This window comes from Phaseolus vulgaris, chromosome 7 (assembly GCF_000499845.2).
Source record: "Phaseolus vulgaris cultivar G19833 chromosome 7, P. vulgaris v2.0, whole genome shotgun sequence".
Taxonomy (NCBI): Eukaryota; Viridiplantae; Streptophyta; class Magnoliopsida; order Fabales; family Fabaceae; genus Phaseolus; species Phaseolus vulgaris.
The window spans coordinates 3,280,387-3,390,045 of NC_023753.2; the positions used below are offsets into that span (position 1 = coordinate 3,280,387).

General features: G+C 31.9%; 14 protein-coding genes across 15 annotated transcripts; 9 read left to right on the forward strand and 5 right to left on the reverse strand.

The window, feature by feature from the left end:
• Nucleotides 1-1,355: 1,355 nt before the first annotated feature.
• Nucleotides 1,356-7,990, reverse strand: LOC137828173 (uncharacterized). The gene is made up of 10 exons (XM_068634634.1): nt 7,589-7,990; nt 7,298-7,365; nt 7,017-7,042; nt 4,818-4,908; nt 4,394-4,489; nt 4,230-4,298; nt 3,968-4,026; nt 3,748-3,870; nt 2,037-2,108; nt 1,356-1,959 (listed from the first exon to the last, which is right to left on the reverse strand). Exons 1-10 carry the CDS (start codon nt 7,685-7,687, stop codon nt 1,895-1,897), a joined length of 768 nt encoding a protein of 255 aa, XP_068490735.1. The 5' UTR covers nt 7,688-7,990; the 3' UTR covers nt 1,356-1,894.
• A 1,186-nt stretch (nt 7,991-9,176) lies between these two features.
• On the forward strand, nt 9,177-11,856 carry LOC137830642 (uncharacterized). The gene is made up of 2 exons (XM_068638101.1): nt 9,177-9,701; nt 11,390-11,856. The coding sequence occupies exons 1-2, from the start codon at nt 9,462-9,464 to the stop codon at nt 11,663-11,665; spliced, it is 516 nt and encodes a 171-aa protein (XP_068494202.1). The 5' UTR covers nt 9,177-9,461; the 3' UTR covers nt 11,666-11,856.
• A 779-nt stretch (nt 11,857-12,635) lies between these two features.
• LOC137828510 (reticulon-like protein B11) lies at nt 12,636-15,284 on the forward strand. The gene is given in 7 exon segments (XM_068635115.1): nt 12,636-12,809; nt 12,942-13,122; nt 13,430-13,571; nt 13,681-13,750; nt 13,853-13,951; nt 13,954-14,029; nt 14,823-15,284. Coding segments are annotated over 7 exon segments (639 nt in total). The 5' UTR covers nt 12,636-12,757; the 3' UTR covers nt 14,842-15,284.
• Nucleotides 15,285-18,620: 3,336 nt separating this feature from the next.
• On the forward strand, nt 18,621-20,444 carry LOC137829567 (SPX domain-containing protein 2-like). The gene is made up of 3 exons (XM_068636395.1): nt 18,621-18,933; nt 19,193-19,319; nt 19,571-20,444. Exons 1-3 carry the CDS (start codon nt 18,691-18,693, stop codon nt 19,954-19,956), a joined length of 756 nt encoding a protein of 251 aa, XP_068492496.1. The 5' UTR covers nt 18,621-18,690; the 3' UTR covers nt 19,957-20,444.
• Nucleotides 20,445-22,036: 1,592 nt separating this feature from the next.
• LOC137830644 (protein TIC 21, chloroplastic) lies at nt 22,037-24,625 on the reverse strand. The gene is made up of 4 exons (XM_068638102.1): nt 24,262-24,625; nt 23,918-24,175; nt 23,549-23,752; nt 22,037-22,649 (listed from the first exon to the last, which is right to left on the reverse strand). Exons 1-4 carry the CDS (start codon nt 24,535-24,537, stop codon nt 22,536-22,538), a joined length of 852 nt encoding a protein of 283 aa, XP_068494203.1. The 5' UTR covers nt 24,538-24,625; the 3' UTR covers nt 22,037-22,535.
• Nucleotides 24,626-31,509: 6,884 nt separating this feature from the next.
• On the forward strand, nt 31,510-40,787 carry LOC137827970 (receptor protein kinase-like protein At4g34220). The gene is made up of 4 exons (XM_068634356.1): nt 31,510-33,775; nt 33,962-34,626; nt 39,708-40,271; nt 40,386-40,787. Exons 1-4 carry the CDS (start codon nt 32,086-32,088, stop codon nt 40,605-40,607), a joined length of 3,141 nt encoding a protein of 1,046 aa, XP_068490457.1. The 5' UTR covers nt 31,510-32,085; the 3' UTR covers nt 40,608-40,787.
• A 5,196-nt stretch (nt 40,788-45,983) lies between these two features.
• LOC137828042 (D-3-phosphoglycerate dehydrogenase 3, chloroplastic-like) lies at nt 45,984-49,058 on the forward strand. The gene is made up of 5 exons (XM_068634446.1): nt 45,984-46,691; nt 47,069-47,445; nt 47,561-47,671; nt 47,755-47,850; nt 48,239-49,058. The coding sequence occupies exons 1-5, from the start codon at nt 46,160-46,162 to the stop codon at nt 48,908-48,910; spliced, it is 1,788 nt and encodes a 595-aa protein (XP_068490547.1). The 5' UTR covers nt 45,984-46,159; the 3' UTR covers nt 48,911-49,058.
• A 4,500-nt stretch (nt 49,059-53,558) lies between these two features.
• LOC137827618 (methylthioribose kinase-like) lies at nt 53,559-57,223 on the forward strand. Its single transcript, XM_068633826.1, has 6 exons — nt 53,559-53,869; nt 54,008-54,317; nt 54,825-54,999; nt 55,087-55,288; nt 56,015-56,229; nt 56,903-57,223. Exons 1-6 carry the CDS (start codon nt 53,684-53,686, stop codon nt 57,066-57,068), a joined length of 1,254 nt encoding a protein of 417 aa, XP_068489927.1. The 5' UTR covers nt 53,559-53,683; the 3' UTR covers nt 57,069-57,223.
• Nucleotides 57,224-59,138: 1,915 nt separating this feature from the next.
• LOC137827619 (methylthioribose kinase-like) lies at nt 59,139-63,197 on the forward strand. Its single transcript, XM_068633827.1, has 6 exons — nt 59,139-59,742; nt 59,881-60,190; nt 60,702-60,876; nt 60,965-61,166; nt 62,049-62,263; nt 62,873-63,197. Exons 1-6 carry the CDS (start codon nt 59,557-59,559, stop codon nt 63,036-63,038), a joined length of 1,254 nt encoding a protein of 417 aa, XP_068489928.1. The 5' UTR covers nt 59,139-59,556; the 3' UTR covers nt 63,039-63,197.
• Nucleotides 63,198-68,032: 4,835 nt separating this feature from the next.
• On the reverse strand, nt 68,033-69,114 carry LOC137828650 (uncharacterized). Its single transcript, XM_068635307.1, has one exon. It carries the CDS (start codon nt 68,914-68,916, stop codon nt 68,251-68,253), a length of 666 nt encoding a protein of 221 aa, XP_068491408.1. The 5' UTR covers nt 68,917-69,114; the 3' UTR covers nt 68,033-68,250.
• A 2,677-nt stretch (nt 69,115-71,791) lies between these two features.
• On the reverse strand, nt 71,792-72,684 carry LOC137828651 (uncharacterized). Its single transcript, XM_068635309.1, has one exon. The coding sequence runs from the start codon at nt 72,603-72,605 to the stop codon at nt 71,913-71,915; it is 693 nt and encodes a 230-aa protein (XP_068491410.1). The 5' UTR covers nt 72,606-72,684; the 3' UTR covers nt 71,792-71,912.
• Nucleotides 72,685-85,966: 13,282 nt separating this feature from the next.
• Nucleotides 85,967-88,284, reverse strand: LOC137828949 (transcription factor bHLH113). 2 transcript variants are annotated; one of them, XM_068635720.1, is made up of 5 exons: nt 87,624-88,284; nt 87,395-87,505; nt 87,133-87,195; nt 86,916-87,035; nt 85,967-86,453 (listed from the first exon to the last, which is right to left on the reverse strand). In XM_068635720.1, exons 1-5 carry the CDS (start codon nt 87,987-87,989, stop codon nt 86,286-86,288), a joined length of 828 nt encoding a protein of 275 aa, XP_068491821.1. In that variant the 5' UTR covers nt 87,990-88,284; the 3' UTR covers nt 85,967-86,285. The 2 variants fall into 2 exon arrangements, with proteins under 2 accessions (XP_068491821.1, XP_068491820.1); XM_068635719.1 differs by having other exon boundaries at nt 87,395-87,514; nt 87,624-88,125.
• A 4,240-nt stretch (nt 88,285-92,524) lies between these two features.
• On the forward strand, nt 92,525-94,685 carry LOC137827815 (uncharacterized). Its single transcript, XM_068634155.1, has one exon. It carries the CDS (start codon nt 92,931-92,933, stop codon nt 94,503-94,505), a length of 1,575 nt encoding a protein of 524 aa, XP_068490256.1. The 5' UTR covers nt 92,525-92,930; the 3' UTR covers nt 94,506-94,685.
• A 4,503-nt stretch (nt 94,686-99,188) lies between these two features.
• LOC137827872 (alpha-L-fucosidase 2) lies at nt 99,189-105,795 on the forward strand. Its single transcript, XM_068634229.1, has 10 exons — nt 99,189-99,630; nt 100,475-100,620; nt 100,933-101,822; nt 102,010-102,142; nt 102,350-102,508; nt 103,209-103,433; nt 103,506-103,607; nt 103,768-103,903; nt 104,592-104,787; nt 105,308-105,795. The coding sequence occupies exons 1-10, from the start codon at nt 99,336-99,338 to the stop codon at nt 105,624-105,626; spliced, it is 2,601 nt and encodes an 866-aa protein (XP_068490330.1). The 5' UTR covers nt 99,189-99,335; the 3' UTR covers nt 105,627-105,795.
• Nucleotides 105,796-109,659: the final 3,864 nt, after the last annotated feature.

The following is a 109,659-nucleotide window of genomic DNA, read 5'->3' on the forward strand; positions in this document are numbered from 1 at the left end:
ATGTTTTCTTTTTTCATTTTAAAGTAGTGGTGATTGCTTGTGGTGACTGATGGTTAAGGTGTTTTTAATGGTGGTGATTGTGTTTTTCTTCACTCATTTTTAAAATTTTCTCAAAGCTACAAAATCCAACAAAAAACCAACAAAGTGCAAAAATGAATTACAAACTAAAAAAATTATCTTCATATCGAGAAATGTCAAATACAATATATCTTCTCACCAACACTCTCTCACACACTCAAGTGATGAAATTCTCATCTCAAATGTTGCGATTGAAGAAAAAAAAAATGTTGCGACTGAAAGATAATAAAATCATATAAATGAAGTTATTCAGGAGGTGAAAGTCGAAGAATGTTCATATGAATGTGTAAGTTGTTTAAAAGATAACTAACTTGACCTGTTATATGAATTAACCTTGTCATACTAAGAGAGATGATATTAAGATTATTTACGCGCATAGTTGTGTGGATTTCACAGGTACAGATCAAGTGTCTATTTGGTGTGAATTAGTAGAACTCTAAAATGTGAAAGATGAATTATGAATTTTAATAGATATTTGATGATTTGAGAAATTGTATGAGACTTGATGAATTATATTTATTAATTTAAAATTAAAATTATATAGGATTTTTTTATATAGTTAACTTACCCAATTTTTTTGTGTTTGTTTTCTTTAATATGCGATGATCATATAATTACGCAGGAGCTTATGAAGTTATAGGTAATAGAACTTACAAGTGAGTAATCAGAAGATGTGATGCTTTTAAGATAAATGTTTTGTTTTTTTTTTAAACTTTTGTATATATATATATATATATATATAATTCCTATGAAAAAGAATACATACAATTATGAGATAATTGTGTATATTCATATTATTTAAATATTGTTTGTTTATGAATAAAAATTAAGGAAGTTACAATTCCTTACCCATTCTTCTTTTTAACGGCTATTTAATGCGGTCCTGGTTCTATCTCACTAAAACCAATATTCGGGGCAAAGGAGTCATCAGAGACTGTCTAAGAACTAGCTATAAGCTATTTGACCTAAACCCACGATATTCCCAATTCCCGATGTAGATGATTAAAAGATCCTTGCTCTTACCCTTACTATTCATGCCTAAAACTAAAATATTTCGTAGTTAGACACTCATGCACTTTCGATAGCACCCTATAACCACGCTCGAGTATCTCTACCCAGATGACTCACTCACATCCAAATCTTACACATGCGTAGACATTAAGGTAAACACATATTTTTCAACCATAATTACCCTACTAATTTAAAAATTGAGTTGCGCATTAAAGTAGTTTTATAAGTAGCCCCTACTCGCCATTGAACCACTAAACTCCTCACAGTGAAGCAATATTCAATCAGATAAAATACATAACGAGCACATATCATACATACAAAATGCCCCCGCCCCGGCTTTGATCAGCTCCTCACGAACTCTTACTGGTACCTGGCTTGAGTGGCTTCTAACAACAAGTTAACAATGACTCCTTATGTGACAGGGACTAATGTAGATGGGAAGACCTTTCATTTGCAGAGTAAGTATCTAACCTCATTAAAGAATATATCAATAGAAATTGTTCTTTGTCTGGAGGAATCGGGAGGAAAGCTACGGGATTGACAAAGAAAATTCATTACAATGAGTATATTCATTTGAACAAATATTCTATCTAATAACTGTAAAAAATACACTGACTACCCTGACTTGCTACAGTCCAACTTTGATTGGTAGTAGTATTAGAAGGCCTAAAACGAGACATTGCTGGGCCATTGCATTCTCCAAACAAACAATCAAACATTCATTAAAAGCCTTCTCATGTTGTAGTTTTCCGAATACTCTATAACCTCAAGGACACCGATAGGTCAAAAGTTCTAGCTGGCATGATCATATTTGTCGACTGAAGTACATGTTCATAAAGTATCTAGAGGGATTGAAACCACTTAAAATCACTGCAAATAAGAAAGTGGGTTCAGATGCAATATTAACCCGTCATGAAAGAACAAAAATGGTACCACTCAATACTTACAAATGGGAGAAAGGACAATTACGATGCCAATGGGGTACAGGAAAAAGGTGGTCCTCTCCAAAAAAGGCAGAACTACAACCAACAAATGTTAATCAAATAAATTCAACGGTATTCACAGTTCCCACAAACTCGAAACAAAAATTTGTAGTTTCAGAGTTATACACACTCAGTAAACAATTTTAATGTACATTTATTCAATATGCTGACCACACATCCAACAGACACACGTCATAAGAATTTGTTCTCTACATCATACAAAAGGGACTTTAGAGTAAAAAAACAAAGAAATGGTACTTAGCTGCAGATATTCAATAACGCACAATAACCGATTTCTATAGTATAATTGGCAAGAATTAAAACATAATCACAGCAAATGAACATATTTATGAAGAGCTTAATAAGAGGATCCAGCCTCTATAGCCCTAAGACACTTTTCACGAAAAATACAGCCATACCCGAAGGAAATTACACTAAAAAAGTATTATGAACTGATCTCAACGAGAAATTAACTTACACCAGTGTAAGTTACTATCGTTCTCACACAATCAATAACTTCGTATAAAATGTGAGTTTCATGATCTAACTACTGAATTGTAGCTACTGCCTCCAGTCCTTTCTATAACAATCTTATATGGGAAGTTTGTCTTGATTATTTTCAGACTTAAATATGTTTAGTCCCTGTAAAATGAGTAACTTTTTTTTTTTTATCACTTTAAAATTGAAAATCACTAATTTTTCATCCCTTGAATTATGGTAGGCTTATATGTTGAATAAAAGGACGAATGGTCATTCTGTAATAACGCATAATAGTGTTGTGATATAATGTTAGTATATGACATCCCAAAAAAACTCCTAAATAATCAGTAAAATAAACAATATTTATCCATCTTAAAATGAATGCTAGGAACTAAAAATAGGGACTTGAAATTTTGGAGGGATGAAAACTAAAAAAAATATATTATACGTAACTAATACCATAAAATTGTCACATTTTATAAATACTAAAAAATGGTTATTTTAAACTTTATATGGATGAAAAACGAAGTAAATTTTTATAGGGACCGAAATGAAAAACTCACTAATTTTACAGGGATTAAAAACATATTTAGGCCTTATTTTTATGAGTCCCTCCAAGTTGTTTACTGCATTGATTATCATTTTTACAAAACAATCCCTTAAATGGACATGCATTAACTAGGTAGAAACAGATCAAGAAAATGGAATTCCAATGGTTTTAAGGGTAATTATGGAAAAATTACACAAATTGTTTACAAATTTAATGTCATTAACTAACTTACCTATATTCTTTAATTCTTGTGAAGCAGTTAAAATGATCCTATATATAGGACCAAAGATAGTGCATATTGTGAGATTGTTCATGTAAAATCGTATAAAAATTGAATGAAGATAATTAAATGATTCTTACTTTCATATATTTTAAATGTATATAGTACATTAATTAAAATAATTTTGATGTGCATATTCAAGGTATCAAGTAATTATGAATCAATCTAAAATTTTGTATACAACGGATACTTTTAATCTATTGGTGAGTTCTGGGATAAAATAATCTAACAAAAGGGTGTTGAACAGTGTAAAAGTGTGTGCAACTTATACAGTGAGTTCTGGGATAAATACACACACACACACACACACATATATATATATATAATATAAGTAAAAAAATAATGAGAGAGAGAGAGAAGGTTACCATCATAACCTAGGAAATTTAGATAATGATAGTATGAAGCTCCCACCATGAACAGAAGATTTGACAACAATACTGGAATGAAACCATGAGCCACCAATAGAGGAGATACAAAATAATGGATCACTGTCAAGGGACCAGACATCAGTATCACTCTAATGCAAGATATTGTAGCTTCCTATATCAGCACAGAGTTCACACTAACCAAGGAGTCAGAAATTACCATAGAGCAAAACAAACAATGGGAAGAAAGAGTTGCAGTGTACATCAAATGCATACATCCTTCCATGAAAAACCAAAACAAATATAATCAGCTATCGAAAAATAATTAACAAAATTCTAAGACAAGGGTTCTCAATTCATTTCATTGCTTATCAATTGATCAAACATTTTAAACAAGCATGGCCAAATATCAGAAAATGTTCTCAAAATTCAAGAAGAAAACTAAATTAATACATGAAACAGGCACAACTTCTTGAACTTACCATTCAACACGTTGTTCAACCACATAGCTATTTGGAGCCTCTTCTCGAAGATAAGAATTAGTCAGGAACCTAGAGAATACACGGATAATATGAACCAGTGTTGGTACCAAGATCATGTGATTAAAAAAAAAGGATGTAATAATCACTACAGGAAGTACCCTTACCAACAAAAGGTTGCCAGAAATACACCAGTCAATATAAAGTGGAAAAACAACACTGAGAAGATAACAAGTAGTGCATGGGCAGAACTATGGTCATACCTGAAAATATATTGGAAAATACAATACAAGAAGTTAGTAGAGGCAGAGTGGGAACAAATATAAACTAAAGTTACATAATGAGTAATCCAATAACAATACAAGCTTGGTTCATGATACATGATTTGATAAAATTCAAATACCAAACTCTAAATCAATAGACTGATTTTAAAAAGGAAGTTTTCAAACTATCATCCTTCAGTCAAATAAATTAAATACAAGGATTTATATTAGCTGCATTTGCATACTCTTTCTGTTTTACAAAAGTAAAGTGAATTTTAGCTGCTTGTGCACAAGGAGCCACAACCATCAAATGCTTTAAAAAACTTACGCGGCACAATAAGCCAAAGTTGCAACTGCCAAAAGAAGACTGCAGATCACAACAAATGCTGGGTCATCACGTGCCCATTGATTCTTGGTTTCTAATATCAAACAGTAAGAAGGAAATCAATTAAACAATTTTTTGAAATCACCAAATGAAATTTCCTAATTTGATAAATCAAAGACATCAATTATACAATTAACCCAACAGTTTTTTTTTTTTTTTCTGAAACATTTGCATTGTTATGTATCACTAAAATAAGTTGATTTGCAAGCCTAATAATAAGCCAAAGTTCTTCATGACTCATCCTCAAAAGCAGCTCTCTGTGAAAAGATTTAACTCTTGCATTAAAAGGTAATTTTACATGAAAGAAAGGTGAGCTGTGAAATTCTTAAATTCTATCCCATCATTGGTTGCGTCTGTCAGTTGTTGTAAGGAAACACACTCACACTCACACACACATAACACTTATATGCATGTATAAAGTTTATAAGAAATTTGTGAAAAGGGAATGGAATAGTTTGATTAGACCCAAATTAGTCAATAAACAATATTGTTCTTAACTTCTTTTGTTTGAGAAGAAATATTTTCATCCAAAGTGAAATCAGTTGATCAGTCAAGATAAAAGGAGTTTCAGCATAAGGATCAATGAATGATGTCATTGGCATCATTCATTAGTCATGGTCAAGACAAGACCACGAGTCAGTTTGTAAGCCATACAAGTTTAGTGTTCTGGGCAGGGTAATCAAACAGGCTCAACTTCAAACTCATTTCTTTATAGTCTCAACTGGACTCATTAGATTTCCGTTTCTCAAAACTCAAATAGAATCACAAATTAAGTACGGACTCCATGAGTCTGATGTAAGATGCAAATTATGAGCCCAAATTACTGAAAATAATGACAATACCTTGAACTCCCCCTTCAAAACATTGATTTCACATAAAGGGAAACAAAAGAACAAATCCCTTACCCTAGTACCCAGCAAGCCACACTATAAAAATATTTCAGCAATTCATTCATGAACGAAGAAAATATTTTTTTGAAGTATTTAATATCAACTATATTATTATATCATCATCAACCTATTCATTTATTTTATGTATGGACCTATTATGACTAGTGAATGTCAAAGAGCTTGTCACATTCTATTTCTTTAAAAATAAATCCAGGTCCATTTGTGTTGTATCTCATAATCTATCCATGGATCACAGGTGGTTCAAGTCTATACAAGGAAAAGGAGAGAAAGCAAATTGAGGAAAAGAGACTAATCTGGAAAATGGTAAGGGCGAATGTCAATTTATGGGACAACGAAGTGTTCTCAGTCAGGGATTTATGGTAGAATGATGGGTATAATAACAGGATGGGCAGATGGCAAATTTGGTTCGAAAGGGGGATTATATCATAACTGGAGCAAGGGGAATATGTAGGAGGAGAAGGAGGAGATGGAGGCTGGAAAGGCTTCTGCCTCAGAGAAGGGCCGCTACCTGCAGACTAGGGTGTTTGCCAAGTGCACCTTATTTTATACTGTCTAATAGTCTATTTATTAATACTTCACATTGGTTTCTGATTCTAATGTTGTTTAGTTCCACCCAGTGAGTTTTAATACAATTTGAGGTATTTGAGTTTGTTTTTTAATCCCTATCATCCATTCTATTTGTACTTTCAGTCCAGATTCAATGCACATTCTTCGTGTTCCATTATTCAAATATAACCATTAGTAATTCTTCATAGTAATCTATTATGCCGTGCTATACTGAGATGATAAGCACTAGAGCACTATTCTATTGCCTATTTTCTATTGTCCACTGCTTAAGTTTGAACCTTTCATTTTGCCCCATGACAAACTTTGTACTCTTCCTCATTACTATGAGGAGTTTTACTTACATTTTATATTAGGCCTACAAGTCAAGTTTATGGATTCTCCAAAAGTTTATATATAAACTCTGAGTTTGACAATCTACCACTAAATGCATTTCCAATCTGACACTGCATGTAAGATACTTACACCAATGACAAATATTTATTATCCCTGGGAACATATCACAAGCATCTAGCCTAATGTACTATAAATTATTGCAAACAAATGCTAGCTAAGGAACTTGGCCTAGCAAAACAGAAGCTCAATAAACACTGGTGAACCACTCACTATGAAAAAACATGCACCAATAAATCAAAAGAATAAAAATATTCACAAAACATAGACTTACGTTTGTGATATTTAGTATGCTGATAGCTGCATCCGTTGGACAGTTCCATTCCAAGAACAACATCAAAAAAGCATTCAGAGAACCAGATATAGAAAATTTCAAATACACACAAAGCAGAAGGGTTAATCTCGACCAAGAATCATGAGAATACACAATATTAATGTCCCATAAAATTGAATTCACATTGCTATTGCGTTAGATCATGGTGACAAAACGCGAATTTCATTGCTAACAGCAAGGGGAAGGACAGACAGAAGATTATTTAATGTACATATACTTACACAACTTTCGGTGACGTACATAGATGAAGCATTTGCCAAAAAGTGTATTCAATATCCATTTGTTGCCACTACAAGAATAACAAACGAATCAGCACAGCACAGTTCAACCTATTCCATTTAGAACCGTAACATTGAGAAATTGAGCAACAAATTGGCTTACACGGCGGGTAATTTAAGCAATGGCATTTAGGATGTGAAAACGAAAGGAAGAGATAAAAGCAAGAATTGGATCTTAGAATGGAGCGCGAAGTAAATCTAGGAAATCGGAAAATTAAAGGAAGAGATCGGAACCTTGATGATTCTGCGGAGGTAGGGAAGCAGCATGGGATTATTAGGTCGAGAGGAAGAAGAGGAAGAAGAAGAACGTCCTTTGGAAGCTGTGGGTAACATCTTCGGCTTCGGTGACTCCTTCTCTTCTCGATTCCTTTACCTCTTCTTCTGAAAACGATTCACGATTCAATTATTCTTTGTGGTGCTGTTATGTGTTGTTGATTGCGATCTCTTTCTGTTTTTCTCTCCGGTAGCTACCTCGAACTCTCTCTCACAGATGCGAGATGGGATGGCCAAGGACTGAAAGGTAAAACGACTACACCACCAACCTGGGCCGATTTCAATTTCGGTACTGGGCTCTAATTACTTTCTGACCCACTCTATTTTACGGACAAAAAACCCTTCGCAAATCATATCATATACAGAGATGCATACATATTATTCATTCTTTTATTTCGATTATAGAATGAGTTTGAAGAAAAAAAAACGTGAGGAAAATAAATTTGATTGAATTAAGATAATAGAGTAAAAAATAAAAGTTAAATTATTTAAACATTAAACATTATATGTCAAATAGGTAATAAATGATAAAAAAACAGAAATTATTAAAAGAAAATTAGTATTGTTTAATAAAGTAAAATGACTAAATATAAGTGTCAAGTATAAGCAAAAAAGTGTACATTCTAAACAACATGTACTTTTTTTATAAGTTAACCATATATAATGTAATTTTTTTAATTATTAAATATTTGTAGATTAATTATTTAATATTGTAAAATTATTTACATTTTACATGACCGCGAATTGAAACAGTACATAAGCATTGCACTAAATATTTAAAAGATTTTTTTTATAATTATTTTTACCTAGTTTAAGCGGGAATGTTTCTTGTAAAAATAAAACATTCAAATTTTACCGAACACTTTCAAATTTCACAAATTGTAACTTAGGCATACTTTTAATTAATATAAAATGTCAATAAATTTATTAGAAAATGAGTAAAATAATTAGAAACTATTTTGTTCTGATCTGTTTTTAATAAACAATTCGGTACTCAGTTCTAATTAAATAATCAATACAAATTTAAGTTTTTTTTTTCAATAATAGTTTTGATACAAAATATCTATCGAAAGAATAATTAATACAATTCGCTATAGATATTTTTTTAATATGATTTATTTTATTCATAAACATCACCCAGATTTAAATTGAATCACTTAGTTTAAAAATATTATCCATCTAGTTATATATAACTATTATAATTAAATTTTGTTTTAATTATATGTAAGAAAATAGATAAATTTTTAAAACTAAATGATGCTTAGAATTTTGGTAATAATTATGGATAGAATAGACTAAGAACGTAACCTTACTTCATTAGTATACATTTTTTTGGTAAGATGTTTGGATTAGGAGTCCAGTAAAATACATACACTTCACATATTAATTAACTAATATTTTCATTATATTTTATTTATTTTTTAATTTAAAATATTATTATAATAGTTTGTTAAGTATATATATATTTTAATTTTTTGGATGTTAAAAAAATCTTTTTCCTTGGATTAGGGAGTAGAACAAAAATTAAGAAACTTAGGAGAAAGATAGTAGAAACAAAATTCCTGAAATTTTGAAAATCATCACTATTTAAAATCCATCTTCGAATGAAATTGTGAAATGCCCCGAATTGAAGAGGGCATTGGGATTTTGAGATTGAGAGAAGAACCGACCCAACCACGTTATTTCCTCTGTCCCGTGCAATTTGAAGGGTTTGAAGAACAACTGTTTGGAATTAGGGTCTGAAGAACAACTGTTTGGAATTAGGGTCTGAAGAACAACTAAATTAACATTGACTGCAGAATTAGGGTTCCGGCCTAAAGTGAAAATCCCCAAAATGTCGACGGGCAAACCCAGAGACAGTGATTTTCAGATGGTCCCAGCGCCAGGAACTTCGAAGCCGCCCCTCCCGCCAGCAGCAGCATCGACTGCGATAGTGGAATATACTCCGGTCGTTTTCAAGGAGGAAGAGGAGGACCTAGAAGTCAAGCTCCGACGGATTATCGACAATGTTCCCGTTCGTGTTAGCAACACTTCCGGTAGTTCCGCCGGTTCAGGATCCGGCGACTTCCATCAGGTACAATTGCTTTTCCTTTATCTTAAATAAAATTTCTCTTGTGCTTGAGTTAGCTCCAGACATAAAAATTGCTCGCGATTGATGATGGGTTACGGTATTTTTTCTTTTTTTAATTGAGGATATAGCTTTGCCTGCTTATAAATTATCATTCGTTGGTTTTTGGATTCAAACGAGATAGCGAAAGCAATTTAAGGTGATACCCCGATTGAATGTGATTTTAGTGATGATACCCTTACAACACGTTGCGTTCGGAGAGTGTTTAGGAAAGACTCTGTATTTAGTGGAACTGTAGAAGTTCCATGAGATGGTGCACGCGAGGTGTCTTGTTGGTTAACAAGTGCCAGGTTGAGATGGCAGGATTTAAATTATTTGAAATAAAGCTGGCCTTATGACTATGGAAACTCAAAGAAAACCGTGTTTTTGAGTGTTTAACAATTTGCTAATCTCCTATTTGGTGATTAAACTTAGAAAACTTATTAACCGTTATTATAGAGTAAAATAGTGGTTCGTTTTTAGAAGTTGGATGTGAACTGCTTGGAAAAGCCATCATACTTCAATGTTGTGAGGTTTATTTACTCGTGGACGACTTCTGGATTTACCCACTACAACTGATAATTTGATTTTGAATGTAACAGCCTAATGCATAAACTTACCAGAAATTGGATTATCAAGGGCACACAACTTGCTCATTGTATTTTTTAAAAGCTATCTTGTTATTGAATTTCATTAACATTGTTGTCGAACTCTTTAGAGTTAACTTGTAGACTCACGAGTTTATGGTTCCAGGGAGAGAAAATAGTTAACTTGTTGTTCAACCTTTTTCAGGACAAACACAAGCAAACATGTTAAACTCGTGTAAAATTGCATATAGTTGAGTTGGGAAACTAGTCCATGAATTTAAATCAATTGTAATTTCTGTTCCATGGTGACAGTGTTTTACTAGAGGTAAAATGATTTGAAGGAATTAACTCCTTGAAATGTTTTCTTATAGAAATGTGTGTTTTTATGAAATACTATATGATTTAGTCATTTATATAGTTTGATCGTATATAATGCTAATGTACTACACATTTTACTATTGTTGTTTTCTACATTGTTTTATTATGGGGTTGAGTGTTTGGTAAGTCAAGAATATTATGTTATGCATGGTAATGGATTTTATATACATTTTATGTTAAGTATTTTCTTGCAAGCTTACGAGACAAGCTTACATAAGTTGCACAAGTTTATCTCAACTTGACAACCTTGTCCGTTAATATTAAGGCATCCTTTCATGCACTTGATGTGTCTTGCCCTGAGTTATGTTCTTCGGACTTCTATGTGTGGAATATCTTATAATTTGAGTTTTATTTTATAATATAGTCCTGCATTCTGAAGTGCTTACTCACACACTTGGGTTCATCTAACTAGTGATGGCCCAGTTTATATAAGCTGCTAGCATGTGTGTGTGAGCTTTACTAAGATGAAAGTCAAGCTCTGTCGAGTTCACCAGTGCTTTATAGAGAAATTAGACGAGGAAGCTTTTAGAAGGTTGTGGTTCATTTTATTTTCTTCTCCTTTGCTAAGAAGTGCGGATTTAAACTGGCATGATATCTGGGTTTATTCTGTTTGTGTCAGTTAATTGGTAAGGTGATGGATATGTTGATCTGATTGTTATTGTTATGTTCTTCATGTTCTGTTTCTGACAGTATCGGCAGATGAGACGCAAGGAGCAAGATCGTCTTGCAAGGATGGAAGTAGATTACCAGAGAAGAAAAGAGTTGGCTGAATTTAGTTTGAGAAGGGAGGAAAGATTAAAAGCAGCCGAGGAAAGGACAGCAAAGAAGCGAGCAAAGCGTCAAAAGAAGAAGCAAAAGAAAAAGGAGAAGAAGATAAAACTAGATGCCGAAGGAGAACAGCAGCGAGAGAAACAAGAGTCTTCGAGTGATGGAGACTCGGACAACAATGAGGAGTCAGCACTTTGAAACAAGCTTTGGTGGTAGGTGGGCATATCTGGCTTAGTTAAAACACCGGCATGACTCCGGGTTCTCATTATTTGTATCCCTAGTGTGATTTTTGTGGTACTTTGTTCGAAAGGGATTTCAAGCAAGAAAAATGATGCAGTTAGAAAACAAATCTTACAAGCTTATTCAAAAATTGCAACTCTTTGAATTTAGTGATGTAGTAAATGGTAACACACGAAATGTTGCACAAATCAACGTAGCGAGAAACAAATGAGTTGCTACAAGGAGAAACAAATGAATTGGTACAAGGAGAAACAACATATAAGAAAAGAAAATCTTTTAACTTTTTTTATTAACAAAAAAAAGTATGAGAATAGGGCTTATTACTCATATTTATACCAAAAACATTTTATAAGTGATTTTTTTTTATAATTCCAATGAGATTTTTTAAAACTTGTTCTAAAATTGTGTTTCTAAATTATAATTTTTAATCGCATTTTTCAAAATTAGTGCTGAACTTAAATATTTGTAACTATCTTCCTTCATAATGGTATAACTAAGTTTTAGAGAATAATTTCTCACCTTACCCTTCAAATTCGATTAGACTAATATTTCAGATTCTAAGTTTCTAGAAATAATTAATTAGTCTCTGATTTTACAAAAGAAAATATATCATTTGCCTCTTTTCATCTTATTTTTTATTATCATTTTACAACAAAAAATAAAGTGCTTGCTTTGTAAATTCATATACTAAGGAAAAAAATACTATACGCATCACAATTTCTTATACCCTATGTTGTAATGTCGACATCACCATTATCACGAAAATAAAGAGTTTTACTGTGTAAGTGTACATAAATTAATATTTATTCTCTAAAATGCATATTTTTCATCGTAAAAAAAGACATCAATGGTATCTATTCCATTTGATGGGCCAGCAGGCCCAGGCCCAGGCCCAGCCCAGTATAGAGGGACATTAGAACTAAGAAGAATGGCGTTTTCGTCTTGTGCAGTAGATGAGCAAAAACGAAAGAAAGAGGCAGCGTAACTGTAATCGCACTGTTACTAGTATCTGTAGTTTTTTACTGGCACCGCACAACTTCCCCAATCACCATGGGAGATTCTCAACGGATTTCCGTTCACCGCCTTCTCGGCGACGGCTTAGGTTCTCTCTCTTTCCGATTTCGTTCAATCTCACCGATCCTTTACACGTAGTTACAATCAACGGTGTAATCTGATAGTAAAGAATATCTGAGTTGATTTTTTCTCTCATTCTATTTGATTATGCGAATGGCAGTTGCTGATGTGGTGTTGTGGAAGAATTGGCGTGGAGCGGCGGCGCTGCTCGTATCTGCTTCCACGTTGTGGTACCTGTTCGAGCGAGCCGGTTACAATTTCTTGTCCTTCGTCGCCAATGTCTTCTTGCTTCTCGTCCTCATTCTCTTTTTCTGGGCCAAAGCTGCTAACCTTCTCAATAGGTATTTTTTTACTTCCTCCAAATCATCTTGCGTTTCCAGGATTAAGGTCTCCGCTAGATTCGTGTGCTTGATTTCTGTTATATAAGTTTTAAACTGTTCATCATTGGATTGAAAATAATTTCGTTTCTAGAAAATGAATTTATTGCATATAAATGCTTCGTTGACTGTTCTAAATATTTATGTACTTGAAAATTGGAATGACGGTGAGAAGAATGCCGAGTCACACTAAATATGTTGTAGTGGAGTGGTGAATTTACTTTCTTTCTTTTTTCATTCGAAGTTGATTTGAGTTTGTTTAATGTCGCAGACCTCTTCCTCCTCTCCCCGATCTGGAGATCTCGGAGGAAACTGTTGCCAGGGTTGCTGATGCAGTGCAAATTTGGATGAACCGGGCTTTGACAGTTGCACATGGCATAGCGATTGAGAGGAATTTGCTGCTTTGCCTCCAGGTATGGTTTTATATTTTCATCTTATCCTTGTTTCATCCCGATTTCTTTGAATATACATTGGGTACAGAGTTTTATGTTGACACTTCTTTATGTGAACTTGCTGAATCAGGTTGTTGGTGGATTGTGGGCAATATCTCTCATTGGTAGTTTTTTCAACTTTTTGACTTTGATCTATATTTGTAAGTTCAATGCTTCTGTGGCTTTTCAATGTTCAGGCTATCTTTTATGAAACTCTCTTGGTTGGCATTCATTTGCTAATATTTCAATTACTTTCTGGACAGGTGTTCTTCTTAGCTTGTCCCTTCCTGTATTGTATGACAAGTACCAGGACCAAGTTGACGACAGATTGTGTGTTATATATGGGAATATTCAGACTCGGTATAAAAAAATTCACAGTATTGTTTTAAGCAAGTTTCCAAAACATTCAAACAAAGAAAAGAAGGCGCAGTAGGAACACAGTAAGAGCATTCTATTCCTTGACGTGTATTTGATGCTAGTAGTTACTGAAAAGCGTATCTTAGCTATGTTTTTCAGCAATTTGTCTACTGAATGATTCAATGTCTATGACTCTACTCTCATTATCAATGTAACTTATTACAATTCTGCCTGTGGAAGAGTTTTCAATTTGTGTCTCGGTATGATTCTACTGTTATTATCAATTGTTATTATCTATTTGTGTCTCGGTAACTTTCTTCAGCAGAAAACTTTTTGTTTAGCAGCTCTCTACTTAAGAGAGCAATTTCAGTAGCATCTCTCTACTTTAAGACAGAAAACTCTTTTGTATGACATCTCTCTATTGTCTGTTCTGGCACCCCCTCAAAGTCAATAAAATACAATTTGCATATATTTCAACACTACTATTTGGTTCTAATGGGTGGTGTTCTCCTGTGTTAGCTTTTGGTGAGTTTCTATGTCAATTAAAGTTGTCATCGGAAAAGTTATATATGCCTTGAAGCTGAAATAACTAGTCATTAGTGATCGCAGAAAGGTGTAAAAGAACTCCAAAAAGGGTATATTTTGCGGAATAAAGTTGTACTGCATAAAATTTGTAATTCGTATTTTCTGGTAGTTATATCATATTTGTGCAAATTCCATTTGTAGTTTTTAAGGAGACACTTTTTTTGTATAACTTATTCAACAAGTAATTTAATTTTTTTTATGAGCAATATACATTATACCTTCACTCTGCAGAAAAAACCTTTAAACAGCTCAGCTGAAATTTTTGGTTAATGTTTTCCGTTTGAAATTCAGGGTGCAAATGGATGAGTGAAGTCTAGTTAGGAGCGTACGATGAAGTGCTTGAGGTTTGAAATTTCTTTTTGCTGGGATGCTATCGCTCTGTTGATTGGTTAGATGGTATGTTTATTCTTCAGAATCAGGATTGACCAATAGCTTTGACGTAGGTGCGTATTCTCTTGTGATTTTCTATGTAGCACTTGGAAGAGGCTTTGTGTGAACTTTTATCAATGGGTATATTGCCCTAGTTAAATTTTACTTGGATAAGATTATGAGAGGGTAAAAGTTAGAAAGAAAGGACATGGAGAATTTGTATGCATTATGGTTTTTTGCCACAAAAAAGATTTGGGTTGGGTGGGTTATATAATGTACTGCTGAATTGTTTACTTAGGACTTGGGGAGTAACGTCATAATTGTTCTTACAAGAGTCGAGATAACCTTAAAAGAATGATGTTTCTCTTCAACTTACTTTCTGTACCTACTCGTGTTTTCGGTTCTCCAAATAGGCCAACGTGTCTTCTTCGGGCTTCCTTGTTCGAGAGGGGGTAAAGTGCATAACAAAGACACTTCGAATCCGACGATGTCAGCAAAGCTTATTGATAGTATAGTAAGTGTGCAATAAATGAACATAGCATATCTCTAAATGTCAACCTATTTATAGTATTTTAATTGGTCTTTTTTATCTAGATGAACTTATATTAACTCAATCCAAAAGCTTTAATGTATTATTAGTGGTCTATTAAGACTTAGTAAAAATACAACACTGGAAAAAATAATGAAAACAAATGTCTCGGAGTGTTCTTGCTAATTATATTTTGTTCATTGAGTACATTTGAATCGAATACATACATCATCAGTGAGTGTGCTATTCCTCTTTTAATGATTCCCAAAAGTAATTCAGTTCTCTTAGCTGGGAATATATTATTGAATCACTTTGAAAGTTTAGTCTCTACTTATAACTAAAATCAAACAAGGAGAAAGCTTTCTAATGGCTCAAACTAGGGAATGATATACGTAGAGTAATGCACAATTTTGGTTTTTTTTTAAAGGAGTATATTTTGGAACCTGGCTTGCTTTTGTTGAATTTCTTGAAACTCAGAAGTTAATGCCACGGCTCAAAGAAAAAAAGGATGGAAAAGGAACAAATTCATTTTGGTTTTATACCCATGCAATGTATGTCACGAGTTACAAGTAATTTTGTACAGCTTTAAAGTTGATGAAAAATACAATCACAAGGAGTAACTTGTGAGTATTTTTTTTAGGTTGATTTAAATGGCATTGTCATTCGTAGTTGGTAATTACACTCCCTAGCAACGTGGGAAAATAATTTAGTAGATATATAGACTTTGCCAAATTCATCTCGGTCAATTGCTTCGGTACCATGCACCAAATTGCCTTCTGTAGTTTTTAAATAGGTTTGGGGAAAACAACTCAAAATGTATTTGAGTTTCTAAAACACTTTTCCGAATTTTGGAATCTCTTTTCCAAAATATTTTTTGGATTTTATTTTCTGTTTTTTTTAATATAAATTTGTATTTTAAATGGTTTTTTCATAATCAGATTTTGGTTTTTCAATTCTATTATAAAATTTCATTTTTGAAACAAAAAAAATTCTAGATTTTCTTCTAGTGAATGTATTTTTATTTTTAATTCTAGAATAAGGGAAAATTTTAAAAGTTGATTATTGGGTGCAGGAAGCAATTGCTTGCATTTTATGTTACCAGACCCAAACATTTTCTTCACTGCAAAGTGAATGCATTTAAGCCCATATATAGAATTGAGTACTTTTTTTGTTTTTACTTAGAAAGGATTCTGTATGAGCTAATCCAGAACTAGTGATGGTTCAACATCGATAGCTGTTAAATGTGAGGCAATTGCTTCCTGCCCCATATCACTGCATGCACCCAATCACAGGAGAAAAATGGAAAATACCCTTAAAAAAATGGAGTGGATATAAAATTACATTCTGGACCCTTTTTCCAGAACACAATAATCTTTTCCATATAAATTTTTTCGGAATGTATTATTTTCATTCCAGATTTTTTATCCAAATTTTTTCCAGATTTTTATATCCGAAACATAAAAATATCTTCCAGATTTATTTTTTCAGAATGCATTATTTTCAATTTTGGATTTTTATTTCCAGAATACCCCGACTGAAAAACGTTAAATAACCGTTAAACTAATTCTATTACTGATTAAGATGGGTGGTCCAAATAGCTTAGGGGAAGACCGAAGAAGTTCCTCAGCTAAAATACCGAAGGTGGTCAAAAATAAAATTGTATTTACCAAAAGATTATAATTATGTTGAATATTAATTTACAAAAGTAGATATTTTGCATACAATAAAGAGTCATTTCATTTGTCAAACACATAATGCAAGTAGAAAAGTTACTTTCTCAATTGATGATGTACAAATAAAAATATAAGATTTTTTTTTGGTAAAAAATAAATAAATAAATATGGAATACTTGAAGGTTTTATTAACCTTATTACAAAATCAAGGTTCAATAAAAAAGACTTCCAACCTAACCTACAAGACTTAAGAGAGCTACGTACTTTTGTGTTTCATAACAAACATCATCTAGTAAGTTCTTCTGAATTCCTCGTCAACTAATTAACTACATAAAAAATTCACTGTTAAGAAGTCCTATTTCAAAGAAGTCGTATTTCAAATATACTTAATTGTTCCACAATTAATTGTTCCACAACCTTGTAACTGTCTCAACCTTGTACATCATATATGTATTCCAGAATACAAAAAACATAAACTACAAAATATTATATAATATTCAATTATATTAAAATCTCTAGTTTAATTTCCTAAAAAAACTTTTTCTAAATTTTTTTTCACTTAGTCCATAAGAAGAATGTTTAAACCCAAATTTGTGCATTAGATTGAAATACACAATTTTGCATAACTGCAACACCAAAATTTGTAGCATAAACTCAATCTCATCATCATCCATTGATAGATACCCTTATTCTGACTGTGTATATTAATACATGTTGTCTTAGCACTCTAATCCAGATCACCAAATCACGTTTTTATAGTTATATACTGTATCCTACATTACTAAAAAAAAAATAAAAAATTGGACCAACTAAATAATAAAGAAAAATACCTTAAAAAGTCAACCGCAAAACACAATAATCATACATCTTCATTCAAGAGATTTTTAAACATAAAATTGGATACATCAATTAATCAGAAAAAAAAACTATTAATTTGTATTTCAATCAGTGTAAACACATTTAAGAATATAAGATCTTATATCCTACTTAACTAATTAATCTATACAAAATAAAAATATATATTTTTTCATTTGTAACCTAGACTAAAAGATAAAATTCACATATAGAATGGTTGAAAAACAAATATATTTATTTTTTAAACAACCTCAAAACACAATTACAAAATATCAAAGGCACTTAGATTATATTTTTTTTCCTCGTTAAAATAGAGTTCACAAGTTTCTAAAACAAGCAGTGTAAGCATGAAGTGGCTAGATACTTGTAAGTAGAGGAGTTATGATCTCATGATATACAAATAAATATATGGTCATTGGCTACAATGTACAGTAGATTCGGGCATCATGTGATCAATCCTAAGGTAGTAGATTTGGCCAACGTCATTTTCTAACAAGACAACAAAAAGAACAGAATAGAAATGGAACAAATACTGTTATGCCTCCCATTAAGGAAAAAGACGGAGAAAACAATGCATTTGCGTGTCAGTAACATGAAGAATATCCAAAATCCAACATTCCCTCCGCCAGAATATTCGAATCCCCGAACCCAATAAAACCCTGCATTTCATCACTTCAACTCCTCCCACTCAATCAATTACAAGCATCTTCCTGATAAGAGATTTTACCGTAACATGAAGTTTGAGAAGATCCTCAAGAGCCTTATCGAGCAGACCTTGCCCACTTGGCGTGACAAGTTCTTGTGCTACAAAATCTTGAAGAAACAGTTGAACCTTATGTGTTCCGAAGATGGGCAAGCTCCAACCCAAATGGATGCCAACCAACTCAACCACTTCCTTAACCTCTTGCAGCTAGAGATTGACAAGTTTAACACTTTCTTCATTGAAAAGGAAGAAGAATATGTCATCAAAGGGAAGGTAACAAACTAACTATCTACTTACATACATATTCATCTTTTCTTATTATTTATATTCCAAACTTGTCTGGTTAACTTCTCAAATAAACACTTACTAGAAAGATGGTAAAAATAGGGTAAAATGAACAATGTTTCTTTGCAAGTTAAAACAAACCCTTTTTCTTCAGTTAGTTTATGAAAAACATTTAACTCATTTACTATTAAAAGGGTTGTCCAAACAAGATCATGAATATATATATAATCGATGGTTTGTGTTGCAGGAGTTGCAAGACAGAGTTGTCGAAGCCTTGGATTTAAATGTGGACTTGATGTCATTAGGGAGAGAAATAGTAGATTTTCATGGGGAGATGGTCTTGCTAGAAAACTACAGTGCCCTCAACTACACAGGCATGTTATGTTCTAAAAGCTCATACATGAAAGCTAGAATTCACCAACTGGTTTTTAATTGATATATATATATACTTGAAGTGTTAAACTTTTACTATTAGTTAACTAATCAGAACAGATTGAACTTTTAAATATATATAATGATTTGTGAAGGAAGAATAATAAGGTACAACACGTTCACATTAACAGTTCATGTGTCATTTATTTGTGATGGATAGAGAATGAGTTTGATGGTGAGTTTTTGAGAGCAGGTTTGGTGAAGATAATAAAGAAGCACGATAAGAAAACTGGTGCTCTACTTCGCTCACCTTTTATCCAAGATGTGGTGAAGCAGCCCTTCTATGAAATTGATGTAATTAACAAGCTTGTAAAGGAGTGTGAGGTGATACTAAGCATTCTTTTCACCAATGGCCCGTGCTCTTCAATGAGTCAAACTTTTATGGAAAATGGTTTTGCCTCCGTGAGTATCAATGAAAATGAAGAGACTGTAATGCAGGTTCCCGAAGAACTTTCTGACCTAAAAAATATGAAGAACATGTATATCCAACTAACTTTATCAGCACTGCATACCTTGGAACAAATCAGGGGTAGAACCTCAACTGTGAACATCTTCTCATCACCTTCTCAGCATAACTAGGCTTTGCAATTGCAAAAGGGTTGAAATGAAAGATGAATGCACCAGAGATAGCAACCTAGTAGATAAGAATAACATGCTGATAAAAAATTACATATAGAGAATGAGGAGAAAAGAAGATAATGGGAATCTCAGACACATGATGGGTGTTGTTGAGTCTTAGTCTCATGTTTTTCCTCATAGCAAGTTCATAAATGCTCTTTTCTGTGTGGAGATCCAACTCAATAAATTTGAATGGAAAACTAGTTTTACTTAGAAATCAGTATATATAGTGTGTGATGGTAGGTGGGTGTGGCTTCATTGTTTTTTCCTTGTCTGTTTTCCAATGTACAAAATGGTTTCCTCATGCTTTGAGGTGTTATGGCTCAATCTTTAGCCCTCAAAATGGCGTGTAATATCAGTATCAATGTTAGTTGCAATTGTAAATTTTTATATGAAATTGTGAGTTTGAGAAGGATGGAAAAAACATGAATGCATGCCATTGTATGTTACTTTACCTTTTCATCACACTGTTTTTACTCTTTTAGTTATTCCCATTGCCCATTGGTAATCATCTCAGTGATTTTAAATATGGAAAAAACCTTAATTCAACACATCACACAATTTACTTGTAACGAAGGAATGAGAGTTTAGATCTAGTAAAGAAGCCACCTTTCACCTGTTAAGCAACTTCTCTTCATTATTCATAAGTTTTATAATAAAATTTGTAAATATAAACTTAAAAGAAACTTAAAAAGTGAGTCATTTTTGTAAATTTAATTAAATGTCTAGGTAAGCATTTATAGAATAAATGAGTCCTGAACTAAAAGTTAGGTTTATCTTATGAAAATATATATTTTATTTATTTAAGTGAATCAAATTTGAAACTTGAATTTGTCTTTATTAAAAAAATAAAGTCGGTTTACTGTTTGACTAATTTTCCTTATAAAAAATCTTTCTGAATAAAATTGTATTTATTAATTTAGTATTTTTTTATAACAATGGTTTTGAGATATTATTGATCGTCAGATATAATAATACTTTAAAAAAAATTGGTGTGTTATATCGATATTCTTTCACAACAAATATGTTAAAAACTAAAGTAAAGTAAAATGATTATTAAAATATACTTTTTGTATTCATACGAGTAGATTAAAACGTTGCTGAAAAAAACAGTATATCTATTTTGACAATTTATGATCATAATTTTAATATCATTCTTAAAAATTGAAAGCAAAATTGAATTTAAGAGTACTTGTTTATTTAAAATAAACGAGCCGAATAGCATCTTCCTCCCATTTTGTTTCTATTATAGATCCTGAAAAGAAGATGAGGAACAGTGAAGAATGAACTTCTTAAGAACTTTCTTCAACTGCTTCTGCATCGGTACAAAGAAAGTCCAAAGTTATTTAAAAACACTTTTTTGTTCCAATCAAACTACATTTACAATGCACACGAAACAAATTATCTTCCAAACACGCGTTTTGGTTTAGCTATGTATTTTTTTAAAAATAACTGTTGAACTACTCTGATTGCTTCTGCATTTCCACCCGAACTACAAATATTTCTAACGAAGTTATTCCATGTTTGGAAGTGAATACTCTAAAAAGTAATCATCGTGCTCTTAATTTGGAATGCTATTTATTATTAGATCAAAGAAAGTTTTCCTGGTACTAAAAGGAACAAGGTATCCTCGTAAAAGAAGTATCAAACTACATACAAGCGTAGTCTGTATGTATCAAATATCGTCTTCATTAAGATTCATAAGCTTTCCTTAAATTTCTACCCTTTCTTTATGGTTAAAGGTATAGTTAGAACATGAAAAATTATGAATTCGATTCAAGTTCTTGCTACTCCAATTTAACGATCCCTATGTTCATAATCTTTCATACTTTTAACATGAAGTTCCTGTTTTTATTCTTTATTTTCTCTTAATCTGAAGATTCTAATAGGTAACTCAATTTTATAGTAACAGTTAATTTGATCAGAAGTGAAACAAGGAAATAGGATAGTTCCGTACATAGTTCTTAATTCTTAGCTGAGAGTATTTACGTGAATCAGATGCGTAGTAAACCAAAACCTACTTTTATGTGAATCCTGCGCATGAACCAAAACTGTACGAGATTGTGATGCATACATAATAGAGAGTGATACAAGTACAAAATCATGGGCAAAACGTAACTCTATAACAAGGACAAAAACTTAGCACCATACTGTCAAACAAGCTAAAGAATTCCATGACAGATCTAATATACAATAATTTCAGAGTTGAATTTCGAAATGTCTCCTATTGGATCTTACCGTAGACAAGCTATGAACGTAAGTGATGACTCCAAAGCTGTAGAGTGCAGACAATACGATCGACTCCCGCCATTGTAATAATCTGCCCAAGGATCTTCATTTGTTGAGGCATTATCATGCTTATTAGCAACATTTGCACGGGTTCTTTTAAAATCGGAAATACGCAATTTGGGGAATTGCCTAGGAACAGGACTTTAAAATGCTGTATCAGAAAAACTGGAACACAATTTCATTAAGCAAACAACCAGCAGAAATGAGGGACAATTTTGGGTGTGATTTCATAATACTAGTCTCGAGGCACATTATGCAAACTTCGGAAATGGAGTCGCTTCTGAAGGTGGTAACGTGACTGATCGCAACAACTCCAGTGAGAAAACAAGCCCAAGGAAATGTGAAAGAATAGTGTTCGCCGATGCCTGCAAAAAGAAACATGATAATGTTTAAAAGTGTTACTCATTTCTTGATGAGTAGCACCAAAAAGTCAAACATTGAGCTACTGCCGAAGACCATATGTTGTACACAATACAATAAAAATGTTTCACAATTTTGTTTTGTTTTAATGGAAATATTCACTATGATCAATTATTACAAAAAGTAGCAAGTATACTAGTAAAATCTTGAAAACAGTAAATATTAACATCACATTCTCTTCTCTATTACACTCTTTTCAATAAATCTTCACTACTCCATAAAATTCATATGGGACCCACTAAAAAACAATATTTCCAATTTGTCTCCTCTAAAATAAGGGGTGCAATTAAGAGATGAAAGTGAAGAGCAGTTATAATTTATAAGCATGGACTGGAAATCCGAGGGAGTAAAAAAATTTAACAATTTTATAGTTTGATATGCTTAATGCGTATATTTTATCACAACCTACATAACTCTTGACTGCACTCTCACTTTAGGGGACTCATTCAGTTCATACACTCTTAAATGTGAGGAGGTTTTTTACATAATAAGAGTTCAATTGTTTCTGTTTTCAATTCTACTGAAAGTTAAGCTCCACCAATCCAAACTTCATCCTCGAATAACAGGACTCAAGACATGTCCCCAATTTATTGTTTACATATTTGGTTCATATGACAAAAAAGATGGTCATAACGGGGGCTATAAGAAGATAAAGACCCGGCTTTCATCTGAATGATAGGCTTTTTAATAACATAATTAACAACTATACAGGTCAAACGGGAAACTAGTGAGAATAACGCTGATAAAAACAAGAGCTGGTCTATAATAAAAGAACCTGGCTCCAGCACAAACCTGCGATAAAAAATTAATCTGCAACAGGGAAACTTGTATATTAAGGACATACCTGCACCAAAAATACATCCAATGCGAGAACTGGGCTGTTACCAGGGGAAATTCCCTGATAATACGGGTTTGCCGAGGTAGTGAGAGCCTTAGCAACCAACAAGCCAACCGTGGCTTGCATCCCAAGAATAGCAGCTCCCATCCCCAACAGGTTCATTACTATACCATTTTTCAAGCCTTTCACTACATCAGCACGAGGGGGTGCCTGAAAACACAAGTAAAGGGGAAAGCTAAGCTACCTCATCAAAATTCACTTAATAGATACAAACGATGATTTCACATTAATATAACTAAGTAAATGCAGTTCCAACTTGCAATAGTTAACCTCATTCAGAACCCTAAGCAAATTCAAATGCACACAAACACACACCTTGGTGGGGTCATTTGCAGTTTTTCGAAGCTTCTCCGAGAGGCGAATGTAACCAAAGGACCAAAACACAGAAATGAAGGCAGCCACTATTCCACCCGCCGTGGCATAAAATGTGGCCGGAGATGTCACTTTTCCGGTAATGATAACGGAGAATGAGAGTATGACGGCAGCCACAACGGTGCACACTAGCTGACCCCAAAACCCTAAGTTACCCAAACGCTTGAAATACCTCGCTGTATTCTCCAATCTCTTCGCCACCTGTACCACAACAATTCCACCTTCAGGAACCCTAGAAATGCAATTCGAGTTCGCAATTGAAAAATCCAAAAACCACTGGACAGTACCTGCTCGAGTTTTGCCTTCTCTGATTCGTCATTCGAGGGAGTGAAAGCCTTAGATACTTGAGAAGAAGCGCTTGCGGTGAAGGGAAACTTCCATGGTTGACGAGAGATGGAGGAACCGAAAGAGGAAGAAGAACGAGCCAAATTGAGAGGCAGTGAGGGCAGGGAATTCGGCCGCAGAAATGGTTGAGAGGGACGAGGGGCGGCGACAGCAGAGGTTGACAGTGGAACCGCCGTAAAACTGCCGGCGCGTGTTGCCGGCAGAAGTAGCGTTTGCATTGCTGCTGGTGATGAAGGAAGAGGAGAGTCTCCGTTCGCCTTTTATGATCTTTTCCTTTTCTGTCTTTTTTACTTTTCTTTATTCGGTAATCCCAGGCTTTCGAATTTTGTTATAAGAGGGCCCACATTTTGTTGGGCTTGAGCTTCTTTATTGATCCATTTCCGCTTTCCAATTGGGCCATTTAACTGGATCACTGATCACGGTGTTAGCAAAAGTTTGGCTGTTGCTTTCTGCACCCAATACTTTTTCATCCCACCACATAATTTAACAAAATATTACAGTCTTTCATACTATTTCTGGAAAGATATGTTAAATGAACCTTTTAGATTATGTGATTTAGAAAATAAAATTGTATTCTAGTATATTATTTACAAGCTAGATTCAAATTCATATTAATAATTTTTTTTAATTCATACAATGAGAATATATAGTCATTAAACTTCTATTTAATATTATCATTATTTTTTTTATGATATACGTTTTCATGAATCAACTATCTTAATCTGTTGTATTCTGTCCTCTCTTTTTTAATACATGAACAAAATGAACGTTTAAAATTTCATATAAGAGAAGTGCTACCAAATTTGTTTTAATACAATTCTCTTTGTTTAGTTAAAATGTATTTAAAATTGCAAAAATCACGAATAAGACTTATCAAATAAGAGATGTAATTTTACATTTTTGTTTCTTGCTTTTAATCAATAATAAATAATGTATTTAAACAAATATTCATCCAGGATAAAAGTAGTTTATTCTAATACAGTTTCAGCCATTAGCTGGATGAAAAAATAATGAAAACTAGACATTGAATCAATTTGATGTGGTCCAATAAACGGCCCGATAGCGGGTGACACGATAGGTCCAACAAACACTAAAATAAGATAGAAATGATTCTGATACCATATTACGAAGTGAACTTTAAACTTAATTAAACTCTATAAAGTCAGTTCATAACATTGAGGTTTACATCCACTTATATGTAATGAAATGTTCTCATCTCTAATCGATATCTAGTTTATGTGGGATCTGCAACAGATGTCACCAGTTGAGTATAGTTTATGATCTTGAAGGCTGAAATTGTATTAGCCTTCAATAGTTTTTACATGAAAAATATTATTAGATAATAATTAAAGGAGGCGAAGACACAGTGGAAGGAATGACGAAGTCGAATTTTGGTCTCTTTTTCTGTTTGCATTTTTGGTTTGGTCATAATTAGGAAAACATGTGATGAGGCAATATTGTCATTATCGACAACCTTGGGTGATAAGAAAAAGTGGTCACATGTGTGTCTGGTAGTTTATTGAGCTCGCAACGGGTAGTGCTGAGAAAACAACAAAAAGAAACAAAATGCATCATAACCACTGAAAGAAAGAGAAAGACAGCCTCGGCTAAAAGGAAAAGTGAAAGAGGAAGTGGATTCAAAGGTGGATACGCTCAGCCATCCTCCCTTCAAACAACTACCAACATACTTCATTACAAAACCAAACACTTTAGACAACTTTAACCAAAGCTCGGTTTTCGAATTTTATTGCATCACCATCTCTATCTTATTTTCTTATATCTTATTTTCTTATATCTTATTTTCTTATGTTACAAGTAACTAACAAGAGGACATATTGCTTTAACATTCAAAGATTTAATATAAATTAAAAATAAAAATATTTCATAATATAAACGATAATATAAACGAGTATAAATTTTATTTTACGAATTAATTTTGTAAAATTAAGATATAAAAGTTATTTATAATTTATCTTAATTAAATATAATATTTTTTTCATTTTTCTTGATATAACTTATGATTATATCTAGGGTAAATATAAGACTATAGTTTAAATATAATTATATGTAAAAAAAAAATCAAACTTTTCATCGATTAAAAATTAAGCTAAACTTAGTCAACTTTTTAATTTTTAGTGTACAAAATCTATTATAACCAAAATTTATTTTATTTGTTATCTGATGAGATATTTATACTTTTTTTAATCAATAAAAAATAAATAAAATAAATTGAGTGCCTCAAATCTTGAGTTTGATCACTGCTGCAAATCAAAATTCAAGACAAATAGTGTAGTGTGTGAATCTTACAAGAAAACAATATATAAGATGAAAAGAAATTGTCCACTTTTTTCCACATAAACACAGTCCACAAGAAGGATTGAAGCTTTTCAGAAACTAATTCCTTTGGAATCTACTCTGGGACCATATATTGTAGGGTCCTGTTATCAGAAGTTTTGGAGCAGGATTCAATTCTTTTGTCTTCCATTGCATGAGTTTTATCAATCACCCTCAAAGAAACTTTTGCAACATATACAAAATAATGTTTGTGAACAAAAAGAAATTTTTTCAAAAGTATCACTACTTCAGATTTTGTTTCCCAAAGCATATTATTCATATAATTTACTTAAATAGCACTGTTTTATAACTGAATTATAACCTTCATTTTAATACCTCACTAAAAAAATACGTCAGTAAACCAAATCCTGATATAATTCTTCAATTTATAAAAAAGCTGAACTTGTAAAAAAGTTTAAAAAATAATAATTAAAAATATAATAATAAAAATAATTAATATTTTACAACTTTGAAAAACTAATTGAGAATTTGGTTCTTAGAAAATGGAAATATAATCTAACTGAATTCTAAAGAATAAATAATGTTATTTAGATAAATATTATGAATAATAGTTTCTGATTTACTTCTCCTATTTCGAAGTTCCAACAAAAAAGAGTGAAATCAAGCTCCTCATCAACTTTTTATCGTCATAGATTAAAATTTCATAAGAGATAAACTTATTCGGAAAGGACAAAGGCATTTTCATTTTACAAGTTGGAAAGGACCAATGGATAACTACATAAAGTAATATTTAATTAACCATTTAAATATTTAATTAGTTCCTACTTGTAATTAATTATTATTCATTATAAAGAGGTGTTCTTAAATTTTGTCATTATATAGCTCAGACTCATTTCTTTACTTGTGACCCTGATAATTTTATACTCAATACATTTTTACATCCACGTTACATTCCCTATTTTATCTTTTATCTTTTGTTTCCTTTTCCAAATACAAAATTCATTTTTAATGATCATATTATTTCTAAAAATGGGTTGTCAAAGTGGTTGATAGAGTGTGCAAATATTATTTATCTTGCTACTTGTTTGCAAAATTCTTTAGATGAGTTATTCATTTATCTTGAAAAGATAAACTATCTAATTTAAATAATGTTTCTAAAAATTGTTGAGTCAAACCAATTTCACATTTTTCTGAAATACTACACTCCTCTTAAAGTAAGATTGGAGGAGGGATCATGTATCCTTCCCTCTCAATGAGGCTCACCAGGAAACCGCAAAAAAGATTATCGTCTCTCATAGACCGAGAACCTCACCCCAATATAGTGACCCGAGCTTAGGAGTTAGAAAGTTCCACGATCGGGTCTCAACTAAACACTTCAACCAATACATCAATGATCATATGAGACATAAGAAGACACTCATTTATTGATGGTATAATGGACGTTGTGCTTCCACTCAGCTTAAAAGGATTGACAATCAATTGATCTGATGGATAGAAAGATTTGGATCAACACATCATTGTCTACATCAGATAGATGAGCTTGTATACCACATATGACATTGTTCTGTGTCGCATCGTTCCTACATCGTTGAAAGAGGGAGCATTAGGTTGGTTCACATGGCTTTTGCCCCTCTCGATTAATTGATTTGACACCTTGGAGACCAAAATTGGCACACAATTTGCAACAAGCAAACCACACCATTTAATATCCATCGTGTTACTAAACATTAAACGAGAGAAGGAAAAGTCATTCCAGAAATTGTAAATCTTCAAGATAGAATTCCAACCATATGATGACGAAATTGCGGGGTTCTTGGGGGGAAAGGGTGAAAACTATAGAGGTTGCATAAACTTGTATACGAACTTCGACAAAGGAAGCCTTAAAAGTAGGACCATCAAGATTCGATATCTACTTGTCAACGTCAATACTTCCTATAACATCCTCTTAGGAGTGATAGTGTTCATGCCTCACTTGGTGATGAAGTTCTCATCAACATCATGGAACATCATGATCGTTCATGTAGATCAAAGAATAGCAAGAGAATGTTGTGTGACAAGCCTAAGGATTGAGCTCATGACCTCGTACCAAAAGCAACCACAATTGTGAAGGGACAACATGGTTATCATGACCGACCTTAATCCGTGAATAAACAATATTCTAGTAGACTCGAACAAAGACACCACACATTTGCAAATTCATGACAATGCACCAAAATTGAAACTTCCTTGACTAGCTCTGAAGCTGAGGAGATATCTCGAGTACTCATCAATAATGTAGATTTATTTGCATGGACCATAACAAGATCTTGGGCTTTTCCCGAAGCATAACTTGACATACCCTTGTTTTGGAGGTTGAACTCATCAAATCCTCTGTTAAGTACCCATCCAAAGAAGTTGACACACTTGAGGAGGAGAACATCACTAACCTCAGAAAATAAACTTTTTTGCACCTAGCTACTTCTCGGATTGATTATAAGAATGGATGGTCCCAACAAAAGGATACACTCTATTATAGAAATTAAAAGGCAGGCAACCCATAAGACGATTCTCTCCCCAACCATTAGATCTTTCCACATCCAACAATCACAAGGATTCTAAACACATATCACAAGTGATGACGTTTCAATATCCATCTGGTCCATACCAAGATTCTTGTAGACTTTTCGGGACACATCCCTCGAGCCTATGGGACTAGTGAGTAGTATTTAGTTCAGTTTATCTCAACCAAGCGGCAAAACACTTATCAATGAAATAAGTAAAAAAATTTACAAATAAAACTCTCCAAAACAGTTCTCGAGTCTAGGGTCAAATGTACCATATATGGTTGAAACTACATGAATGAAACTAGACAATTGAGATCACTCCAACACATCTAGCCGATGATAATAGAGTTAACTAAAATAGCCTTGAAAGTAACACAAAAAAACACCTAAGAAAACCAAAAAGACAAAATAATTAATAACAACACTAACCGATCATACTGTCAAAACTAATGCAAGGATAATTATAATATTCGTAATTATAATATTCATATTGATAAAGACTCATTCATATAAAGATCCAATACAAATTTATACAAATTTATAAATAGATTGGCTTAAGAAATATAAAATATCGCTCCCAACTACCAAAACTAAGTTGATTATTGAAAAATCTTTTACAATTACTACCTCCTTCGTTCCAAACCTCAGAAAACAATTGTGGAATGAAGCGACGAGATGATCCTCTGGACTCATTTTGTATTATTTAAAACCGCTTGCTCGTAATCTTGGACTGTGTTAATCTCAAATGGACGTGAAGTCTCACGTGAAAGTTTTGCCCCTTTCCACAAACTACTGACATACTCATGAATAAAGTATATACATAATTACATAAATTCAGACTTTACATACATAAAAAATGTAAATATGTGCGTTGTGTTAAAATATAACCTCGTGACTTAGATTAAAATAAGGATACTTGGGGATTTGGATTTTCTATATGCTTCCCTGATGAAAAAAAAAAAAACAGCATTCTTAACAAGTGGTTATAGACTGCAATAATTAATGACTTTTAAGGTTGGAATTAGGATTAAACACGACATGCTTTTTGAGGCCTTCTGTGTCCATTATTTAAGAAAATGATGGTGACACGGGCAGTTGCAATGAGTTTGATTGGTATTGAAATTGCAACTTGTGAAGTCACAGAAACACCTTCCCAATTACTATTGCTATGAATGACCCTTAATTGCACAATGAATGGCGATTGGTAATATCAGAAACTTAAAATAATTTTTCTCTCTGTTGGTATCATGAATCAGATGTTGTCTGATGAGTCAAATGTTGCTTCCTGTGATGGCTTGTCTGATGAATCAAATAATGTTTCATCTCATGGCTTCTTTTGTGGATCGTGTTGCTGTTTCTTTTTCTGATTCAGTAATTGTTTTTAGTTTTGCTCTTTCCTTCTTGTATACAAGCCATAACTAAGAGATAGTGATCAATCATATAATTTCCTTAGTTTTCTCTTATTCATGCCTTTACTCGATTATTGCTGGATGTGGAAATAAATCTTAAGATGTTTTGCGCTCCAAATAGTTTATGCCCGTGACTCCTTGTTCTGTTACTAAACAGTACGTATCAAATCAAAAAGCACAAGTGTCCAAATTGTTACCAGTGACTTCAATAGATAATGAACATATAAAAATGATTTGTAATCACTAACTACCACTGATAATTTGACACCACTTCACCATCAGTGTCCCAATCCTTCAATTGTTTTTGACCATGATAGAAACCAATCGTAGGTGGTACCTAACCCAACGTAGATAGGCCAAAAACCAACCCAAAAAGGAAGAGCATCCCGGCCCTTAAGGTCCCATGGCCTCAACATATTGTCTCATTGCATTTTCATAAGGAATTCCAGTAAAAACTATATGCTACCATCTCAAGTCTCTATTTTTGTTCTTATTTAAGAATTTTTAGTTTAAACTGTCATCATTATTAATTTTATTAACAAAGATGAAAAGATATTTCAAGTAAAAAATACTTAAAAGTAAGGAGCAACAATAGACATCTTGGAGTGAAACTAGACATACCCGAAATTCCTCTGTGATATCCATGTTGCCATGAATTGCATTCTGCTTGTCATTGAAACACCATAACTGTTTTAACTCTTGTCTGTCAGCAATTTATTGTAGAAATGAGAGATAGAACTACCTCCTGCTGTCTTTTTATTTAAGTATCAATGGAATTCCTAAATATTGGTTTATATTATTCCTACAGGCTGTAAAATCCATGTCAAAACAATTTGCATATATGTCAAAACAAAAGATGGTGTAAAAAAATGCACTACAGTCACCATTCCAGAAATTTCATTTTTTTGACCCATATCCACAGAACACTGAATTCACGGGGGTGGTGGTGGAATATACAGATACTCTGCTACATGTTATGGCGTCCAACTCACCCCAGTGTCCTGTAGCAACAGTTAGATTCCTTTCACTTCTATTTGCCAATTATGTGTAAAGAAATTTTTGTTTTTTCATTTTTTTGTTTTGACAGAGAGAGCAGGCACAGCAGTCCCATATAACTCACTTTTATTATATTTCCTTCAGTTTGGTTTAGTTCACTTCTTCTTTATCAACTGCATAAAGAAGGAGAATTATCTTTTCTTTCTGCTACCACTTTCTCTCTACAACTCAACCCAATTCTTCCTTGCTTTTCTCAGTACCCTCGTTTAATCATTTTTCGTCCTCTCACTTACAGCCTGTTTGTCTGCCACGCTCTAACACACTTCCTAGCTACTCCCCAAACTTCTTCCACCAATACTCCAACCCCCCAAGCACCAAACCGATCAAAAGATTTGGTGAACAAAACAAACAAGTTGTAGTTGGTAACCATATCCTTTCACTGTTTGTCTCTTCCCTTCATCCTAGCCCTTTTTCTACTCCATGAACTTGTAGTTCCGAATATGTTACGTCACTCAAGGGAATCATGAGCCTTAATTCTCAGAATCTCCATTTGTGGTGGAGACTCTCATCCTTTCTTCTTCTACTTCTTCAATCTGTTACATCTCAGTCAGTTACATCTCTCAGCTCTGACGGGATCCTCTTGCTAAAATTCAAATACTCCATCCTCAGCGACCCTTTGTCGGTCTTAGAGAGCTGGAGCTACGATGATGCAACACCATGTTCATGGTATGGTGTTACATGCGACGAAATTGGAGCCCCCGGTACCCCTTATTTGTTCAGAGTAACCAGTTTGAGACTTCCCAATAGCCAACTTTTGGGTTCCATCTCTGAAGACTTGGGCTTGATTCAATACCTTCGCCACATCGATCTCTCCAACAATTTCCTTAATGGCTCTCTACCCAACACTATCTTCAACTCTTCCCTGCTTCAAGTACTTTCCCTCTCAAACAATGTTATCTCGGGTGAACTACCTGAGCTGGTTGGTAAACTGACAAACCTTAAACTTCTTAATCTCTCTGACAATGCCTTTGTCGGGTCGATCCCAGAAAACCTGACTACTCTACCAAACTTAACCGTTGTTTCTCTGAAGAGTAACTACTTTTCTGGTAGTGTCCCAACCGGGTTCAAATACGTGGAGATTCTGGATCTGTCCTCCAATTTGTTCAACGGTTCTTTGCCAGAAGACTTTGGCGGCGAAAGCTTACGCTACTTGAACCTCTCTTACAACAAGATTTCGGGAACAATTCCTCCATCATTCGCGAAACAGATTCCTGGAAACACCACAGTGGACCTCTCATTCAACAATCTGACAGGGCCAATACCAGAGTCTTTGGCTTTGCTCCACCAGAAGACAGAGTTTCTATCGGGAAATGCTGATCTTTGCGGTAAGCCTCTGAAGATTCTGTGCACCGTTCCCTCTACTGAGTCCATGGCTCCGCCCAACGTCACCACATCTTCACCAGCCATTGCTGCCATACCGAAAATTGACTCAAACCCTTCAACAAACACAACGGGAACCACCGCCAGTTCTCGTAGTGTATCACCGAGTGGCCTAAAACCTGCCACCATAGCAGCAATTGTGGTAGGAGACTTGGCTGGCATGGCCCTTTTGGCCCTCGTCATTCTCTTCGTCTACCAACAGAAAAAGAAAAGATATTCGGATCCACATCCAAATTCAAAAGACACCAATGCTGCTTCTGGTAGCAACTCAGAAAAGAAAGACGAAACTGTTTCAAGACAAGATGCAGAAGCAAGAACAGTTACTCCTTCGCTTCCTTGTTCCTGCTTAAAAATCAAAGAAGAAGAAACTTCAGAAGCAACTAGCTCCGACAGTGACCGGGAGAGCAACACCGCAGTGGACATCATGGCAGCACAAAACGGGAGCCTTCCGAAACAAGGCACTCTTGTAACCGTTGACGGGGAAACAAATCTGGAGCTCGAGACTCTGCTCAAGGCTTCAGCGTATATTCTGGGAAACAGCCTCGTCAGCATTGTCTACAAGGCAGTGCTAGAGGACGGGAGAGCCTTTGCTGTTAGAAGGATCGGTGAGTGTGGGATTGAGAGAAGGAAGGACTTTGAGAACCAAGTGCGTGCCATTGCAAAGCTTCGCCATCCCAATTTGGTTAAGGTTCGCGCCTTCTGCTGGGGTCGAGATGACAAACTCCTAATATGTGACTATCTCCCCAATGGCAGCCTCGCCACCACTGATCACAGTAAGTTCACTCTCCACCTTAATCACTATCACATCAAATATCATTCATCTTCATCTCTTAAACAGTTCATTAGGTGAAACTGATTACAAATTAAAGTGAGAGTTTGACTTTATGAACATACATGTTTAATGATGTCGAATTATGTTGTTTGGTTTTGTCATTGAAGAGAGTGTCATTATGGTTTAGGAAAAGCAGGTTCGTCCCCTTTGAACTTGTCCTTGGAGATTCGGTTTAAGATAGCGAAAGGGGTGGCACGAGGTTTGGTCTTCCTTCACGAGAAGAAACACGTGCATGGCAATGTTAAACCGAGCAACATCCTGCTAAACTCAGAAATGGAAGCCATCATCAGCGATTTTGGGCTGGACCGGCTCCTCCTGAACGATGTGACCCACAGAGGAAACGGTTCGGGTAGACAATTAATGGCGAGCCAGAGAAGCCAGCAAGAGGTGGCATTTGGGTCAAGTCCCTTCGCAGCAATGGGATCATCGTCGAGTGGTGCGGGCCACATAATGCCGTATCAAGCCCCAGAGGCAATTGAGAACATAAAACCCAGTCAGAAATGGGACGTGTACTCTTTTGGAATGGTGGTGCTGGAGCTTCTAACAGGGAGGGTTTTCCAGGAGCGGGAGTTGGAGCAGTGGAACGAACCGGGTTCGGTGGAGGAGGAAAAAAACCGGGTGTTGAGAATGGTTGACGTAGCAGTAAAATCTGAAATAGAAGGGAGGGAGAATGTGGTAGTGGCATGGTTGAAGTTGGGGCTTAGCTGTGTTTCTCATGCCCCACAAAAGAGACCCTCCATGAAAGAGGCACTACAAATCTTAGACAAGATCCCTGCACCTGCTCCACTCAATTAATCCCACACCTAGATCAAGGTGTTTCTTTTTCCTTTTCCATCTTTTCTTCACTTCAATTCGCTTCAACAGAGGAAAATATTAGAAACAAGTGTTTGTTTATGCAAGGTGACAATCATTGTAACTTTCACTAATCACCACTCAAACCAATTCTTGTCTCATGCTGCATTTTTGCTCACGGGCATGGCCATGCATGTGCACTAGTTTTTCCTTTTCAGTCTTCACGCGCGGCTGTACGATAAAACAACATTAAAAAACAAGTTACATTATATTGTGATTAAGATACTAAGACAAAGATGTTTCCTTGTCTCACTCCATATTTTCATATAAATTTATTTTTTATTATATATATTTATTTTTAAACATGTCACATAAAAAATTTAATATAACTTCAAGAATTGTCTAAGCATATTTTTTTTTCAAGATAAAAAATAGTAGGTGTGAATGAGCTCATACCAACTCTTCGGATTAAACTAAAATAAAAGTTTGGTGAATATTACTATATTGAGAAAAGTTCAAAAAAATATTAAATTGAATTGAATTATAAATTATCGAAACAGGTCTAAGTTACTGACTCACCTATACATATAAAAAAACATTTTGTTAAAGAAAATGACGGTAAGGAATATTTGTTTTTATAAATTTAATTTGACTAAACGCATGTTAAAGGGCACAGGTGGAGCACGTGCTTACTGGTTTTAATTTGTCAGTAGTTTAACGACAATGCATGTGAAGGATGTGATTTGGTGTGTAGGATAAGAAAAAAAAAAGTAGTGTGAGTTCAGTCGAAATTGGTGTAGTTCTATTTTTGTTTCTAGATGAAACCTAAAATGGTGTAGCTCTATTTTTCACACCATGGCCAACTCTTTGGTCTCATATTCCAGCAATTTAATTCTTGAAGAATTTGAAAATTTGAAAAAAATTAATTATCCATCTTTTTCATATTTTTTATATAAAAAAAACTGGTGAGAAAGAGAAAATAAGTCTCAGAAAAATACAGAAAAAATAAATATATATTCAAAGTGTGATATTAGAAATCCTAATGAAAGATTAGAGAAACATTGTATTTATCATTGTTATCTGAAATTGGTGTTATCCACATAGAGTAAGAAAAATAAATATTGTAATCATATTTCTATAATAGAGACATTTTATTTTACTAAGTTTTACTTCTAAGAGGTTTTTCATATTAAAAATTCTTGTTCTATTTTACTCTATTTTTTATATTACTGATTTCATAAGTGTCTATTTTCTATCTACACCAAAAGTTTAATATATTAATTAAACTATTGTATTGAACTCTTTCATATATAATTAAAAATTAAAAAGCCAATATTTTGTTAATAGTTAACACGGGGACAACCAATTCTTTTATTTGGCAACAAAATAACACAAATCTAAACCCAGGTCTATTACCGACAGAACCAAACTCCCTCCATAATATGTATTCCATCATTGCTATCTAGGTGTGGCCCCTTTATAAATTTATTCATAAATAAAAACATATATGTATGCATAAATATGGTTATACATTTATTACCTTTTCTATATACACGAGTGTCTTTAAAATTCACTCGATAACACAAACTAAGATATTGAACCATATTTCTCTTATCTTCTATAAAAAAAATACATAACTTTAGTGAAACTCTCCATAAATATTAAATCATATTCCTATAAAAGATCATTCAATCCTCTAACTTGTATTTGCTAAATACCTAAAATAGTCATCAGTTCAAAATATAAAGATTATGATATTTCATTATAAATTGGAAAAGCCCTATGGAAAATACCAATACAATTTTTTTTCTAATAATGTAATTTAGTTTTGAATTTCAAGAAATGAACAAATTAAAATTTTATTATGGGACAAATTTACGTGAAGAATACGATTTAATTTTGAAGAAATTGTATTAGATATGGGTGATTTTGAAAAAAATTCAAAGATCTTGAAATACGATTTCTATGTAAATTTTCTTGCCATCATATTTGAAAAAGAAAATCATACATAAAAAATGATTTTAATTAGTATAAAAAATATAAATTAAGTGAAATCCTAAACTTGTATATACGATTTTAATAAGTATAAAAAATATTAAAGTATGTTGAAATCTTTTAGTTGCAATACCATTTTAATACTTATAAAAAATGATTTCTTAAGTCAGTGGTTTTTTTTTATTTTTTTAAGAAAAAAAACTTGTTATTTTTTTAATTTATTTTTGAATGATAGAATAATTTAAGAAATATTTAGTTATGTTATTTTGATGGAAAAAAATGCAAGAAGATTAATAGCTGCGGTCAAACCATATATTGAATATGTTAAAAATAAAATGGAAACCTTTAAAAAAAATCTAAAACTGAAAATGTTAAAGAGTAAGTTCTGAGATTATAACGTAAAGTGTAAACCATGAAAATCTAAAATTAAGAATAATAAGGAGTAAACCTTGAAATCTGAAATCAAATATAGAATTTCATCATTTTAAAAAATTATATTAAATGTGATTTTATAAGGTAGAATTAGATTATATATATATATATATATATATAAACTGTTATAAATGTTTAGCAACTACCTATTTAAATTATAGAAGAACGAGTATCAATTAATTGAGATTGAAGTTATCAAATTTATACCAACCATATAGGTAGTTGAGGGAAAAAAAAAACAACTCATAGTAAAAAAATTCCACATGCCCTAAAATGTGGATTTTTTTTTAACATAAAACTTGCTATGATTAAAATGTGGATTTTTTTTTAACATAAAACTTGCTATTTAGAGTGTTTGTATTGAGCCTATCGTGTCACTTGTTATCGGACCGTTATCGGATCATCTATAATATATAGTCTCCCACACAAGTTGTCAGTCTCGACGTGAGGGGTGTGTTGAAGATCTCACATCGACTAGAGATTAGAGATTTTATGGAGTTGAGTTAGGTTTAAAATTCCCTTGTAATAGTGATTGTGCTTATTAAATTTTATCTAAAATTGAACTATAATAATATTTTAAATGTTTATTTTGGTTGTAATATGATTATAAAATCATATTAGTGAAAAATTACTCTTAAATCATAATTATTTTTTAGTTCAGTTCCAAAATATGATTTGATTTTAATTTATAACTTCTTAGAAAATCGTCTACATTTTACTTAATAAATCCAACCAAGATAACTACTCAATAATTTACATTATTAACCAAAGATATAATAGTTATAAATAAAAATTATGTCTTGTGAGCAACAACTACAATTTTTTTTTAAGTTTTCAACAACATATCATCCAAGAATGAGAAGCATCACAAATAACTAACTAACTTATCACGAAAATAAAACTTTGAAAACTTAATATGATTAAAATTATTTTAAAGTATACCTCACTTTTAAAAAAACGGTTAAAAGTCCAAAATATAAACAGTGCAGTTTTGATAATATTCTTCTACGTAATCATTATTTTTTATGATTGCAATGTATTTGAATTCTTTTCATTTAGAATCCAACTTTTATTGGGTAAGCTCGTTTGAATGAATTATCAAATAATTTGGTTAAGAATTGAACTACCTGGCCACTAATTTTGAGTTAAGTAATATTATTTTTTGAAAATTCTCTTAGCTTATCCCAACTACCTGTTCTATTAAATTTATCTTGTTCTTTATTTTTTATTTTTTATTTTTACATGCAAAGAGATTTTAATTAATATAACCCTAATTTTTCTCTCCTAGTAGATGCAAAGTTTTCAATATCCCAATGATAAAAATGGTGAATATACTCTATTGTTTTCAAATTCGTCATATACAACAAATCTGCAAAAAAAAAAAAATCCTAATTTTCATTTTCTGGATTCCTGAAAATTTATTTTTCTTCTATTTTTTCTTAATGTTGAACATATATATTAGTTTCAAAATGTAAAATATAGAAATTAATTTTCAGAAAATTTAAAAAAAAAAAGATGCTAACATCTCCTGATCTTTGGTGTTTTATTTTTAGGCAAATTCTTCCTACACCTAATACTTTTGAACATGCACCCATCATAATTTTAAAATTCCAAAAATAATATTTATTCCGAAAATAAAAATCCAAAATTAAAATTAATGCATTATGGAAAAGTAAATATGGAATAGTTTTTTTGTGTTTCCGGAAATAATAATCAAAGTACATTCCAGATAAGAAAATTCAATACAAGAAAAACATGTTTAAGGGTATTTTCGTTTTTTTCACTGGAATGTAGTAATATGGTGCAGGAAGCAATTCCTTATTTTTACTTTTCAAATTTGTTAGATTTCTTAACATCTAAGGCCCAACAATCTTGTAACGTGTTCAGAACATATAAGCCCAATAGAAAAAACAAAGGTGGTTTCAAATCCACAATAACGCTTGTCGATAAAAAAAATTACAATATGGCCTCGGAGAAAAAATAGAAATAAGTGTTACAAAAATAGCCACGATTCATTGTCGCGAAGAAAATCTGTTTTAATTTTCTATTTTTATTTTTTATCGACAAAATATTCGTTTTGTTTTATAATTAAAAAAATGTCGTATTATTTTCAATCTATTTTTTTAAAATTCTATAGAAAATCTATTTCTTATTTTATTTTCTATCCAAATCTTTGAAAGCGTAAAAGAGATTAAAAATTATGAAAAAGTATATCTATCATGTACGATATACGTTTTTTTAAATTAATTTGTTTACATGCATAAATATAAATTAAATATTTCATTTATATTTAACGTCTGTAATAAGAAAATATATTCGTGTATGGATATTTTGAAATTAGCACTGAAAGATAAATAATTAGAAATTAAATTATAAGCAATGAAGGAATAAAGTATTGTAAAATTAAGAATAATAAATTTACAGTCTCTTACGATTGAAAAGTACACAGCAATTTAAAGTGTTTTGAAATGTGTGACAGTGTCACGTTTATCGTACTCTATGACATGTGCGGTAGTTATAGCATTGGGTGAAAGGTGAACCGGTAGATACCTGATTTCATTAATAATTCAGAAAAGGAAAAGATCTTGTTTCCTTCAGAAAAACAACCTCAGCACTCACCAAAGTGTTCCTTTCTCTTCGTCTTGATCCAGTAGAAGAAGAAGTCAATGGAAACCAACACAATACTCCCAAAACCCAAAAGGCAGATCTTCATTCTGTCAGGACAAAGCAACATGGCCGGTCGCGGCGGAGTCGTCAGGGCCGCCGATCGCAATTACTGGAACGGCCTCCTTCCGCCGGAGTGCAGCCCCCACCCGTCCATCCTCCGCCTCTCCGCCAACCTGCAATGGGAACCGGCAAACGAGCCCCTCCACGTCGACATTGACACAGCCAAAGTCTGCGGCGTGGGCCCCGGCATGGCCTTCATCAATGCGCTGCGGCCGCGCGTGGGCGACGAGGTGGGGCTGGTTCCCTGCGCCGTGGGCGGCACCGCCATAAGAGAGTGGGCGCGTGGGGAGAAACTGTACGAGGATATGGTGAAGAGAGCGAAAGAAAGCGTGAAAGAGCAGGAGAATTGCGAGATGAAAGCGTTGTTGTGGTACCAAGGAGAAAGCGACACAGACACTGAGGAAGCAGCTGCAGCTTACAAGGTTAACATGGAGACCTTCATCCACAATGTTCGACAAGACCTCAATTTACCATCACTTCCCATTATTCAGGTTTCCAACATATTCTTCTTCTTTTGGAATTATAAAAAATGAAGTTACGAATAACATATTCAATTAGGGCTTAGGTCTAAATGCAATGATGATGATGATGATATGAGTGTGTAGGTTGCGTTAGGATCAGGATTTGAGTTCATTGAGAAAGTGAGAGAAGCACAAAAAGCGGTGGATCTTCCAAATGTGACTTACGTGGACGCAAAAGGATTGCAATTGAAGGAAGATAATCTTCACTTAACCACCGAGTCTCAAGTTCAGTTGGGTCGCTTGCTTGCTGAGGCTTATCTTACACATTTTCATGCCTCACCTGTTGGAAATGAAACCCAAATTTAACGCCTTTTTTCTAGCTTCAGTGATCAATTATGGTTTCTGTATGTACTATCACTCGTTCTGTGTGTGAGATTGTGTCCAATAACTTGGGTTAAACATATATTGTTCAAGTGACCGTGTGTTATCTTTTGTTGTACGGATCAAAAGTCCATGAGTTTATGATAAGACTCGTTCAACTACTAAGTTTCGATATTAGTATTCGGCACTTCTTAATTCTGAGCACCAACATCTTTATTTAGATTTCATATCCATAATAAATGAACTTCTCCTTGTATAGATTAAAATGACTTAGATAGTATATAAAACTAGATAGTATATAAAACTCAGATAGTAACAATTTTCTTTTATTTCTTGATTATTTTTTTTATTCTTTTCGTATTTGTTTCTTTATTTAGATAAAAGTATCTTTTATTTTTTTTAAAAGACTTATTTATAGTGTCTGGTAAAAGACTATTTGATTCAAGATTCTTATCTGACGCATATTTTCAATGAATCAATGCTAGCTGATTTTTCAGAGTGTCATCCGGATTTGATAAGTTGTGACCTGAATTTGTAGAGAAGTTATCCTGATTTATAAAATGTTTTTTTACTAATCATTCATTTGTCAATTTGTTCTTTATGTGATTGATCACTCGATCAATCAATAATATCAAGTAACATAGCTCATTCGATCTGGAATGTGGTTATCATCAACCAATCAATAATAATGTCAAATGATGTAGATTATTCGATTTCGACCAATACAAAAATATATAAATTTATTTCACTATCTTAAAGGTAAATAAGTATCCTAATGTAATTAAGTCTCCTAATGTAATTTTAAATCAAGAAAAATCTACCTCACAAAGATATATATAGATATGGGTGGAGTCACTTCAAGAGTTGAAAGGGAATATAACATATGAAAGAAACAAAAAGTACAAAGTAAAAAATATTTAAAATTTTGAAAACAATTTATGGAAGGTATGGATTTGTTGATAGATAATTAGATAGGTTTTATATTAAATAAATTGTAAACAAATGTCAAATACTTTGATTCTATCTATTATAATATAAAATAAAGACCATATTTTCAGTGCATTTCACAAGTGTAGATGGTTCCGAAGTCTCTTTCTTGTTGAACAATTCCCTGTTTTTCCATAATCCAGAGTCTAGGTTTCCCTCCTCCAGTTTTAATAATGTACCTGTCTTTGCTTGGTTTTGTTTTGGCCTGTTTGAGTTTGACCATGAACATGCCAATGCCTTGGACCAACTTCAAGCTGGGATTCATGGAATGGAAGTGAATTAGTTAATACCTTCCACTTCCTCTTTTCACATTGTTTTCTTACCATCTTTTGAAAGTTAAAACATGAATAAAGGTAAATCATAGAATAATGTTCTCATACAAATTTTATCATCATTATTTTTACATATATCCATACAATTAAGAAAAAATAGACACTTACATTGATCCATGAGTGATCCTAGAACAATTATTTTATTTCTTTTGTCCCAATCTATCTCTTAACAATTTCGTTCTAATCACAAACTTTCGTGATGATTATCAGTGAGACAACTATTATTTGCAGAGACAAAACCTTATAACCTTTATCTCCCAATCTCCATCAAATGTAGGTTTTTATTAGGTATATCATTATATATATATATTTCTCACTTTAATCAATGGATCATTTATTCTATTATTATTATTAAATCATATTTAAACTCAAACTCTAAATAATATGAATCACTTTATAAAAATTAATTTACATAATTTCTTAATAATTTCTTAATTTTTTACCATGCAACAACTTTAAACCCGTGTACGACAAATTTTATAGTTTTAGTATGGTCCACACCTACCACCATAATCCATAGAAATGAATAAGCAAAAGTTTAAAACTTTTTTGCAACAAATAAACAGATAACAAAGCACACTTCACCAACCATTGTTTACTTTAAAAGTAAAATAAAATTACACCAGTTGAATGGATCTCACATAGATGTTTGGTCTCACGCGACAAGAAGAGCGTGGCATCGTCTTCTCCGCCAGTGTTTTTCATTTTTTTTTATGTAAATAACACAGTTCCACCAACCATGCTGCTGCACGATGTGATGGTTGTAGGTGGCGGTATCTAGTTTACTATAATGGGGCAAATTTATTATTATGAAAATTTATATATATAATAAAAGATAAATTTATATTTATATTGAGTGAAAATGATAAAAAAATATAATAAACTCTATTAAACAAATATTCAGTAATGAATTAATAAATAAATCTATACATACCAAATTTAATAACAAATATTTGTTGACATTTTTATAGAACATTCACATTAAACATGTTTTGTAGTATTAATATTCGATTAATTCTAAAACATCACGTAAGTAAAACTCTACTTTATAAATTAAGTTTTAAGTTTTTAATATCTGAACACACAAATGTGTTTTAAATGTTTAATAAACTTTTAAATTCTTTATTATCCATTGTATGAATTTATAGGTACTAAAAAAATTAAAATTAGTGGATCAAACTAAGTTACATAGAAATTATTTACGATTTAAAATTCATAACTTACTGTTATTATGAACTTTAGAAATTCTATACTATCTACGAATTTCTGTAATAGATAATTACAATTTTTCTTTAGAAGTGCTCTAATAATATTCAACCATGAGGCGTTTGAATAAGAGTTTTAACAATTTATGATCGTCCCAAAATAAAGTATTAAAAATATTTTATATTAATTAATATTCTAATTTATAATTTATTTCATATTAATTAGTTTTTCGAGTGAAGTAACATGGTTACTATAGTAAAATCATTTGTAAAAAAGTGTATATTTAATGTTGTTATAATGTGATTAGGTTATATTTATTATTATGGGAGTATTTTAATTATTTTATTTCTATTTTAAAAAAAATATTTATACTTTATCTATGAAAATAAAGTACCCATGCGTATGGATAATTAATATTTGGATTTAAAGTGTAATATGCTTCTCTTTTGAATTAAGGTCAAACCCTACCAAATACTAAAAAACTAAGCAGTTGTTGAAATTGGTAAAGACTTATATAATAACAAAAATTATTAGTGAAATTGGTATTTGTTATTATGCTAATAAGCAAAGACTTGAAATTGGTGAATACATTATTTTCTGACATTCCTAATACTGACTATATTATTATTATTAGGGTTATATTATTTTTATTGGTAATAATCAAAATTATATTACGTAAACCATATTTTATAATATATTTCTTCTTATCACGTATTATTTTTTTATATATTTTAAAAAGAAATAACTAGTATAGTTTTTAAAAGGAATATTTTTGTTTGTTTGTTTCTACTATATTTTTTAATTATAGTGCATGTTATTAGTAATAAAAAGTATATAAGAATATAAAAAATAGAAAAAAGTTGAAATTAAGAAAAGTAAAAGGATTAACAATGATTTTTTTTTATAGTGTATGAGCTAAATAAATAAATAAGCGAACTTTATTGAAAAATATACCTTCAAACACGGTAAAACACTGAAAAGTAATTAATGATTTAATAAGTACCTTATTGGGAGTTAGCTTATGAATTAATAGTTACCTGAACTAATTTTAGAAACTAAGTATAATTAATTATTATATTAATTAAATTATTAATTTCTTTTTATTAATATTTAAAGTAATTTATATTATTAATAAATAATTTATAAATAATATTTAAAGTAATTAGATAGTAATTTAAAAATGATTCATTAATAATATAAACTAGTTTAAATATAAATAATTTTTTTAATACTTAAAATAATATTTAATTTACTTAACATATTAATTTTTTATTTTTTATCTTTTAAAATTAATTTTTATTAATGATTTTTTACCGTGATATTTGCTCGTTTTCCGATTAATTAGTTTTTGTTATCGGTTAGTTAATTTTGTTGACGAGACAATGTTCTTTTTATAGTTTTAGGTTTTGTTTGCTCAAGTTTTATTATCATAGAACAGTTTTTTTAAAATCACTTATTAATTCAGTATATGTTTCTCACAGCTTTTAAAATTTTCAGAAGATAAAAAGAAGTCGGATAAAAGCGTAAATAATTGTCTTTTATTTTTTCTCTTCACTTTGTTAGAAACTAAATATAAAAAACATAAAAAAAATGTGTAATGAAAATATTTGATGGATTTCTAACAATTGTAATATAATTTTAACATAATTTTTTTTAAAAATATATTAATTTTTAAAAAATTTAAATTTATTGTATAAATTTTTATTATGATTATTTTTAAAAAATCCGCATTTTTTTATTTTTATAATTTATATATAATTATTTTTAATATTAAAATTGAATAAATGATATCATTATTTACACACTTATATTGTTAGTATAAATTTATAGTTAATTGTTATCAAAAAATAAAAACATAGTATGAACCATAATAACAAATATGAAATTATAAGTAACTATTCAAGTGAAAAAATAATAATATATTTTATTCAAATTGTTTCATAAATAAATTAACAGTTTTGCTTATTCAAATTATTTGGTAAATAAAATGAAAAATCGTTCTGATTCAAAAAGAAAAGTAACAAATAGAAAATTAAATTCAAAACTGTCTACAAAATAAAAAAAAACGGTTATTTAGAAGAATTATCTTTATATTTAACTGTTATTTAAAAAAAATTATATATAAAAAAAATAGTTACAAAATAATAATAAAAAAAAAAAATATAAATAAAGTAAAATATTAATAAAATGTAGAATCGTTCTGATTCAGAAAGAAAAGTAACAAATAGAAAATTAAATTCAAAACTGTCTACAAAATAACCTAAAACGGTTATTTAGGAGAATTTTCTTTATATTTAACTGTTATTTTAAAAAAATTATATATAAAAAAATAGTTACAAAATAATAAAAATAAGAAAAAAATATAAATAAAATGTAACTGATTTTGAAAATAAACGTTGCTCCATCTCTCTCTCAATTTATAACTGTTCCTCCACATCTCTTTCCATTCAAAACCACCATTCCACTTCTCTTTCAATTCAAAACTAGTCTTCCACTTTTCTTTCAATTCAAAACCGATATTATAAAAAAAATAAAAAATGACACAATAATCATAATACAATAATAAAATTAAATATTAATATAAGGATAAAATGAAAAAAAATGAAGAATAGTTAAGAGGGGAATCCCTTTATATATAAATATAAATAAAAATAAAAAATAAATATTTGTAACCCGTATTCTACATTTTAAACAAATTATAAATATGTCTTTGTCTTTGTGGTATACCTATCCGTGTAGGTTTTACACCAAACCAATGGATATGCACATTCAATTATTATGGATATTAATATTAATTAGAGTATTAAATTAGATGACAGTAACAATTATAACAATTAAGTAAGAGGCAAATTGATAATAACAATAAGTAGAAGGAAGAGAGAAAAAGGAAACATTGACAAACATAACATAAACCCTATCGCGTTATAAAACCCTTCCGTCTCAAACATTCACATAAACCAAACTTTTCTCACTCTCTCATTTTTCATTTCATCGCAATTTCTTCATAATTTGATGGCCACCGCCACACCCCGAACCCTTCGCTTCCCATCACCGTCGCTTTCTCTCTCTTCGAGGCTTCCTCTGTCCTCCTCCTTCTCCGTCTCGCTCCGCCCGCGCCGTGGGGCTGCTCGTCCGATAGTGGTGCTTGTCTCGGCGGGACTCGGCGGGAAGCCCACGGTGCTCGTCGCGGAGAAGCTCGGTGACGCGGGGCTGAAGCTGCTCAAGGACTTTGCCAATGTCGATTGCTCGTACAATCTCAGCACAGAGGAGCTCTGCTCCAAGATTTCGCTCTGCGACGCGCTAATCGTGCGCAGCGGCACCAAGGTCTCGCGCGAGGTTTTCGAGTCATCCGGCGGCAGGCTCAAGGTAGTCGGCAGAGCTGGCGTCGGAATCGACAATGTGGATCTGGCCGCCGCCACCGAGCATGGCTGCCTCGTTGTCAATGCGCCCACCGCCAACACCGTCGCCGCCGCCGAGCACGGGATTGCTCTTCTTGCCGCCATGGCCAGGAACGTCGCTCAGGCCGATGCGTCCGTCAAAGGCGGTGAGTTTTCTTTGCATGGCGCTTCGTCGAGTTGGAGATTGTTTAGATTTTAATTCTGCTATTCAACTATGCTTTATATGAAATGTTTTATAGAGTTTAAGTATTACTTCATATTTTTCATTGTATTTTTAATTGTTTCACATGTTTTACTTGAAGAGAATATATGGAACCAACCTTTTATATTGAGTATTTTTCATCTTAAAAAGGGGGAAATTTCTTTACCTGACGAATACATTTGTCTGTGACCGATTATTTTTTTCTGTGATGAAGTAATGGTTTGTTCATTGAATACCGTATTTCTTGTAATGCTTATTATTATTCGTGTTGTGGATTTTGTTATTGGCTGCTTTTGTAACATGTTATCCTGTGCAATCTAGGGAAATGGCAGAGGAATAAGTATGTTGGAGTTTCCTTGGTTGGGAAGACACTTGCGGTGCTGGGATTTGGGAAGGTTGGTTCTGAAGTTGCTCGCCGAGCCAAGGGGCTTGGTATGACTGTCATTGCCCATGACCCATATGCTCCTGCGGACCGTGCTAGGGCCATTGGTGTGGAGCTAGTGAGCTTTGATGAGGCCATTACCTCTGCGGATTTCATCTCTCTACATATGCCTCTCACAGCTGCTACATCAAAGATTCTCAACGATGAGACTTTTGCAAAGATGAAGTCAGGAGTTCGGATAGTCAATGTTGCTCGTGGAGGGGTCATTGATGAGGATGCTCTTGTTAGGGCACTAGATTCTGGGATTGTGGCTCAGGTTTCTGCAATTTCCGTTTTGAATCCCTAATAGACCACTTTAATGAAATAGAAAAGTATATAATTGGAACCCTGCTTACTAAAGAGATAATGATTGTGCCATATCTTTGTTTCAGGCGGCTCTTGATGTTTTCACTGAGGAGCCACCACCGAAAGACAGCAAATTGATTCTGCATGAGCACGTTACCGCAACACCTCATCTTGGTGCCAGTACTGCGGAAGCTCAGGTATGTTACATCTGGATATGATGACAAACATTTCCTTTAATTCCATTGTCGCTATTTATAAAGCTCTTGAAAATGATTACCAGGAAGGTGTGGCTATTGAAATAGCAGAAGCTGTGGTTGGGGCCCTGAGAGGGGAGCTCGCTGCTACTGCAGTCAATGCACCAATGGTTCCCTCTGAGGTAGGTATCAGGAAAAATGTTAATACTCTTCCTATTCTTTATACATTATTTGATGATATTTCCATTGCTACTCTCCCTTGCCATGAGAAAGTCGTTGTAAATTCATTTATTGAAGTGTGTACAACTAGTTTCAGATATTGATTTCGACAATGGTACCTATTTCCTTTAATTATTGCTAACTTTAGCTGTTATTTGCTCCTATGGTTTAAACTAAATGCTTAAAGTAATGTCAAAGTTTGATTTGATTAATCTGATTAGAGTGATTGGGAAATGGGAATACAGGGAAAGTACACCATGAGGGATATAATGTCAGTCATGAAATAAACTTGCTTTATGCAAGGAATGGCCTAGTCTGACATCTGTTTCTTTCTTTCTTTTTTGTGTGCAGGTATTATCAGAATTGAAACCATTCGTTGATCTTGCTGAGAAACTGGGTAGGTTGGCTGTCCAGCTTGTAGCAGGAGGAAGTGGTGTGAAAGCAGTGAAGATTACTTATGCCACCGCGAGGGCTCCTGATGATCTGGACACTCGTCTTCTTCGTGCCATGATAACCAAGGGTCTGATTGAGCCCATATCTAGTATTTTTGTAAACTTGGTTAATGCTGATTTCAGTGCTAAGCAAAGAGGTATCAGGATAACCGAGGAGAAAATTCTTCTTGATGGCTCACCCGAGAATCCACTGGAATTCATTCAGGTTCAGATTGCTAATGTGGAATCCCGATTTGCAAGTGCCATATCAGATTCGGGGGAGATTACGGTTGAGGGTCGGGTGAAAGATGGTCTTCCCCATCTGACAAAGCTTGGGTCTTTTGATGTCGACGTGAGTTTGGAAGGTAGCATTATACTGTGTAGGCAGGTGGATCAACCAGGCATGATCGGAAAGGTTGGGAGCGTTTTGGGTGACGAGAATGTGAATGTCAGCTTCATGAGTGTAGGAAGGATTGCTCCACGAAAGCATGCTGTTATGGCAATTGGAGTGGACGAACAACCTACCAAGGAATCTTTGAAGAGGATTGGAGATATCCCCGCTGTTGAAGAGCTCGTTTTCCTCAAGTTGTAAGATTATCTGCTTCCTCTATTATTTTTTCCTTTTTGTTTAGTAATTTGGATTGGGCGTGGATACTGAATGTGCCCGGTTTTGATGTATAATCATCAAACTAGTAGTAGCCTTAATTTGAAGGGGAGAGAAGGAATAATTTTGCCGTGCATTTCATCGTCTGGTTTAGTGAGTTATTACTTCTTCATTTACGCCCTTTTATTTGCAAAGAACCCACCTGCTAAAAATATTTTAAAATTCGTGCGATGAAAGCCTAGTTGTGAAAAATGTCAGTGCAGGAGTGAAAGCCTGTTCTTGCCTTGTGCATACATAAACGTGACTTTTCAACGATTAAACTTAACTTGATAGATCGCACCAAATTCAGATAGAAGTCTTTCTGGATGTTTGGATTTGCGTTGGAATATTTGTAATTGCTCCCATGATTCGATACACCGCTTAGACTTCCAGGGAATACTGCAGTTCTTATGCCTTCTGCATATTTCATTGATTGAACGTCAAAAAAACTCCAATAGCTGTGTTTTTAATGCGTAAACAAATACACTATATTCAAATATCTGTTTAACACGATTTTATGAATGTTGAAACGCAAGTCTTAACTAAACTAATTTGAATTACGTCAGTTTAAACACTCCACTTATCTTTTTAATGCATAACCAAACAATGTTTATGTTAAAATATTAGCTAATGTAATTTTTGCGCCAATGTTTGGTTGCTTGATTTTATCACGTGTTGTTTGGAACACCACTTATTTTTTCCTTTAGGCTTTGTTTGGATTAGAGGGTGTGGGAGAGTGGAAAGTTGAAGGTGTGGGGGAGTGGAAGTGTGAAGATTTGTGAAGAAAGTTGAGGATGTTTGGATTGAGGTATGTTAGAGTGGATGTGTGAAGAAAGTTTATTGAAATATGTGAGTGATGTGATGGTTGTAAGAATATTTTGAATTATTTTTAATTGTGTAAATTGTAAGATTACAAATTTACCCTTCTATATAAAAAGAAGAAGAAATAAATGATAATTAATTTTTTACACATTATATTTAATTAAAAGAAATTCAAGTTTTAATTATAAATAAATAAATAATTTAAAATTCAAAGAAATTAATTAATAATTTTTTATATTTAAATATATTTTTATTATTTTCCATTTTATTAATTTTAAATTAATTTTTTTAATTAAGTTAATTTATTTAGATAATTTTAATATTATTTATGTTTCTTGTATATAAAATAAGAATAAATAATTATTAATTTTGTGCATATTTTAGTTAATTAAAATAATTTAAAGTTTTATTTATAAATAAAATAAAATAAATGTAAAATTTAAAGAAATAATTAAATATAATTTTAAATATAAGTATAATTTTATCATTTTCTATTTTATTAATTTAAATTAATTTTGTTATTTAAGTTAATTTATTTAGATAGTTTTAATATTATTTATAATTCTTTAAATTATGTTATATATATATACAAAATTATTATTAATAATAATTTTCATTATTATTATTAACAAAATTAATATATTTTAAAAAATAGTTGTCAAAATATATAATATAAAATTAATTTTTAAATTATAAGGATGATATAAGAATATAAAGGGGTGCAGAAAGAAACAAAGTAATGTTTTTTTAAAAGTTGAAACCCGTAGTGGAAAAAAATGAAGCCCAAGTTAATATGAAAACCTAAATCTGAAGCACAGTGCAAGAGAAGAGACACTAAGAAGAGAAGCCGCAGAGGAAGAAGAAGTATGGGGTGCGATGGTAATGGCAGTTTACACTGTGGAAGATGAAAAAAATAAGGGCACAATAGTATTTCACTAATCTGACGTGGCTTTCCTCTCTAACCACTCTACTTTCTCTTCATATTTGGAAGGATCCGAAAATCACCCATGTTTCCACTCAATCTCACCCTCACCTTCACTCTCTCACGGAACCAAACGGGGGTGGCACTCTTAAATCCGTCTGCGCTACAGTGCCACCCCTGATCCAAACAGGCACTTACTCTTTTTTTCTTCTTCTCTTCTACAAGGTTTTTTCCATCTTCTCGTGGTAACTTGTTCCGCACCTTCTTTCACTTTTTGTTATTTTCCTTCTCTTTTTGCTGATTCCTCTATCTCTACATACGTTTCCTTAAGTTTTCTACTTTTTTTCTGTCATCTTAAGTTTGTACTCATGTTCCAACACATGCTTCTAACATCAGTCTTGCACAAGGCATTATCGTTTAGCATTTAAATATGATTTCAGCGTAAACCTGTCCGTTGGAGAGAAAGTTGGCAATAATATAACAAATAAAAAGTAGTTGATTGTGAAATTTTTTCACCATTGAATTCTTTACCGGTTTTCTAAAGATTAATCTCTCTCAATCATTCAACCGAGTTAAAGCCAATTGAACATGTGTCAATCTAATTCAACTGAAACTCACAAGCAAAATCAGAGTTGACTGGTTTAATCAATACTCACTTTGTTTCATGCATATAGAAAAAAATTAAGAAAATCCTATGAAGCGCCCCTCTTTCTTTTTTAGGCTTGTATCTTTTTATAGGTTTTTCTGCTCAAAGGATCTTGGAAAAATATTGTGGTTTTATATTTGTTAACGATTTCCAAGTTTTCAGAATTCTTGTATTTTGTAGAAAATTTGCTTCCGATTTTGTTTCTGAGATATTGCAGATTTTATTTTCTCTCTTTTTTCCTCATAATTTGTTTTCTGTTTTGATTCAATAAGCAACTTGAACTTTTACAAATTTAACTCATTTACAAAGGTAGACGTTTCCTTCACTCTAAAAACACAAAATTAAATAAAAATAATAGTTAAAATCAAAATAAATCCAATTATATGAATATTAATTAAAATAATAAATTTATTTATTATTATAGTTTAATAATTTATGATTAAAATTATTAAGTGTAAATAAATATATGCTAATGATTAGCCAATATTATTAGTGCATGATTGGACATTCTCTTTCAATCCAGTGTGGGATTTAAAACATTAATTTATGTAGCATATTTATCTCGTTTATGGTTGAATCATGGGTTTGGGTACATGTCACATGCTAAACACCAAAACTCATGTGTAATCATGTCCAATCTTTTATAAGCCAATATATGTGCACCATGTTTTCTCCAAATTTGCTCGAGTTGATGCTGCACGAGAAATTTTTTTCCGTTTCTTAGAAGGGAAGAAATACTGAAATAGGAAGAGTGCATAGACTCGTATAGTAATGGTTTATCTGTTTTTTTATGCAGTTGGGAGGGTATGATATAACTTAAGAGATACTAAGTTTCCTAATCTCTTAAAAACTTTATATCTTTACGTTGACGTACATGGCTTGAAATTTTCCTCAGATGTAAAAAAGTAAACAAAACGTAAGAACTCAATTAAAGAAGGAATTCGACAAAACTGATCTGTATAATTTTTTTAATGATCTGAACTGCATTTTATTATTATTTGATTAAGTTGAAGCTAATTAAACTACTCTAACTTTATCCACTTTCGTCAAAACAATGTTTTTCAATGTTACGAGTTCTTCTCACTTCGATACTAAATTTATTCACTTTCATCAAAATCATATTTTTCAATATTCTGACATTCGATGAAATAATATTATTTAATATTTTTCTAATTTTAATGATTTGAATATCAAATAATCTTTTACATATGAATTTTCAGTTTTTATCAATATTTCGACGATCAACAATCAGTTTTGGAAATGTATATTTGACTTCTTAGAAAAACTATTCTTTACTCTGTACGTTTTGAGAGAATCACACTCTTTTTCACACAAGTTATAATTTAATTTATTTTAATTTAAAATTTGTTCTTATGAGGATGAATTGTTCTTCTTTCGAGGTGTCCGGATGAGTACTGTAAGCTCTCTGAGTTGTTCTATTGAGTGGTGAGGCATCTGTAAGATTATTCGACGTTCAAATCAATAAGAATACAAGTGATTTTGTAAGTGAGTGAATGAAAAATGTGAAGGATCTTCTTCCTAAAAGAATGTATTTATTTATAGACAATTAGGCCTAGATAAAGGTTCAATGAAATGTCTATTTTATAACGGTTTAGTTCACATTCTTTCTTATGCATATCTTATTTATGGGAAATCATTTTCAACTTGGTAAGTTGTGCAAATTTAGGAGTTTAACTTATATTTTTAACAGCTATAAAAATAAAAATGAAAATAAAACAATAAAAAAATAACAATGATGTGTATAAATGAGGGGGTCCACTGCTTATATACAATTAGATTCGGAATATGAAAATTAACGAGGTCCACTGCTTTAATACCCTTAACTATATCAAAATCCTATCTTTGACCAAAAAAAAAATATTAAAACTGTGACCAAGTTCATTGCATGCCATTTTTCTTTTCTATAACAAAAGTCTTTTTCAATGACTTTTACCTTTCTCTTTATTTCACTCTCCCAATTCCAAAGAAGAAGAAAAAATGCATTTGGATAATTACTAAAAGTTAATTAATTTATAATTTATTGCAAAATTATATTCTTTTAATGACAGTATTCTAAGATTCTTAAAGTAAAAAAGACTACTAAGTTGTTTTTTTTATTAAAAAAATATGATAGTTAAATTTCTCAAAAAAAATAAAAATGAGTGGATATCGTCTTAGGAGAATAAAATGAAATTGATATGAAAAAAATATCGGTTTCTAGCGTGTTACCCTCCAAACAAAGAATAGTAAGACGCTCTTCAAATATTCCACCATTTGGGAGTTGAGAGAGTACCATTGCTCCACTCCCTTCTTGCAACCATCGCCGACCACCATGACTTTCTCGGAGTTCCGACCGCTCGACGAGAAGTTTCTCATCGAATACATAAAGTCCGTTCCTGCTCTCTCCTCCAAACTCGCCAACAATTTTGATGACTTATCAGTTAAAGAAGTTGGAGATGGCAACCTTAACTTCGTCTTCATTGTTTCCAACTCTGCAGGTTCTTTTGTCATCAAACAGGTAACAGACACTTTCACGATCAAAAACCCAAAAGGTGTTATGTTCCAAAAAATCATGGGCAATAGCCAATATCGTTTCTTTTCGTCTCGCTGTTTCAAAGTTCAAACTTTTGTCTTTGGGGTTTTGGAATTGTTGTAGGCTCTGCCGTACGTTCGTTTAATTGGGGAATCGTGGCCTATGACGAAGGAGAGGGCTTATTTTGAGTCGCTGACACTGAAAGAAGAGGGTCGTTTGTGCCCTGAGCATGTCCCTGAAGTGTATCACTTTGATCGTACCATGTCTTTGATCGTCATGCGTTACTTAGAGCCCCCGCATATAATCCTTAGAAAAGGGTTGATTGCAGGAACTGAATACCCTCTTTTAGCTGAGCATATGGCTGATTTCATGGCAAAGACACTCTTCTTCACGTCTCTGCTTTTCCGTTCCACCACTAAGCACAAACGAGACGGTATAACCTTACCCTTGTCGATTTATTGAGAAGCTAGACAAGGGAACTTCTAAAAATGTTAGGGTTTACAAATTTATCTAACTGCCTCTCTTAATTCATTTTATGTAATCTATTGCATGGTCTCCATAACTGTTTCCATTTTAAGGTTTAGTCCCTGTCTGAGAAAAATATTATTTTTATTTATACAGTTTTTGTGAAAGCTTATATGTGTCAGAAAATTTGTAGGTTTTACACCACCAAAATGACCAAAGCTAACTTTTATACTCGAATAGGGAGATCTAACCTATGCTGTTTTCTAATTTAGGAACTAAAACTTTAAACAAAGACAATAGGGACCAAGTAAATAGCTCAACCTTCATTTCATTTTCTTGTACTATCAGTGTATCATTGTGAAATTTATCTAAATTTGCTCCGAATGATATCCTTTTTTTGTGACTATAAGGAAGGTCTTACACATGATTATCTACGGATGTTGCCTTTAATTGAATTCATATTTGCTTCGTGCAGTTGCCGAATATTGTGGGAATGTGGAGCTATGCAGGCTTACTGAGCAGGTCGTTTTCTCTGACCCTTACAAAATTTCTGAACATAATCGTTGGACTGCGCCCTATCTTGATCGTGATGCCGAGGCGGTTCGGGAAGACAACCTGCTTAAGCTTGAAGTTGCTGAGCTGAAATCTATGTATTGTGACACGCTTTTCGTACCTATTATATACAGTAGTTTGTTGTTATATTTTTGTTATAAGAATAAGAATTTATGTTCCTAAAGGTTCATTGAGAGGGCCCAGGCACTATTACATGCTGATTTACACACTTCTTCTGTGATGGTTACTCGTGAATCAACTCAAGTTATTGATCCAGAATTTTCATTTTATGGACCAATGGGTTATGATGTTGGAGCATTCTTGGGAAACTTGATTTTGGCCTTCTTTTCTCAAGACGGGCACGCTGATCAAACAAATGATCGAAAAGTAGGTCATGTCATCTGTGATCCTTACTTGTCCCCTTCTTTGTATGCTATAGTTGTTATTTAGTCACGTATTTCTTGTTATTGTCTATAATCGAAGTAAAACTTAGACTCTTTCTTTTTTAGTGTCGTGTTTTTTATTTCACTCTGGTAGTTTTGTTTCATGGCAGAGGCTGGCTTTCTTTAGAGTCCTACATATCAAGGTGTTTGTACCAGATATTTCTGATTTTTGCTGTCTGCGCTTATTTGTAGTTCTGAATTTTCTGTATTGTTCTTTTGTTTTGTCTGTGAGTTGCCAATGCTGGCGCCTTGTTATCCTAAGAGTAGGATTCCTGTGTACTTTTAATGAGTAATCAATCAGAAATATACCATTTACTTGTTTTAGTCCAACACTAGTAACAAGTGAAGACTTGGTTTTGGAATAGAATTGTTTCATTTTTGTGTTCAGCACATGATCATACACTGAGTACTTTTTAGGGGTTCCTTTCTATGTTTCTTTTCTTTCTCCTATTTTTTGGACTTTGTTAAAATTTCTTATCCTGCAACCTTGTACTTCTATTGGTGTGTTTGGATTTCCATTCAAAAGCAGGAAATGGACATGCAATCCATGACACCCTGCATCGTGATGCAGGGGGCATAAGATAATGAGCATTGGCATGTAAACTGTAATCCTATATGATTGTAGCGGAAAATGATTGTTATGCCTTATGTAAAATTCTATGTTGTGCAGGCCTATAAGGAGTGGATTCTTAAGACAATCGAAGACACTTGGAACCTTTTCCAGCACAAATTTACTTCACTTTGGGACGAGCACAGGAATGGTACTGGTGAAGCGTATCTTCCAGCAATCTATAACAATCCTGAGGTTCAACTCCTTGTACAGAAGAAATACATGACAAATTTGTTTCACGATAGTCTTGGATTTGGTGCTGCTAAAATGATAAGGTGAGACTTTTTCTCTAATTTTTTTCCTCTTTCCACAAAAGATAATGTGAGATTGCAGATAATATTTTTACTAGAGAATGATATATGGATATGGATTTCTTAGCTATTGTATATAGTCATTATTGGTCATATAATTAATAGTTTTGGCATTTGAAATGGTCATTGATATAGTATTATTTAAAGTAAACTTTAAGTCTAATTCAATTTTATAAAAATGGTTTTTAAGGTGAACTTTGCATCACGTACTATGAAATGTTCTTATCTCTAGTCGATATAGGATCTCCGACACATCCTCCTCATGCTGAGATTGTCAACTCGTGCAAGAGATTATATATTTATGAATAGTCTGATAGCGGGTAGTCTAATAAACCTAACAAACTCTCGGTACGATAGACCCTAAATGAGTATGATACCATATTAAGAAGTGAACTTTAGTCTAACTAAACCTTATAAGATGAGTTTACACTCTTTTATATACTATGAAATGTTTTTATCTTTAGTCGATGTGAAATCTCCAACAAGTATAGTATAGTATTGTGGTTCCTTTGTTGTTGTATTACTGATAAGGTCCTTTGGTTAAGAGTTGACTTGAGTCGAAGCTGCATCCATCATTTAGGTAAAAAGTGAGCTTCTGGCTATCAATTGCATTGCATGATATTGATTTGATTGACAGGAGAATTGTTGGTGTGGCGCATGTTGAGGATTTCGAATCCATTGCTGATGCTGCTAAAAGGGCAACTTGTGAACGACGAGCTCTTAATTTAGCTAAGATGCTTCTCAAAGAAAGAAGAAAATTTGATGGCATTGCTGAAATTATTTCAGCAATTCGGCAATACTAGTACACAACCCAATACCAGCTTTTGCTACATCAGTAATACTTCCTAAACGGATCGTGTTTTCCAACTTTTTTGTTGTTGTGTACCACTATATATGTGTTTCCATAAACATTATGTATGAAAAATTATATAGATATTTTAGGAGAGGTTTTGTCTGAGATTTTTTTTATTTTATTTTCTATTTCAGGTTTATTTAGAATAAGAGAAAACAGTAAATTAAAACAAAATAATAAAAAATCATTTTCACTGCTTATATAAATCATTTTTGAAAATATAAAACAAAGGAATGAATGAGATGTTCATACCCTTAAATTTTGGTTAAATATGTTTTTTTATTATAATATGAAAATGAATTTTGTCTTTAATCCAAACATTAGACTATTTGAGTGTTTTTAATATGAAGATGATTGAAATAAATCATGTGTAATTGATTCAATTTGAATGATTGAAATAAATTTTTTGTATGTGGAATAGAACTAATTTGAAGTTTTATTTTATCAGTTTATTGGGAATAGTTATAGTGTGTATCAGTCTACAATCAAAATAATATCTAAAAAAAATAACAATTTTAAAGAAACTAACCATCATTTCACATACTAAATGACTCATTAAAAATCATTTGTTCTAATTATACATTTTTATAAGATTGAAATTTATATTGTATATGATATAAATAATAAAAAATTTGATGTTTACATTTGTTACAATTATATCCTTTTGCAATTTCCCTCATAATTTTCAAAGATAACAGTACGATGCTAACACTGAAATTAAAACTTGTGTGTATAAGTTTAAATATTTTTTACAACATTTAAATTAAATATAAACATTACTTTATCAAAATGAAAGTATATTTTAACCTTTTCTAGGATCTAATGAAAGTATATGAACGAAAAGGTTTAGGTCTTCAAATACATTTTTATTAGAGAAATGTTTTGTCTAAGGGGAATTTCTCAAAAGTTTAAATGAATAATGATATCTTGTATTTTAATGTGATTAAGTTTTTTTAGTATTAATATTCGTAGTGGTAAAGTTTTTCGTCCTCTTTTGGTTAGATGAGAATTTCCTTCATCAGACTCGGTTAAAATTAACACGGATGGGGCTGTTAGGGGTATTCTAGTCTTGTTACGTGTGAAAGTATTTTCCGTATGAAGGAGTTTATTGAGTTTTATGGAGTTATACATGCTATGAGGAAGCTCAAAAGATGAGGCTTAATAATGTCAGACTTAAATGTGATTCTGTATAGGTTTGTGTTTGTTTACTGTTAGGACTAATGTTGGATGTGTATGCTGATAAGTTGACTAATTTAGAATTTATTCATAGAGAATCATTTTATTGGTATAATAGATTTTAATCTATTAAGTTCTTAGAATTCATTATGTATAAGCATACTATACCTATGTATAATTTTTGTTAACATATGAGTTTTGGTCTAGTATCGTCCTCCCATATTTTTAGTATATATTTTTTTAATAATATTTTTTTCAATGATAGATGATTGTTTTACTTTTTACTTGAAGTGTTATCCTAACTGAGATGTTTTATATATTGATGCATAATATAAAAGCTTTTATATAAGCAAGGAAAAATTCTATGCCAAAGTTCCAACTATGACACAATTAAATTTAAACTAAAATAAAATCTAAACTAAATTTAAAAATAAAGAATGTAAATATTTTATTATATCAAATTTTTATTTAACTGTACTAATTCAATAACATTATTTTATCTTATGAGTGAAAATAAAAAATAAAATAACTATTTTATTTTAAAAAAATAAAATTAGGATTGCACAATAAACAAGTAAAATTCAAAATAAACTGAAATCTATAAAAAAAATTTAATGGAAAAGTTCATAAAGCTCACAAATTGAAATTTTATTGAAAGAATAGACTAGATTACAATTAGAAGAAAATTTCATTGTACTTTTAGAAATTAGATATTTCATATGATTTTCTTAACTTTATACATCCTATCACAACATCTTAAACACTTAAAATGAAAGTCATGTCTTTGACAAAAAAAAAATATTAAAACTCTGTCCAGGTTCATTGCATGCCATTTTCCTTTTCTATAACAAAAGTCTTTCAATCACTCCTTACCTTTTTCTTTATTTCACTCGTCCAATTCCAAAGAAGAAAAAAAATGTATTCGAATAATTACTAAAAGTTAAATAATTTATAATTTATTGTAAATTATATTCTTTTAATGACATTCAATCAATGTTTTGAATAAGTATTTGAAGAGTAAAAATGATTACAACACATTTTTTGATTAAAATATATGATAGTTAAATTTCTCAAAAAAAGATGACAGTGGATATAGTCTCAGGAGAATCAAATGAAATTGGTGTGAAAAAAATCTCAGTTTCAGTTTCTAGCGTGCTTCCTCCAAACAAAGAATAGTAAGACGCACTTCAAAGATTCCATCCATTTGGGAGTTGAGAGAGTACCATTGCTCCACTCCCTCCTTCCCACCATCGCCGGCCACCATGGCTTTCTCCGAGTTCCGACCGCTCAACGAGAAGTCCCTCATCGAATACATAAAGTCCGTTCCTGCTCTCTCCTCCAAACTCGCCAACAATTTTGATGACTTATCAGTTAAAGAAGTTGGAGATGGTAACCTTAACTTCGTCTACATTGTTTCCAACTCTGCAGGTTCTTTTGTCATCAAACAGGTAACAGGCACTTTCACGATCCAAAACCCAAAGGGTCTTATGCTCCAAAAAATCATGGGCAATAGCCAATTTCGTTTCTTTTCGTCTCGCTGCTTCAAAGCTCAAACTTTTGTCTCTGGGGTTTTGGAATTGTTGTAGGCTCTGCCGTACGTTCGTTGCATTGGGGAGTCGTGGCCTATGACGAAGGAGAGGGCTTATTTTGAGTCGCTGACACTGAAAGAAGAGGGTCGTTTGTGCCCTGAGCATGTCCCTGAAGTGTATCACTTTGATCGTACCATGTCTTTGATCGCCATGCGTTACTTAGAACCCCCGCATATAATCCTTAGAAAAGGGTTGATTGCAGGAACTGAATACCCTCTTTTAGCTGAGCATATGGCTGATTTCATGGCAAAGACCCTCTTCTTCACGTCTCTGCTTTTCCGTTCCACCACTGACCACAAACGAGACGGTATAACCTTACCCTTGTGGATTTATTGAGAAGCTAGACAAGGGAACTTCTAAAAATGTTAGGGTTTACAAATTTATCTAACTGCCTCTCTTAATTCATTTGATGTAATCAATTGCATGGTCTCGATAACTGTTTCCATTTTAAGGTTTAGTCCGTGTATGAGAAAAATACTATTTTTATTTATACAGTTTTTGTGAAAACTTATAAGTTATGTGTCAGAAAATTTGTATGGTTTTACACCACCAAAATGACCAGAAGCTAACTTTTATACTCGAAATGGATCTAACCTATACTGTTTTCTAATTTGGGAACTAAAACTTTAAACAAAGACAATAGCGACCATGTAAATAGCTCAACCTTCATTTCATTTTCTTGTACTATCAGTGTATCATTGTGAAATTTATCTAAATTTGCTCCAAATGATATCCTCTTTTTGTGACTATAAGGAAGGTCTTACACATGATTATCTACGGATGTTACCTTTAATTGAATTCATATTTGCTTCGTGCAGTTGCCGAATTTTGTGGGAATGTGGAGCTATGCAGGCTTACTGAGCAGGTCGTTTTCTCTGACCCTTACAAAATTTCTGAATATAATCGTTGGACTGCGCCCTATCTTGATCGTGATGCAGAGGCTGTTCGGGAAGACAACCTGCTGAAGCTTGAAGTTGCTGAGCTGAAATCTGTGTATTGTGACACACTTTTCGTACCCATTATAGACAATAGTTTTGTTGTTATATTTTTGTTATAAGAATAAGAATTTATGTTCCTATAGGTTCATTGAGAGGGCCCAGGCACTATTACATGGTGATCTACACACTGGTTCTGTGATGGTTACTCGTGAATCAACTCAAGTTATTGATCCAGAATTTTCATTTTATGGACCAATGGGTTTTGATGTTGGAGCATTCTTGGGAAACTTGATTTTGGCTTTCTTTGCTCAAGACGGGCACGCTGATCAAACAAATGATCGAAAAGTAGGTCATGTCTTCTGTGATCCTTACTTGTGCTCTTCTTTGTATGCTATAGTTGTTATTTAGTCACATATTTCTTGTTATTGTCCATAATCTACGTAAAACTTAGACTCTTTCTTTTCTAGTGCTGTATTTTTTATTTCACTCTGTAGTTTTGTTTCATGGCAGAGGCTGGTTTTCTTTAGAGTCCTACGTATTTTTAGATATATCAAGCGTTTGTACCAGATATTTCTGATTTTGCTGTCTCTGCTTATTTGTAGTTCTGAATTTCCTGTACTGTTCTTTTGTTTTGTCTGTGAGTTGCCAATGACTGGCGCCTTGTTATCCTAAGAGTAGGATTCCTGTGTAGTTTTAGTAAGTAATCAATCAGAAATATACCAGGTACTTGTTTTAGTCCAACACTAGTAACAAGTGAAGACTTGGTTTTGGGATAGAATTGTTTCATTTTTGTGTTCAGCACATGATCTTAAACTGAGTACTTTTTAGGGGTTCCTTTCTATGTTTCTTTTCTTTCTCCTGTTGTTTGGACTTTGTTGAAATTTCTTATCCTCCAACCTTGTACTTCTATTGGTGTGTTTGGATTTCCATTCAAAAGCAGGAAATGGACATTCAATCCATGACACCATGCCCATGCCTTGACTTGAATATGCTTTGAAATTTGTGCTAATTATAATTCAAACACTCATTGTTAGCTGAAGTAGCATTGTTTTGTTTATCAACTGTTGTATCTTCATCTCATTTGGCTGGCCTTTTATATTCCATCGAGTTACTGCATCACGATGCAGGGTGCATAAAATAATGAGCTTTGGCATTTAAACTGTAATTCTAAATAGTTGCCGAAGACCATTGATTGTTATTCCTTACGTAAAATTCTATGTTGTGCAGGCCTATAAGGAGTGGATTCTTAAGACAATCGAAGACACTTGGAACCTTTTCCAGCACAAATTCACTTCACTTTGGGATGAGCACAGGAATGGTGCTGGTGAAGCGTATCTTCCAGCAATCTATAACAATCCCGAGGTTCAACTCCTTGTACAGAAGAAATACATGACAAATTTGTTTCACGATAGTCTTGGATTTGGTGCTGCTAAAATGATAAGGTGAGACTTTTTCTCTAATTTTTTTGCTCTTTCCATAAAAGATAATGTGAGACTGCAGATAATATTTTTACTAGAGAATGATATATGTATCTGGATTTCTTGTTTATGTTAGCTATTGTGTACAGCCATTATTGGTCACATAATTAATAACTTCAGCATTTGAAATGGTTATTGATATAGTATTATTAAGATGTGAACTTTAAACCTAATTTACCCTTATAAAAGGTTTACACCCACTTAGTCTTTATCTCTAGTACAACACATCCTTCTCACTTTAGGATAGACTCTAAATGACTCTCTGATATCATGTTGTGAAGTAAACTTTAAATCTAATTCATCCTTATAAAATCGGTTTATAAGGTGAGGTTTGCACTCACTTATATTCTATAAAATGTTCTTATCTCTAATTGACGTGGAATTTCCAAAAAATATAGCATTGTGGTTACAGTTTTATGGTTTTAGTGACCCCACCAAATGAATAAGGTTGTTGTATTACTGATAAGGTCCTTTGGTTAAGAGTTCATTTGAGTCGAAGCTGCATCCATCACTTAGGTAAAAAGTGAGCTTATGGCTAACAAGGGCATTGCATGATATTGATTTGATTGACAGGAGAATTGTTGGTGTGGCGCATGTTGAGGATTTCGAATCCATTGCTGATGCTGCTAAAAGGGCAACTTGTGAACGGCGAGCTCTTGATTTAGCTAAGATGCTTCTCAAAGAAAGAAGAAAATTTGAAGGCATTGCTGAAATTATTTCAGCAATTCGGGAATACTAATACACAACCCAATACCAGCTTTTGCTACCTCAATAATACTTCCTTAATGGATCGTGTTTTCCAACGTTTTTTTTTTTGGTTGTGTACCACTATATACGTGTTTCCAAAAACATTATGTACGAAAAATTATATAAATTTTTAAGGAGAGGTTTTGTCTGATATTTTTTATTTCAGGTTTATATAGAATAAGAGAAAACAGTAAATTACAAAATAATAAAAAATCATTTTCACTGCTTATATAAATCATTTTTGAAAATATAAAATAAAGGAAAGAATGAGATGTCCATACCCTTAACTTAATTTTCGATTTTGCTCCAGTTGTACATTTTTATAAGATTGAAATTGATACTGTATACGATTTAAATAAAAAAAATTGATGTTTATATCCTTTTGTCATTTTCCTCTTAATTTTCAAGGACAACAGTATGATACTAACTCTGAAATTAAAACTCGTGTATATAAGTTTAAATGGTTTTTACAACATTTAAATTAAATATAAACATTACTTTGTTAACCTTTTTCAGGATTTGCGTGTCTTGATATGAACGAAAAGGTTTAGGTCTTCGAAGACATTGTTATTAGAGAAATGTTTGTAATATATTTAAGTAAGGAAGAATCATTGTTTCTTCACATTTGGTGTTTGCATCAATTTCAGCCTATGCTCAGGTTCCAGCTAAGACACTATTAAAATTAAATAAATAAAACCCAAATTAAATTTTAAGAATAAAGATAATAAATATTTCATTCTATCAAAATTTTATTTAACTGTGTTAATTACTAATTCAATAACATTTATTTTATTTCATGAGTGAAAATAAAAATAAAATAACTATTTTATTTTTAAAAATAAATAAATTAAGATTGCACGATAAATAGGTAAAATTCAAAATAAACTGAAATCTATAAAAAAAAAATTAATGGGAAAGTTCATAAAGCTATATTACAATTAGAAGAAAACTTTATTGTATTTTTAGAAATTAGATATTTCAATGATTTTCTTAAATTTATTCATATATACATCACAACATTTATATATATTCATTATTTACACTTATTATTTAACAAATTTATTATTTACAAAATATCACACATATCTCATGTTATTTAATATATAACATCCTTAAACATTTTTATTTAATTATATGTACAGATACATGGTATTTTTCAATGGTTAAACACCTTAGTTATATAATAAATAAGATTTTAAAACACAAACGAAATTAATTTTTTTTGAGTGAGTCCATAAAGACTTATTTGTGACATATTACGCAAGTTCTTAGAACAGGAAATTCTCGAGAATTTTCAAGGATGAGAATTAACAAGTTACTCTAAAAAGAGTAAGATGAAAATGTAAGAGAAAGTGTGAGCGTGAGATGCGAAAGATGAAGAGAAAGTGAAGATGTGTGAGTGAAGTGGATGAAACCTCTCTTTATACAGAGAGAGGAACCAGACAATTTGTCGTTGCATCTTCACAACCAATTTGACATTTTCTTCGGCCGAAAAGATTCCGCAAGACCAACTTCACAACTGGAGCAACAAAAGCGAATTCCAGCGGACCAATCTCCACTACACTTCCAAAATCTCCTCCAACAAACACCGAAAAAAGCTAGAATTTTTCTTCTCACACTCTATTTTTATTTTGCAATATTTATTCATATCTTCATACTAATTTTACAAGTTATACAACAAAATTTACTTGCATCAACTTCAAACGTTATTTATATTTTTTGTTCATATTTATATCAGTCAAATAATATAACACTAATTATAATCCTTTAAATTATATTCTTTTTATTTTTATTTTACTGAATCAATTTAATATTTTACATCATGATATAAAATTAAAAAATATCAAGAGGTCAGTATCACTAAGCTAATTGGCAAATTAATAAATTGAAAAACTCAACTCAACCTACTAAATTGACCACGAAGCAACTTGCTTTATAAAAAAAAGTATAATTTCATAAATTTAAAATTTCATCGTAACAGTATAATTCATATATAATTTTTTTTATTAACAATACAAATTTATAAATAAAAATAAACCACAAAACTTATATATATATATATATATTTATTTATGGTGAACATAAATCAATCCAATTTATTCATCCTTTTGATCGGATTGGCCCATTTGGTTTGAATTCCACAACTATTCACAATTAAAACAAATTTATCAAATCCACCTGTGTGTATATATATAAATATAAATTTATCAAATCGAAAAATAAATTTAAAATTAAAGCACGATTATGTTATGCTTAAAAACATAAAATGAAAGATCCATTATCTTATATTAAGTAAGCACCTAAAAATATATTATTATTTGGTTATCATTAATCTAATTAGCCAGAATTTTTATAATAAATTTCGAGTTTAACTATGTTTTTAATTCTTTTTAATTCGGATTTTTTTGCTTCTTCTAAATTTAAAAGTGTTTTCTCTCTCTTTGATTTCAAAAAATGTTGTTTTAATCTCTTGTTATTATCATTAGAGGTATTATTAATGTAGCTAATGAAGCTTGCATGTTAAGTGTAATTAATTTAGTAATGATTACTTATTTTTTTTTATCTACATATTGTGTCAAATATTTTCTCTCTCCAAAATTTGAAAGTATTTTTTTTCAGTTTCTAAATTTAAAGAAAAAATAATCCTTAAAATAATTCATTTTGGTGATCAGGGATAAATTGTAGAGAGGTTAAATGAATTATTACAATGACTTTATGAATTAAAGAGTGAAAATAAGTTAGTTTGAGTTAACTTGACCATCTTTTATATATTATATAAGGTCGAAATCATTTGTACCACCAAAATTATATAAGTATAAAATATTGACTTGATCTTAAATTTACATGGCTGAAGCGATCTGGTAAATATTATCGAAAACATGTTAAAAATTTGAAGCAATAAATTATTAAATATGAGATTAACTACTAATAAAACATGTTACATCATGAGATTTAAAAGTTATGTTTATATTAATTACGATTCTATAAATAAATTTACATTAAAAAAAACTCAGTTAGTATTACAAATTGAACTTTAAGCCTAATTCAATTCCATAAAACCAGTTAATGAAATGAGGTTTGCACGCATTTATATACAATGAAATATTCTCATCTCTAGTCGATGTGGAATCTCCAACACACCACCTCATGCCGAGAGTAACAGCTCGTGCGTGGGACAACATATTATGGGTGATCCGATAACGGTTCGATAGCGGGTGGCACAATAAGCCCAACAAACACTCGCTAGAATAGACTTTAAATGACTTTGATACCATATTACAAAGTGAACTTTAAGCCTAACTCAACCCCATAAAACTGGCTCATGAGGTGATATTTGCACCCACAATAAAATATTTTTATCTCTAGTCGAGATCTCCAACATTTAGATTAATAATAATGATAAAAAAGAAAAATAGAAAATATAGCAATGGTGTTTGTAGATATGAAACGCGTGGTTGACGTGTGTAGACTGTGAATAGGAAGTCTTCTCTTAGTGGTCTTGGTCTTTGCAGTATTGAAAAGTATTATAATGCAAAAGAGAAAACTTGCATTGCAAAATTCTACAATATAGGATCCCTTCCCATTCCTTCACGCAAAACCTTATTTTTATGTGAGTAAAACAATTGATGACTCACAAAATAAAACTATTTTTTTATTTTTTTTTCTCTTCCTTTCGTCTCTTATTCACTTCTCATTCTAAACAAAAGTTGGCGTGTATAAATTGACTTTATATATAGATAAAAAATGCCAATTTATTTCATTCTTTTATTTATTATAAACATTGCTGAAAAAAAAGCTCAACATATAATCTTGTAAAGGAAATGCTTTGTTTTCAACAGGTGAGATATATGTTAAAAGAAAATTTAGTTATAAACTACGGAATAAATTAAAAGTATATATCATCAATTAAAAAATAAGCTAAAAAACGATTACAAGTTATAATTTTAATTAAGAATTGTACATTTTTTTATCAATAAATATAAGTTTTAAGAAGCAAAGGACATGCATGGTCTTGGTGGTTGGTTTGAGTGAAAAGTATAGAGAAGCTACTGGTCGTTCACGCCATTGACTTCTTTTTAAATGCATGTTTGTTTCCTTAACCACATTTTGAATATTCCAAGTAATTGTCGTATGATCTATAGTCCAATCTAGTGAGAAGTGTCAAAGACAGAAAACATCTTCCATAAATAGTTTAAAATGTAACTAGAACAATGAAAGTTTATATATATTTTTCTTGTTTAATCTACTATAAAGAAAAATATGAAATAAAAATCAATTTTAAAAACTAACAAAAATTAGTTGTTATAATAACTAAATTACAGAACATTTTAAAAACTAAAAAAAAAAAAAATTAAATTAGTTTCTATTATTGTCAAATGGTTTCTAAATTAGTATCTAATTTGGTAGCAAAAATCTTGGTTGCTAATTAGATACCAATTTAGAAACCATTTAACAATGATAGAAACTAATTTAGAAACCAATTTTTTTTTAATCTCTAAAATGTTCTTTAATTTAGTCACTATAGCAACTAATTATTTTTTGTTACTAAAAATTAATTTATATTTCATGATTTTCTTGTAGTGAATCCGTCTTTTAAAGCACAAAACTATAACGGGGTACTGAGTTTCGAGTTTAAAAAAAAAATATTGGATACGGTAATTGATCTTAGTGATACTATCTTCAAAGATTTGAAGTCCAAAATATTTATGAAAATAAATAAACAATTATTAGGAGGATTTAACATTTTTTTTAGATTATAATATCTAAGTAATTAAGATTAAGGATGAAAAAAAATTGAAGTAACAAAATATATATTCGTTAAACCTTTCATTAAGAATTTTGCATCTTCAAAAAAAGAAACTCGAGCATAGATAAATTGGTCCAGCTACGTCTTTCCATATAAGAAAATCAATCTGGTGCATTATGGCTTTGTATTATCTTATATATTTTCTACATGCCTCTGCTAATAAAAATCATCAATAAAAATATAGAATAGCTCGTAATTATTTATATCTTCTAAACGTATCTTCTCTTTAACTTGTCTGTGATCTGCATAATCATTTTAAACATTTGACCAATCAGAATCAGTCACAACAACATAACTCACAACAGATGAAACATAACTCACGACAAGTAATAAAAACCGACAAAGAGGTTGCGACATAGTCGCTTATTTTTGAATGACCAAGTTCTTAACCATTGTTCTAGGGTATATTCCCATACTTAGCCTTGTATTCTTGCCAAAGCTGATCCACTGTCTTCCCCAATAGCTGAACAAATAATTCATCACTATAACCACTTCTCATCTGCTGGTTCAGTTGTGCCACAAACCCACTCTTCAGACTATCACAGTAATCAAGAAAATGAGCTGTAACATCATAGCCCTGGTCCCATTTTTGTCCCTCCCCTGGTTTTTTCCAGTGGCTAGGTGCATAGTTTGCCTTCAGCCTTACATAGTCTGCAATTCCTTCAATTACTCCAGTAGGACCACTCCACTGCCAAACATGGACCATTTCATGGTACAGCACCCCTGTGATCTCTATTCTCACATCCCCGCTATAGCCATTAACGTATCTTGCACTCACATGAATCTCATCGTTGCTGGTATATGCAACCCCGTCCATGTCATCCACGAATAAACTCACCTTCTCCACGCTTTTTCTATCAGCAGGAGAGTTTTGCTGGAAGATCCCCCATATGAATTGGGTGGCTGAGTCCAGTGTTTGCTTGGTGTATTCTTCTCCTATTTCGTCACGGAAACGCACGCCACCAGGGGTTGAGAGGGCGTTGTTGGTGAAACTGTATTCCACTGCTTCTGTTCCTTGCATTGCAGCTAGGAACAATAAGAAGCAGACAACATACATTGTCATGGTTGGTTTTAGAGACACTTTTGGTTTCTCTTGGAGAATCAGTGTGGGTTGGTTATTGCAAAACCATAGTGTTGGATGATTTATATAGCAAAAAGCCAAGGGAAAAGTGGTCGTTCCACGCCATTGACGTTGTTTTTAGTGTTTGTATCGTTTGACGTAATCCAATAAGAAGGAGCATGGAGAGGCGACATAATCTATACAATACTTTCTTTCTTCTTTCCTTTTGGAATGTAAATAGTGTTTCAATAATAAAAGTAGGAGGAGGAAGTTTCCTCTGCATTAATTAATGATTTATGATTAATCAACTGTTTTTTTATACTTTGGTGGACTCTTTATTTTAATCGTTATACCTCAAAAGTACCAGAATGTAAAAATATGAAGACTAAAATATAAAAACTAAAATGTAATAAATGCAAGTATAAAAATTAAATGATTAGTTATAAATCTAACAAAAATCAAGGCTATGTTTGCTCACAAAACAAAATTATTTTATTTTTTGTTTATGTTCAAATATAAAAATATTATATTATTTTCTTTTCTAAAATTTATATGTTAGAAAAAATTATCACCATAAGTTGCAAGATTTGTGATTGTAGTGATCACCGGTTTTTAAAATAACTATAAAAAAAAATGTATGCTTTATTTGTTTTTCTATTGAACATTTTTTAAGAAAAGAGAAAACATTTTTTTTAAAAGTATTTTCTAAAGTCTATTCATTTATATATATATATATATATATTATATTTAAGTTATATTTTAAAATACTAAATAATTTATATAATATGTTGGATTACTACCTAAAAGTTGATAGAGAAAATTATGTCAATATATCACTTTCGCCTCCATCAACGCTGCAATCCTGATTCAAACACAAACAGTGTTATAAAAAAAAAAGTTAGATACTAACTTTAAAATTAAGTTATTAATAATAAAAACTACTTTAAATAATAATAATTTTTAATTTATAATATTTAATTTAGTTTCTAAATTTAGTTATTTAATGATTTTTTTTTTAATTTTTAGGTAAAATTTTATTTGTTTAAAAAATTATATTTTTTTATTTTTATGGAAATTTTAATTTTTCATATAAAAAATTAAAATAATATATATAATAAAATCATGCATAAATATATATAGCAATTATTTAATTAATATCTACTAATACAATTTAATTTTAGTCTGTACCTTACAAAATCAATGTGTAAAATATTGATATTATGGTTTGGGGTGTTTATAAGTGTTGGTCAAATGTAATAACTTGAATTTGAGTTATTTGAGAAATTTAGATGCCATTTGGAACCACATGATATTTTGTTTTGGAGTTTAGGGGTTCAGAGTTTGTGTGCCATTTGGCACAGTAACTTGTGGTCAGAAAACATAGATCTTGCTGGTTTCCATAAATAGGGAAGACAAACCTAATAGATAAGATCTTATGATAAATATTTTAGAAGATGGTTGATACGTTCACAATTTTATAGCAACTGTTTTTTTTATTAAGATGAAATAATTTTAAAATTACATTTTTTTATTTTTTATTTTTTTAATCAGCAATAAAGATTTAATAAATAGAAGTACTAGGGGTACTCCAACCCATGTACAAAATTTCTTATGCTAGAGAAATGAGGTTTCCAGATAACATGCCTAAACATAGACATATTCTACATATATATCTGCTAATCTTAATTAACCTCTTAAAAACAACAAGATGTCAATACATAAACCAAATTAGCTATCAAGGAATCCTGTAACTTAGTCCAGTTCCAGACTATAAGCGTATCAGCTCAAAAGAAAGACTTTGCCTCCTTGCTATCTACTGCATTTTCCAAGCATCCATTATGATTATAGTTGTACCCCAAGGGTATTCCTCTCCTGCAAATCAAGAATCCAACCAAAAGCAAAGAAATGACGTTAATCATCAATGTAGTGATTTTAAACATTCATATACATTAATACACCAATCAAAATAAGAAAAATTTGACTTTGAAAATTTATAACTTATCATGTCCAATTTTAAAATTACATTAACCATATCACAATTTTAAACTCAATAATTGTCAAATTAATATTATATATATAAGAAACCTCACAATTTTATTTTTCTTTCCATCTGGCTCTCTCTCATTTCATCAGTGAGGTCAAGAATGGGAATTGATATAAGTGAGGTGAAGCTTTTTTCTGGAAATAATAATTAATTATTTGAAAATTTCAATGCTCAATAATAAATTTCAATACATCAAATAAAAAAATTTATTTATAAAATAAGCATATCTTAAACTCTTCCAACTTTAATCTAAACATACACGCATTTATTAAACTTGCAGGCATGCCTCACAGTGACTTAGAGGTATTAGGATTTATAGTATGCTTTTATACTAAATTTAGGTTTTTGTCAGACTTTTTATTATTAAAGAACTATCATATCTCCCCACATTTTATTTTATATTTAATTTCCACATTTTAGTTGGAGTGTATTAGCAACCTACCTTTAAAATTTAAGAAAAAAAATTTCATTATTAGATCATTATATATAATATCTTATCACAGATTATACATAACTTGTGCGAATTTTTTAAAAAAATCTATTACGAAGTGAACTTTAAGTCTAACTCAATCCCATAAAACCGACTCATGAGATTGAGATTTGCACCCACTTATATACAATGAAAGGCTTTAATCTCTAGTCGATGTGAGATCTCCAACAGAATCCAATAATTTTATATCTAAGTTTATTATACCTTTTATTCTGCTTTTAGTATTAACTTATTTTATTTTTTACCTTTCATCATCTATGTTTTCATTTTTTATTTTAACACCATAGTTTCTTGGATTGAAAATCAATTAAGCATGGTGGAATGAAGATTCAACAACCCAAAGATTTAATAACTTGTTCTAGCTTGGATAAAAGTTTCCATTTATTCAACAGCAGATCTAAGAGCTGATACAATTTTATTGAAAAACATAGTGATTAGTGATTTATTGTTTAAATTGAAAAGCTCTTAGCTATAGGTCTCTTGGGCAATATTGCCATACTTGGCCTTATAGTCTCGCCACAGCTGATCCACTGGTTTTCCCAGTAACTGAACAAAGTATTGATCACTGTAACCACTCCTCGACAACTTATTCAATTGTGCCACAAACCCACTTCTGAGACTTTCACAATAGTCCAAAAAACGAGCAGTAACATCATAACCCTGGTCCCATTTCTGACCTTGCCCCGGTTTGACCCAGTGGCTAGGTGCATAGTTTGCCTTCAGCCTCACGTAATCTGCTATGCCTTCAATTAGCCCCCCAGGAACACGACCATTTCCATTCCACTGCCAAACGTGGACCATTTCATGATACAGCACCCCTGAAATCTCTTTCTTCACATCCCCATTGTACTTTCCAACATATCTTGCACTCAAATGGATCTGATCTCCGCTAGTGTATGCAACTCCATCCATGTCATCTACGAATAAACTTACCCTCTGCACGTTTTTTCTGTCGGCGGGGTTGCTTTGCTGAAGGATCCTCCATATGAACTGGGTGGCAGAGTCAAGTGTTTGCTTCGCGTATTGTTCTCCTATTTTGTCACGGAAAGCTACACCACCAGAAGTTGTCAGTGCCCTGTTAGTCACAGCGTACTGAACTGCATGTGTTTGATGAAATGCATGTAAGAATACTAAAAAGCAAAGAGCCTGTTTGATCATGGTTGCGTTTTCAGCCTTATGGGTTCCTTTGGTGAACAAGTTTATGGTTTATCACTGCACAAGGATTCAGTTTGGTGCTTGCTTTTTATAGAAAACAAGAGCTCCCTCACTTCCATGCTTTTCATTTTTTATTTTTTATTTTCAAAGTACGCAACCTAACTTTGAATTTTCAAATGGGTGTGTCATCATATTCAAGTCAATTTTTCTTTTCTTAAATACTCAATAGGTAGAGTGGGCCAAACTTGTCAGTATGGGTCACTTACACTAATTTTTAGTGTAAAATAAGTTTTTACTGCAACACATAGAAGTTTGTTTTTTTATTTTTTAAAAATATTTGTATTTAAGTGTTTTGACATAAGATTTGTTGAAATAACATGGTTAAAATTAATTATTATATTTTAAATATTGTTTGTTTTGAAGATTGACGAAATTTGTAATAAATTTAATTTTAATAAATTATTTTTAACTACAAGTTTTAAGATAGGTGTGACTATTAAAAAATAAAATTACAATCTTTTAATATCATAAATAGATTTAAAATAAGATAAAATCAAATGAAAAAATGGATTATTTTTACAAAATTGAGACAAATTTTTGTCCACAATTACAATGGATCGTTTTTGTAAAAAAAGTTGTTCGAATATTACATAATTTTAGTTCACAGTAACTAAACAAAAATTGTGTTACGTCATTTCTTAACTTTAGAAAGTGATCTCATTTTAATAATAAGGAACAAGTTTTGGTCAAAAACCCGAAAAAGTGGATTGCAATAAATAGTGCTGATGTATTTTTAATTTTTTCAGCAAAGTTAGTCTTCTTGGAAATGAAATTCGGTGAGAATTGGATATTGAAAATAGTCTGGAGTATAATTCGGTGAGAATTGCATATTTTTTTTTTAGAGTAAATACTCTGGTCTCTTTTTAATGTAAAAGAAGAGGTTCATCTAAGAAAGACTCTTCAATACTTAAGTTAATAGGAGAACAAAAATAATAAGTTCTTATCAATATGAAAATTAAAAATATGAAATTAGATAGATTGTACTTTCTTGAGAGTCATTTATAAGCGAATGGTATCACTACAAGAAAACTATGAAATAAAAACAATTTTTAAAAAAAAATAATAATTAGTTGTTATAATAACTAAATTAAAAACTATTTTAAAGATTAAAAAAAATTTGGTTTCTAAATTAGTTTCTATTATTGTTAAATAATTTTAAAATTGATATTTAATTAATAATTAAGGTTTTTCTACCAAATTATTTAGATTATATATTTGATTTTGTTTGTTGAACAAGTTGACGGTTGATCAGTGCAAGGATTCAGTTAGGTGTTTCCTTTTTATACAAAACAAGACCTCCCTTACTTCCATGCTATTCATATTTATTAATCTAATGTGATAATGAAACATTGATTAAATCAAATTTATTGAAAGAGAGAAAAAATAACACTGATTCTATTCATAATTTTTAATCTAATGCGATAATGAAACATTGATTAAATTAAATTTATTGAAAAAGAGAAAAAATAACACTGATTTTAAGATTTTAACATCAAAAAAACTTAATTAAGTTAATAATAAAAAAAAATAGAGAATGGTAGCAGTGGTCTTATAGATAAGTGGTTGACGTGTGTAGACTGTGAACAGTAAGTCTTCTTTTAATGGTCTTGGTCTTCGCAGTACTGGAAAGTAGTATTATAAAGTATTTGTTTTTAATTTTTATTTCTAAAAATTTGAAATCAATATTTTTAATATTTATTTTAAAATAGATAAAAATAAAATTATAGTATAAATCTTACACATTCTAACAAGTAAAATTATTAACTAAAGATTCAAAAGCAAAACTCATTTATTTTAAATGAATTAAAATATATTTAAGTAATTTTTTTTGACAAAAATTCACATTTATGGTAATGAGGTCAATGTTCCCCTTTCCTAATCATTTTATTTTTAAAAAATAATATGTATGTATAATTATAATTTATTCTCATAACTTATAATGTAAAAAGAGAAATTACACTCTTCTCATTTCCCACCTAAATATTCGTAACATTTTATCTCTTCTTTTGCTTGAAAGTGCACTTATTTAACATCTCTACGGAATAAATTCTCTCTATTGTTTCATTCAATCTAACTTTGGTTTATCTTAGTACATTAATTTTATCTTTTTATCTGTTAATTGATATCTTTAAATATGTCTTTAGTTTCTACAAGAAATTAATTTACATTAATATAACTTACACCAATATACTTATAGATAAAATAATATTTTCTAAAAAGAGCTTAATTTAATCAAGAAAAAAGAAGACCAATTTATATGTGTAATTTATCATTAAGAATATATTAATGTGAATCAAATAAAGAATGATATATTTAATTGTTCCGGTACTGTCAATAATCGAGGTCAATAATATTTTATATACTCCTTCATTCAATTCATTAAGGTGTCTTTTGAGGATAAAATCGTAATACTTCAAATACGATGATTGATCCTAACATACTTCTCGTTTCACATTATTTAAGAACCGAGACCAAAGATAATTGATATACTCTTTTTCTCCCTTAATCATTCGTGGTTTTATGATATCCAAAAAAAAAAATCATATTAGTAAATGTTCCTACAAATCTAGAACTTTGTAGAACACTTCTTCCAGTTGCAATCTCCTCGTCTTTTCGATCTCTCGGGTAGGCTTCTTTCGGTTGAATTTCCTCTAATTTGAACACGATGGAGGATGTGCCTGAGAAGACACTCCGATGATAAATTAAGTTCAAGAATTAGGTATCAGGAGAGTAGGGAGTGAACAGTTACCTCGAGTGTTGTGCCTCTCCCTTTATTTATACTGTTATGGATGGATTCTGGCTGTTATGGATCTGCTTTGAGTCCAGTTGGAAGCCCAATTACACCTTAACCATGTTTTGCATTTAATCTGGTTTATTCTTGTCTAATTACGTATTTGACTGTAATCTTGTTGGCTAGTCCGTCAATCGTAATACAGTAAAGAATAAATGAAATTTATGTCCAATTTCATGAAACAATTTTGAGAAACATGTAAAAAAGATTAAAAAAAAAAAAAAAGGAATCCGATTCATTCCTCCACTACTTAGTGCAGGAGGAACAAGAAAGAATTGGGGGAGAAAAACAATAGATTAGACTATATGGGTTGAAAATGGGCACTTCAATTTTTTCTTACTTTGTTGTCATTCGTCAACAAAGTATTACAACTAATAGCAGTTAGGTTTCATTGCATAATAATAGTTGTTTGCACTCACATACAAAGTAATGGTAACAATCATTGTTTGCAGTCGAGTTTAATATTATTTTTAAGTTTTTAAGATTATTTTATTCTTAAATATACTTTTAAGGGTAAATTTACCACTTAATTAGATAATATTTATCATTAAATTATAGTATGGAAATTGAATTGAATATTTAGCATTGAGAAACTATTTTTTTAACAACTAAATAGGCAACATGTTGAATATCCTGCTCCCAAAATCGAAATATCCGATATTGAAAATACTAAGATTAATTATCTCAAAATTGGAAACCTCCTAAATGAAAAATTCATTAAAACAAATAAAAGACATTTAATCAACACAAATCTAATCAAGAAAAAATTACTTAATTTTATAAAAGTCATATTAATCTTATAAAAATGTTCATATTTACTATATGCTGAGTTGAATTGTTTTTAAATAATGATACGCGTGTGAAAAAAAATATGATTTTTTTTTTTAATAATATTGACTAATAAGATCTAAAGTTTCTTAGAAATGTTTGAAGAAGTCAAAACAACCTCCAACTTACATCTCTACATCATAAATATAAATAAATATTGGCAAATGTTTCTTGTAACATATCAATTTCAACATAACCCAACCTATTATTAAAAATGACAAAAATGTCCTTCTAAAATAACGAAAATAATATTAAGAAAAGAAGGGTGTAAATAAAAATTAATTTTGAACCCTTTTATTCAGACAAATTCTAATTTAGATATCTCACTATAAGAAAATCATGAAATAAAAATCAATTTTTAGACACCAAAATAATGAGTTGCAATAGAGACCATTTTAGAAACTAAAAAAAAATGGTTTCTAAATTAGTTTTTATTATTGTTAAATAGTTTCTAAATTGGTATCTAATTAGCAACCAAAGTTTTAGAGAGCAAATTTAGAAACTAAATAATTGGTAGTTAAAACCTTGGTCGCTAATTAGATACCAATTTAGAAACTATTTAACAGTAATAGAAACTAATTTAGAAACCAATTTTTTATTTAGTTTTAGTTTCTAAAATGGTTTCTAATTTAGTTACTATTGAAATTAATTATTTTGGTATCTAAAAATTGGTTTCTATTTCATGATTTTTATTGTAATGTCTATAACACATTTTTAAATTTCAAAAATTTTTATCCAAAATGCATTTTTAATTTTGTGTTCCGGATTTTTTTTATCTAGAATGTATATTTTTTATTTTGAATTATATTTACTATTCCAGATTTTTAAATCTGGAATAAGGTAATTTTGGAAATTTCAAAAAGTGATAGGTGCAGATTAGAATTGATACGGTGCAAGAAGAAATTGTGATAAATATTCTATGTAAGCCCATTGATCCATTAACAAAACAAACTCTTTAGTAGGCTTTTAGTGGGCTCAATTGGCCATGAGGAGGCCCGAGTAGAACAGAGAACCCTGTTTTTGTACATCAGAAAAACTTAAGAATAGAACAGGAAACAAAACAAAAGACGCTGCCTATGGAAAAGTGACCATAAATCCTAGCAATGGCAAACCACTTCGGTTACTTTAATTACAACTCCAACTAAAAGATTCAGTGGTAAAACACTAGAAGAGACAGTGACAAGTATGTTGCTTGGAGATCTCACATTCAATTAGAATATTTTATAAATCGGTGTAAATTTCATCTTATAAGTCAATTTTATAAAGTTGAATTAGACTTAAAGTTTATTTTTATATAATGTTCTAGTCAACTTAAGGTCGGTCGGAATCTGGATGAGCAAGACCTTCTAGAAATGAGAGGGACTCTTCCTGCGATGACACTCCGACGCTCAAGTCAGTAAGAGCATAAATATGATGAGTACAATATGAAATAGGAGTTGAGAGTACTCCTTGTGTTGTTTATTAGATGATGATGATTAGATCATATATTAGATGATCTTTGTTGTAGAGCGTAATATGGTATATATAAATCGAATTGTAACATCTCCACCTTTAGTCATGATTATACCTTAATTGAGTAATTAAAGTTAATTGATTGAGATCCCTTGAATTGTGCTCCCTCATAATGTTAGATACATAGGTCGGGAAACAACCCATAAATGACCAAACATCAGACTACACCCATGACCTAATAATATAGTATGAGAGTCAATCTAAATATACCTTAGAAAAATTTGTTAAACTTATTCGAACTCGTGTTATCAAATCATTATTATTATCAGACCATCAACAATATAACATTCTCGTATATAACAACGATTTCAAAAACATGTCTCGAGTCAATAAATTTATGTACTATATAATTTCATGTGTATGTGCTTTTACACAATCAAACATATCTATCTTTGGATCTCCAATCTTATAAACACAAAATTGTGACTGAAAAAAGAGATTTCTTTAAAAATAATTAGTCAATTTTTTACAAGAATAATTATTAATAAAATCAATTGATATTTCCTAACATATTATGGCCGCACAAGAGGCCTAAGACTCTATATATATTTGCTCGAGCTTGAAACAAAAAAGTGTTGAACTAATAATGTCAGCTCTTCATTTGATCTAGGGACTTTTCTTAGTTATTACCATGCAAATCATACGGAAAAAAAAATATCAAACAGAGGAAATAAATTGGTAATAAAAGTTTTTTATTAATTATACACTTGGAGCAGCTTTCAAACCCACAAAAACATTACAGTATTTCACAGAATTTGAAAAAAAAAGAACGTTAAAGACTTCAATGACCTCGCCCTCTGTGACTAGGTCCAGAATAAGCCCGATTGATGAATAAAGCAATGAAGGAAGGTGAAGAATATTGATCTTTGAGAGATTTTCTGGCCTCAACATAGTTGGAGTATGAGAGCAAGAGCACGAAGAGGGTGAAAAATGCCACTACAAGAGAGTAACCCTTCATTTTTGTAGCTGCTAACTACCCTCTTAATCTGCACAGATATACCAAAAAATGACAAGTACTGATCCAAGATTAATGTCATATTTATATATTGGATGTGTGCGTGTGAAGGTTGAAAACAAAGACATTTTTGTGTCTTACTTCGGTTTTGTGGGGACCTAGGTATGGTAGCAGAATTTGAAGGTTATCAGTATTTGCAGTGAATTGAATTAGATATAAGACTGAAGATAAAATAATTTATAGTCTTCAAATAAGACTCGGTAAAAGGTGTGGAAAACAAAAGTTGTCCATGTTTTTCAAAAACCAAGTTAACATAGTTTACAATATCACGTGTCTTCTTCTTTTAGGTTTAAATACATACATAAAAAACAATATAACTCACGTTACCATGAAGTCATGCATTAATCTTATCTTGGGACAATGCCTTTATAAATACTTATCATGTAGCCACACACTGTTTTCTTCTTCCACTTCCTCCATAAAGAATAAGAATGCTAAAACTAGTCCTGCAAAGAATATATATCTATTTTTTGTTGTTGTTACATAGTCCAAAATGAGAAGTGAAGTGAATTCTTAATTGGTATTGGAAAAGACTGGGAATTGAGTTTGAATTGGTCTGTTGTTTACTCTCAGCATTTTCATAGATTGATCAACATCCCCAGTCATTGGTCTAACACCATCTCAGCAGTCTATATAGGCTTCAGACTCAGAATCCATTCTCATATCTATACATTGCCATTATTCATATATGTATATAAGTCAAACATGACAGACAATATTGACATAATGACATTCAAAACAATTCTTTTAAGCAAACTACTTTTAGGTCAATTCAGTATTCACATCTGCATTTACACTCAATCAATGAATTGGTTAAAACCAATCCAAATTGACTTAGTGGCTGCTGACTCCTGAGGATCAAATTTCTTGGCTTCACGTTGCTACGTATCAGTTTCTGATGTCATGCAGGAGAAATGTGTAAGAATGGTTATTATTGAAAACTGCAGCAGACATCTCAGCAAGAAAGCCACTTTTGAAGTATGTCTGTGCATTTAATTTTTAATTTGACTCAAATTTGTATTTATGGTCCCAACATCACTGCCTTTCACTTATTGAATTAATCTTCTTTCTTTTGTATGACTAAACCGAGTTCATCTTGCATTGAGTAATATCTACCAAATTTCATATCATCTGCAAAATTCCATGTCATGGAATATAAATTGAAGAGCAGCATGCAGCATGAAGCATGAATCCAAATATTTTGTATCCTATAACTTTTTGAATGATCGACAGAAGTTTTTTAAAAATCTTGTGATCATATTATAATTGATTTAAATTTGTATTACTCTATTGATCACCTTACCTACTACTTTTAAAAAGTTTTCCTTAATTAAATTAAATTCATTGCATTGTTAAGGTATCAAAGAAAAAAGTTGTCTAAAAAACAAGACAATTTGGCGTTAATGAAGGCTAACTTTGTAATCAAACTAAAGTACTAAAGTACTTGTTAAACTGTTATGAAATTCATAATAAATAAATAAATATTTTAATCATATCAGACAAGAAAATCATAAAATAAAAACCAATTTTTAAAGACTAAAATAATTAGTTAAAATAGTAACTAAATTAGAGACAATTTTAGAAACTAAATAAAAAATTGATTTCTAAATTAGTTTCTATTATTGTTAAATAATTTTTAAATTGGTATCTAATTAGCAATCAAGCTTTTAACTACCAATTATTTAGTTTCTAAATTTGGTTTCTAAAATCTTGATTGCTAATTAGATACCAATTTAAAAACTATTTAACAAATAATAAAAACTAATTTAGAAATCAATTTTTTTGTTTGTTTTTAAAATGGTTTTTAAATTAGTTACTATTGCAACTAATTATTTTGGTCTCTAAAAATTAGTTTCTATTTCATAATTTTTTTATAATGTACATTAATTATTTTTAATTTACAATAAATAATTTAAAGTGTGATAATGATCATTTTAATTGTATTTAATTTTAATTTAGAAGTAAAGATAAAGTATTGTAGATTAAATAATTTAGATAAAGAAAAAAATGGAGTGGATATCTAGGTGAGAGTGTAGGAAGGAAGAACTTAACGCTTTTTTCACGCAACTTTTACATTTTCGAAAATATAAAAATGAAATTTATATTTCTCTGTTTATCAGAAGATTATAAAAATCATGTATATTTTTGGATATGTTTTGTTCTCAATAAACTACATCTCTTTATCTGTATAATTTTTATTGTTGTGTTAAGGAATGAGTAAATGATATTTTTATGGGTGACTTTATAACCTCCAGTACAATTTTTATTTATTTTATATTTTAATTAGTTTAAAATTTAGAAAGTATTCTTGGAAATATAAAAAAAAAAACTAACCAAAAATATTTTTAGACATGCCTAGGAATAAATTTTCAATTATAATATTTCTATCCATTACATTATCAAGAATATAAAATCTTGAAACAAACATTTTAACCATAAGAAAAGAACTGAAGGTTTTTCATTATAATTTACGTGCTTTAATTCATAATATAAAAGTATATGAAACATATTTTGGGTTTACACGGACTTTAAAAAAGGAATAGGACTGTTCCTTCTTGCAATTCCATAAGTTTTCAAATTTCCAAAAGTGTCTCTTTATAATATTTCGGATTACGTAATTCGGAAGTCATTTTTTAAATTTGTAATTAGCTACCGGATTACATAATCCAAAAGTCATTTTTTAGATGCATGATTATTCTTTGGATTACATAATCCGGAAACTACTCTATGGGAGTGACACAAGAAGGACAAAAATGTATTTTCATGTTGTGTATGGAGGTGGCAGAAGAAGATATGGAGGTGCAGGAAGAAACAGTCATGGAATAGATATATAATTAAGACGAAAGATGGGCTCAGTCTCGTCATGAAAGATGGGTTTATCTGCACATTAGGCCCATATCATTAGAGAAAGCCTAATAACTTTTTTAATTGACTTTACAAGTAATGGGCTTTCGGTGTGTTGTCTTTTTCTGAGCTTTTTCTTTCTGCACCCAACCAATTCTAACCTGAACCTATCAATTTTTGAAATTCTATAATTCTCCTGGAATTGAAAATTCAAAACTGAAAAATATATTCTGGAAAATATATTCTTTTTCATTCAGAAAATGAAATTTTAGAACAAAATTGAAAACCCAGAAAAGTCAAATCTAAAATACAAATAATACATTCTGAAAAAAAAAATCTAGAAACATATCTGCAAAAAATATTCTAGAAAATAAAAATCTAGAAGCATATTCTGGAGAAATTATTCTAGAAAATTGTTTTATAAATCCAAATCCACGATTGTATTCTGGAATACCAAATTATTAATATATTTATCATTTCCCCTCACTAATAGAGTGCATGTTCAAATTTTTGGGTGCAGGAATCAAAACTGTTATTTTCAGTTCAGTAAGTCGATTGTTATAAGGCAATTTTTAAAGCTTGTTACCAATTATTTTCAACTATGTATAATTCATATTAATATCATGATTAAAAAATTATTTAAAGCTGAGTACTCTTTTGCAGAAAAAAAAAAGTTAGTATGAGAGTGTCATGATTTTTTTTTACAAAAAATTTAATAACTATTTTTTTATTTATATGGGTCAGCAAGTAAATTTGTTCCTGCTATTAACCCGCGTGGGTTGCGGGTTATATAGAGCGGATCAAAACGGATTAACGGATTAGATTATTAAACTCGCTTTGCATTTTTTGGTAGCGGCTCACGGACCCACCCGCATGACCAACTCCGTATTATCACCCTTAATTCGCACTAATTAACCTAATTCAGCTATAAAAAAAAACTTACTAAAGGTGTTAACATGTATTGAAAACTCTAATATTCCTATTAAAACATGTTAATTTGTTGATCAATTTACACCATCAACGAATTTTTACATAATATGATTTTTCAATCTAATAATTTTTTCTATGTTTACTGCTTGTGAGAATTTTTTTATCAAATTTTGGAAAATATAAATACAAAACTACAGAATTTTAGTTTTATATATTTAGAAAGTGTGTAATACATCAATTGTGTAAAAAAAGAAGAAGGAAGTATCAAACTATATAATGAGTTCGTATGGAATTTGTAAATAAGATCTATATGATGAGAACTCTCAAATTCAATCCAACTGAAATATTTTGATAAATTTATTCAATAAAAAAATTTAGAGAAAAACTACAAAAATCTCAATGCAAAATACGATATCAAGGTAATTATAAATACTTAGCTCATTGTTCTACAAGAAAAGTAAATGATAGATTTATAAATATATAATCAAGAATGAAATTTGGAGCAAGGAACATGATCAACTATTTATATATAGTTGTGGAGAAATAACATTTCACCAAAGGTTAAGGTATGGAAAGTAATGTTTATCAGAGAATCTTATACCTTGACATTCAACTCTTTTACTAAGTCCACTAAACGACCAATAATAATATTATTTTAATCATTTTTATATCATTTAATTATAAATTTTGTTTTTTTATTTAAAATTTACCCTTTTTTTTCTAAAACTAACAAATCAAAAGTCGTTAAACTCTAAGACATGTGAAAGTATAGTTTTCCTTAAGGAAAATACTAACCAAGAACATTTTGTTTAAAAGAAAAGTGTTGCAAATCCACTATGAAAATTGACTCACGGGTGTCTTGTTCACTTGTTCTAAACCTTACAATATATGGGAAGTGTTGCACGTGGATAAACATGAATGTTGTACTACATAGTATTCCAAAAATTTATTATAACCAAAACTATGTTTCCTGGTTCATGTTTAAGAAAATAGAATGGGATATCCTCTTATTTGTTGTTGTCTATAGTTTATATGGAGGTAGAAAAAATTATTTGTTGTTAAGAAGTGGACTTTAGGCCTAACTCAACCCCATAAAATCGGCCTATAAAACCAGTTCATAGGATTGAGGATTACACCTACTTATATACAATGAATTGTCCTCATCTTTAGTTGATGTGGGATCTCCATCACACCCCCCTCACGCCGAGAGTGATAGATAGAAGCTCGTGCGTGGGATAACATATTATGGGTGGTGGTCTGATAAACCCAACAAACACTCTCGGCATGAGGGGGTGTGTTGGAGATCCCACATCGACTATATAAGTGGGTGCAAACCTCAACCTTATGAGTCGGTTTTATGGGGTTGAGTTAGGCTTAAAGTTCACTTTGTAATATGGTATCAGAGTCATTTCGAGCCTATCCTAGCAAGTATTTGTTGGGTTTATCAGGCCACCATCCATGATATGTTATCCCACGCACGAGCTTCTATCTATCACTCTCAGCGTGAGGGGGTGTGTTTGAGATCTCACATCTCATAGAGATAAGAACATTTCATTGTATATAAGTGGGTGTAAACCTCAATCTTATAAATCGGTTTTATGGGATTGAGTTAGGCTTAAAGTCCACTATGTAATATTTGTGTTCCAAGATAAGGGATTTTATGAAGGTAATCCACCAAGTCAAGTTCCTTAGTATGGACAATGAGATGAATCTCACCAACTCTCCACGGGAAAAAAAAACTCATAACTTTGTTTTCTTATATAATTTTTCTCAATGACTCAGAAACTTAAGGCTACGTTATTGAAGGTGGGAGAAGATGACGTATATTATCTGAATATTCACTAATGGTCCCACGATAAATAAGTGTATTTTAGTTTTCTAATTTTGTGTGTGTGAATGAAACCTTTGTTTTGAGTGTTTATTTTTACACGGTAAACAAGTAGAGTATAACCAATCTTTTTCAGAACGACCTTCACTTTTATGTTCCCAAGTTGTATACATTAATTGATAACTCTTGCACCAATTTTAGTACATGTTTCTATTGCTTGAGTTAAAAAAAAACATTAAATGTATTATTTACTAGATCAAATACTAAAGAGAGAGAAAAGATAGTTATAAATGAGAATGCATTGTTCTATAGTTGCAATGAGTTGTTGTAGTACAAAAAACACGCGCACCCAGGTCAAAAAAGCAAGGTAATTAATAACTCCAACAGTATGCTTAGTTTAAAACAAATTCTGCATAGATTCATAAATAAAAACATACACAATTAATTTCCCCAAAGTTACAACTTACCACCATCTCTTCAATTCATCGTTTTCATCTTCTCCACTCTTTTTCTTCGAACACCGTGTCCATCTTTAAACATCGAATATCTTTCAAATTCCATTCTTCTTCACCAACTTTCCACAGTCCTAATATTAACGATTTTATGTACAAATGTAGCAATTTTATCACTTCTTGCTTACTCTCAGTTTTGAAAATAATAGTTAAAGAGAAATATCTTTTTTAAAATCAAACAATCAAAATGAAACTGAGAAACAATAATCCTTTCTTCCGATTCTAGGAGATGAATCGGCACGGTTTCTTCCGGTTCTAGGAGATGAATCGGCACGGTGGAAGTCATTGTTCCGACCTCAAGTCGGTCCGACCTCAAGTCGGTTGGACAACCACATTGTTAGGGTTAATCACCGTATTCGAGGTATTTCACTTTGAAGGTCAGTGTTTCGTCACGGTTTTATCCTGAAAATACGCATTAAGGGAATATATAAACTCTCAATTCTTAAGGGAAGTGAAACTATTTTGCCATTTGGATTCTTCTCCTTTTAGAACTGCATTTCATGTTAACCTTTCTTTCAATCATCTAAAATTTCCATTCATTTGTTTTTGCGTGAATATAAATTAATACAATGCAAAACGTTAAAGTGAAAAATCTAGAAGAAACGAAGGCTAACTAACTACTTATTAACGAAAGAAGAAAGTGCGTGAGTGTATAGATAATAAGAAACAAAGTAAAAGATGCAAAAATCACAAATGGTGATTTGGCCTATATTAACTCCGATATCACACTCATACCAATGAAGTCACGATCACGCGTATTGCACCAACAGTGACGATTTTGCACCACCATTATTTTGTACAAGACTCCAAACACAACCACAAAAAACCCCGTCACATATGACGACACCTACAATAAAATACGCTAATACGATTGTTTCAATGATGTTGTTTATGTAAACAGAGGTGAAATTTTAAGGAAACCAAAGAGTAGATTATTGTGTGTTATGGAATATATAATTTGATTAGCGAAATTTACAGAGAAAATATATAATAAGGAATCCTAGAGTCCTAGTTGAGGGTTGAAGGCCACACATCCCTAAATCCTAGATAAAATATTTGGTTGGTTCCTTGTATAGAATAATGATAATATATAGATATAGATGTCCTGACAAAAGGACCCCCAAAAGAGATGTTACATATTTAAGGACAAAATCATGACCTCTGATTTGTACCCCATGTGTGAACTTTGAACCACTCTTGTTAATTGTTATCACTCTTTTCCATTTCCTGCAGTTTACCTCCTTAACCATCCATCTCCATATAAGCTGTCATATTGAGTACAACTCCAATTTGGGCAGACATAGGAACCCATTTCCCAAAAGGCTACAAATTTTGAAAAGGATTCATTCATCTTCGTTTCTTTTCACTGCTTGCTTGATGATGGTGAAACCTTCTTCCCTATTGCACCAGGTGACCAGAAATCAGCACCGTTGCTACTCGCCACGTGTACGGTGCATCCCACAGGGATCAAGCACAGACCCCTACTCCTCAACTCCTTCTTCACTTCCTCTTCATTGTTTTCTCCGTCCCCCTGAAATAACGCACACACAACAAATATCTTCAGTCATCAAGAGTTACCTTAAATGGCAAAGTGTCACAGTGTTGACTCTGTTCAGTCACCCAAAACCAGCCTCAGCATTTTCAAGTAAGGTGATATATGTGCGCTATTGTCCCCATCAAGCGGGCCCTGCACTCACACCTTTTCTAGATTTTGTTTCCCAGTAATAAATCATAGGATCAAGGTTTTTAAAACACGCAATTGCATCCACAGTATCGGGGTTTTGCTTTTGCAACCACAATTGTCACTGCATTTGTCTACCGTTTTTCATAATGTAAAAGATTGTGACAAAAATTTGGCTGTAATTGTGACATCAGTTGCATTTACCAACAGTTTTTCACAAAGTCAAAGATGGAGACAGAACCATGAATTGAATTAAAACCTTTGCAAAATAAAGAAGAATGTGAGAATGATGAGAGATGGGATGGGACTCACGTGCTGGTGTTGGTCTGAGGAAGACAAAGTTTGCAAGTAAGGAGAGCACAGGACCTGAACTTGGTCATGAAGAAATCTTATATAGCCCATGGCCTCGTGAAGCACTGATGCTGTATCTGTCTGCACATGCAGTTGTGATCAACATTCAAAAATGTCAATTCATCATACACATTGAGCACACAAATTTACAAAATTCAAACTTTAACATGTTGGCTACCTTGCCGAAGGGAGAAACAAGCTGTTGTAACGCTGCGATTCGTTCCCCGAGCTTCTCCTTCCTCTGATATTCCAAATAATTTCGTCAAACTACATGAAACTATATATGATACAAGACAATGATATAAAACTTTTTAAAAAGCACACGACATTTTTTATCAGAAAACGACAGGCCGTGGGTCTGTGCGTTGGAAAAGTTTAAGTTCAAAGTGAAGACAGAAAAGAAAACGACATGCAAGCAATCCATGGTTGATTTTCCTCACCTTTGCATGTCCGGTTGAGGTGGGGTTCTCTGCTTTGGTCTTCTTAGTTTGTCTTTGGCCTCCAACACCAACCTTGGTCACTGGCTCTTGTCCCAACCCATTCCGCTTTTTCTGCAAACTCTTCAACAAAAGACAAAATGAAAAAAAAAAATAGTATTGGAACAACACCACCATGACTATTCCCCAGCCCAGTTGCCAACCAAGAAAACAGAGACAAAGTGCGACATACAGTGGACTTGGGTAGGGAATTGAAGCCGGTGTTGGTGTAGTTGGAGGAGGAAGCAGAAGAGGAATCGCTGGAAGTGATGACAGATTTCTGAGGGGTGACGGTGGTGGGAGGAAGCGAAAGGTGGGGTTGGTTTTGATGGTTTCCAAAGCATAGCATTTTGGGTGGCTTGTGAAAGGAGAAAAGTGGCGACCGGGAAAGGTTGTTGTGATTGTAAGAGGAGTGGTCCTGAGGAAGAGGCAATGCAGTGGCATCGTGGTGGTCATGGTGATGGTGATGGTCATGGTCATCTCCGAATAGTAACTGAGAAAAAGTGGTCCCTGTGGGTGCAGTGAAATGGTGGAGTTCAAATTCGTCCTTGGGCTCCATGGAAAAGGAGTTGGAAATGAAATGAATGGGAAAGAGAAGGCGAAAGAGAAAAGAGAGGGTTATGGGAGAAAGAGAGGAACAAGTGTCAAGTGTGAAAGAGGGTGGGAAGACATATGTAAATGTTTATGTGGTTACAGTAGAAATTGGTAAAGAAAAATGTTAGAGAGAAAGCAAAATGAAAATGAAAATGAGAGAGAGCCATGGGATGGGATGGGCTGGGTGGGGTGTGGGGAAGTGGGTTCTTTCCGAGAACGGCTTCGGTTTTCGGCAACCAATGGTCAAAGCCACCTGGCCCGAGAAAACCGTGTTTGAGCCCTCCAACGCCTTTTTTCCTCTCACCGCTTCCACTTTCCTCCAACCTCTTCTTTCTTACCTCACCAACTTACCATTTTACTCTTTCAATTTTTGTATCAATTCATTTGTCATCATTTTCCTTTAGAATTTCTTTCCTACAAAAAAATAAATAAATGGAAAAACTTTCTAGTTTTACAGATTTTTTTTTGCCAATAACTAATTTTTCAATTATTTTATAAAATAGTTTTAAAAATGTACCGGAAGACCTGTTGCTTGATTTTAGAGACGGATCGCGTCAAAATACATTTAAAACACACTTAATAAATGACAACAATGACAATTATGATTATGTCTCATCCAATTTAAATGAATCTCTAAGAGATCAGCTAACATTGATTTTATGGAAGATATTTTATTAAAGATATTCTTCAAATATACCAATATATGTCTCTGTAAATTAGGGATTCGATTATAAATCAATTAGCAACTAATATTTGATAGATTTGGTTCATCACAATAAGAAAAAAGGTCCATGACTAAAACACTACAAACAAATTATTCTAGGTGTAAGATATGTTTTAATCAGTTTTTACTATATACTCTTAGCATATTTTACTTATTTGATTCTCAAAGTATCTTTTTATATCAATCTCAACCGAACATCAACAATTAAAAAATTAAAAATTAAAAAAACAACAAACATATTAACAATTGTATGATAGAGTTACAAATAAAAAATATATATTTATAACAGAGAAAAGTGATTTTGATTTTTACTTTTAATTACAAATTTTGAATCATGGTCATATATAAAAGACCAATTTATTTATACCAGTACCACTTCACCACCATTATCTCACAGTAATATATTTCACATGCAGTACTTGTGGGACACCACTACAATTTATCTAACATAATATATTGAAGAAGGTTTATCAAGCAAAACAAAATAGTTATGTCTCTATGTATATAAAAGTATAAATTATTGTTACTATTTCCTAATAATGAAAAATAGTGAATTTTGGATGTATTAATTAGTATATTCATTGTTATTACGCCTACACGTAATTTTGATTATTTATGGACTAGAATGAAAACCAATTCATCAAGTTTTGATGGGCCTTTGATCCTGTTATTATTACTAAGCTTGAGACTGAACTTTTGGAAACATTGTTATCCCCTCAATGAACCTAACTAAAAGAATAGTATTTATTATCACAAATTATTTTGTATTTTTTAAAGATTAATATTAATTAAAAAAGTAAGAAAATTTCAGCCAATAATATAAGTTATTATATCAAAAATAGATAAGTATATACGGCATCCATAAATGTTCATCTTGTCACATAACAAGAAAATGAGAAAAAGTTATAAATAAAAATAATTTAGAAAAATTAAGACATAAAGATCTTTTTTTTTTAAACTACTGTATTATTATCACTCTATATGATCATTTTATTTTAAAAAATAACAATTGAATTTAAAAATATTTTTAAAAATATAACAATTAAATCATTTAAAAATAAAATTATTTTTTAATTTAACACGCACATTATATTATTATTAAATTTGAGTTGTAAATTAAAAATTTATAATTTTAAATTTTTTATTAAATTTAATAAATCATGGCTGGTTAGTAAAAAGTAACTATTTGGTTATAGATTATTATAAAAATAAATTGGTTATGATAATTATAATATTTGATAATAAATCATAGCTAGATAATAATTTTTGTATTCAGACTTATATATATATTTTTTATTCACTTTATTTTAGATTTTTTTTTTTTTATTTTTATTTTTATATGTTATATAGCTAGAGACTTATGAGTCCATATATTTAATACTTTAAAAATATATTATATTATTTTAATATAAAATTATTTTCACCGTTATTTCTTTAAACATACGGATTTTGGTGTATTAAATTTTTTATTATAGTGTTAATAAAAAAATATTTACATTAGTTTATATACTACGATATATTTTTTTATATAATCAATCTGGAATCTCCAACTATCTATTTTCATATATTTAGTCAACAAATATTATATTAAGTATGTGTCTAATTTTCTCCTAAAATATAGTAATAATGTTAATTTTTCAAATCTTAGAATCACACTTTAAATTATATATTAATACACTCTTTCTTATTCACTTTTCCCCTTTTTTTTAAGTATATATTGTGCTTTATAAAAATATTGTTATGTTAAATACTATTATTTTACACAGTGAGACTGAAACAAGATCGATGCTACCGTATTAAATACTCATCCTTATTTAGATGAATAATATGACGAGGATCTAATAAAACATATATCATGATAAAAGAATAAAGTGATATTCAAAATATCGTAGTTACGAAAAAAAAAAATAGTTGAGTGTGGTGAAATGTATAATGAAGTTGGCAAAAGATTAGAAGAGTATAAATGTGTCTTTTTTTTGTCTGCAACTATTTAATTGAAAGTTTCTTCCTTATAATGAGTATGAGAATACATTATTAATAGAGTATATTAAAGTTGAGTGTACGATGAATCTAAACTTTTTAGGTGTATTTTTCTTAAATTAGTCATTTTTAAACATTTGCATATGTACTACTTTCAAACGTTGCCAATGAAATTGATGGCAACTTGTTTTAAGCTTGGCGATGCATTAATGAGTATTTAATTGTTATTATTTACCATGCACAATATTATAGCTATTAATGAGTAATTGCTCTTCTTCTAGTGCATTCTTTGCCTCTAAAATAATAGTTTTAGACCTGATGTATTTTGTTTTATTCTCTAATAAATGTCCTCTTTCTTATTTATTTTGTTTACTTTCTTTAAGAGTAGGAAAGCAAGTGATTTGAAATCCATAGTTTAATATATTTTTTCAATGTAATTAAATTTAATCAGGTTAAGTTAAATTCAGTTTATTCTTTTCTAATCAGATTTTAATGGGTAAGGTTTAGGTTGAGACATTTTAAAAAATAATCATTTATTTAAAGAAATCTCTTAAAGTATTTTTTTTAATAATTATAATAAAATGGCCATACTTCATAAATAAATGATAAAAAAAAAAAAAGTCATTATAAAATTATTAGAAAAGTACAATTTTTATCATATATATTATGTGGTCAGGTTATAGCTCATATTCATTAGGTTTAAAAATTGTAAACTTATTTCAAACACAATTTTATTAAAAAATTGGATGATTTGGATAATTTTAGAAACTAAAAAAAATTGGTTTATAAATTAGTTTTTATTATTGTTAAATTATTTTTAAATTAGTATCTAATTAGTAATCAATGTTTCAACTACTAATTATTTAGTTTATAAATTTGGTCTCTAAAACCTTAGTTGCTAATTAACTATTTAACAATAATAGAAACTAATTTAGAAACCAATTTTTTGTAGTTTCTAAAATATCTCTAATTTAGTTACCATTACAACTAATTATTTTGGTCTTTAAAAATTGTTCCTACTAGGGAGATGTGACTTACAGAACTATTGAAGTCTTCTTCTCCTTCCTTCGGTCGGGCAGGTGACTGGGTGATGAACTGTGATTCTTCTCGTCTTCTTGCTTATCCTTCGGTACTCGGCACTCGGTCGTCGGGCGAATCACCGGATGGTGGGGGTACCTACGAAGACACTCCGACGCTCAAGTCAATAAAGCGGGTGGTCAGCTCTTAGGTAGGTGAACGGTAATAAATGACATACCTTACTCCTTGGAATGCGTGCTATTTATATTATTCTAATGGGCCTACCTTGTTGGGCCCGCTTAGGGTTGCATTACCTAATTCTTGATGATAGATTAACTTCACTGATCTTGGTTTGAGCGTTAGCTGTAGTAGGGATCAGCCGTCGGCCAAGTTCCCATGGTGTGGGTCGGCCATCGGCCAAATTCCACTGGCCTTGGTCGAGTCATATAAGGTATCGGCCAAGTCTTATAGGGTTTCGACCTTTCGACCAAGTCTTTTAAGGTCTCGGCCTCTCGGCCAAGTCTTCTAAGGTCTCGGTCTCTCGGCCTTTTGGCCAAGTCTTCTCATGGCCTCTTAGTCGTTTCGGCCAAGTCTTCTAAGGTCTCGGCCTCGCCCATACCGGTAAAAAATGAATTTCTATTTCATGATTTTCTTGTAGTGATATAAGCATTACAAAGATGAAAAAAATGGAAGAAAAAATAATTAAAATTTGTTTATGTTTTTAAATTTTTTTTCATTATTAAAATGCTTACTAAGATGACTGGAGGGTTGTAGAAAAGACAATAAAAAATAACTTGTTTTATATATTGATTTGTCTGATTGATAAAGAAACTTGACTGGGGCACACGTGTAAGGCGCAAGACCCCATAATGTAACCGTGACAAAACATGAGTCTACGTATGCAGTTATCACATGGCCATGAAGAATTTGAACTGAATTCTACAGCCATAGAAGTAGCAGAAGATGAAGACAGAGAAAATGAAATCAAAGTGGCGCCATTAATGAATCCAAACTAAACCTCAAATACGACACAAAGCGACCCTTACAACCACCAGTTCCTCATCCCTGCGTGGCTCAAACTGCTTCCAAGTTGGCAACTCCGTTATCATTCGTTCGCTCCTTAAAACCCCGTTCACCCTCTTCACATAACCTAAGCTTTCCCCATACACTCCACAACCAAACACCATGGATATTTGGTCCTGGATATGCGAGCTCCCCAACTCGGTGGAGTGGACCGAGTCTGACTCGCCACTCGTCTTCGAACTGGCGAGTGAAGAGAAGGACAACTCAGCTCGTTCCATCCACCTGAAAGCTGAGAGAACCTCCGGCTCTGACTCAGAAGCGGTGGTCACCTTCACCGTATGCTTGCAAGGCTTTCACCCACACAACGCCCACAAGCCTCTCTGGGTCTCCGAAAAGTGCCACCTTTCATCACAAAACCCCTTCCTCCCTCTCCTCCTCCAACTGCTCCAAGAAATCATATCCCACTCACCCAATGCGCACGATAGCACCTGCCCCCGCTCCCAGCTCCAGAAACTCAAGCCCGACCCCATCGCATGGATCATGGACTCCCACACACCGGAGTCCCTCTCCACCTTCTTCAACCTCGTCTTCACCATGCGCCTCTTCTGGCTCTGCGCCTTCCACGCGCCCCCGGAAGCCGGCTCCCTCTACTTCCACTCCCTCCTCACTCCCACCCTCGAAACGGCCTCGTCCAAACTCGCCTCCATCCTCCGCACCTTCTTCATCACCGTCGGCGTCGACACCGAACTTTGCTTCATGCGCACCCTCGGTTACATCATAACAAAACTTCACATGATAAAAGAACTGAGCACCGGGCTAGGTTTAAAAACGCTTTTGCCTTCTCCCAGATTCTCCTACGCGACGGAGGCTCACGGTCTCTGGATTCTGAAGGGTTACTCCCCGGTGATGAGCATGAAACTAGCGCGAAGCAACGCTAAAAAAAGTCAATTCTGCGGCATCGACGCCAAGGAGTCAATTCTCCGTTACGCTCTGGCGCACCACCAACTTGAGGCACACGTGCAGATAGAGTACAGCGTTGGATTCCGCGACGGGTTCATCCACGTTCGTGCACGTGTGGACAACATACGCCTCCAGGTGGCGAGGTTAGGTTTCAACCAGAACGACGAGGTGGATTTCGTCGAGGAGAAGCACTTTCCGTCGCGGGTCCGGGTGTGGGTTGGCCCGGAGATCGGAGCTACTTACTGTGCTGGGCTGAGCCTGGGGCGGTCGACGGAGAACAAAGAGAGCGAAGTGGAAGTCCAGAAGGTTGTGAAAGGTAGTTTGGAGAAGTCGCAGGGCTCTAACGTGGTAGCGTCGGCGAGGTCGTCGAGGAGGACGCGGAGTAGGAGTTGGAGAATGGACCAAGAGGCGGAAGGCAACGCAGCCATATTCGACGTGGTTTTGCATGATAGTGGTACGGGTGTGGAAGTGGGGGCGTGGAAGGGCACAAGTGAAACGGGTGATGCGCATGTTAATGGACTGAGAGGGCGATATGTGAGGGGAAATAGAGCGTTTACTAAAAGCGGAGCGGTGGTTATCGGCGGCGATGAATATGGAGAAGAAGTTGGGTGGAGGCTGAGCAAAGAGATGGAAGGGAGTGTGTTGAAGTGGAGAATTGGCGGCGAGTTTTGGCTTACTTATTTGCCGAACCAAACACAGGCTTCTTATTTTGAAACTAGGTATATTGAGTGGTGTGATGAAGTTGACTTGCCTCTTATTCCTGGGAAAACAACTTAGCTGCTGAGAAGTTTCTGTACAATTAGCTTTGAAATTAGTGTGTTGGTTGTGCTTAAGTTCTATATGTATTTCTAACAGATGTTTTATCTGTCTTTTTATACTTCCGTATACAACTACAATGTAAGAAAAATAAAGTTTAATGTTGATATACTAATAAACTTTTAAATGTTTTTCACTAAACTTGTTTCTTTTTTTTTAAATCTATCTCTTATATTGAATTTTAATACATCTTCTTCAACATCGATAAAATATGATAACATGTATAAATGATGAACATTTTATTTGGAAATTTAATTTCTATATTTTCCCGTTGCAATTTGGTCGGGGCTTCACCTAGGTATATAAATAAAATAAATTAAATGCAATCCCATTTTTTATATTATAACTTGGTTTTAATTACTTTTTATCTATATACTTGTACAATCTTTATGTTTAATACTTGAATCCTAAAACTATTTATTTTAATTTTTACAGGGATAGTTGTAAGTAATATAAAAGATAAAAAAAAAACTTTTTTTATAAAGTTAAGTTATATTTAAAGTTTATTTTTTATTATTATGATATCGAAATCATTTAAAGTCTATGAAAAATTTATTTGATTAAACATATCACTTTCAATCATTCATTCATATATGAGTTTGTGAGTCTTGGCGTTAGAAAGTGTCGGAAATCACCACATCAATCATAAAATGCTGATAAAAAAAAATAAATTAAAATTTATCTTATAAATCAATTTTATAAAATTAAATTAAACTTAAAGTTCTCTTAATATTTATATGTATACTTAGAAGATATTATTAAATAATAATAATATGATAATCATCTTATTTCAATCTCATGAACACAAAAACTAGCTATAATTCTTTTTGGAATATTTTCTTTTAGTTTATTATATTTTCATAAAAGTTTATATCGTCTCTTAATATTTTGCTAGTTAGTTTTAGTCTCTTAATAACTTTTTTAGTTAGTTTTTTTACTGATGTTTTTTTACCAATTTTAATTCATTAATATTGTTTTATTAGAGTTGTAAAAAAACCAAAAGTACTATAGACAATCTAAATCAATTAAGGATTTGGGCCAAATCGAGTTTAAAACTTAAATCTTTTTTATTGTGAGAGAATATCTTATCCACTGATCACATATTCATTCAAGCTAAATTTGTAGTTTTTCAGATCCACCAACCCAAAATGACGTCCCCTATAAACCTAAGAAAATAATTTCTTAAAAAATAATTGAAAGTGAGTAAACTAGTGGTATATGAGTAATTAAGTTTATAATAATTATTTAATTTTATTTATACATTTTAACTTTATAATATAACTATAAAATAATTAGTTTTCATGTATTATTTTTAAATTATTAAAACGAATTAACATTTAATGTCTAAATTTAAGAGTTAATGGCTTTTAATACTTATTGTTAGATTTTTTTTATATGGGTGATTAAGTTCACATGAGGTATTGTGATGTTGTTAGTTGAACAAAATTTATATACCGAGAAATTGAATACAACATTTAATCAATTTTAAGAATTATAAAATTATATTTTTAAAATAATTAAGATGTCCATATAATATGAGATTATGTTAAATTTTTTTAAATATGTTGAAATAGTTTCTTTTATTCATATTTATATCGATTTATTTAATTATATTTAAATAAATCAAAAGCAATGTATATATTTGTATGATAATAAAGATATCCAAGGAACAAAAGTCAAAGATTAAAATAACTGTATACATAAATATAGAAATATATATATATATATATATATTATTTTTTATTTTTTTAAAATACAAAAATTACTTAAGATACTCTCTCGTTGAAATACATTATTAAATGTTCCATGTTTTTTTTTATAAGATTAATACCTTATCCATTACCCATAATTAAACCTACCCCGGTTAAGACCTTTAATTATGAATGATTATTACTAATTATAATTTCCATTATTACATTAATGCTCCCACAATCGATTCCACCTGCACGTTAATTCAAGATCATTGTTAAACCTAAATTTTATACAGTACATGACAATTAATTTATGTTGACCTTGGTCTAGGCCCTTTTTTTTTTTTTTATCTTTGCCTATATTAGAAGTTACTTCTAAATATTCGTGTCTTGCACATTCATGAAGGCAAAAAAAATAAAAAAATAAAGATTGTGTAATAAAATAAATAATATAGCTGGAAAAAATTTAATATTACATTTTAAAAAATATTATATAAACAATACTAACTTTATTTGTAATTAAAAAAAAAATATAAAAATGGTATAATTAAAACGACACTTTAATATTTTATTATTAAAGTGAAAAAATTATATATAAATACAAAATTGGTTGTTATTTTTTATTTTAATATAATTACCCTTCATTTTAGATTTTTTTATTATAGTAAGTTCAATTGTGTTTTATTTATTTATTTAGTTTTAAGTTTTTATGTTTAACTTATTAGATTCTTTTGTATTTAATATCTAGAGATTGAAGAGTTCCAGTGATATATTTGGATGATGGACTTTGGGTGAAAGTTAAATTGTCCTTATTTTATTTATGAGTTGAAATTATTTGTGAGTATTTTTACTTCTATTTCGATAAAGGAAACTATTTTTATTTTTCAATAGAACCATAAGTTATGAGATAGTTATAAAATATGGATGTGAAGATAATGTGGTTATCAATTTTAAGTTTTCTTGTAGGGTTGTTTTGAGTAAATGAGTGTGTTAATTGAGAATGAATGTAAATAACTATTAATTTTTGAAAAGATAATTGAATGAGTTGTTCAAATTGTATTATGAATAATTTGAAGTATAAAGATTTATGAGTATTGATGGTTTGATTTTAAAAGAAATTGATTTGAAAATTATAAATTCACATTATTACATAGGAGCTTAATTAGAATACCTCTACAACTTTCACCGAACAAGTCAATATCAATTTTGTTTTGATATTTTTGTAAAAATATAGTTTTTTATGAGACTCTACTAGTATTTATTTTGAGTATTTCGGAATCATATAAATTAAAAGTTTCAGTGATGAAAAAAGAAATTCATTATATTTAAAATTGGAATGTTACGTTGTTAAATGATTTGACAAATTCACATATTGCTAATGCAAAACTTTTCAGTAATTTGTATACACATATTCTTTTTTCCTTTTAGAATTTATAATACGGACAAACATTTACAAAATGAAAATTACTCAGGCATAAAAAGTATTGAATTATATATCTTAGTCTGTCTGTAAGAAATAAATTATTTTGTGAATTCATTATAGACAAAATTATTCAGTATTTTTTCAATCAATTATATGAAATACATTTTACATAAAGTGATAAGTGTTTTGAAAATAATTTATTTAATTTTACATTCAAAATTCTTAAACAATAAGAAAACACTTGACATTATCTTAAGAACATGTGATGAAGTATCTCTAAAAAAGACACGAGAGTGAACATTGGATAGCTGTCATCCCTCTCCACACCTCTCACCACAATCACATCACATGCAACATATTTCCAATTTTTTTACCCAAAAACACCATTTTTCGAGGTTGATGTCATATTATAACCAGTGTATCAAACTAACTAATTTTTTATTATGCACTTTAGTCCCTGTGTTGGACTCTAAAAAGTTGGAGGTAAATCACTTATCATTATTCCTGTTATTAAATTTAAAATTTAAAATTCAAAATACTGTTTTCTCTAGTTGTTTTAATCCTTTTATAAGACTAGTACTTTATTTTTTTATAAACTATTAATTTATTAAATAAAAACATTTCATATAAAATATAAGTTATTAGTAAGATTTGGTATGTTGGGTAGTTGCATTGTCGGGTGGGTTCCTAAGAAAAACAGCGTCTGTGTGGGCCTGCAAACGCGTGTCCAATTTAAAGCAGTCTCTGTTACTTCTCTTCATTCACAGCTAATTCTGATTACTTGCTTTATCGTTTCATGTCACATTATTAGCAATTCGTGTAACATGAATTATGAAACAAAGCAATTAAAGGAAATAAATTATATTTTAAATATGAAAAAAAAGTAATGAAAAGGGAATTCCACATTGTATATTTTTAATTATGAATAATCTTTTAATAAAACACATCAATAAAAGAAAGAAGCTATAATTTTTTTTTTATCTTTAATAATATTTATGAATGGTGTGATAGTGACTCAATAATGGGATCTAATAAACTTAACAAAGTCGAAAATAACACTAACCCTAAATCCTAAATCCTAAACCCTAAACCTGATATTATATATTTATGAATAGTTCTATAACGACTCTTTATAACGACTCCGATAATAAGTGACCTCATAAATAATTCTGATAACATATTAAAAAATGAATTTTAAGTCTAACTTAACCTTTGACTTTAAAGATGAAATTTACACTCACTTATATGCTATAAAATGTCATAATTTTTACGTCTATCTAATATATATATATATATAATATAATTTAATATCATGAGATATTTTTTGAATTAAATTATAAGTCTTCGGACAAAATTCCTTATTTATATTAATAAATAATATAATACTTAGAAAAACATAATATTATTTATTAAATTACATTATTCTAATGATCTATATAATAAAAAACAAAACTTTTATTAGTCCACAAAACGCGTAATATTATGATAATAGATATGAAAATATAAATAAAATTAGTAATTTTAGTTCCTAGACATATGCAGCATTCTGTGATTATAATGTTTAAAATAGTGAGAAAGCAGAAGAAGTAACTGAGAAGGCACAATAATTTGTGGTATAAAATAGTATGTGGAAACTGAGTCTAATGAGATGCACCGAGAGTAGAGATAACAACAACTATGAGGCACAGTGATGAGCTTCTTCTGCACCGACCTCTTCTTTACTTTGTCTTCTCTTGCTCACTATGCTGGGCAATGCAAGAGGGAGAAGGGGTTACGGTGCGCAACACCCCACAGAGTAGCTGGTGGAAGCCAAGTTCAAGCAATGCAGGGGATGATGAGTCTCCTCCAAGGCCCTTGAAGGTTACTTTCGCAGGGCCTGCAACGCACTGGACAGATGCCATCCCCATTGGCAATGGCCGTCTCGGTGCCATGGTTTGGGGTGGCGTACCCTCCGAACTTCTCCAGCTCAATGGTATTCTTGCTTTCAAACTCTAATCTCAAAAGCTTTCAGCTTTAATTGCTGTTACTTCGATCCAAAGGCCAATGAAAGTGATGTTTTTCTTATATGCTTGTCATAAAGCGTTATGAAGTATATGTTTCATTCCCCCTTAGTCAAAGTTAAGCATTTTTTATACCCTTTGTCACTAACTGACCCTCTGTAAGTTGCATTCTTAAAATTCACTCAGTTTGTGATTGATGATGAGAACAACACAACACACCTACATATTGTCCTTAATTTCTTCAAGATCTTTGTTGGGATCCAATTGTACGTATGGGACTTGAGTCCCGATTAGAAGTATGGCATTCTAGTGTGGGGTTTACTCTCCACCTAGAAAGGCTTGTTTTTCTGGTGTGGTTTTACTAAGGTTCTTTTGTTTTGATGATTTTTTTTGTTAGAGACTTGTAAGAATAAAAAGTAATAAAGAAAAGCGAATTAAGCTTCTTCCATGAGCTCAAACTAGCTATCAATAAGTTAATTTATAAAAACTTTCTCATTGGATTTCTAGAAGTTTTAATTAGGCGTAAACTAAAATTAGCTTATCAGAGGAACTTAGTTTTCTTCTTCTTATTTTCTTCATCTATAAGTATTCATGGAAAAGTTTATTCGATAAAGATCTAGGAGAAATTTTCGCTCTGAAAGTTTTTTTTTTGTCTAATGGGTGACACTATTGGCATTTCTATTTGTGAAGTTATATAATTGTGATGAATGTCAAGGACATGGTCATGGTTTACTATTTTATGCAAGGTGAAACCAATCTACTATGTGTTTCTCTTTCGTTAAGCATTCTAATGTGAAGATTTAAATTTTCTTGTAGAGGACACACTTTGGACTGGGATCCCTGGAGACTACACCAACAAAAGTGCTCCACAAGCACTGGCTGAAGTCAGAAAGCTTGTTGATGATAGAAAATTCCCTGAAGCTACAGCAGCAGCTGTCAAGTTGTCAGGAGAGCCTTCCAATGTATGTAATATATCACAATTCATATAACCATCCTTTCTCTAAGTTTTGAGGAACTATACTATTTGCTAAACTGATGTTTGGGGTTGACATCCAGCAATATGATATATAAACAGAGGAATCTGATTAGGTGCTACTTTTCTACCATACAAATCTCATAATTTTATTATTCAACTAGTATTCATGCCCCCAGGCCCCCCTTTTAAATGTGTGCTTATTGGTGCTCTCATTTGGGATATGGATTGGTGCATGAGAAGGAAGCTTTATACAATCATATGACACTCATTTTCCTAACTGTTATTTCTTACTATGAAGGTATACCAACTTCTCGGTGATATCAAGATAGAGTTTCATGATTCTCATCTTAAATACTCGAAGGAGTCATATCACAGGGAGCTGGATTTGGATACTGCAAGGGCTAAAATAAAATACTCTGTGGGTGATGTAGAATTTACGAGAGAACATTTTGTTTCTAATCCAGACCAAGTAATAGTAACAAGGTTGTCTGCAAGCAAACCCGGCTCATTATCATTTACAGTGTATTTTGATAGCAAAATGCATCACGATTCAAGGGTAAGTGGCCAAAATCAGATAATAATCGAAGGGAGATGTCCGGGTAGTAGGATTCAACCAAGAGTGAATTCAATTGACAATCCAAAGGGAATTCAGTTTTCTGCAGTTTTTGATATGCGGATTGGTAACGGGGTTATACAAGTTTTGGATGAAAGGAAGCTAAAAGTTGAAGGTTCAGATTGGGCTGTTTTGCTTTTGACAGCTTCTTCTTCCTTTGATGGCCCATTTACTATGCCTGAAGACTCTAAGAAGGACCCTACTTCTGAGTCCCTTAGTAAAATGAAGTCTGTGAAAAAATTTTCATATGATGATCTTTATGCACGACACTTGAATGACTATCAAAATCTATTTCATCGCGTCTCATTGCAACTCTCTAAAAGCTCCAAGACTTTAGGAAAATCTGTTTTTTACAAAAGGCAATCGGTTTCCTCCCAAACAAACATCTCTCAAAAGGAAACTGACACAATTCCAACTTCAGCAAGAGTCAAATCTTTTCAAACTGACGAGGATCCTTCCTTTGTTGAGCTTTTGTTTCAATATGGTCGATATCTGCTAATCTCTTGTTCACGTCCTGGAACTCAGGTGGCAAACCTACAGGGTATCTGGAACAAAGATGTTGAGCCTGCATGGGAGTATGTCTTCCCTTCTCTTTTCATCTCTCTTCTAGCAATAAAAAATAAATTGTATACTGCAGTTTCTTGTTTATAAGGCGGCTTAGAGTTTTCACATGGATATTGAGTATTAAATATAATATGTAGAAGTAATTTCATGACGAATTTCTTAAAGTTTGTAATTTTTCTCCTTTTGTACGTCATCCAGTGGGGCTCCTCACTTGAACATTAATCTTCAAATGAATTATTGGCCAGCCCTTTCTAGCAACCTACATGAGTGTCAAGAGCCCTTATTTGATTTCATTTCGTCTTTGTCAGCCAATGGTAAAAAAACTGCAAAGGTATTTTGTTATTTTCCCTCTTTCTTTCATATTATTCTTGGCATTATATTTAAGAAAGAGATCCATCCTTTCTGCTATCAGTAACTTTTTATCCTGTATAACAAAGCAAAAAGACAAGAACATATAGTCTACCGTATTACCATTTGCACACCATGTCATGAATTTTATATGCTCTAGCCTTATTGTCCTCTGATCTTTTGCATACAGGTGAACTATGAAACAAATGGTTGGGTTGCACATCAAGTTTCTGACATATGGGGTAAAACATCAGCAGATAGAGGTGAGGCTGTTTGGGCTTTATGGCCTATGGGTGGAGCTTGGCTTTCTGTCCATTTATGGGAGCATTATACTTATACAATGGACAAAGTAAGTTCTGATTTTTCAGAAAATTATCTAATCCTTGATTTAAAGTATTAACTAAAAACTGATCTTGTGAAAAGTTGTTTGACCGACCAGTTGTTTTAGGGGGACTAATTTTAGATAGTTATTGAAATTATTGATGATGAACTGCTATACTTGTATAGTTGCCTGTTTCATGCATGCAATTATCTGTGTCTATTTTCATGGCTTAATGATGTCTTGGACCTGAAATGTTGGAAGATGTTATTCATCTTCATGTTATGATAGGGTTCTATATGACCAGTTGACCTATTTTTGGTTATTATGTTTTATGAACTCAATATAGTTTCAAAATTGATATCAATCCAAATAATGCCTTGATCAGCTATGATGATTAATAATTCCAGGGAGCAACATACTGTTTTCAAATGGATTTTCAAACCACAACCAAAAACTTTAATTATAGATTTCAAGTTTCATTTAAGGATGACACTTGTTTACAGCCATTGTTACCAAAATACCTTCGAGGTTATAAATATAGACTAGTATTAGAGTATTAGATACGCATACCAAAGGGATGGGGAATCTAATATTTTATCATGGCACATATAGCTATATTTTTATTTGTAAATGCTATATTCATACATTGTATCTGTTTTGTGAGTATCTTGTGTGTGTATCGATTACTAGGTAAGTGATGGTTGAATTTTCTTTTTTTTTATATTAGGATTTTCTTAAAAATAAAGCGTACCCTTTGTTGGAAGAATGTACATCATTTTTGTTGGATTGGTTGATTGAAGGCCGTGGTGGATTATTACAAACTAACCCATCAACTTCACCAGAGCACATGTTCACTGCCCCAGACCGAAAGCCTGCTAGTGTGAGCTACTCATCAACCATGGACATTTCAATCATAAAAGAAGTTTTCTCTATAATCATTGCTGCTTCTGAGGTGAGCATGATCTTAATATTCAAACCAATACTAGTTTCATATTGTCTTGGTCACTAAATATCTGAAAAACAGGTTCTGGGAAGACATAATGATGCAATCATCAAAAGAGTCACCGAGTATCAGTCTAAGCTTCCTCCGACAAAAGTTTCTAAAGATGGTACGATTATGGAATGGGTAAGCAATTATATTTATGATCTGTATTCCTTCCCTCCATCCATTTAATGTCCATTTGGCCAGTTCTTGTCATCGGATATTTTATTCTGATTTGCAACGAACAAGTTTGACTGTTTGCCAGCAATTCCATGTTGACTATAGCGCCTTACTTATTTTGCAGGCAGAAGATTTTGAGGACCCAGATGTACATCATCGACATGTTTCACATCTGTTTGGACTATTTCCGGGGCACACGATTAGTCTTGAGAAAACTCCAGGCCTCTGTAAAGCTGTGGAATTTAGTCTAATTAAAAGAGGTCTTTTATGAGAACTTTAAGAGCTAAAATCTTTCAAGGGATAATATTTTTTCCATGCAATATGTATGGAACTTATTTATTTTGTTGAAATTTCATATTCTTAGGTAAGTTGGAACAACCATATATAATTATTAATAGGTTTAATTACTCATTTCTTCCATGTAGTTACAACTTTTAGTCTCTATACTAAACAATGTTTCCGTTTAGTTACTATAGATATCCTTTTTAATCCATTTTAGTCTCTATAGGTATCATTTTAGTTCTTTTTAGTCTCTAAGACTAATACGGATTAAAACTGGTTGTACAGAAATTAAAAAAAAGTTTTTGTACTTATAAAGTTCAAATGAATAATTTTAACCTTATTAATATCCCATTTGAAAAAACTTGTAAAAAATACTCTCTAATGGTGCTGTGTTTTTTTTTGCATATGAATAGCTGAAGTGCTTTTGTGTGTTGAGACTAGAGAGAGTACTTTCAACTATGTACCGTCTTAAGGCCTCTAGTTAGTTTAGTCGACTACTATAATGGTTCTCCAGGAATTATGTTTACTTCTACCAAATCATGGATTAGTATGTTAATTTCAACCTTATATATATAAGTACATAATGTAAATCTGTATTAATTTTCTTCTTCAATACTAAAACAGCAATTCAACAGTAGTTGTTAACATTCTTATTCTGTATTACAGGAGATGATGGTCCAGGATGGTCGACAACTTGGAAAGCTTCATTGTGGGCACATCTTCAGAATAGTGAGCATGCATATCGTATGATAAAACACTTGATTGTGTTGGTAGACCCTGACCATGAAAGTGATTACGAAGGAGGACTTTATAGCAATCTGTTCACAGCACATCCCCCTTTCCAGATTGATGCTAACTTTGGGTAAGGCTCAATTTTTGTAAGGACTGTAAGGTATCTTGTCAATTTCACTTTCATCGCTTAAAAAAGTTTGGGCTGTATATTTATTCTCTCTCATATCTGGGGAAGGAAGGGATAACAGTTGAGTTTCAATACCAAGAAACTCAGTAGAATTTCAATTTCTATACGTCATGTTAAGGCTTCAACTTTTGTTTCATGAGTTCACTGTTATCTGATAAATCGTACTGATGCAAGAAGGTTTTTCCCCTGTTTTTAAACATTTGTGCAATTATCATATCTTGTTGAATCTATTCCATTGCATCTTATCAACATTATAATCCTAGACTCTGGCTCTTAATTTCTTCTGTAACATCTTAAACAGAATAACTGAGCATTTCCGTGAGTGTGAAAACTTCATTACATTCTAAATCTTTAAGTTGACCCACAGGCATAGTAGTATGTTTTAGTTGACCCATATTCTTGGTAACAACTTGGTGAGCTACTGATAATTCTGTGGCTGAGAAAAAGCACTTTTTGGTGGCAGTTTTTCAGGAGCAATAGCAGAAATGCTTGTTCAAAGCACTATGAAGGACCTCTACTTGCTGCCGGCATTGCCACGCGATAAATGGGCCAATGGTTGTGTGAAAGGATTGAAAGGTCGTGGTGGGGTGACAGTGAACATTTGCTGGAAAGAAGGAGATCTGAGTGAAGTTGGGCTTTGGTCAGAAAGGCAGAAATCCCAAGTAAGACTACATTATAGAGGAACCGTGGTGTTAACAAGTTTGTCACCTGGCAGAGTTTATTCATATAATAACCTACTGAAGTGTGTGAACACATACTCCCTCACAAAACTTAATCCTTGAATCTTCCCATAATACTTCTAAATAACAGCCATTGCTATGTAGTTTGCCGGATCAAGATACAATTATCTTGCTTCCTAAGATTATTCTTTTCATGTAACAGCAGAGGATGTAATTTAACCAATAATTTTGTTGTCATTGATGCATTTGTTTTACGGTTTAATGTGTAAAATCTGTGTAATGTTATTGTCATTCAAGTATTCAACCTCACACGGCTTCCAGAAAAATAAAAATTTTTATAAGCAAATAAAAACACAGTCAACATCTTAAAATTTATTTCTAACTACTCGAAAATAAGAAAATATCACACTCTTCACCATATTCAAAAATATATTTTTACATATAGATTCTTCACCATATTCAAAAATATATTTTTACATATAGATGCAGGAGAATAAGTTGAACAGTGTGACTTCACCATATTCAAAAATATATTTTTACATATAGATGCAGTATAAGAAAATGATAAAAAAATGGTAAGAAGAAAATATGTTTCTTATTCTCTTATGTGTATATTACATCAGTCATGTATAGGAAATATATAGGGAGTTTCTCTCTCCCAAATTACAATCTAATTAGGTAGGATACTAATCATGAGATTCTATAATTATTAAATTAATTGCATATAATTGGTACAATATCGTCAAATATTGCATACAATAATTGCATATAATTTTATAATTATTATTTCCTTAATACTCCCCCTCAAGTTGGTAGGTGAAGATCAAGAACCCCCAACTTGTGTCGTAGCGTCAAAAATCGTTCCTTGCCCAATGCCTTCGTAAAAATATCTGCGAGCTGATACTGTGTCGGTACATATGAAGGACTGATTATCCCAGCTTGTAATTTTTCTCGCACAATGTGGCAGTCTATCTCAATGTGTTTTGTGCGTTCATGAAATACTGGGTTTGCTGCTATATGTAATGCCGCTTGATTGTCACAGAAAAGTTGAACTGGCAAGTTACATGACACCTTTAAATCCTGCAACAGATATCGCAACCAAACTATCTCCAAACAAGTATTGGCCATTGCGCGGTATTCTGCTTCCGCTGATGATCTTGATACGTTTGTCTGTTTTTTTGACTTCCATGAGATAATAGATGAACCAAGAAAAATGCAATATCCAGATACTGATCTCCGAGTTGTCTGACAACCTCCCCAGTCTGAGTCGCAATAAGCTGTCAATGTCAGATTGTTTTCGGATGGCAATAACAATCCTTGTCCTGGTGATCCTTTGATGTACTTTAGGACTCGAATTGCGGCATCCCAATGAGGTTTCCGTGGATCCTGTATATATTGACTTAGGGTCCGAACCGAAAATGCTATGTCAGGCCGAGTAACCGTGAGGTATATCAGTCGTCCCACGAGTCGCCTGTATTTGACTGGATCCTTTAATAACTCTCCATCGTCTGGTGTGAGTTTTAGGTATTGTTCCATTGGAAATTTGTCTGGACGAGCACCTGTGAGTCCCGTATCCTGCAAAATATCAAGCGCATATTTTCTTTGGGACATGTAAATACCAGCTTTGGAACGGGAAAATTCAATCCCTAGAAAATATTTTAGGTCTCCAAGATCTTTAATGCGAAATTGTTGTAATAAACAATCTTTAACACGCTGAATTTCTGTCAAATCATTTCCTGTCAGAAGAATATCATCCACATAAATCAAAAGGGCAGTAAATGATGAGTTATTTTGTCTTGTGAATAGAGAGTAATCTGTCTTGGACTGTTGAAATCCTACAGATTTAATCACATGAGAAAATGTTGAAAACCATGTTCGAGATGCTTGTTTGAGACCATAAAGGGATTTGTTGAGTCGACATACAATGTTCTCCCCCTGTCGATGATGTCCGGGTGGCAAGTCCATGTAAATAATTTCATGCAATGTGCCATGTAAGAAGGCATTTTGCACATCTAGCTGGTGAGTAAACCAATTTCTGGCTGCTGCAATGGTGAGGAGACACCTCAAAGTTGTTAATTTTGCTGTTGGTGAAAAAGTTTCAGAATAGTCGACACCTTCAATCTGAGTGTACCCCTTTGCGACAAGGCGCGCCTTATATCTGTCCACGCTACCATCTGAGTTGTACTTTATTTTATAAACCCATTTGCATCCGATGGGTTTCTGTCCAGCGGGTAACGATGTCAAGGTCCACGTGTGATTTAGCTGCAAGGCGGAAAGCTCTTCGTCCATTGCTTTTTGCCAATTTGGATCAAGGATAGCTTGAGCATAAGTGTGAGGTTCTTTGGTGACTGTGATGTTAGCAAGATATGCACTATGTGTAGAAGAAAATCGTGAATTAGAAAGAAAATGATGCATAGGATACCTGGTTCCATTCTGTCGGTCTTGGGCAGTGGTCGAATGATTGGCTTGGGATCCCGTTACGTAGTCTTGAAGCCAGGAAGGTTGGGTTGATGTGCGACTGGATCGTCGATTGGAGAAGGTTTGGTAATGGGTGTTAAACTTCTTGGCATGGGAGAAGAAGGTTGGTCTACTGGAGGTTCAGGTGTATTATGACGAGTAGGAGAAGAAGGTTGGTTTGATGGAGGTTCAGGTGCATTGTGACGAGTAGGAGAAGAGGGTTGGTTTGATGGAGGTTCAGGTGTATTGTGACGAGTAGGAGAAAAAGGTTGGTTTGATGGAGGTTCAGGTGTATTGTGATGAGTAGGAGAAAAAGGTTGGTTTGATGGAGGTTCATGTGCATTGTGATGAGTAAGAGAAGAAGGTTGATCGAGTGAATGTTGGACAGGAGTGGGTAAGTCAATGTCAATGGGCAAAATACCTTGTAATGGAGGTGAGGATTGTGTCTGTGACTGTTGGCAGAATGGGAAAACACTTTCATGGAAGATGACATCCCGACTTGTAAAAAAAGTGCCTGCATCTATATCAAATAATTTGTATGCTTTTTGACTGTGAGGATAACCAATGAAGATGCATTGTCGGGCACGCGGATCAAATTTTTGCTTAGGTGAAACAACAGTTGCGTAACAAAGGCAACCAAAAGTTTTTAGGTGAGAAAGTGAAGGTGGTTGATTATATAGTAGCTCAAAAGGTGATTTATTTTTTAGTAAAGGTGATGGCAAGCGATTAATGATATATGTGGCGGTTAAAACGCATTCTCCCCAAAATTCTAATGGTAAATTGGACTGAAATAGGAGGGCTCGTGCTGTGTTTAAAACATGTCTATGTTTGCGTTCTACTACCCCATTTTGTTGAGGAGTGTAAACGCAAGTGCGTTGACATTCAATACCTTTTTTGAGAAAAAAAATCATACATTGAAATAAATTCCAGTCCGTTGTCAACGCGGATGGTTTTTAATAGATGCCTGAAATTGATTTTGTGCAAATGTAATGAATGACTCTAAGAGATGTTGGGTTTCAGATTTGTGATTCATAAGAAATAACCAAGTACATCTAGTATAGTCATCGACTATAGTGAGAAAAAAACGTTTTCAAAAATGAGTTGGGGTTTTATGAGGACCCCAAATGTCACAATGCAATAGATTAAATGGAGAATGAGATTTTATTGTGCTTAAAGGAAAGGGTAGCCTTGTCTGTTTAGCTTTGGGACAAATACTACAATGATTATGAATGGGAATGAGATTTTTACTGATAGGGATAGGTAGTAGGGAAGATACAAGTTGTAGACACGCTGGAGAAGGATGTCCAAGGCGCTTATGCCATAAATCAGGATCGGTCGATATTTGAGATGCGTGGGCTTGGTTTGGAAGAGGGGACATGTAGTATAAGCCTGCGTGTTGTTTACCCGAGCCAATCATCCTCCCCGTAGCCAAGTCCTGTAAAACGCAACCATGTGGAGTAAAAACGACACAACAATTTAGTGAACTGGTTATCTTACTAATGGACATGAGATTTAAATTAAAAGAAGGAACACAACTAATCATGAGATTCTATAATTATTAAATTAATTGCATATAATTGGTACAATATCGTCAAATATTGCATACAATAATTGCATATAATTTTATAATTATTATTTCCTTAATATGTTAAGAAGTGGACTTTAAGCCTAACTCAAC

Excerpts from the sequence above, each read along its gene's own strand:
- LOC137828173 (XM_068634634.1), bottom strand. The coding sequence starts at position 7,687 with ATGTTACCCACAGCTTCCAAAGGACGTTCTTCTTCTTCCTCTTCTTCC. Across the intron at positions 4,909-7,016 it reads GCATACTAAATATCACAAAC|AAACCAAGAATCAATGGGCA; the intron begins GTAAGTCTATGT and ends GTTTGATATTAG. Across the intron at positions 4,027-4,229 it reads GTTGAACAACGTGTTGAATG|GATGTATGCATTTGATGTAC; the intron begins GTAAGTTCAAGA and ends TTTTCATGGAAG.
- LOC137830642 (XM_068638101.1), top strand. The coding sequence starts at position 9,462 with ATGTCGACGGGCAAACCCAGAGACAGTGATTTTCAGATGGTCCCAGCG. Across the intron at positions 9,702-11,389 it reads GATCCGGCGACTTCCATCAG|TATCGGCAGATGAGACGCAA; the intron begins GTACAATTGCTT and ends TGTTTCTGACAG.
- LOC137829567 (XM_068636395.1), top strand. The coding sequence starts at position 18,691 with ATGAAGTTTGAGAAGATCCTCAAGAGCCTTATCGAGCAGACCTTGCCC. Across the intron at positions 18,934-19,192 it reads AATATGTCATCAAAGGGAAG|GAGTTGCAAGACAGAGTTGT; the intron begins GTAACAAACTAA and ends TTTGTGTTGCAG. Across the intron at positions 19,320-19,570 it reads CAGTGCCCTCAACTACACAG|GTTTGGTGAAGATAATAAAG; the intron begins GCATGTTATGTT and ends TTTTGAGAGCAG.
- LOC137830644 (XM_068638102.1), bottom strand. The coding sequence starts at position 24,537 with ATGCAAACGCTACTTCTGCCGGCAACACGCGCCGGCAGTTTTACGGCG. Across the intron at positions 23,753-23,917 it reads CTGCAAATGACCCCACCAAG|GCACCCCCTCGTGCTGATGT; the intron begins GTGTGTGTTTGT and ends TTGTGTTTTCAG. Across the intron at positions 22,650-23,548 it reads TGGATGTATTTTTGGTGCAG|GCATCGGCGAACACTATTCT; the intron begins GTATGTCCTTAA and ends TTCTTTTTGCAG.
- LOC137827970 (XM_068634356.1), top strand. The coding sequence starts at position 32,086 with ATGAGCCTTAATTCTCAGAATCTCCATTTGTGGTGGAGACTCTCATCC. Across the intron at positions 33,776-33,961 it reads CCTCGCCACCACTGATCACA|GAAAAGCAGGTTCGTCCCCT; the intron begins GTAAGTTCACTC and ends ATTATGGTTTAG. Across the intron at positions 34,627-39,707 it reads CTGCACCTGCTCCACTCAAT|AAGAAGAAGTCAATGGAAAC; the intron begins TAATCCCACACC and ends TTGATCCAGTAG.
- LOC137828042 (XM_068634446.1), top strand. The coding sequence starts at position 46,160 with ATGGCCACCGCCACACCCCGAACCCTTCGCTTCCCATCACCGTCGCTT. Across the intron at positions 46,692-47,068 it reads CGATGCGTCCGTCAAAGGCG|GGAAATGGCAGAGGAATAAG; the intron begins GTGAGTTTTCTT and ends TGTGCAATCTAG. Across the intron at positions 47,672-47,754 it reads CCAGTACTGCGGAAGCTCAG|GAAGGTGTGGCTATTGAAAT; the intron begins GTATGTTACATC and ends AATGATTACCAG.
- LOC137827618 (XM_068633826.1), top strand. The coding sequence starts at position 53,684 with ATGACTTTCTCGGAGTTCCGACCGCTCGACGAGAAGTTTCTCATCGAA. Across the intron at positions 53,870-54,007 it reads GTTCTTTTGTCATCAAACAG|GCTCTGCCGTACGTTCGTTT; the intron begins GTAACAGACACT and ends GAATTGTTGTAG. Across the intron at positions 56,230-56,902 it reads GGTGCTGCTAAAATGATAAG|GAGAATTGTTGGTGTGGCGC; the intron begins GTGAGACTTTTT and ends TTTGATTGACAG.
- LOC137827619 (XM_068633827.1), top strand. The coding sequence starts at position 59,557 with ATGGCTTTCTCCGAGTTCCGACCGCTCAACGAGAAGTCCCTCATCGAA. Across the intron at positions 61,167-62,048 it reads ATCAAACAAATGATCGAAAA|GCCTATAAGGAGTGGATTCT; the intron begins GTAGGTCATGTC and ends TATGTTGTGCAG. Across the intron at positions 62,264-62,872 it reads GGTGCTGCTAAAATGATAAG|GAGAATTGTTGGTGTGGCGC; the intron begins GTGAGACTTTTT and ends TTTGATTGACAG.
- LOC137828650 (XM_068635307.1), bottom strand. The coding sequence starts at position 68,916 with ATGACAATGTATGTTGTCTGCTTCTTATTGTTCCTAGCTGCAATGCAA.
- LOC137828651 (XM_068635309.1), bottom strand. The coding sequence starts at position 72,605 with ATGATCAAACAGGCTCTTTGCTTTTTAGTATTCTTACATGCATTTCAT.
- LOC137828949 (XM_068635719.1), bottom strand. The coding sequence starts at position 87,989 with ATGGAGCCCAAGGACGAATTTGAACTCCACCATTTCACTGCACCCACA. Across the intron at positions 87,196-87,394 it reads CCTCAACCGGACATGCAAAG|AGGAAGGAGAAGCTCGGGGA; the intron begins GTGAGGAAAATC and ends TTGGAATATCAG. Across the intron at positions 87,036-87,132 it reads TTGTTTCTCCCTTCGGCAAG|ACAGATACAGCATCAGTGCT; the intron begins GTAGCCAACATG and ends CTGCATGTGCAG.
- LOC137827815 (XM_068634155.1), top strand. The coding sequence starts at position 92,931 with ATGGATATTTGGTCCTGGATATGCGAGCTCCCCAACTCGGTGGAGTGG.
- LOC137827872 (XM_068634229.1), top strand. The coding sequence starts at position 99,336 with ATGAGGCACAGTGATGAGCTTCTTCTGCACCGACCTCTTCTTTACTTT. Across the intron at positions 99,631-100,474 it reads CGAACTTCTCCAGCTCAATG|AGGACACACTTTGGACTGGG; the intron begins GTATTCTTGCTT and ends ATTTTCTTGTAG. Across the intron at positions 101,823-102,009 it reads GATGTTGAGCCTGCATGGGA|TGGGGCTCCTCACTTGAACA; the intron begins GTATGTCTTCCC and ends TACGTCATCCAG.